This window comes from Dendropsophus ebraccatus, chromosome 3 (genome assembly GCF_027789765.1).
Source record: "Dendropsophus ebraccatus isolate aDenEbr1 chromosome 3, aDenEbr1.pat, whole genome shotgun sequence".
NCBI classification, from domain to species: domain Eukaryota; kingdom Metazoa; phylum Chordata; class Amphibia; order Anura; family Hylidae; genus Dendropsophus; species Dendropsophus ebraccatus.
The window spans coordinates 104,093,374-104,237,552 of NC_091456.1; the positions used below are offsets into that span (position 1 = coordinate 104,093,374).

Genomic DNA, 144,179 nt, shown 5'->3' on the forward strand with positions numbered 1-144,179 from the left:
CCAAGCACCATCTCCACTCAAAGATCCTGTTGGCCGCTCCCCACGGCCACCAACACAGCTGACACCTTCTTCTACCACCAGTGTGACCTGCACGCCATATAGCTGCCAGTCCGCCAACCAGCCTTCTGTGTACCAGGTGTGGGAGCATAAGAAATGCTTTCACCCCAACCATCCCAAAGCCAAAAAACATAATGTCGCCATTGCCAGGCTGTTGGCTTTGGAAATGTTGCCTTTCCGCCTGGTGGACACAGCTGTCTTCTGCCACGTTCTGGCCCTGGCATGCCCCTTGTATCAGATGCCTAGCAAGCATTTCTTTGCAAGAAAAGCTGTCCCTGCCCTGGCCCAGCACGATGCAGAAAATATCTCAAGTGCGTTGGCTGCATCTGTGTCCACCATGATCTATCTGACTACAGACACTTGGACCAGTAAGCACGGTCAAGGTCGTTACATATCCCTGACTGCTCACTGGCTGACTTTGGTGTCTTACACTGCCTCTGGTGCCTTACACTGCCTCTGGTGCCTCTGGGTCTCCGTCAAGAGTTTCCAAAACTGCTGGGATGGTGCACAGGATCCCCAACCTTGACAGGTAGCATCACGTGCTAAAAGAAACTAGGCCGTTCTCAAATTAATTTGTCTTTGAGACCATCAACACACAGGTCATGAGCTGTGGAGGGCTCTGCGCACTCAGACTGACCACCGGCTGGGTGCTAAGAACCTGGCACCAAGAAAGGTGGTGTGCGACAACGGGAGCAATCTCCTTGCTGCCCTTAAGATCGGCAGACTTACGCACGTGCATTGTCTGGTACACGTCATGAACCTGGTTGTGCAGAAATTTCTTAAGTGCTACTTTGGTGTTGGCGGTCTCCTGAAGAAGGCTCAAGGTCTTAGCTCCCACGTCCAATGTTCACACCCTGCTTCGGCAAGACTGGCATTGTTGCAACGGGATCTGGGCCTCCCCGCCAACCGTTTCATCTTTGATGTGGCAGCACGCTGGAATTCCAGGCTGCACATGCTCCATCGGTTGTGGCAGCAGCGTAATACCATTATGCAGTACAAAATGTCATACATTATGCAGTACGACAACTAACTTTCCTAGCCGTACACCACAGAATTGGCGTCACAGTTAGCTCAACTACTGGCCGAGTACCACATGGGATGTGTCCACGGCAATACGATCTTACAGCATCAGCTGTGACTGCACACCAATTTGCACAGGGATTTATCATTTAAGGTAACCTTTAACCTCTTAGGGACTTATGACATACGGGTACGTCATATATGTGTACGTCATATAGGTACGTCATATAGGTGTTCAGAGCGGGGCCGCGCGGCGACCCCGCTCTGAACCGGTGCAATCCCGGGTGCTGTGTGTAGCCCGGGAAAGCGGCTATTAGCGGGCATGGTCCGATCGCCGTGCCCGCTAATCAGGTAATCGGAGGCAGCTGTCAAAGTTGACAGCTACATCCGATTACCATATGCAGCCTTTCCCTGGTGTCTAGTGGCGGAGATTGCTCCTCCGGGACGTTGTCCCGGAGGAGCGATCCCCGTGTCGGTTACCTGCCGTGGTCTCCGCCAAAATGGAGCTAACCCCGGCTCGGCACTTGGTTGTTTTCGGCTGCAGCAGCCGAAAGCAATCAAGTGCCGATCTCATCGATCTATGCTGTATAACTATATACAGCATAAATCAATGGGAGATCAGACTGCATAAACTAGAAGTCCCCCAGGGGGGCTTCTAGTATACATGTAAAAGAAAAAAATAAATAAACATATTTGGTATCGCCGCGTGCATAATGGCCCGAACTATTAATTAATCACATTCCTAATCTTGCACGGTAAACGGCGTAAAATTGCAAAGTGCAAAATTGCGCATTTTTGGTCACATCAAATCCAGAAAAAAATTTAATAAAAAGTGATCAAAAAGTCATATATGCGCAATCAAGGTACCGATAGAAAGAACACATCATGTCGCAAAAAATGACACCTCACACAGACCCATAGACCAAAGGATAAAAGCGTTATAAGTATGGGAATGGAGCGATTTTAAGGAACATATATTTGTTAACAATGGTTTGAATTTTTTTACAGGCCATCAGATAAAAGAAAAGTTATACATGTTATATATCGTTTTAATTGTAATGACTTGAGGAACATGCATAGTTTTACCCCAGGGCGAATGGTGTAATAACAAATACCCCCCAAATAAAAGAAATGTGTTTTTTTGTTCAATTTCACCACACATTGAATCAGGGCTCATGTGGGTTTCTAGGTGGAATAATACAAGTACTATGGCCTTTTAAACACAAGAAGGAAAAAACGAAAACGCAAAAACGAAATTTGGCCCCGTCCTTAAGGGGTTACTAGTTTCTATATAATATACTCCTACAACACCACACGCCTGCCCAGGCTACTACTAGATATCCCACCAAAACAGAGGGCTATAACACTCATATAATTCAAAAATCCAATGTTTTATTATGTAATCAAAAAATATATAGAGATTAAAATTATGCACAGAACAAAGTAAAAATTCTTCACATAGGATATATCACAGCCATTACAGGAAGGTATATATTAATGAGGCAGGCATGAAATCACAAACCCCAGTGGGTATAACGTATAAAAGACCATGGTATCTATTGCACTGCCCCTGGTTAAAGTGCAACACTACCTCCTCTATATCCTACAATCCAAAGCACAAGTGCCCAAAAATGAAAAACATAAGCAGGGATTGCAGAGTAATGGCTAGCGATATTACCTGTCACACTATGTGTAGAAATCACCTCCAACGCACGTTTCGCGTCCTGGCTTGATCACGGAGGCCAGGATTGTGCAATTTTGGTCGCATCAAATCCAGAAAAAATGTAATAAAAAGCGATCAAAAAGTCAAAAAATCAAGGTACCGATAGAAAGATCACATCATGTCGCAAAAACTGACTCCTGACACAGCCCCATAGACCAAAGAATAAAAGCGATATAAGCCTGGGAATGGAGCGATTTTAAGGAACATATATTTGTTAACAATGGTTTGAATTTTTTACAGGCCATCAGATAATATAAAAGTTATACATGTTATATATCGTTGTAATCGTAACAACTTGAGGAACATGCATAACAAGTCAGTTTTACCATAGGGCAAACGGCGTGAATGCAAAACTCCCCGAAATCAAAACAAATTCGTTTTTTTTTTTTCAATTTGACAGCGCAAATGATTTTTTTCCGGTTTCGCAGCATATTTTATGGAAAAATAATGCCTGTCATTGCAAAGTACAATTGGTTTTGCAAAAAAAAAGCACTCAAATAAGTCTCTAGGTGAAAAAATGCAAGCGCTATGGACTTTTAAACATAAAATGGAAAAAGCAAAAGTGCAAAAACGAAAATTGGCTTTGACCTTAAGGGGTTAAAGGGGTTGTCCAGTGAAAATCTTTTTCTTTCAAATCAACTGGTGAAAGAAAGTTATACAGATTTGTAATTTACTTCTATTAAAAAATCTCAAGTCTTCCCCATACTTATTAGCTGCTGTATGTCATGCAAGAAATGTTGTTTTATTTTCAGTCTGACACAGTGCTCTCTGCTGACATCTCTGGCCGAGACAGGAACTGTCCAGAGCAGGAGTGGTTTTCGATGGGGATTTCACAGAAATCCTGTCTCATCCAGAGATGTCAGCAGAGAGCACTGTGTCAGACTGAAAATAAAACATTTCCTGCATGATATACAGCAGCTAATAAGTATGGGAAGACTCTAGATTTTTTAATAGAAGTAAATTACAAATCTATATAACTTTTTGATATCAGTTGGTTTAGAAGAAAAAGTTTTTCGCTAGACAACCTTCATTAATATGAAGATTCCTTTTCAGCTGATTGACAGTCTATGGCAACTGGATTCCCAACTCTGGACAGGTAGCAGAACTGATGCAGTTTAGCATTTGATTGTATGGCCATCACAACTATTGTTGGAGTTCCTCATTTGCTGTTGATCTTCTTGAAGATCAGTAGCAACAAAGTGAATTGCTTCATTATTATCTTCATTCTGCCCGTCGGGCTGCAGGCTGTAGTTTGCTCTGCGCCACTCCTTATAGGTGCTGGGAAAAGATGGATCCAGTTCTAGGAAACTTCTCCCAGTTTCCCAGGACTGGATCCTTCTTTTCCCAGCATCTGGGGAGGAGCAGTGCAGAGCAGACTTCAAAGTGCCTATCTCTACACAGAGAGATTTCTCTGTCCTGTGCTGGTGAGCCTGAGTTTGACACCCGTGATCTAGGATGTGTTCCTGTTTACACCCCTCTCCCCATTAACCTGCACTGAGCCCATGGTTTTTTTTCCCATTGGGGAATAGTTATGACAGGAAGTGTGTGTGTGTGTGTGTGTGTGTGTTATATATATAAATATATATATATATATATATATATATATATATATATATATATATATATATATACACACACTAGAAAATGTACCCGGGTATAAAGTTTCAGTGTGTCAATTAGATTTATTCTAAGGTGCCCAGAAGGCCAATCTATGTCCTTGGTTTTTTTTGTTTAAGGGAAAATTGCCAGTAGCCCTATACGCCCCTATATACCCGACAGTTCTGCACTGTTTATGTTAATTGTAGCTTATGCACATTAGAAATAAACTAAAAACTTCAAACATCCGTCCTGTATACAGTACCTGTAGTGTATAGTTGGGGTAGGGGGGTGGGGGACTGTAAACCTGTAGCGTATAGTTGAGGGGGTCCTGTATACCTGTAGTGTGTAGTTGGGGGGGCTGTATACTTGTAGTGTATAGTTAAGGGTGCCCTGTATACATGTAGTGTATAGTTGAGGGAGGTCCTGTATACCAGTAGTGTATAATTGGGGGGGGGCTGTATACCTGTACTGTATAGTTTGGAAAGTACTGTATATCTGCAGTGTATAGCTGGTAGAGGTCCTGTATACCTGTACTGTATAGTTGGGGGTCCTGTATACCTGTAATATATAGTTGGTGAAGGTGCTGTATACCTGTAATGTATAGTTGGTGGAGGACTTCTATACCTGTAGTTTATAGTTTGAGGGTCCTGGATACCTGTAGTGTATAGTTGGTGGAGGTCTTGTATACCTGTAGTATATAGTTCTGGGGTCCTGTATACCTGTAGTGTATAGTTTTGGGGTCCTGTGTACCTGTAGTTTATAGTTGGTAGAGGTCTTGCATACTTGTAGTCTAACGTTTGAGGGGTCCTGTATACCTGTAGTATAGAGTTTGTGGGGGTGCTGTATACCTGTAGTATATAGTTGGTGGAGGTCCTGTATACTTGTAGTGTATAGTTTGGAGTCCTGTATACCTGTAGTATAGAACCTGTAGTATAGAGTTGGAGGAGGTGCTGTATAACCGTAGTATAGAGTTGGCGGAGATCTTGTATACCTAAAGTATATAGTTCGGGGGTCCTGTATACCTATAGTGTATAGTTTTGGGGTCCTGTATACCTGTAGTGTATAGTTTGGGGTCCTGTATACCTGTAGTATCTAGTTGATGGATGTTCTGTATACCTGTAGTGTATACTTTTGGGGTCCTGTATACCTGTAGTGTATAGTTGGTGGAGGTTCTGCATACCTGTAGTGTATAGTTTTGGGGTACTCTATACCTGTAGTGATCTGTAGTATATAGTTGGGGGGTCCTGTATACCTGTAGTATAGAGTTGGTGGAGGTGCTGTATACCTGTAGTATAGAGTTGGTGGAGGTCCTTTATACCTGTAGTGTATAGTTTTGGGGTCCTGTATACCTGTAAAATATAGTTGGTGGAGGTCCTGTATACCTGTAGTGTATAGTTTTGGGTCCTGTATACCTGTAGTATAGAGTTGGTGGGGGTGCTGTATACCTGTAGTATATAGTTGGTGGAGGTACTGTATACCTGTAGTGTATAGTTTGGGGTCCTATATACCTGTAGTATATAGTTGGTGGAGGTCCTGTATACCTGTAGTGTATAGTTTGGGGTCCTGTATACCTGTAGTGTATAGTTTGGGGTCCTGTATACATGTAGTATACAGTTGGTGGAGGTCCCGTGCACCTGTAGTGTATAGTTTTGGGGTCCTGTATACCTGCAGGGTTGTATTTACCATTAGGCACTCGTGGTCTGCCTAGGGCAGCACCTTGCATGGGGACGGCACCAGGGAGCAGGGGAATGGAAACAACTTTTTAATTTTTTTTATTTTTCTAGTCTTCCACTTCCTGTTCAGACTTGGCAAAAATCTAGTGTCTTTTCGAAGGGGGGTATGGTAGTATTGGTCAGGTCTGGTGTGGCAGTGTTATCCAGTCACAGTATGGTGGTATTGGTCAGGTGTGGCAGTGTTATCCAGTCACAGTATGGTGGTATTGGTCAGGTGTGGTATGGCGGTGTTATCCAGTCACAGTATGGCGGTATTGGTCAGGTCTGGTATGGCGGTGTTGTCCAGTCACAGTATGGCGGTATTAGTCAGGTCTGGTATGGCAGTATTATCCAGTCACAGTGTCGCCGTATTGGTCAGGTCTGTTATGGTGGTGTTATCCAGTCACAGTATGGTAGTATTGGCCAGGTCTGGTATGGCGGTGTTATCCAGTCACAGTATGGCGGTATTGGTCAGGTCTGGTATGGCAGTGTTATCCAGTCACAGTGTGGTGGTATTGGTCAGGTCTGGTATGGTGGTATTAGTCAGGTCTGGTATGGCAGTGTTATCCAGTCAGTGTGGCGGTATTGGTCAGGTCTGGTATGGCGGTGTTATCCAGTCACAGTCTTGCGGTATTGGTCAGGTCTGGTATGGCAGTGTTATCCAGTCACAGTATGGTGGTATTGGTCAGGTCTGGTGTGGCAGTGTTATCCAGTCACAGTATGGTGGTATTGGTCAGGTCTGGTGTGGCAGTGTTATCCAGTCACAGTGTGGCGGTATTGGTCAGGTCTTGTATAGCGGTGTTATCCAGTCACAGTGTGGTGGTATTGGTCAGGTCTTGGATGGCGGTATTGGTCAGGTCTGATATAGTGGTGTTAAAAGGGGGTCTAATAGTGATTACTGTGGATGTTGTGAGGCAGCTGCCCTAGCAACCATTGCTCCCTGTGAAAATGAAAGCAGTAATCCTATTGGTTGCTAAGGCTCCCAACTGCCGTCTCTGCTGGCAAGCTGCTGCAGCTAATTATATCACCTGTGTGTGCATTGTAGAGATTTTCCCATTCATCTCTATGGGGCGCCGCTCTTCCCCCTCCCCCTCCTCTCCTGTACATCTGGCGGGGACGGGACCTTTGCTATAACCTGCCCGGGCACCTAATGTATCTTTGTGCCAAATTTGGGGTCAAACGGTTCAGGCCTTTGGAAGTCTATATGGGACAGACAGACAGACAGACAGACTTTCATTTTTATGATATACTAGAAAATGTACCTGGCGCTGCCCGGGTATAAAGTGTCAGTGTGTTAATTAGATTTGTTCTAAGGTGCCCAGGAGGCCAAGCTAAAGGTATTGTTTCATCTGAGTTAATCAGTGGAATTAGTGTATACCTGTAGTGCATAGCTGGAGGGGTTCTGTATACCCACAGTGTATAGTTTTTAGGGGTCTCGCATATCTGTAGTGCATAGTTGGGGGGCTGTATACCTACAGTGTATAGTTGGGGGGTCCTGTATACTTGTAGTGTGTAGTTGGGGGGGCTGTATACCTGTAGTGTGTAGTTGGGGGAGGCTGTATACCTGTAGTGTATAGTTGAGGGAGGTCCTGTATACCTGCAGTGTATAGTTGGTGAAGGTCCTGCATACCTGTACTGTATAGTTTGGGGGTTCTGTATACCTGTAATGTATAGTTGGTGGAGGTCTTGTATACCTGTAGTATATAGTTCGGGGGTCCTGTATACCTTTAGTGCATAGTTTGAGGGTTCTGTATAACTGCAGTATACAGTTGGTGCAGGTGCCTGTAGTGTATAGTTTTGGGGTCCTGTATACCTGTAGTGTATAGTTTGGGGTCCTATATACCTGTAGTATATAGTTGGTGGAGTTCCTGTATACCTGTAGTGTATAGCTTTGGGGTCCTGTATACCTGTAGTATAGAGTTGGTAGGGGTGCTGTATACCTGTATTATATAGTTGGTGGAGGTCCTGTATACCTGTAGTGTATAGTTTTGGGTTCCTGTAAACCTGTAATATATAGTTTGGGGTCCTTTATACCTGAAGTATATAGTTGGTGGAGATCCTGTATACCTGTAGTGTAAAGTTTGGGGTCCTGTATACCTGTAGTATAGAGTTGGTGAAGGTGCTGTATACCTGTAGTATAGAGTTGGTGGAGGTCCTGTATACCTGTAGTATATAGTTGGTGGAGGTCCTGTATACCTGAAGTATATAGTTGGTGGAGGTCCTGTATACCTGTAGTGGTAGCACCTTGCAGAGGGGCAGTACCCTCCCGTTCAGACTTGCTAGAAAATCTGGTGTCTTTTTGAGGGGGGTATGGCGGTATTGGTCAGGTCTGGTATGGCAGTGTTATCCAGTCACAGTATTGTGGTATTGGTCAGGTCTGGTATGACAGTGTTATCCAGTCACAGTATGGCGGTATTGGTCAGATCTGGTATGACAGTGTTATCCAGTTACAGTATAGCGGTATTGGTCAGGTCTGGTATGGCAGTGTTATCCAGTCACAGTATGGCGGTATTGGTCAGGTCTGGTATAGCTGTGTTATCCAGTCACAGTATGGCGGTATTGGTCAGGTCTGGTATGGCAGTGTTACCCAGTCACAGTATGGCGGTATTGGTCAGGTCTGGTATGGCAGTGTTATCCAGTCACAGTATGGGGGTATTAAACAGGTATGGTATGGCAGTGTTATCCAGTCACAGTATGGCGGTATTGGTCAGGTCTGGTATGGCAGTGTTATCCAGTCACAGTATGGCCGTATTGGTCAGGTCTGGTGTGGCAGTGTTATCCAGTCACAGTATGGCGGTATTGGTCAGGTCTGGTGTGGCAGAGTTATCCAGTCACAGTATGGCGGTATTGGTCAGGTCTGGTGTGACAGTGTTATCCAGTCACAGTATGGCGGCATTGGTCAGGTCGGGTGTGGCAGTGTTTTCCAGTCACTGTATGGCGGTATTGGTCAGGTCTGGTATGGCAGTGTTATCCAGTCACATTATGGCGGTATTGGTCAGGTCTGGTATGACAGTGTTATCCAGTCACAGTATGGCGGTATTGGTCAGGTCTGGTATGGCAGTGTTATCCAGTCACAGTATGGCGGTATTGGTCAAGTCTGGTATGGCAGTGTTATCCAGTCACAGTATGGCGGTATTGGTCAGGTCTGGTATGGCAGTGTTATCCAGTCACAATATGGCGGCATTGGTCAGGTCGGGTGTGGCAGTGTTTTACAGTCACTGTATGGCGGTATTGGTCAGGTCTGGTATGGCAGTGTTTTCCAGTCACTGTATGGCGGTATTGGTCAGGTCTGGTATGGCAGTGTTATCCAGTCACAGTATGGACGTATTGGTCAGGTCTGGTATGACAGTGTTATCCAGTCACAGTATGGCGGTATTGGTCAGGTCTGGTATGGCAGTGTTATCCAGTCACAGTATGGTGGTATTGGTCAGGCCTGGTGTGGCGGTGTTAAATGTGACGTGTGGAGCTATTACCTACCTCTCCTGATGCTAATTGGTGAGTGAGAACAGGGCATCTTTAGGTTTAGTGCTTAGGGCAGCACTAAACCTAAAGATGTCCTGTATACATGTACTGTATAGATGGAGTAGGGGGCCCTGTATACATGTACTGTATAGATGGAGTAGGGGGTCCTGTATACATGTACTGTATAGATTGTATAGATGGAGTAGGGGGCCCTGTATACATGTACTGTATAGATGGAGTAGGGGGCCCTGTATACATGTACTGTATAGATGGAGTAGGGGGCCCTGTATATACATGTACTGTATAGATGGAGTAGGGGGCCCTGTATATACATGTACTGTATAGATGGAGTAGGGGGTCCTGTATATACATGTACTGTATAGATGGAGTAGGGGGCCCTGTATATACATGTACTGTATAGATGGAGTAGGGGGCTCTGTATATACATGTACTGTATAGATGGAGTAGGGGGTCCTGTATACCTGTAGTGCCCTGTATATACATGTACTTTATAGATGGAGTAGGGAGTTATTTCTGTGGATGTTGTGAGGCAGCTTCCTGTGAAAATGAAAGCAGTAATCCTATTGGTTGCTAAGCTCCCAACTGCCGTTTACTGCTAGAGACATGCAGCTAATTATATCACCTGTGTTTGCAGTGTGGAGATTTTCCCATTCATCTCTATGGGGTGCCGCTCTTCCCCCTCCCCCATCCCTCCTGTACATCTAGCGGGGACGGGACCTTCGCAATAACCTTCCCGGGCATCCAATGTATCTGTGTGGCAAATTTGGGGTCAAACAGGCGTTTGGAAGTCTACGGGACAGACAGACTTTCATTTTTATGATATAGATGGTAAGTTTTTGTTTGATCCTACTGTGTTTGAGTAGTGGTATCAGTTGTGAGTTGTTAATACCTATTACCCACTTTTAATACCCACTTTTCCAGGCTAAAATGTCCTCCCGATGTATTTTATTTGGCAGAGTTTTCCTGACACTAGGTAGCCAGAGGGCATTCTCTGTCTGAGCAGGACATTGCTTAAAGAAAATGTACCATCATATACACTCTCTTTAAAATTACACATGAATTGTACGATGCCGGCACAGGGAAGCCAATGCCCTGCTTGCGTAGATGCGCAGGAGCGCGGCGCCTCTGTGGCGCACACATCCAGTCAACAGAGCGCCGGGTGACATGGAGCACGCATATTCTGGGTGTTACGTGCGGTGGGCTACATGGGGCAGGACAGGCCTGGGAGCACTGCCAGAGGCTGGCTACTGTAACTGCAGTGCCCGGGGCATGCCAGAGTCCTTCTCGGCACGTGGTCGCATACTTCTCTGTATGCAGCTGCGTGTCAGCAAACACGGCTATGTGTGTCAGTGCTGACACACGTGTCATAGGTTCACCATCATGGCCCTAGTTCCTTGTAACAGATGGCTATAATTGGGGCTAGAGTGCCCTTGTAGAGAATCGATAGGTGAAAAAAAGATGCCTAATCTTAATCCAATCTCATGGAACCGATGGCTATCACAATAGGCTTTTTACCCCGACGCCCAATGACAGCACCCCTGAAGAGGACCTTCTACTGCAGGACAGGAAAACTCTGAAGATAAAAAGTTGACAAGTTATCCACACCTCAGTTCAGGTTTCCTGTCCTGCAGATAGGAGGTCTGTGAAGTGTCCCATCCGGTATAAAGAAAATTTTATACCTCTCTGCGCTGGCTGCAGGTCCACCGAATGGCTTGGCATAGTGGTGCTCCCTGGTGGAGCAAGTCTGGTGATATCTGGGCCGGCTCCAGATTCCCCTGCTGCATCTCCCCCTGTACGCTCCAGCCTGTGGTGTCTGAGGTTTCCGGGCATCTCCTTCCTCTTGCAGGGCCTTCAGGTGGTTGCAGAGTGTGGGGGGAGGCGTGGTGGAGCAGGAGAGCCATGTTTGCCTCTCTTTGGCTTCGGATCATGTTTGTGCATGTGCGGGCATGCGCACGCAAGCAGTGACATCATGGAGCATCCGCACACTCTGCGTGACTCTGTCATCTCTGGGTTTTGGTCCAGGAAATTCAAATGGCCAGAGGGGACCTGGAGAAAGCGTCCACAGACTCCAGCATCCAGAGACCCCTCACCAGCCAGTCTGTCAGCCTTATCTAAACTGCTGACCCTCCCCTTCTGCCAGCATGTCAGACTCTGAAGAAAAGGGAGAACATGGACACCATGACCGCAGAACCTCCAGAGCTTCTGGTCGGGTACCTGGGGTTCTGCTAGTTGGTAAGACCGTGTCTAACTCAGCTAGGTGGACATATGGATCAAGTCATGGAAGAGTGATGTTGCATCTAAGGGGAAGGTATGTTCTATCCCTTGCGATGGAAAATTCCTATTTGGTCTGGTGCATGATTCCTTATTAGAGAAAGCATCCGATAAGAAAAAGAGGTTTCCCAGGAAAGGGTAAAAGTTTCTTTAAACCCTCCCAATGAAGAGATCCCGGCAGGAGCGGTGTGGCTCTTTTTGACTGGAGGGACATTTCCTCCAGCCCTTAGGTTCTCAGTATCATCTCCTGGGGGTTACTCCTGCAATTTAGGAGCTCTCCCAGAGCCAGATGTCTTCCCACCCAGATTCTTTCAGGCCTTTTAAAACAAAATACCATAGTCAGAGGTTCATCTGTTGGTAAAGAAAAAGGTGTTAGTCTCGCTTCCCCTGTCAGAGATCAGCCTTGGATTTTATTACCCTATTTTTCTAGTAAAGAAGACAAACGTGTCAGAGTCATTATAATTCTAAAAGATCTGAACAAACATCTTGCCTACAAAAAGTTTTGCATGAAAACCAACAAAAGTCCAACAAAACACAACAATCACTGAACTCAGGGAGAACAGTGAAAAATTCCAATGGAGTACTCATTTACGAGTCTCCATTGATTGTCCCATACAAAATTTGAATATGCAAAAAAGGAGTCAGTGGAGCCTCAGTTACGAGTCTCAAAACACGGGAATAGCCAGATATCCCTCTCTCCAGAGAAGGAAGCCCCTTGCCAAGGGGTGCCTCCTAGTGGGGAGAGCACCAAACCACCCTGATACGTAGTCCCTCAGGTCCTCACTCTGTTGCGAGCTTTGGGACCTAAATAGGGAAACACCAGGGTGGCCCCTGTAAGTCAAAGTCTAACTCTGAGGCGAGTATAACGACATAAGACAAGGGTTACCAAGGCTAGGCATCCATCCACAGACTCCAGTTTCATGGTATTTGCCCCTATTCAGTGTGGAGCAGGATTCTGGCTACTGGGGCAATGATAAACAGACCAACAAAACACAACAATCACTGACGAGGGGCAAATACCCCGAAACTGCAGTCTGTGGATGGATGCCTAGCCTTGGTAACCCTTGTCTTATGTTGTTATACTCACCACAGAGTTAGACTTTGAATTACAGGGGCCACCCTGGTGTTTCCCTATTTAGGTCCCAAAGCTCGCAACAGAGTGAGGACCTGAGGGACTACGTATCAGGGTGGTTTGGTGCTCTCCCCACTAGGAGAAACTCTAAAGTCCACAGTGAACCTTCTCTTCCCAGACTGTTTTATGGCTTCGATTGACCTAGAGGATGCATACTATCATGTACCTATACATCCATGTCATTAGAAGTACTTGAGAGTAGCAGTAGGCCAATGGGTACACCTTCAATACAGGGCCCTTCTATTTGGGATCTCCCAGGCCCTGAGGGTGTTCACCAAAATAGTCTTAGGGTGGTATTACACGGGCCGAGCAGGGCCCGATAATACCTGTAAATGAGCAGCGATCTGCTAGATCGTTGCTCGTTTACTGGGCCTATTACACAGCCCGATAATCGCTTAACAAGAGCTGCAAGGACATCGTTACCGATGTCCTTGCAGCCCTTGCTAAACTGGCATACATTACCTATCCACATTCCAGGGCTGCTCCTGCCGTCCGCTTCTCCCGGGGTCCCGTGCACGCTCTAGCTTCACAGCGGCCTGTCAGCTGGTAGGCCGCTCAGCCAATCATAGGCCGGGACCGCCGCGGCCTGTGATTGGCTGAGCGGCCTATCAGCTGACAGGCCTCTGTGAAGCTAGAGCGCGCGCGGGACCCCGGGAGAAGCGGACGGCAGGAGCAGCCCTGGAACGTGGATGGGTAATGTATATCGTTAGGCCACGCACCGCTATTACACGCAGCGGTGCGCGGTCGGCGCCCGACGAAAATAGGGTCCAACCTATATCAACGATCAGCCGCTGATCGTTGCATTTATTACACAGAGCGATAATCGGCCGAATCGGGCCAATTCGGCCGATTATCGTTCCGTGTAATAGTACCCTTAGAGATAGTAGCTTATATCAGGACAAAAAACATCCTTTTGGTACCTTAGACTTTTTTTTTAATAGTAGCCAATTCAGCCACTTTTCTTCTGCACCTGCATCTTAAAGAGCCCTTAAAAGTTATCAGATCACTGGGATGAAACAAAAGTCCAAACTAGTCCCATCACAGCAGTGTGTTCCTAGGAGTCCTCCTAGATTCAGCCCTGCAAACATCATTCTTTCCCACTCAGAAACAGGAGTCCCTCATGTGCTGCATTCAGGATCTATTCGTAGACCACAGTCCTTCAATCAGAAAGATGATGTCAGCACTAGGACTCATGACTTATTTCATCCCCTTGTTCTAGTGGGCACAATTTCACTCCAGACCTTTACAGAGCAATTTAGCTTTAGCTTTGGCTGTCCAGACATGATGGGAATTGTAGTTTTAAAAAAGCTGGAGGGCCTGAGTTTGACATGTCTGGTCTACTCGGACAATACCACGACAGTAGCATACCTGAGCAAACAAGAGGGTACCAGATCTCAAACCCTCCTAGATCTCTCCTTTCAAATCTTCAGTTTTGCGGAACAAAATCTATCATCTCTGTCGGCAGTTCACCTAAAAGGGACTCAGAATCTGATAGCGGATTACCTAAGCAGGGTTCATCTCAGTCAATCAGAATGGGAACTGAACAAAGAAGTTTTCAAGCTGATAATAAAAGGTTTGCTTCCCCAATAGTGGACCTCTTTTTTCCCTAAATCCCACACTCACCGACTGCAGTGGATGCATTTGCTTAGCACTGGGGGAGCGACAAGTGTTACGCCTTTCCACCATTCGACCTCATCCCCAGGGTGATAAAGAAAGTGGTGGAGGACAGAGCATCCATAATTCTAATAGCTCCATTCTGGAGACCTTGGTTTACCCTACTCAGACAACTGTCCCAGTACCCTCCTTGCATTCTTCCGGACACAGAAGATCTCCTGTTCCAGGGACCAGTCAGTCATCCGGGCTCTCCCTATCTGCACTTGACAACCTGGATGCTGAAAGGGTAATTGTCCAAGTTAGGGACCCATCTGATATAGGCCCTATAATGTCACTTCCACTATTTATCTTAGGGTTTGGAAAGCCTTGAGATTTGCAGATAGTAGACTAAACCCACTGGGAAAGCCTAATATTCCTTTTATTCTGAGCTTTTTGTAGGCAGATCTTGATAAAAACCTGAGAGTACCTTAAAAGTACAAAGATCAGCACTTAAAGTTTTTCGCTGGACAACACCTTTTTCTTTCAAATAAACTAGTGTCAGAAAGTTTTAAGATTTTGTAATAGAAGTAAACTACAAATCTATATGTCTTCCCATACTTATTAGCTGCTGTATGTCATGCTCTCTGCTGACATCTCTGGCTGAGACAGGAACTCTGTCTCGGTTTTCTATAAATCCCCATAGAAAACCTCCCCTGCTCTGGACAGTTCCTGTCTCGGCCAGAGATGTCAGCAGAGAGCACTGTGTCAGACTGAAAATAAAACAGCATTTTCTGCATGACATACAAGTATGGGAAGACTTGAGAATTTTGAAGTAAACTACAAATCTATATAACTTTCTGAAACCTGTTGATTTAAAAGAAAAAGATTTTCGCTGGACAACCCCTTCAAGCTCCTTTCTGAAATGTTTATCACAGGGGCCGTCAGATTAAATATAACCAGGAGAACAACTGTTTCCCCTTGGGATCTTAATCTGGTACTAGATGCACTCACTAGTGCGCCCTTTGAGCTATTAGAAGACTTGTCCATTAAAATGTTATCTATCAGGCTGAGTTTACACTGCGTTTTTCCTATCCGTTCAACGTATCAGTTTTTATTTGGTTACTTTTAACGGACAGAAAAACATAGTCAACACTACTTTTGTGTAAGTGGAAAAAAATGCATCCGTTTCAACCAGTTTTGTTTTTTATAATGAAAAAACTGATCTAAACTAGAGATGAGCGAACCTTGAGCATGCTCGAGTCGATCCGAACTTTCGGCATTTGATTAGCGGTGGCTGCTGAAGTTGGATAAAGCCCTAAGGCTATGTGGAAAACATGGATATAGTCATTGGCTGTATCCATATTTTCCAGACAACCTTAGAGCTTTATCCAAGTTCAGCAGCCCCAGCTAATCAAATACCGAACGTTCGGGTTCGGATCAACTCGAACCCGAACCCGGTTCGCTCATCTCTAATCTAAACGGATGGCACACAATTGCATCAGTTTTTCCATTAATCGTGTATGTTAAACGGATAGGAAAAACGTAGTGTGGATCACGATCACGACAGCCTGCGGGTAGGTGAGCTGCAGGCTTTATCAGCCTTTCCGCCTTTCACACAAATGATAACATGTTGGTAAATTCTACTACCACAAGATACAAGCACTCCTTGAATTTATCTTTTAGCAGAGTGAGTGCTTTGTATACGTCCCATTCATTTGCTGCTGTAGGAGAGGAAGTCGGGAAGTAGAAAGTTTGTTAACTGAATTCTTTATTTCCTGGAGTCTGTGGGTAGTACAATATACCCCCCAATACTATTTTTCTATTACTGCATGCTTGAGGCTGGTTTCCCTATTTCCTATTCTTATTCCCATACTACCTGTCTTAAAGTGAATGTACCAGCAGGTATGTCGCTTGAAGATCTTATCATCAATAGACCTTCTTTAAAGGGGTATTCCCCCCAAAATCTTTTTGACACTATGTAAAAGCCCATCACAGCTTCACATATTGGCTAATACAGGTTATTATGTGTTCTGTGTCCTTTTGCTGCTTTTCCTGTCTCCTCACCCCACCTGCATGCAGAGAATGAGCTCAGTCCAATCCACCCCAACACGCTCCCTCTCCTGGCCCCCACCCTCTGAGTCGGCTGTCACGTGTCCTCCCTCCAATAGGCTGAAGTGAGGACACCTGACAGCCCCTGCTGCCGAACTCTAGCTCCACCTCCCTCAGCCTCCTCACTGTGTGTCTCTTTCTGTCAGCATACACAGTCCGTGCTGATCAGTTTCCTTCTCCCTCGTCCCCAGCAGCTCTCTCCCCTCCTCCCCCCCATGTGTGTAGCCTGGTCTGGGCAGCTCTCCCCCCCATGCTGATAACATTCTCGCTCACCGTGTAGCCCGCTCTGGGCAGCTCTCCCCCCTCCCTCCGCCCCCATGCTTTTATCTCTCTCACTCTCTGTGTGTGAAGCCCCGGACTCTGTCATTTGCAGATAGCTGTGAGTGTTAGCTGTCAGGGACAGGACTGCAGGGGACCAGAATGACACAGTGAGAAGCATGGGTCAGTGGAGGAGGGGGCTACACAGGCCAGACAGTGATCCTGCAGCAGGACTGGGAAGGGTGTCAGCTGTCAGAGAGACCTGACCAGGCAGTGCTGCACATCAGTCTCCCTCTCTGACTGCTCTATGGCAATGACACCTAGCCCCCCTTCCCTCATGCAATGTAGTAATGAGGAGCAGTTGGCAGGAAAGAAAGCTAAGGGAGAAGAACTGCATGATGGGAAATGTAGTTTCCTGGCCGGCACCATCTTGGACATAAACAGGTCTTCTAGAAAAACTTTTGAACCAGGAACGTCAGCAGCTAGAAAGATGGGTGACGGCTCAAAATACTCAGGGAGACTTGGTAAGTGAGACCAGCTAGGTTTGGGAGCATTTCATTTTTTAGCGCTTGGGGGGAATACCCCTTTAAGTAGGAGCATCTGTTATCCATCTGCTCTACAGGAAATACATTAGCAGTTGTTATTACATCCCCTGAAGTCTGCACCAAGTACTAGTTCCAAGGTTTCAATTTAATTGCTGTCAGAATCTCTTAATATAGTGTTTCTGTAAAGCAGAGTCCAGAAAGAATCCCTAAGGCTGCATCCCCACAGACTCTCCCCCGCCTGGGCTGCCTCTGTAATTAGATGCCGAGAGCGGGGGAACTGTACAGATCTTCACTCCAGCGCGGCTTACATCTGTACAGTTCCCCTGCTCCCAACATAATTACAGATGCTGCCCGGGCGGGGTGATAAGGCCAGGTATTGGGATTTTACCTACTTGCACCATACCTATATGACTACACCTATATAGACTGCCCTCTGAATGAGGAGATGATCAGAGAGTGATCAGAGGGTGACAGAGAGATGTTCTGGATGAAGAAGAGGAATGCTGGAAGCACGTCACTTAGAACAGCTCCTGGAAAGTTATCATTTGTAGGCATAATACCCATGGACCCAGAGATTCTTATCTATAAACAATTTATGGAAAACAAATACATTGTGCTCTTGGATTCATGAAAAAGTATCTTTGCACAGAATGTATTGTTCTACCCTTTTTGACATTTTTGAATAATAATAATGAATACTAATATAGATGCTATTGCGCATGACTGAATATCTAAATCACTAGCACCGCCTCATCTATGCCTTATTAGCATTTGTTAACACCCTATATTTTATCTGTCTATAAAATGTGATTACCATAATAAAACTTGGGCCATTTTATCCAAGCTTATAATCATGATACATTGTCTTATCTGTGTCCGGGATTTATAAGTGACGAGTTGGTAATACTGCAGGTTACAACTCTAGATATATTTAAAAACCATCCTGTACCTGGGTTTTTGACGTTTCTCCATAGAGAGGGGTCAACATCTAAATTTAGACTTATCAGGGGAAGAGTCCGTTACAGACATTCCACGGCCGTGTTCAGTTAGGAACACAGAACATGAGAATGCAGCCTAAGGCTGGGTTCACACTATGTATATTTGAGGCTGTATTTGTGAGGCTGTATAGCAACCAAAACCAGGAGTGGATTGAAAACACAGAAAGGCTCTGTTCACATAATGTTGTAATTGAGTGGATGGCCATCATTTAATGGCAAATATTTGCTGTTATTTTAAAACAACGGCTGTGGTATTGAAATAATGGCCGTTATTTACTGTTATATGGCGGCCATCCACTCAATTTCAACATTGTGTGAACAGATCCTTTCTGTGTTTTCAATCCACTCCTGGTTTTGGTTGCTATGAGGACCTGACATGAGGACCAAATACAGCCTCAAATATACATAGTGTGAACCCAGCCTAAGGGTACAAACCCACTTGACGTATTTGCTGCGTGAATCAGTCTTAAAAATAAGCAGGCAAAACGCAGGTTGGCTTTATACAATTGTTCTGCGTTAAAATACGCAATTGCGTATTTTTGAAGCGTGAAGCTACATGCGTTTTTCGCACAGGTTGTTAACAACTGATGCTTTGCTAACAAGCTTCACGCTTCAAAAATACGCAATTGCGTATTTTAACGCAGAACAATTGTATAAAGCCAACCTGCGTTTTGCCTGCTTATTTTTAAGACTGATTCACGCAGCAAATACGTCAAGTGGGTTTGTACCCTTAGAGTGACAAACTGACCATCTACTGAGCTGCTGTCACTGCTGGATAGAGATCAATAAAAGCATTTTTTTCCCATTAAAAAATGGCCTTTATTCGGGCCATGAACAGTGTCAAGGAGGCAGGGCCTTTGTCACTGCAAGAGTGCTGCTAGCTTGGTTGGCTGTCGGGAGGGACAATATTTTTCAAACTTTGTGTTCCTATAAAACAAAACTAGAAGAGAACCAAATTTAAAAGCACATCTGCCATTCTGTAGAGCTTTTGACATGTTCTATGGACATATCAAAAAATGTTATTGGTTGATGTCTTAATTAGGTGACACGGAAATAATGCGCTAAGTTTTTGGAAATGACAGTGCATGTTTAAGCAGTAGTACACCATTCTTATAACACAAAAACACTTTAAATTAAAGATAGACTCAAAGATTTGCATTGACATTGGAACTTTTACTGAGTCGCTGCATCCAGCCTTCAGTTACAAATAGAAAATGTAGGAATTAGTTGAAGGCACATATTCTAATTAAAACTGTATACATATATATATATTACAGACTTATAAATATGCGTAGAAGACTTGTGTGTGTGTCAGGACACAATCAGTAGAACACACGAGTCATAATAACTTAAATGTAAAATGTGATAGATCACAGGCACTAAAGTGATCTCACTGGGTACACAAAGATAATGTGACAGGATGCACGGGGCAGCAGCTGCTCCTAGCCCCTTTTACTGCCACAGAGGCATGCTTTAAAACTTCCAGAGAAATGTTTTGCAGAACCCCTCCCGGACAGGTAACAGGGGAATAAATACCTGAGATACAATTCGGCATTTAATGAACATAAAGATACTTAAAATAAGGAGGTGAAGCAGTAGAGCTGTGGTGCACACTATTTGGTGTACATAGCAAGGCACTGGTTAAGAGACACTGCATATACATTGATCAGCCATACCATTAAAACTGCTTTCTCACAATAATAGCACCTGCCCAGGGGACAAATGGGCAAATGAACAGTCAGTTTCTGGAGTTAGGGTGGGTTCACACTACAGAATTTTCGCGGATAAACTCCGCAGAATTCCGTCGGCTGTCCGCCGGCTCCATAGACCAATCTATGGGCCGGCGTATTCCGCTAACCGCCGAAAGAAGTGACATGTCACTTCTTTCGGCGGATAGTGGAATGCGCCGGCCCATAGAATGGTGTCTATGGAGTCGGCGGAAAGGCGCGCGGACAGCCGACGGAATTCCACGGAGTTTATCCGCGAGAATTCCGTAGTGTGAACCCACCCTTACTGTGTTAGAAGCAGAAAAAAAAGCATAAGGAACCAAAATATTTAGACTGATAGACAATTGGTTCAGATATGCAGTGGATAACAAAGGTAGGTCCATCAAGACTGATTTGCTAGATGAGCTCCTGTACCACACATTGCTGAAAAAAGTTTTGGCTGTATTTTGAGCTATTGTACAAACAAAAAAAAAGGCTGAGAAATCTTTGTGCCTTTTTTCTATTTTGCGGCAAAAATTTTTTTTTGTCAAGTTCAAACCTAATACAGGACTATACATAATACAGGCACAATGCTACCTTTAATATGGCACTACGGTGTGGCATTATGTTTTCTTAATACGCAAACAAGGTTGCTCTTAACACTAGCCATGACCCTTTACCCCTCGGGGCACCGATACAGCCACCCACCTGCTCTTTTAATGCCCTCTAATGAATACATAAGCCACCCTTATGCAGTTACAGCTGCTGCAGACCAGAGTGGCATTTTAAAAAGAAGCATGTGCCTCTGTGTACGGTCCTCTATTAGGATGCCCTAACCTGCTGCTTCCCTTTAAGATAAAAGTAAAAGATGGGAACTAAGGGATGTTTTCCCTTCGAGACTTTTTTTAAAGCCCAAAACTGAGTGGGAACATAACCTTAGAGGTCTTGTTAAAGGGGAACTCCGGATAAGAAAAACTTGTTTTCCATTAAAAGTTATATAGATGTGCCTATATATTGTATGACCATATCTGTACGCTTCTGCCATCACTTCCTGATAGAAATCTAGGAAGTGAAGAAAATGGCCTCTGTGCCAATTCACATTGTCTCTGTCACTGTTCCTTCTGCTCTCCCACCTTAGGAGACAAATATTCCATGCTTCTGTCTCACATTATGTGTGTTTGCTGATGATGCAGACAGGAGGCAGAGTGTGATGTCACAGGAGGCTTGGCTGGATCCCCCAATCCCCTGAGTGATTCACCATCTCTCACTAGCCAGAAGCAGCTGCAGCACTAATTTTACTGACTGTAATGGGTGGAACACTGTGATGATCAGCTGAGGGAAAGCATTGCATTCTGGGAACTGCTCAACCAGGAAGGACAGAAACACAATACAGAACAACCCCCCCCCCCCCCCAAAAAAAAAAACAAATGGATTTTTGGTAGTTTCAAAACTGGGACAGATAGGTATGTAATGCTATATGCTTCTGCAGAAGTTTTTTTAAACCTCTACCTGGAGTTCCCCTTTAAGTCCAGGCCCCAATGAGTCAGTGCTTTTCTTGTGGCACAAGGGCCTACATAATAATAGGCAGCTGGTTTAATGTTATGGCAGACCAGTATAATGTTTGCTTTAGTGGTAGTTACAATATGGTAATGCTTTCTTCCACTGCTTTAACCTTTGGCTGACATGTAGGTGTCAGGATCAAGAGGTGCAACAAGTTAATAGAAGCCCTCTGCCCGATGCAAGGGTAACAAAAATGCATGCCAGGAGCATAGTAAGTTAACTGGATAGTGGGTTATTCAGAAAGGGGAAGAGCAGAATTTATTATTTAAAGGAAACATATTCAAGGTCATGGGAGAAGGCAGCGTGTCAAAAATGTCAGCATACACAGCACCTGCTGATGCATCCCCACTGGGGTTGTGAAATGCGAGCCATTAATGGCAAATAAAAGGCAAGGATAGAATTCATTTTAACTATTTTGTTTGTATAAAGAAACTATTTTGTTCATCCCTCTATGAAAGAAATGTAATGATTTAACTATAGTGCAGGCTAAGTATTTGTCCCCAGCCTCAACATATTTACCAATACATTCAATAACTTAATGTTCAATTGCAACGTAAAAGAAAACTAAATAGTGACATGACTAGCAAAACTACAAGGAGTAGCTGACTACAATTTTATAATTTCACCAAAACAAGTTGGCTTTATCTATTATTCCTAGCGGGATCCCCCAACAAACACAAGGGAGGACATGCTGTGAAAAAAAACAAAAAAACAGGGATGACAGGGAGGTTATTATTTCTTGTAAGCAACAGAGGTAAGATGTGTGTATTATATGCATCTGGCCGTTATTAGGTGTCATTCTGTTAGCATTGTCTATATTGTGTATTGTACTGCTATTGACTTGAAGTGCTGCAGCTGTCCCTTTTTACATTTCTGGTGGAATGGCCAAAAGCAGAAGTTCACACACTAAAAAGGGAACTGGGAAAACACCAAAGTTCCAAAGTGATAAACTTAAATATGTGGTAAAAAAAAATAAATGTCTTTGGCATAAAACTTAACAGTGTCTGCCTCTGTTGGGCAAACGGTACCCAGCCTGAGACATACAGATATGGATATAAATATTTATATACAAACATACCCTGAGCAGACACCCAGGCCCCATCTAACCAGAGAGAGGTGGTTGTGGGGCAGCAAATAGTGCAAAGATTAGCAAGGGTTAAAATAACAATTAAAAGATCAGTCTTCTCCCACCCTTTCTCCACATATGCATTATACTGATCACACATGCTATTGCTCTGCAAAAGGCCTGTTTAGCCAGCAGTGTATGAAGCTCGGCAGAGGAGACGATAAAGTGCTGTGCGCCGTGAGAAGACAGCTCATGAACACAGAAGAACCTATGTACACTGGGAACATGAATTCCAAAGCCTACCCTAAGCCAGCGAAACATGTGAGCACAGAAACACACAGTGTTGTTGCGCTCCCGGTGTGAATTCTACACATTACTTGTCCCACAAAATAGGGACAGACTGCAGTTTACAGCACCTGATGCATCAGCCAGTTAGAAAAAGAATGGAAACATGTTAGTTACTAAATTGAGATGTCAAAAGAAGCATCTGCATGACACTTGGTCCTCTGAAAATGAAGAATTGTGTACTACTTTGCTTTGGCCTATGAGACTTCCGGTAGGTTGTCATATTTCTGAAAAAGTTTTGTAATGAAGCCAGTTGGTAAAGTCCAAACTCTGCTATCATGGCTTCTCCAACAAACCATGCTGGGAAGCAGAGCTGCTGGTCTGACACCACTGGGCAACCTTTAGTTGTCAGCCTGTACCCCAGAAGTTGGGTTGTTCTCCCCCATACTGGATGACACTCTGGCGATCTGCAGACGATGGCTCTTTTGCTTTTTGTAGCATCTCCTCGATGATCTCTTTGACATTAACAGATTCACTGAGAACAATGTCATTTGAAAGAATACTCCCAAGAGTTTCAGAGAAAGGATACCCATGCTGTTCCTGTGTGGTTGGTGGTGGACTGTAGGTCAAGTCCAAAATGTCTGGGTCTAAAAAGGAGGATGACTGAAAAAGAGGTAAAGAAAAGTCCAAAGAAAGGGGTACAGAAGGTACAGGAGGCAAAGACTGACGTTGGGCATTCTGACGAGACTCCTCATGTTTGCGTTTTACACTTAGATCCATCTGCTTGAGTTCCTCTTGTACTTTATACACACACACCTCCGGAATTTTTATGCCTGTAAAGTAGGGGACACACACACATTCATACAATTGTAAAGTTACAGCAGTTACTATAACGGATGGGATGTATGGTAGGCTTTCGATGTCAGCTACTTACCCACTTGCTTGTGTTTATCCTTGGTTTTTAAACGCACAATTTGTAGGTAGCTACTGCTTGTAATGTCAGAAATCACAGATGCCATGCGACTCCAGACTCTGAGCAGCGATCCACACAACATGTAGTAATGTCGAAGACGTAGACCTTGTATGCACTCCTTTCCTTGATGTACAGTTTTACAATTCCCATTCCTTAAAAAAAATTAAAATGTGAGTCACTAACATTGATATCAAACTGAAAGTTATTTTCCAGAGGGCCAGCAACTGCAATAGGTAAAATGTATAATGCGTAGTTTAAAACCTGAATCTGCAGCTGACTTTTTTATATTTGTAAAAACTATTTGTTAACACTTCATTCGTTTCTCTTTCAAAACCAGAATTTTATACATACAAAACATCCTTGTGCCTCTAATGCTGCTTCACTGTGAAGGCAGCCAGATGTTTTTTTTTCAGGTTAGAATCTGGATACGTCACATACCCAGCTCTTTCAGCTGCAATGTCACGGCGCGGCTGAGCAATTGCCCACTCAGTTACTGATTGGCTGAACAGGCAATCAATCACCCGGGTACGTGACGTTACTACTGGAAGAGCTACAGGGGGCTAGCGGCCGTCCACAGAACCTGGACAGGGACAAGTAAAAATACTATGTTTATTATTGCCCCCCCCCCCCCCCCTCTACTGTTTTTTATTTTCACGGGACTTCTCCTATAAAGTAAAAGTCAGGTGAAAATTTTTATTAAAGTATTCTATTTCCCCCAAAAAGTTATACAAGTCACCAATATACACTTATTAAGGGAAATGCTTACAAAGAGTTTTTTTCCCTGCACTTACTACTGCAATCACTTCCTGGATACCATGGTGATGTCACGACCAGACTTCCATAGCTGTGCTGCTGTGGCTGCTGGAGAGGATGATGGCAGGGGGACACTGAGGGACACAGGGCACTGAAAGGGACACTGAGCATCCCCCTGCCATCATCCTCTCCAGCAGCCACAGCCCGCACAGCTCTGGGAGTCGGGTCGTGACATCACCATGTTATCCAGGAAGTGAAGCCTTGATGCAGTAGTAAGTGCAGGGAAAAAAATCACTTTATAAGCATTTCCTGGAATAAGTGTATTTTGGTGATTTGTTTAACTTTTGGGGGGGCAACAATTTTTTTGCCAGACTTCTCTTTCTCCTCTCTTCAGACTTAAAGGGGTACTCCGGGCTAGGGCTATTTTTAGTGTATTGCCGGGGAGGGGGTGGATATGGACGCCATCATTCACTTACGTCCCTGGTTCCAGTGCCGGGTCCCGGATCGCGCCACTCCGCTTTTCCGTCCCACTGCCGCTTCCTGGTCTGAGCTGCAGCTTGAGACGTGACGTCTCAAGGCCGCTCAGCCATTCAGCGGTCATAGCAGGGTCCTGCCTCGGCAGCTGAATGGCTGAGTTGCCTTGAGACGTCACGTCTCAAGCTGCAGCTCAGACGACGAAACGGCAGCGGGACAGGAGAACACAGGGCGGTGCGATCCGGGACCCAACGCTGGCACTGAGGAGGTAAGTGACTGATGGCGTCCACCCACTCCCCGGCCATACACTAAAAAATAGCCCGGAGTACCCCTTTAAGAGTCTAGGAGGAGCTAAATAAACATGGAATTTATCTTACCACATGGTATGGGAGCAGTTTGTTAAAGAGAATTCATATTGACGTTCCCAGTGCTGCTGAGCCTCCTCTGCAGATACCTGTAAGATATAAATCAGTCAATCATCAGTTGCATTGCTGGAGAAAAACTTTATGACAGGTTAATAGCAGACCCTGAAAACACCCTGGCATTAAGCCCACCATCAAGTTTTATCTAAGTTTTTTCTTATTTTTTTTTATTAACTAAACCCAGATAATTTGCCGCTTTGGGAGTTCGATTTAATTCTATGGGTGGTTTGGAAAACGTGTAGAATAAGTCAGTTGTTTTCATAATCCCATCACTACTATTTTTTGCAACCCCTCTAGAAAAGGAAAAAAGTCAGGAAAGCTAATAGTTGATCTTTATTAAACAATTTTAACAATATATAGGTAAAAGAAATACTGTTTAAGAGATGGCCAGTATGTACTAAACAGTTTCTAATGTTGTGTAGGACATGGTAGTTGAAATGTACTGTTTACAATGTACAAGATAGAACGTTGACAGAAATAAAATTAGAACGTGTTGCCACAATTTTATCAGGTTAATTACATACTGTGATACTACTGGGGTACAGAAACACCTGAAATTGTGTTGACGTGTTTTGAGAAATGTTTTTTCATACAGTTCTTCTAGTTGTAGGGTTGCAAAAATACAGTAATATCTGTAATGAATTACATACCTTATAATACTTGCTCAGCAAGCTATCCAGCGTTTCTGGTTGGCTTTGTTTGCCAATGTTGGGTTTGTACAGGTTATAATACTTCCCTTGTTTATGTTCAGCCAAGACTGCTGAGTACATGTCGCCTCGTACCTGGAGATAAAAAGGTATAAATAAATCCTAGCTTAAAGTAGTCACAGTCTGAAAATTCTACACACATCCACACACCTTATATGAACGGTAGAAGCCTTCATTTAGACCTTGAAGATGCTCAGATTTTTCCAGAGCCATTTCCCAACTCATACCACGATCCACACTGATCTGTTAAATTAAAAAGTTGAAATCACAGGGTCAGTATGGCATTCAATGGTCTTTTAATGCAGTAAAGAAAACATGTTAAGAAAGGCAAATAAGGGAGATATCATGGACAAAAGATCAAAGGGAACAAAAACTTCACAGTGCCAAATTCATTACCTTATAAAATACCACTTGTCCATCCTGAGGATGCCCTGGAGTCAAGTAAGTTTGCTTACTTTCCTGATATATCTCGTCCACTCCAGGAGCTAGATCTGGGGCATTGAAATGTGAAGGAAAAACAATTAGTAAAATTAATATTCACATGTATTAACCCCTTAAGGATCAGGCTTATTTTAATTTTGCATTTTCATTTTTTACATACCCTGTGCAGCAAGAACATAAATAAACATTCCTGATTGTGAAGGGGGTTTAATGTGCGCAGGGCTGTTTCAATGCGACTTGCCCTGTACATATTACTGTCCCCAGACCCAGGAATGACAGGCAGCCACCATGATAAAACAGAAAAAAATACTTTGGGAGCGGCAAGTCTCTGTCAGGAAAAAATTCTGGATACACTTAAAAACCAAAACTAAGACATTTACACTTGGTGAGTGGCGAACCTCTACCACTCACTACAGTACAACGCCCAGTATTAGCTTGTAGTCAGTTCAGTCGGGATCGCTACACCCTCCGGATCCTTGGAACAGTCTCCGGTATGAATATGTAGAGAAAAAAGCAATAGAAAGCTAGAAAAATGGGGAGCGATCTCTTTTCCTTAATACCGACTCTAAAGCATGGAATATTGCATGTAATTCTACTCACTTCTCGGAGGGGAGATGGACCTAAAACCCCCCCGTCGCCCAGAACAATGATATCACTCATTGGTTTGGCTTCTCTGGAGAACAGTTTCCATACTCAGACCAGGGCTCTCTGCTGTGAATGCTGATATCACTCCTAGGTTTGACTTCTCTGGAGAACAGTTTCTATGCTCTAATACTGTCCAACGCGTGTCGGAACCTCAAATTCCTTCGTCAGGGACAATAATACATCTACAACCACCATATACTTATACCAATATCTTATTGGGATATTGGTATAAGTATATAGTGGTTGTAGATTTATTATTGTCCCTGACGAAGGAATTTGAGGTTTCGACACGCATTAGACAGTATAAAGCTTTTTTTTATTATATATAACTCACAGTAATCATTCCAAGTGTGGTACAGACGGCTTCAGTAAGATTGACACGGTAAGAATTTTGGAGCTTTGATTTATATATATAAGATTATGTTAAATAAAGAGGATATCTTAAAAAGGAAAAAAAAAAAAAAAAAAGATTGACACGGGAGTCGGCTTCCACCGAGCACTGGGTGTGTACCAACTTCACAGCAGAGAGCCCTGGTCTGAGTATTAAAGCATAGAAACTGTTCTCCAGAGAAGTCAAACCTAGGAGTGATATCAGCATTTACAGCAGAGAGCCCTGGTCTGAGTATGGAAACTGTTCTCCAGAGAAGCCAAATCAAGGAGTGATATCAGTGTTCCGGGCGACGGGGGGGGAATAGGTCCATCTCCCCTCCGAGAAGTGAGTAGAATTATATGCAATATTCCATGCTTTAGAGTCGGTATCGCTCCCCATTTTTCTGGCTTTCTATTGCTTTTTTCTCTACAGGCAGCCACCATCACACACTGCGATCGTAGCATTCAAGTTAGTCAGTGACAAGACAAAGACTGGTCACTGACTGATCGTGACCCCCGCAGTCCCAATCACTTGTACCGACAAGCAGGGGGAAACTTACCTACGTCCTGTTGGATCAGCGATCTGTGGATAGAGTCTGCTCTCAGGCAGACTATGTACAGATCACAGATAATACTGATAAATGCTATGCTATTGCATAGCATTGATCAGTATATGCAATCAGAGCATTGCATTTAGAAGTCCCCTATGGGACTTATATATGCAATACAAAATGTGTATAAAAAAAAAAAAAAAAAAAAAAAAAAGGAGTTTTAAAAAACAATACCGAATAAAAAATGCCCCAATAAAGATTTATATTACCCACTTTCCCATTATTATATAAAAAAAACAACATATTACATATCGTATTGTGTGGAATTATCCAATCTATTAAAATATAACAATATTGTTCCTGCACAGTGAACAGTGTAAATGAAAAGCCAAAAAAACCCCACCAAATTTGCTGATTTTTTTTTTTAACCCTGTTTTTATTGAAATTTTTCAACAGCATCAAAAGGGAAGGGGAACAGAAAGGAAAGGGGAACGTCAAAGGTAATATAGGAGTACGATCCAATGAACATAGTGTCAACAAATAAAACAAAAATATGATAGCATATTTTTTTCCCATAAAAAGCATATTATAATGGATCATTTAACATGACAACTCAGGGGGCGGGGGTGGGGGGTGGCTCTGGGCACCCGGAGGAAAGGAGGAGGAGCAGCATCTCGGGGAAGGAGATGAGGTCAGCAGTGAGACTTTATGTCAATGAAAATCAAATGGGTCTCTACCACTAATGTTCTGTTCTAAATACCATGTTGTATTGCGGAAGCATTGCTTCAGTCTGTCTCTTACATGCAGTGGGATGAGAGGGAGGAATTTAGACCATGTAAGGTAGAAATGTTGGACCTTCTTTTCTTTGAGTAAAGAGGCCTGTACCCAGTCCATACGGAAGAGATGAACTAGTTTCTCAAGAAGGAGCCTTCTTGTCAGTGGAGAGGGTTCTATTCAGCAATGGAGAATGGACTTCCTTGCTGCAGCAGAGACATAAAATAGCAATTGTTTGTCGTTGGCCGATCGTATTGGGGGTTCTTCTGTAGTAATGCCGAATATACACCAAAGGGGAGTGAGGGAGTAGGGAAGTCCAAGACAGGTGGTGACAAATGTAACAACCACCTTCCAAAAAGCCTGTATAGATGGGCATGCCCATAAACCATGAAAGAGGTCAGCGTGTGGGGCCTTGCACTTCAGGCAGGAGTGGTCTGTTGTGTTTCCAATAAGGAATCCCCTATGGGGAGAACATAGGCTCTATGGGTAATTTTATAATCCATTTCCCAATAGAAGGCAGAAGGTAAGTATTTTGCTGCAGTGCATAAGGCTTTTAAGATATCGTCCACCGTGAGGTCATCTATCACTATGGTCCAGAATGATATTCCTATGGTGGTGGTGGTGGAGTAATCATATTTGCGGGTCAGCCACACATAATAGGTTTCTATTTGCTTAGGGTTTAATTGCTTGGAAGGTGTCAAAGCCAGGAAAGGGTCATCCCAGTCAACACCAGACATGTTTCAAACCACCTTAACAATGTAACTATAACTTTGGAGATAATAGAAGGGATGGGGACCCACAATCTCGTTGCGCAGGCGGAGCTCATTGAAGGAGTGTGGTCGTTTCTGGGCCTTGTCTACTAGATGTGCCAGACGTGATATCCCGTTTGCATGCCATCTATAGAATATATGCAAGGAGGTGCCATTTTGGAAGGTAGGGTTATGCGTTAGTGTCAATAATAGGGAGTAATGAGGGCTTAAGAAGAGTATACGCCTACTTTTAGTCCAGGCTTTCCAAGTGGTGTGCAGAAGGGGGTTACGTTTGACATCTAGGGGTAGTATAGAGTGGGGGAGGTATAAGAGGTTGACTAGAGATATGTTTGGCGTGAACTGTTGGTCATCTGTATATCTGTACATCAGTATCTGTATATACTGAAGAGCCAGTTATCCAGTCACCCACCACCCATAGCTGTGTCACCAGACTATAGAGAGATCGGGAAAGTTAATTCCTCCATTTGATTTATGTTGTTGTAAGATGTGAAGTCCTATTCTTGGTCTACGGTTATTCCAGATAAATCTGCGGAAAAGATTCTTTAGGAATTTTATGTCCTTGGGGCGGGGTATCAGTGGCAGGGACTGGAATATATAGAGCAGTTTGGGAATATCACTAATTTTAAGAGATTTGCTCTCCCCAGAAAGGAGAGGGTAAAGTGTGTCCAGGCGCTCAGTTGGGATTCTAAATATTTCTAAAAAAGGAATTATATTGTATTTGTACAGTTGGGACGGGTGTCTGGTAATTGACACTCCTAGATAAGGGAGCACCGTGGTGTTAGATGCCCAGGAGGGCCTTGCTGGTCCCTTTAGCATAAGGGCTTCAGATTTATTAGTGTCGATTATAAAACCAGAGAGTGAACCATAGGAGTGAATATCAGAGAGTATATTGTCTAGAGATGTGTGAGGATCAGAAATAAAGAGCAGTATATCATCTGCGAAGGCTGACAATTTAAGACAGGAGGTGCCGATGTTTAAACCCTGATATGGCGTATTGCGAGTAAGATGCTGTAGCAAGGGGTCTATAGACAAATTAAATAAGCTGATTTTTTTTTTTAAATATATATATATAACAAATAAATCAAAATTTATTTCTTACACCAAATATACCACCTATAAAAATCATGGCTCAACAAATGACACCCAACAAGTCCTGTAGGTGGTAAAATAAAAGTGCTAAGTCTCTTAGAAGGCAGGGGGGAACATTGCATTAATTTGACCCGGACATCCAGGCACCAATGACCTCGGTCATGAAAGGGCGAAGGGCCATAGCACCTTTACTTTTCCACCTACAGGGCCGTTTAGGGTGTCATTTTTTGCACCATGATAGTTTTTAATAGTAACATATCTGTTAATATATATAATGTTAATATATGTTAATGTAATGTTAATATATATTTATATATAATTATATTGTATATAATGTAACAATCACTTTTTGCTTTTTTCATTAACGTAGTTAACTGCATGGGAACATTGTTATATTTTACTAGATCTGACAATGCCACACATGACAATATAGGTTTATTTATTTGTGTTTTAAATGGCAGCACAAATTTTGAAATCCATTTTTCATCTTTTTTTTTTCCTTTTTGCATGAAAAATTGCAAGAACACGAGGTGAACCTAGCCTAAACCATTATTATTTATATATATATATATATATATATATATATATATATATATATATATATATATATATATATATATATATATCAGGGTGGATAAAAATCAATGATTTTTTTAAAAAAATCAAAAAAATCGGATTTTTTTGATTTAAATCGGATTTTTTTTATTTAAATCGGATTTTTTTCAATAAACTGCTTTTTGAGGAAAATATTTTACCATCCAAAGGTTCTTCCATCATGAGATAAAGCTGAGTTGTTTAACTCAGTAGAATAAAGGCTGTATATGTTCTCAAATGTTACAACATGAACAGAGTTGAGAAAAAGACCTTAATCCTATTGTTCTACAAACCTATGAATACAGAATCATCCCCTTCAGTACCAAGTCCAAGAAGTTAGACAATATGTTTCTGATTGTTTGGACTATTTTTTTTTTTTTTTTTTTGTTTAGCCAAATTAGTTAACATGGATGTTTGTTTAAGCAAATAACGTATGCTGTAATGTTGTTATTGTTTCAGTTGAATAAATCCATTTAAATTGTTATTAAGTTCAGGATTATTTTTCTCCTTCCTAAGTACAACAGAACAGTGGTGTCCAAATATGAATGATTAACCCATTAAACTGGGGAGAAAAAAGTAATATAAAAAGTGATTCTAAAAATCTTCATCTACTTGCATGTTAAAGTAGCAAGAACTAGTTTAGGTAGAAACTTTGATTTAAATCACTGATTTAAATCAAGCCTTCCGGACTAGTGATTTAAATCGTGATTTAAATCGTGATTTAAATCAGTTTGATTTAAAACAAATCCACCCTGAGATATATATATATATATATATATATATATATATATATATATATATATATATATATATATATATATATATTAATTATACACACACACACACACACACACACACACACTACCGTTCAAAAGTTTGGGGTCATGTGAAATGAATAGAAAATAGTCAAGACATTGACAAGGTTAGAGATAATGATTTGTATTTGAAAGAACATTGTTTTTACATAAAACTTTGCTTTCGTTAAAGAATCCTCCTTTTGCAGCAATTACAGCATTGCACACCTTTGGCATTCTAGCTATTAATCTGTTGAGGTGAGGTGGAGAAATTGCACCCCACGCTTCTAGAAGCAGCTCCCACAAGTTGGATTGGTTGAATGGGCACTTCTGGCGTACCATACGGTCAAGCTGCTCCCACAACAGCTCAATGGGGTTCAGATCTGGTGACTGCGCTGGCCACTCCATTACCGATAGAATACCAGCTGCCTGCTTCTGCTGTAAATAGTTCTTGCACAATTTGGAGGTGTGTTTAGGGTCATTGTCCTGTTGTAGGATGAAATTGGCTCCAATCAAGCGCTGTCCACTGGGTATGGCATGGTGTTGCAAAATTGAGTGATAGCCTTCCTTATTCAGAATCCCTTTTACCCTGTACAAATCTCCCACCTTATCAGCACCAGAGCAACCCCAGACCATCACATTACCTCCACCATGCTGAACAGATGGAGTCGGGCATTCTTCCAGCATCTTTTCATTTGTTCTGCGTCTCACAAACGTTCTTCTTTGTGATCCAAACACCTCAAACTTGGATTCATCCGTCCACAACACTTCTTTCCAGTCTCTGTCCAATGTCTGTGTTCTTTTGCCCATCTTAATCTTTTTCTTTTATTGGCCAGTCTCAGATATGGCTTTTTCTTTGCCACTCTGCCCTGAAGCCCGAAATCCCGCAGCCGCCTCTTCACTGTAGATGTTGACACTGGTGTTTTGCGGGTACTATTTAATGAAGATGCCAGTTGGGGACCTGTGAGGCGTCTTGTTTCTCAAACTAGAGACTCTAATGTGCTTATCTTCTTGCTTAGTTGTGCAACACGGCCTCCCACTTATTTTTCTACTCTGGTTAGAGCCTGTTTGTGCTGTCCTTTGAAGGGAGTAGTACACACCGTTGTAGGAAATCTTCAATTTCTTAGCAATTTCTCGCATGGAATAGCCTTCATTTCTAAGAACAAAAATAGACTGTCGACTTTCAGATGAAAGTTCTCTTTTTCTGGCCATTTTGAGCGTTTAATTGACCCCACAAACGTGATGCTCCAGAAACACAATCTGCTCAAAGGAAGGTCAGTTTTGTAGCTTCTGTAACGAGCTAGACTGTTTTCAGATGTGTGAACATGATTGCACAAGGGTTTTCTAATCATCAATTAGCATTTTGAGCCAATGAGCAAACACATTGTACCATTAGAACACTGGAGTGATAGTTGCTGGAAATGGGCCTCTATACATCTATGTAGATATTGCACCAAAAAACAGACATTTGAAGCTAGAATAGTCATTTACCACATTAGCAATGTATAGAGTGTATTTGTTTAAAGTTAGGACTAGTTTAAAGTGATCTTCATTGAAAAGTACAGTGCTTTTCCTTAAAAAATAAGGACATTTCAATGTGACCCCAAACTTTTGAACAGTAGTGTATATAAATAATGGTTTAGGCTGGGTTCACCTTGTGTTATTGCAATTTTTCATGCAAAAAGAAAAAAAAAAGATGAAAAATGGATTTTAAAAAAGTGTGCCGTCTTTTACCCACAATCTGACCCCCCCAAACCACTTGTACCTTCGGATAGCTGCTTTTAATCAAAGATCTGTCCTGCGGTCCGTTCGGCAGATGATGCATTTATTGTCATAAAAAATTACTTTTAAAATTGCAGCCCCGTGCCCTACCTTTGCACCACTCCCTCCATCCCTCCTCCCCACCCTATTCATCATTAGGAATGCCACTGGAACATTTACTTCTGTTTGAACATTGCACAGGTGTCTTAATGATCCAACCCATGTGCTGTGGTAACACAGGTGGGGAATAGGAGGCAATCTGCCTGGAGCATTCCTAATGATGAGGAGGGCGGGGAGGAGGGACAGAGGGGTGGTGCAAAGTTAGGGCACAGATACGACCGTAGGGCACGGATCTGCAGTTTGAAAAGTAATTTTTTATGACAATAACTGCATCACCTGCCAAATGGACCGCAGGACAGATCTTGGATTAAAAGCAGCTATTCGAAGGTACAAGCGGTTTTGGGGGGGGGGGGGGGGGGGGCAGATTGTGGGTAGAGAGTCGCTTTAAATCAGTTTTTCTATGAACTTCTATTATGAAAAAAAAAGTATTTAAAAAAAACAACAAACAAACATCAAAACGCATTTTTTTTTTGCGTACAAACTGATTAAAGAATTAGAATTTTTTTTATTTACACATTTTAAGTACCCCTAGGGAACTATATTACATGCAATCGTTAGATTGCAAACACTGTTCAATGCTATGCTATTGCATTGTATTGATCGGTGTGATCTGTGATCTTCCCATAGTGTCTCCCCGAGGCAGACTCTAATAGAAGATTGCAGATCTGACTGCACAGGAGATAAGTAACTTACCACTGACAGTCAGGGAAAACGATCTTCCAGTGACAGGAGCCGCACCTATCAGTGACACAGTACCAGGCCCAGGCTGAAGCACTGGAGGCGGGCCGACCCACCCTTAGTGGGAGGAAACCCTAGCCCCTCTATGATGGGTTCCATTGATTCTAATGGTGTCACGTCATGGAGGGGCTGGGGTTTCTTCCCACTAGGGGTGGGTCGGCCCTCCTCCAGTCCTTCAGCCTGGGCCTGGTGGTACAGTCACTTTAAGAGCCTTGGTTAACCACACAGGTGAGATGTATTAACTCTGTTACCATTCATGCAGTGGGCTGGTTTTTTTGGAAGGGGTGTTTCTTGTCCTTGTGTATATAAAGAATCATTTTGTATATTCTTATTGCCATGACTAGGGGAGATAATCTAGAAACGCGTCAAGTGTGTTTTTAATCATGTATTTTTGTCATTTTTATTTAGAAGCTGTGGATCCCCTTTGATCCCCTTTTCCTTCACTGACTGATCAGCTGGCGTGCGGCTCAGCTATCCACATGCTTCTATTATACCTGGGAAACAACAGAACTGTTGGGCTTTAAACACACATGGTGAGCTGACTTTTTTTTGTTCCTATGTATATACCACAGGAGATAAGTAGCTTACCACTGGCAGTCAGGAAAGACAATCTTCCAGTGACAGGAGCCGCACCTATCAGTGACACTTAAATGGCGCACCTGGCAGTGTTTAAGGGGTTAATGATGGACGGCAGCGTGATCTCTGTGGCTGTTATTAATGGTGAGGACCCGGCTGCTATCAACCTCTATAACCTCGCTTTATAGAGCCAACAAATCCTGTGGGGTTGTCTGGGGACGATTTTGTTTTTTCTTTGAAGAAAGGGCTCTGGGTGCTGCAGAATGTAAAAATAACCCTTAATCACCTACAGATTACCAGCTCTTGCTATTCAGTAGGCTTCTAGACCTAAATGCTCTCAGCTGCCTGCTTCTAATGATGTGACAACCCTGCAGGAACTGCTAACTAAGGCAGGTCACTGATGTAGACAGCGACTGGCAAAGTGGGCAGTTTCAGTGGGCAGGGTCCTTATGTCATCAGAAGCAGCAACACTACGTCCTTGAAAGAAGAAAAAAATAATAATTCTAAGCACAAACAGAATACACAATAATGACCAACAGGTTTTAAAGTATTGCAAAATATACTGTATACTCTATACTGTAATATCGAAGTATTCATCTTACCTAGAATGCCCATGTCATATTTTCCATCCTTCTTATCCTTTTCAATAAGGAAGTCAAATGTATCAGTGAAAAACTGAAAGAGACTGTTTTGCTTGTGGACTTCCAGGCCTAACATCCGATTCAAAAACTTTGTCACAGAGCACTCTGGCAAACATGAAAATAATAAAAAGTAAAAATGAAAGCAAATTAAAGATTGGTTCAAAAAAGTAATGGAACACAAAATGCATCATATGCTGTAGACTTTTCTAAAGCAACCAAAATGTTGGAGCCTTGAAACCACTAGTTCAGACAACAGAATGATCAGTATGTCTACTTGCACAAATATACCTTAATTTGAGGTACTAGGCCCAGACTGAGGGAAATTAGTCACATACCTTTGTCAACAACCACATTGTATTTTGTTTCTCTACAGCAAATTCCCACAGACAGCAAGCCTTGCTTCATATCTGAAGAAATAATAAATCATCTGGTCAGACACATACAGAATAAAAATAAAAAAGGAAACCAAAAGGAACTCTTAATAATCTCAATACATCAATTTGTCAATGGGGCAAAAGTAGTCCGGCACTGGTCCTGCACAGAACTTGGATACTGTATGACAGAAGGGCCCTTGCTCTATCAAAGGCATATAACCTTTGGCCCTTGTAGTTTAACCTCTTAGATGCTGTGGTCAAACTGCAACTCTGGCATTTAAGAGGTCTTTTAGAATTTTGTCAACCTATCAGCACCGGGCTGATGCAAACGCTGGGATGCAGATAAATTTCTATAGCAGCATGGGGTCTAATGAAGGGCCTCAGGTATGCCATATATTTGTACATACTCTGTTTTGCCTCCAGCAAGGCAGGATAGGCTGCCTGTTTTATGTTAACAGGATAATACACCACACTATGGGGAGACTTAGTAAGACTGGTGTACTCATTTGCCTTTATGGCCCACCCCCATTCCCTCCTAGCAGATTTACTAATCTACACACACCTTTTAAAAAAAAAAAAAATCCGGTGGGCACACCTATCTACAAGTGCCCCATAAAAAAACTACACAATATCCCCTTATAAAAAAATTTAAACACTTATTTGATGTTACCACATCCATAACTACCTGAATTATAATATCTCTTTATTTATCCCACATAAAAAAAAAACGAAATAAAAAAAGCTATAAAAAAATCATGTGTACCTAAAGATGGTGCCAACAGAAAGTACAGAATCTTGTCCCACAAAAAACAAGCCCTCATAGGTGTATTGACTTTAAAATGACCACAATATCATGTACCAGGATTCATAGTTTCACGCAAAAACATGTCCACATGCCAGCATTCACTTTCCTGGATAAGTGAAAGCGAAACCCAAAATCACACTAACTTACCCTGAAAAAAAGTGGCAGGTCCTCCAGGATATCCTTGCGGGGGATGCACATCCCTTTGTGTTTGGTTCAGAATAGCAGATAAGATCTGTTCCAGTGATCTTGACCCATACTGGACAGACATAAAAGTAATTTAATACAGGCAAAAAAAAGCATAAACATGCATTATAATACAGCTATCAGTACATAAAATTATTCTATAGAGATAATGTCAATCTAACCTTGTTTTCAAAATTGTACTTGCTGAGATCTCTTGATTCTGTAGCTCTTCGGTCCCCATGAGTAAGTGCACCCTGTATATGTATACAACACAGTTTGGTGATTTCACAGATCAGAAGGCAAAGACTAGAACATGTTATACTGGGCTAGTTAATACAAACTCACCAGGCTTTCTAGTCTCTTTGCCACAATAGAAGCAAATCTCCTTTCTCCTGCAAGTTCTGATATGAGAAAAACATACTCCGGGGCAGAGACTTGGTTAGACCTGTGTGTGCGACCTGAAGATGTATTGTAAAGGTGACAATTTCAGAAGCATAAAAAATTAAATACAGGAAACTAGCTTGAAATAAGTTAAAATAATTTTGAATACAATCTAAAGAGAATGCAAATACACTCACCAAACTGTTGGATGGCTCTGTCAGCACTCCACGGTAGTTCCAGTGTCATATGTACTCGTCGACGTTGGTTTTTCACCCGGCGGTCTGCTTGTAGGGAAATCCCTGAACTCGATGCCTCAGATATAATTGCTACGAGCTACATGTTAAAATGTGCAGCGAACAGTGACAAGTAGTGACCAAATATAGAAAGATAAAAAATGTGATGATGAGAAGCAAAGTTAATAATTGAAGCAATAAATTCATTTTACTGGCCATGTCCTAGACTGCATTCATTTTTATTCAAAAAAGGAAACAGCTGTTGATGAATAATACACATTTATGAAACCTATTAACAGTGGAGATATGAAGAAAGAAATGTCCACACACTGAAATTACCAGATGATCTTGGCCACCTCACTAGATGTACACAGATGTGTACAGAGGCAATCAGGAGATGAAGCTGTCCTAACTATACTCAGTAAAATTATAAATAATTTCAAAGAGCAAGATTTGACAGTACAGGTATAATAAAAGGTCACAAGCTCACCTTGGTGCCATTCATAAAACGTTCCTTTTCCCGTAAATTTACATTATCTATTGAGAGGTTCTGCTCAGCTCGAGATTCAAACCCCACGCTATCATGCCGACGAACTACTCGTCCTTTCCTACCAGTCATCTAAGAAAGAGGGGGGGGGGGGGGGAAACGTCTAAGGTAGAGAAAAACCACAAACGATAAAATCTATCAAGATAGTAAAACGTAGGCCACATACTTCTGCTACATTGTCTGGACCGCCAAGCTGGTCTATAAGTACATCCAATGTATTTAGAGGTAAAACCTTTCCTAATTCTTCAACTTTGGCCAACAAATCCATCTTCATTTGTTCCACTTGTTCTGGACCTAACATTGTGAGAAAATTAAAGTGTTATTGGGTGATGTACACAGCTTTTACAAATCAGGGCTCTTAACACTCTCTGCCTTTCATTTACGGCTTACCACGATCAGGCACTATGTGTCCATTAAATGTGTGTTCCACAAATATGACATCATCATTGTCCTGTGAGGACTCAGGAGAGGAATTGAAGTCACTGTCCAAAACGCCTTCAGAATCTGAGCTGCTTTCCTCACTATTTCGGATTAATCCCATAAAATCTCCACGTGACATCTTTCCACTACGTGGCTTTCCGCGTTCTGTAAAGTATTAGAAAAAGTGCAGTACAGTACAGATGCTTTACAGGTTATCAGTATATAAAAAAAAAAAAAAAAAAAGAACCTATGTAGAGCCATGGTTATAGAAAAAAAGTGCAAGCAGCACTAAACACTACTTTAAACCAATAGAAAAAGGTTCAAGGGGTAGTCATCCATACAAAATTCATGGCTTATACTCATGATATATTAAAATTCCAGGGGTCAGACTCATGGCACTCCTACCACTCAACAGTTTGAAGGGGCCCTAAATCTCCTCAGTATTTACAAAAGCTCATCTTTGCAATCACCACGCAGTTAGTAGTGGTAGTGCAAGGTACTGAAACTTGGCGAGGACAAGCAGTGGTACATGTGGTGACACTGCAGCGCTCATACAAGCACTGCAGCCCCTTTACACTTGATTGGTAGCGGTGTCGGAAGTCAGACATCGGCTTATCTAATAATATCATGTGATGAGTATGGGCCACGGATTTTGTAAGGCTAGCTAACCCTTTAAAAAAAGGCAAAATAACTATCCATTACTTACTTTTCCTTTTCGTTTTCTCACGTTTTCTTTTGCTTGATGGGAAATGTTTCAGGATTAGGGACTTAAAGACTCCTCTGAGGAATTAATTAAAACAGGGCATATCAGAAAACTTGCAACCTAACTCTGCAATATATGTATTTTCTTCTTTTACAGAAAACATTTAGGATTTGCATACTCACTCAGCAGCTGACACAAAGCGGTCAAGATGACCATCATTTTCATCCATTACTTCTCGTGTCCGAGCTTCCCCAGTAGATTGTAAACCAATAACGACACACTGCAGGCAAACAAAGGCTCATTACAATACAACATTCCTGATAAATAAAGTCCATGAATAGCCTAAATAATGCACACTATTCAGCTTTTTCATTAACTGCATTATTATCCTGCAGGGACAGCAAATGTCACATTTCCAGCACAAAGAAATAAAATCATAAATGTTTTACTAAAATTCACTTCAAAACAGTTTATGTTTAAAGCACTATACAAAGCATTATACAAGTGATAGGGGGTGACAAACAGAGCATTACAAAACCAAAGCACATTACATGAGTAAGGTAAAATGGCAGACTGGTACATAGAGAGGGAGGACCCTGCTTGCGAGGGCTTACAATCTACAAGGTAAGGGGGGGGGGCAGAGTGCAAAGGGCAGCCAGTCAAAGTGTGATGCCGAATTATTATAATTTGTACCCTAGTGTAAAGAAGATTGGTTTTCAGGTTGCTCTTGAAGCTTTTGATTGTGGATGAAAGCTGGATGTGTCAGGGTAGAGAATGTCAGCGTCAGAGTATGGGTGAGGCTCAGGCAAAATATTGAAGGCGGTTGTGTGAGGTACGAACAAGGGGGAGCACAAAAGGAGGTCGTTGAAAGATCAGAGGTTGTGTGAGGGGCGTGGTATAAGTTCAGAGATGTACGAAGGTTTTGGATGGCCTTGTATGTCACAGTCAACAATTTAATATGAATTTGTTGGGTAATGGGAAATGAAGGGATCGGCAGAGGCAGAGCAAAAGAAGAGGTGGATTAGTCATGCAGCAGAATTAAGGATAGACGGGTTACAAGGTTGTTCAATAAAAGGGCAACAGAGGAGGATACTGCAGTAGTCCAGGCAGGAGATAATGAGGGCATGTACCAGCAGTTCTAAGAGTCCGGGTTGAGAAAATTACTGATTCGGGAAACGTTTTTGAGGTGAAGGCAGCAGGAGGTTGTCAGGGTCTGAATGTGTGGTTTAAAAGACAGGGCAGAATCAAAGGTGACTACGCAGCAACAGACTTGGGGGAAGTGGGACATAGTGCTGCCATTAATTGCGACTGAAGATTAGATGGAGGGTTGGAGTGAGATGGGGAAAGATGATTATTTCTGTTCTGCCCATGTTGAGTTTTAGAAACCAAGAGGAGAAGGAGGAAGATATAGCTGAGACACTCTGGGATCTTGGATAGCAGAGTTGACATCAGGGCCGCTAAGGAAGATTCGAGTGTCATCGGCATAGAGGTCCCAGGCCAAAAGTATTAGGGGCCAAACACCCAAACTTCCTGCAGATCATTACCAGTTTTAGAGCATCATCATTCCAGTTCTGATGAACTATAAGTCATCTCATAGGTGTTATGTTCATAACACTGGTGCAAAAAATTGCTCATATTACACTCCTATGTGACCAAACTGATCTTTTAGGAAAATAGGGTAAAATGTCCTTTCTGACTGACAGAAACCATTTCCATCAGTCAGAAATGTTTTATAGGTCTTCTAGAAATAATAACTATCGCTAACACTGCGTGGGTGGGGGGGATTATATATTGTGAATTGTGATACTTTGTTTTTACTATGGAAACAATAAAAAAATCATTTGAGTATAAACTATCGCTAACACTAAACCATATAACTGGTATCACTAGACAAGCAATTACGTCATGGAGTCATGAATAGAATGTGGATGGTGCAGAGAACCGCATAGAGAGTAAGGATGGTGACAGTATCACTTTAAGACAAAGATCGCAGCAGTAGCACCCTAAAATCAAAATGGGAAGTGACAGCTACATGGATATGCAACTGTTACTGAAGCCAGCACTTCAGAGAGCTATATTCAGACAGGATCCTGGCTAAACGTTTGAGCTTTTTTATTTCAGGAATCTCCGCTTTAGTACAAGGCCAAGATCATAGTGGCAATAGGATCAGATATGGCTCCTGAATTGTCAACCTGCATAACATATCAGATAAATCCTTAGCACAGGAGGGGAATAAATCTGGAAATGGGATACCAAGAAGACAGCAACTGCAAGAACTGTCACTTTTACAAAAGGAATGAGGTTAAACTTTTTTGTGTAACACATGAGTAACACACTCCTCCGTAAAGCATACTTGTAGCGATTTAAGCCATGACCATTGGTACACACTTTTACTCACTTTGCCCTTGTTAAGTTCTTGTTTGGCTAATGCTACCAAACGCTGTACTTTGGCAGCAATACATAAGTATTTGAAGAATCGTTGATGTGCTGACCAGAACTGGCCCCACAGAGATTTTCGAGACTCCAATCCAATCCAGTCAGCTGCTGTCTGGAACACTGTCAGTGCTTCGGCCCACTAGAAGGTGATAACAGCAACAAAGAGGAGTAAATTATTTTAATTTCCAGAATAGCAATGAAGTGGAGCAAACAGGGCTAAAGCGGTCATGAACCTTTCCTAGATTCACAGGTTTGGACATTAATGGCATATTACTAGGACACTCATAACATATGAGTAGAATATGCCATCAACATCTTTAGTAAGAAAACCCCTTTAAAAAGAGAAAGCCAGTTGCATTTATCATCTATCCAGTAGAAAGATGGTTACTGCTATATATTGATGCAAGTATGATCACTGGGACCTCAACAAAATGTTGATCCCCAGCTGAAAGAGAGAAGCTTGGAAAAGTTTAAATAAAATGTGGCACTTGGCTTTTTTTTTTGTTTTTTTATTGTGGCCAAGGCGGCAGGAACCATAAAGCAGTATATGTATCCTCCCAATGCCAGTTTTCCTCGTCTTCACCTTGGTCGTCTTTTACTAAGCCAGGGAAGTATACCATTTTGTTATATTTGCTGCCATATATTAAAAGCAAAAACATTTTTGGTCAGACAACCCCTTTAATATCAGTGGCCTAGACTCTAAATGCAGTAGCAAGAAGCATGATGCTTCATTCAATCTCCTCCTATTCACAGTGTTGCAGAATGAAGTATCCCACCCTTGCAATTGTTGGGGTCTCACTAGCGTAGCATTTATCACTCATTCAGTAGTTGGATGATAAATGATCCTAGCTGAAATAATCCTTTAGATCCCAGGTAGCACTTTCATAACAATTTGAGCTCTTCTGTTTCTTACCAGCAATGCAGCTCTGTTGTACATCTGCTTGAAAGACTCATCCAGGGGAATCTCTTCAATCCGGAAATTGACACCAGTGAAGCTGAGCTGCCGTGCAATGTACATACCACTCAACTTCATATCCATAGCAACAATCTCCATGGCCCCTACACCCCTAAACAAGAGAATAAAAAGAAAAATATTTTAAAGATATACAAGTTCTAAGAAAAGAAAACGTAACATTAACAGGGAATGTCTCACATACTTTGATTTTACTTAAGTGAAATACTGTGTAGCAGACTATCAGTCTCAGATGTTGCAATATAAATAGCTATATATTTATTCATTTATTTGTATTATACTGGGGTAATCACATTGTGGAAAAGCACTTCCATCCTTCACTGTCTGTCCAGATACAGCAGCAGGGTGCGTGTGCTTTAAAGCAGCTGCATTGTCTGGCTATTAGGGCTCGTTCACACAGAGCAAAAGCAGCTGAATTTCTGCGCTGAATCAGCGCTGAAATTTCAGCCGTTAAAATAGGTGCAGAGCTAATTTCCATTGTGTTGAATGGAAATTCTGCTCTGCAGTTTACACGGTGGAATTTCCGCACTGAACTAATCCGCTTTCCGCCAGAAGAATGAACATGTTCATTCTACCGCTAGCGGAAGCCTATACAGACCAACAGATTTTCTGTTTCAGCGCGGAATACAAGCGAAAATTACGCGCTGAATCAGCGCGGAAATGGGGAAAAAAGGGGGGGGGGATTCTAGTATATATTCTGGTATAGTCTAGTTCACTCGCCAAACACTAGAAAAGACCAGCCTTTTGTGGCCTGTGTAAATAGATTAGAAAAAAAAATAAAAATTACATATACACACATATTATATATATATATATATATATATATATATATATATATATATATATATATATATATATATATATATATTTATTTATTTATTATTTGTGAAGATGGATTCACATTAATGTTTAATATCCAAGCATTGTGAGACAAACACTTTTTAATGCCACCCTGTGATCACTGTGTATTGCACTCTGGATAGAGTACCTCTTTTCAATTGCGTGCAAGAACTCATCAAAAGTGCTGAAAGACGTGCCCTCTCCCCAGATACCCAGCCGACTCATATAAATCATGTTCTTGGGCTCGGAGGCACCTAAGACAGAGTGACAAGAAAATTGAAGCTAAATGGTGAAAACATTATTTATTTATTTATTTTTACTAAACCATCACATTCTACACCACAACGTGAGAAGAAACACAAAACTGGAAAAGGCATTAGATGATTTAAACTCACCAGTGGCACTGGCATACACAACACGGGCCAAAGGCAAATTGTTCTGCAGTTCTAAGACTGCACGGCCCATTTTAGTACATGAGGCATTCTTGGCTTTGTGACATTCATCAAACACAATCTGTGAATTAAAGGGTCAAGGAAATAACCAAAGAAACATTTATTTAACATTTAATTAACACCTATGCATCTTACCTTAAAGGGAATCTTTCAGTTCCCTTATGCTATATAAGCCCTCCCCCAGTACCTTCTAGCTGTCGGGCACAGCAACATGGCATTTTCAAAATGGAGCGAAGATGCACCAGATGTAGTCACGCTGCCTCTGTCCTTCTCCCAGGCACAAAGGCTTAACTGATACCTTGAGAGGTGAGCTTTGCATGAAGTTCCTAGCACTCAGGGGTGTCAATTAAGGCTCAGTGGCTAGTAGGAGGGCATAGGCAACATGACTACTGTGCATCCCTAATGTGCTGTGACTCTGCCCCTGTGCCTACTTACTGTAATGTTACTTATTATAATTTTCTTGTATAAAGAAAAAGAAAACAAAAAGGACAAACAAGACAAAATTGCCGAGGCATTGCAAGCAGGTCACAGTCACGCAAACAGTTTTGATTCATGAAACTTGGAAAATGCATGTCAACCTTAGCAAATGTACTGTGCCTGACACAGAAAAGACAGTTAATAAAAATAAATTGCAGATTGTGCTATACCAACATCATTCCTAGAATATCCAATTATAAGCATTTATAAATAGAAAAAATATTCATGTTATAAACAGTATTCCTAAGGGAACAAGGCCTACAGCAATATATTCTTAGTTTCAGGTACGCGTCCTATTTGACTGCGCACATTACAAGTAAAACATAGGTCATTTTAGCTGTTTCATTTCATTAAATTTATAATGTGAAAAATGGTACATTTTAAGAAAATGTCAGTTTATGACTGTAATAATGTACATAATTCATGTATAGATCATAAGAATTAACTATATTATACGTTTCTAAGTTCTAATGTACAATGTCTATTAATAATCTAATGTACTAATTATAATTGATAGATCACAAGTGTATTGTATTATGTATGTATAAATAAATATATTAGAGCAAAATTAATATATAACAGAAATAAAGATACACTACTTCCACTTTATTTCGAAGGCAGGTAACAGACAAACAATAGTGCAATCCACAGAAGAACTACGAATCGTTTCACGCTACATGCGCATCAACAGGCTGATGAGCCAGTTGATGCGCGTGTAGCGTGAAACGATTCGTAGCTCTTCCCCTGGATTGCACTATTGTTAGCCTGTTACCTGCCTTCGAAATAAAGTGTCTTGAACCTATGGGTGAGTTCCGCTACTGACTTTCTTTGGAAGGACTTTATGACAGGCGTCTACAAGCAGAGCACCATCGATGGGGTGACGGTTTGCGGGTCCTGTGTGCTTATCCCGTGCCTGCAGATTCAGTGACCAGAGTGCCCGCATACATACTAGTGCTTCTGAGAAATAAGGATACAACTCCGTTAAAGTTCTCTCCACACCAGTCTCTAATCTGTTTAATACGAGTTCGATGTTGACCTCCGGCTTGACTCTCTCCAATAAGTGCTGAATAAGTTGCAAAAAGTACACCTTCAGTTGCAGAAGTATCTCCATATTTTATCTGCAAACAAACAAACAAATATCATTATATTGCAATGCCCAATAGAGAATAAGGCACTGAATGTGCAACTATAAGCTATGCTTAAACAGGTTTTTAAAGGGGTTGTAAGAATGGGAATGAGTTTTTCAAAAGGTTGTAAAAATGGGAATGAGTTGCTTGTTTTCATATGACTTTAGTAAAAAGTGACCCCTATGCACTACCAATTAACTGGAAACCGGAATCTCAGTTTGCTGGGGTCCCAGTGGTAAGACACATGCTGAACTGTACGGCTTTTCCACAGAGGAATCAATCATCTGAAAATGCCTTTACTATGTGTATGGCTAAACATGGAAAACTATCTGTAGCTGGTAAAAGTACTGACATGTTTAATATAATTAAAGGGCGCAATTCTCAATATGTCACTGAAAACAATTTTTTTACCTCTACTTTCTGTAGGGTTCTGTTACAAATAGCAAGTTATAATTGCTCAACATGTTAAGTATATTTTCTGCATCTATTTGATCTCTGAGCTAAGATTTGTATATAAACAGCATTTTCTTCCTTATGGATGTTGTGCTGTTTGCATACAATACATAACTATATGCTATATGAAGCAGTGGCCAGCAGACTGCTGCTATGGTTCTATTATTTTTTTCAAAACGCATGTCAACTGATCGCTGCCTTTTAACAGGTGCTATTACACCAAACAATTATTGACAATTAATTAACAGCTGATAATATCGGCCCAAATCGACCGATAATCGCTTGGTGCAATACAGCCTTGAGCTAGGTTCACACTATGTAACTGTGCGGCTGTATTTTTTATGCGGCTGTAAATGTGCGGATGAAACTCCGGCCGTGGGAAAAAATAGACACGCGGCTCAAAACATACGGTCATTTACTTGGAAATCTGGTTCAACTAAAAATAACAAATAAAATCTTAAGAAAGTGATGCAAACACCTCTGGATGCATCTGGGAAAGCAGGGAAACAGTTTACATGAATTGCTATTACCGGGGTTTGCGATCCTCTGCACTAATGCCGATGTCTCTCATGGTTAATCTATTAAAATAATAAAACACATTTTCGTTGTAATAAAGTGCCTTTCGTTGTTCAATAATTAAATTTAAACTAATCCATCATTTTGCAATTAAATATACTGTTAAAATAAATAGATATATAAATAAATGTATATTTATATATATATTTATTTTTTTACAGTATATTTAATTGCACAATGATGGATTCGTTAGAATTAAATTATTGACCAACGAAACTGAATTTATTTCATCGAAAATGTGTTTTCTTAATTAAATATTAATTAGTACAGGAAGCTCCATAAGCCGTTAATTCATATTGCCGGCAAAAGAGCATTCTGTACTAATCATCACTTTACTTTAATGAAAACAAATGTTTCTTCTAATTATGTTATCACAATAGCATTATTAGAAGAAACATTTAGAATTATACGTGCGCTCAGCTGATTGGCTGAGCGCACATATAATGAGCCGGTCCGCAGCACTGTGACTTCATTGTGCTGCGGACCAGCGAAGAGGACACATCGGGGTGAGTATAGAGCTCTCCCCACCCCCTCCCCACCACTGCACCCCTCCCAGCAAGGAAGGGGGGGGTCAGTTAACCCCTTCCTTGCTGGGATGGGTGCAGTCTGACATCAGTCTGGCCTCCAAGGGGTTAAGGGGGATGCAATACATCCTCCCTTAACCCCTTGGGGGCCAGACTGTAAGCAGCGATCTGTAAAGATGCTGCATACTGTAAGGTGCACAACACCGCTCACAATGATGGGTGTTGTGCTCCTGTTTGTGTGTTTTTTGTGTGTTTCTCCCTTTTTGTTTTTCAGATATTGGTATCCTGTGGATTACGTCGGATTCCGTGGACTACATCGATGACCAGCGTTTTTTTTAATGTTTTTTTTTAATAAAATGGTCAATGAGGGGTGTGGGGGTGTTTTTATTTGAATAAAAATTTTTTTTAACTTGTGTCTTGTCTTTATTTCTTTACTTTATAGACTTCGTAGTGGAAGCCGTCTAATAGACGGAATCCATTACTAAGTTGGGGCCTAGTGTTAGCCGGTATAACAATAAAACAGAGAGAAATGCGGGCGGCACTACAGGTAGGAATCACACGTGCAGGATCACTCAGTGGAGACCGGCTCAATTAGCCAAGACATGGGGATGCTCACCAGAAAATAGTCCATCATCAATCCATTACATATAGAGAAAAGAAGTTGCACTCACCCAAGAAGTCTTCATAAATTCTTATCTTTATTTTTTGCAAGCGGACATAGTGCGGACAAAATAAAGAGCAGACGCCCTGTGAATGGAGAGTACCACTCCATTCACAGGGCGTCTGCTCTTTATTTTGTCCGCACTATGTCCGCTTGCAAAAAATAAAGATAAGAATTTATGAAGACTTCTTGGGTGAGTGCAACTTCTTTTCTCTATACGTAATGGTTAGCCGGTATAAAATGGCTAACACTAACCCCCTATTATTACCCCAGTACCCAATGCCACCAGGGGTACTGGGAAGAGCCGGGTGCCAGTGGTCCCGGAGCGTCAAAATTGGCGCTCCTGGAGCGGGCGGCAGCAGGCTGCTAAGATTTAGGCTGGGGAGGGCCTAAACCAATGGCTCTTCCCACCCTGGTGTTACCAGGCTGCTGTCGTTTGGTTTTTAACCCGGCTGGTTATAAAAATAGGGGGGACCCTATGCGTTTTTTTTTAATTATTTAAAAAAAAAAAACGCATAGGGTCCCCCCTATTTTTATAACCAGCCGGGTTAAAAACCAAACGACAGCAGCCTGGTAACACCATGGTGGGAAGAGCCATTGGTTTAGGCCCTCCCCAGCCTAAATCTTACCAGCCTGCTGCCGCCAATTTTGACGCTCCGGGACCACTGGCACCCGGCTCTTCCCAGTACCCCTGGTGGCATTGGGTACTGGGGTAATAATAGGGGGTTAGTGTTAGCCATTTTATACCGGCTAACACTAGGCCCCAACTTAGTAATGGATTCCGTCTATTAGACGGCTTCCACTACTAAGTCTATAAAGTAAAGAAATAAAGACAAGACACAAGTTAAAAAATTTTTTTATTCAAATAAAAACACCCCCACACCCCTCATTGACCATTTTATTAAAAAAAAACATTAAAAAAACGCTGGTCATCGACGTAGTCCACGGAATCCGACGTAATCCACAGGATACCGATATCTGAAAAACAAAAAGGGAGAAACACACAAAAAACACACAAACAGGAGCACAACACCCATCATTGTGAGCGGTGTTGTGCACCTTACAGTATGCAGCATCTTTACAGATCGCTGCTTACAGTCTGGCCCCCAAGGGGTTAAGGGAGGATGTATTGCATCCCCCTTAACCCCTTGGGGGCCAGACTGATGTCAGACTGCACCCATCCCAGCAAGGAAGGGGTTAACTGACCCCCCCTTCCTTGCTGGGAGGGGTGCAGTGCTGGGGAGGGGGTGGGGAGAGCTCTATACTCAACCCGATGTGTCCTCTTCGCTGGTCCGCAGCACAATGAAGTCACTGTACTGCGGACCGGCTCATTATATGTGCGCTCAGCCGATCAGCTGAGCGCACATATAATTCTAAATGTTTCTTCTAATAATGCTATTGTGATAACATACTTAGAAGAAACATTTGATGTTTTCATTAAAGTAAAGTGATGATTAGTACAGAAAGCTCTATTGCCGGCATATGAATTAACGGCTTATGGAGCTTCCTGTACTAATTAATATTTAATTAATAAAACACATTTTCGATTAAATAAATTCAGTTTCGTTGGTCAATAATTTAATTCTAACGAATCCATCATTGTGCAATTAAATATACTGTCAAAAAATAAATATAAATATATATATACATTTATTTATATATCTATTTATTTTAACAGTATATTTAATTGCCAAATGATGGATTCGTTAGAATTAAATTATTGACCAACGAAAGGGACTTTATTACAAAGAAAATGTGTTTTATTAATTTAATATATTAACTATTAGAGGCATCGGCATTCGGCATCATTGCCGGCTATTTTTGAAGTACTCCGTACGGACCGCCTGTCAATCCTCGGCCGCATGTCCAGCCGCAAACAATGGTCTTGTTCATTTTTTACGGGTCCGTTTACGATCGGGCCGTAGATTCATACATAGTGTGCACTGTGCAGCCGTATATCCTATACTTTCCAGCGTATGCATGAACCACCAAAAATACCGCCGCACAATTACAGCCGCAAATACAGCCGCACAGTTACATAGTCTGAACCTGGCCTTAAAGTGAATGTACCATTAGGCCCGGCTGAAGCACTGGAGGCAGAACAACCAACCCCCAGCGGGAGGAAACCCCCGTCCCTCTATGACACAGCTACATTAGAATCAATGGAGCCGAATTATAGAGGGGCAGGGGGATCCTCCCACTGAGGGTGGGTCGGCCCACCTCCAGTGCTTCAGTCCGGGCCTGATGGTACATTAACTTTAAAGTGACTCCGTAACCACAATCTGTCCCCCCCAAACCACTTGTACCATCAGATAGCTGCTTTTAATCCAAGATCTGTCCTTGGGGTCTGTTCGGCAGGTGATGCAGTTATTGTCCTAAAAAACAACTTTTAAACTTGCAGCCCTGTGCCAAACAGCCGTGGTCTAGAATATCTGTGCCCTATCTTTGCACCACCCCTCCCGTCAATCCTCCCCACCCTCGTCATCATTTAAAATTACACTGGCGGGTTATTTCCTATTCCTCTACAGTGAGCACTGCACAGGTGCTGTAATGATCCAGCCCATGTGCCGTGCTTACACAGGTGATGAATAGTAGAAAATCTGCCTGCCAGCCTAATGCAGTTTGGCACAGGGCTGCAAGTTTAAAAGTTATTTTTTAGGACAATAACTGCATCTCCTGCCGAACGGACCCCAGGACAGATCTTGGATTAAAAGCAGCTGACGGTACAAGTGGTTTGGGGGGACAGATTGTGGTTACAGAGTCACTTTAAAGTTAATGTACCATCAGGCCCGGACTGAAGCACTGGAGGTGGGCCAACCCACCCTCAGTGGGAGGAACCCCCCCGCCCCTCTATGATTCGGCTCAGATTGTGGGTACAGAGTCGCTTTAAGGCATGTACGTAGTCTATTCCAAAACCCAATGCTGTAGCACTTAAAGCAGTTCTGGAGACAGCTCGCATTACGAGCAGACTACATACATGCAGGAGTTTAGAAAGAGTATCCAGCTGTGCTAACGGAATGATAGTTACCCCTCAAACAAAACAAGTACAGTGGTACCTTGGTTTAGGAGTAACTTGGATTAAGAGCGTTTTGGTTTAAGAGGTCACAGTTTTTTAAAAATTGTGACTTTGTTTAAAAGCATTGCTTTGGTTTAAGAGCTCCCTGTACTAGGTGGAAGGCGGAGTGGGGGAGGGGCATGGCCTGCACAGGGTGGTCTACAGCACTGTACTATGACCCAGGAAGTCTCCCTCACCTTCCAAATCATAGCAGATCCACTTTAGGCTGGGGCTTGCATCGGAAGACAGGACTGTGGGGTAACCTCTTCATAGTTGTAACCCCTTTCTCCCCAGACAGAGTGCTGCTATACTGTGCCCACATATGTCATGCTTATTCCTTCATGCTCCCTGCAGTCTCTGTCAGCCCTTGTGTTTTTTCCATCCACCTTATTCCTGGTATATTGTGCCTGCACTCACACTCAGCTATACTCACTGCTGCTATACTGTACAGTATACATAATACTCCACATGCCGATTCCTATACTGTACAGTAACTCATAACATATCCAGCGTTTTCTAAATCTTTGTTTCATTTGTTTTACATGTTATTCAACATAAAAAAAAAAATCATTTGGGGGGTGGGGAACCAATTGTCTTTATTTCAGTGATTTCTTATGGGAAGTTTTGCTTTGGTTTAAGAGTAAATTTGGATTACAAGCACAGTCCTGGAACAAATTATGCTCGTAATCCAAGACACCACTGTATTCAAAATAAACAAGTATCTGTAACTAGGGATGTGTGTACAGGGCCAAAGAAATCAATGGTTCCATAAATGCAGACAGAACATGCGGATGTGTGAAAAGGGGTCTAACAAGCTTACCTTACTAAGAGCATGCACTGGGATACAGCTGGCCTCAATGTCTCGCAGGTCTCGCTCTGAATCACAACGCAGGTCATTGGAAACACTAAACCTATGGGGAAGAAAGTACACCAGTGAAATAAAGGGAGTATTTTCTTTAAAAAGTGAACAGGAAAGTCTGTACTCTCCTGCCATGTTCCTTCACAATCTCAGTTCTAGTTAGGACTGGATCCCACTGAATCACTGGCTGAGGAGTCATCACTGAGACGGTGATCGGCTGAGTGGGTTCTTGCTTGCATGCCATCATTCGAAAGGGAAGATTTTTCACAGACATCACATGGCACAATGTGGCAGAAATGGCCAGAAATCAGCTAATACTGCCAGGGAAAAGGTACAGGCCTCCACAAATTTCTCCCGCATACATCTCTGAATGGCAGTAACACATCCACTTGAGTTGAAGCTGCTGTATGTTAACCTTCTCAGGGTATTCCCCACTATGATATTCATATGTCCTGATACAGACATTGGGTTAGCTCACTGTGTCAATCCTTATAATGTGCTTTTATTTCATTCTTATGCAGCTTATTAGACCATGATACTTTAGTTTGAAAAGTTTCAGGCTGCTTTACACATGTCACAGACATCACACAGAGCTAAACTCTTCAAGTGTATTTAATTAAAAACAACATTAATCCATCTAAATATTGTTGTATTAAAGGACAACTCCGGAGGGACCGCCCCCCCCCAAAAAAAACCCCACAGACACAGACAGACACCATACTCACCATCCCTCCGGTGACGATCGCCACTCCATTCGCCCGCCGTCCGCCTCACCGTCACCTGCCTCCGCCGTCCAGCGATGTCTCTTGCTTCCGGGTCCATGAGAGAGAAAAGGCTGCCAGTGCACTTGCGCACCGGCAGCCTTTTCATTGGCTGGAGCGCATCACATGGCTTCCAGCAAGCTCAGCCAATCAGGGCTGAGCAAGCTGGAAGCCATGTGATGCGCTCCAGCCAATGAAAAGGCTGCTGGTGCGCATGTGCACCAGCAGCCTTTTCTCTCCCATTCACTCTCAATGAAGACGCCGAAGAGGAAGAAGACCCGGACCGCCCCCCAGCTCTGACGTCACCCGACACCAGAGAAGAGGACCGTGACGACCGTAATAGGTAATGTATACATTCTTTAACTTCCGGGGTGGGGGGTCGGGGGTCGGAAAGTGGGGGAAGGGGGCCAGACCGGGTATTTAACCACATTACAAAGTTATATAACTTTGTAATGTGTGTTAAATAAGCCAAAAAATTTTTTCGCCGGAGTTGTCCTTTAACTCTAATATCTCCAATGCTATGGAAAAGAAGACTGCTTTTTGCATGCTTATCCTTATTGACTTGTCTGTAAATAGGAGGAACTAGGCAGTGGAACTGACCTACTGAGCAATGTGTGACCACTAATATTGGACTTATTAGGTGGATGTTATAACATGCAATCAACAACACCAAGAGCAACTTTTATCATCATGAAAAACCTTTACGTAAAGAAAAACATTTTTAGGAGCTTATTACACGTATTTAGCTTAGTATTTGAGGGTAGTGTTGATCATGGAGACGCAGCTGATGCCAGAAGATCAGTTTGCCAATGCAACTGTCCACTGCGGGGGAGTTCAGTACATGAGCGTTAAAACTTGCCAGGCATGGTATGTTGTAACAGCAAGCCGATCTTCCGGAATATGCTGTGTCTTTCTCCAAAACAAATAAGGAAAACCGCAGTAAAACCATTTTTCTATGGTGCTGTGATTGTCTAGCTCTATAGAGCACATTTAGCGGACCATATAAATATACACTGAGCAGTATGGTGTTTAAACAAGGATAGGGGACAAGATAATTTTGCCCGGACAAGCTCTTTAAAGAAAGATTCAAAGCAATCTTTTACAGAAACATTACTTTGTAGTGTGTTATTTAAGTGAATGGCCCCCTTCCCTGTATTCCCTCCACCCCGGAAGTGTGGTGCATTATACTTACTCAATTGCTGTCGACCCTGGCTACCATCTTGTGTCGACGATTTCATCTTCGAGAGGCCGACCGGACTGCTCCAGCCGCTCCCCCTCTGCCACGTCATCAGCTGCTTAGCCGCGATTGGCTGAGCACAGTTATGCTCAGCCAATCGCGGCTGAGCAACTGATAACGCGGCAGAGGGGCTCCTCTCCTTCAGGCTGTATTTCCCTGCTCTGTGGTTAGTCACTTTATAGTAAAATTGTTCAGTGTACAGTATTAGTAAGTGTACTTACTTCACAGACAGCAGCTCCTTGTGTAACTCATAGAGCTAAAATCAGACTCCCCTCCTCCAGGATGTGCTGTCCTGCACTGTGGTGATTCTGTCCTTAAGATGGCTGACATGGAAGAGCATGTGACCCACCCTCCAGTGTCCTCCCTAGGCATATACAGGATCAGTAGTGGACACTGGGGGGGCATGGTCACATCTTATAGGCAGACTCACCATAGAGCAGGACAGCACAGCCTGGAGAGGGGGGGGGGGGGGTGAGTCTGATATTAATTCTATTTGGTACACAGGGAGCTGCTGTCAGTAAGTGCTGTGAGTACACTTAGTAATACTGTACACTGAACTATTTTACCATAAAGTGGCCAACCCCTTAAAGTGTTGTGTATTCTCATGCTTTAGTTGGGTGATAGAATACCCAAAATGCTGGGGCTCTCAATCTCTACTGCAGTATTCAGTGCTGTCTCCAGCAGAGCAAAAAGGAAGGAAGCTTCTAGTGATCACCACACAGCACCACTGACAGAGTCTGTCCACTGGCTATATTGTTTATTATAATACGAAGCTAAATGTATTAGAATACACAATATTATGGGGGAAGCTCTCTGTCACTAGTACAATGTGGGCAGCAGAACAAGTGGTGAGCGAGTAAGTGTGGGATCAGGGCATGAGGAGCCATGCAGTTCCAGACACAGACGGTGGTGGCAGCAGCTCCATGTAAGCGCTTACTGCTGCCAGACAACATCTAAAGATATATTACGTATTTATTTTTTTACAATATCATATTAAAAAATAATTGAATAGTCCTTTAAGGATAAGGATGCAACTTATAAATGACATATGAATAGAAATTTTACTTTAGGTAGTATTTAAAAGATTTAAGGCTGCTAGTTATAGGTTTAAAAACTTTTACCATAGTGCTTTTTTCCTGCCCCTTAGGAAGTTTTCTAATATAATCCCAGACACTGTTCGTCCCTTTCCCACACCAGCTCCATCTCCAATCAGAAAACCGGCTCGTTGGCCACACGGAAGGATCACTTCATGTTGCTTTAAAAGAACAGAAGATACAATGAAAAACAAATGTCTTAATGCTTAAGACTTACTTTTTAAGGATACTGTCATAACACAAACCTGACAAGCATACACTATAGCTTCAAGCTGTAAAGCAGACAAAAGCCCTTTATCAATAATAGAGCTAGGAAGGGAAAGAGTGTAGGTGATGTCTGGAGGAGGGACGCTGGAAAGGGTGCTGGTCTCCACAACTCGGTCGGGGTGCTGAATACCTAGTTTGGCTAGCATAAGACAAGAAAAAGGCATCTCTGTAAGTAAAAGCATACTTAGTAGTAGAATGTAGGAAATACACGAATTTGGCTAACAAAGAACTCACATTTAGAAGGCATATAATCTGCATAGGTCTCAGTGTGCCCGAGCTCCTCAGCATCTTCCTCATCATCATCTTCTTCTTCCACTATAGGATTTGACGGCTGCTTGAAAAAACAAAGGTCAGTTTACATCTTTACCATTCCACTTCTAATTTTCTAACTGTGCTCTAGCAGTTCCCCATCTTACCCTTTGCTGCACTGCTGGAGTATTAATTATCGCCTGCAGGTCCTCAAATCTGTCCAGATTTAGGAATGGTCGACTGGAGGAAAGAAGCTGATGACAAAAAAACAAACAAACAAAAAAAAATACAATAAGACAATAGGAAAAATTCTGACATACTTACGTTGAAATTTGAGATAAACTATATAAAACTGAGAGCGATACAATAGTGCAATAAAATATCCCTAGTACAGCACCTTCAATTCTGAGGCCAAGCAAAAATATGATCTGACAAATTGTCCACAAGATGTATAATATGACATAAGGTCATACATTTATCCCTTCTACATCACAGGAGTTAAGGACATGGTGAACCTGTGAGCTGGAAAATCTGCATAAATCTTTTTGCATGTACAAAAGTCCAAAAAAAGTATTCTGCATGTACGCACAATATAACAAATGGTATTTATAGAGCAAAAATTTATACATAAATATGAATGAACCTTTGCTCTAAGTGTACCATTTAAAAACCTTCTTCCTGTAAGTACCTGTAGGCTGAAAATCAGCTATTGAAAATGATGCAACCACAATGTCACTAAGGACTGCACTGTACTGTATAAGTACTATACACAACTTATAAAACATATTAGATTTCTAGAACTAGAAATCTTGTCACATTTAGCTAATGCTTACGAAAGAGAAGAATGAAAACTTGCAGACTTAAAAGGGAACCAATCCGCACATTTGAGCCGATTGGGCTTTCAGAACAGCTGCACGCACTTTGCAGCCGAGTCGCCTGTGGTGTAGGGGGTTGCGGGCTCCGTGGTCCACAAAAATGGATTCTAACCCTGCATACGAGGCAGGGGAGAGCCGTGAACTTTTCACCTAGCCACAACTTTCTGCCTATCAGCGTTCTCTGCGGGGCAATTGACAGGCAAGGAGGCCCATTAGCGACCCGCACAAATGGGCAGATTGGTTCCCTTTAAGGGGCAGCAGAACAACTCCAGAAGGTCACTTAATTACTCAACCCCTTCATGGTCTGCTTAACTTTTACTTTTGAGTTTTAATTTTTTTCCTCCTTGCTTTTAAAAAGCCATAATTTTTCTTTGTACAAAGCCATATAGCTTTTTTTTTGCAGGATTGATTGTACTCAACACCTTTCATTTTACTATAAAATGGAGAGTGAGACTGAACAACCAACTAATGAAGTATAAATATACTTTGTGGGGTGGAAGTGGAAAAACAAAACAAGAAATGTATCCCATGCATGATACAGCAAAAAAGTGACAGGTTATCTGTATCCTGTGGTTCTGTGCAATTACAGTGATACCCAATTTATATAGCATTTGTTTCATTTTACTACTTTAAAAAAAAATTGCTCTGTTCTAACCCCTATAACTTTTAAAATGTTCCACCTATGGGGACTATTTTTTGTGCCATGATCTAGAGGTTTTATTGGTATAATTTTGGTTTAAATGTGACTCTTTGATATCTTATTAATTTGTTACATATAATGTAACCAAAAATTGTGGGGTTTATCCTGCCCCCCCCCCATTAACCATGTGGGATTAATAACACTATCTTTAGAAAAAAAAAAAAAAATTATTCTACTTTTAGATTGCCAATGCTGATCCATGCAATGCTATAGCACTGCATACATAGTGATATACCCAGTTTCCATGAAAATAAGACATCATGCAAAAATAAGGCATAGTGCAGGATTTACAGGAGTAACAGTAAGACCCCCGTCTCCAAGCCGCAAAGGGGGGGGGTGCATTGGAGAGGGCAGGTGGTTGGTTTTGTCTGGTTATCAGAAAAAAAAAAAGAAAAATTTGGTCAGCTCTCCTAGAACACTATTCACACTAGGCAGGAGCATGTTGCTATGGCTGAAATTGCAAACACACAAAAAACACAGAGAAATGCAACAGCTTACCGCAATGGCAAGATACAGACCCAAAAAGATCCTAACAGAATGTTCCAATGTTCTTGGGTCTGTATCTTGCTATTGCGGTGAGCTGTTGCATTTCTCTGTGTTTTTGTGTAGTTGTCCGGTTATGTTGGTTTGTGATTACATCTACTATACAGTATATAATAAAATGTTCTCAATTCTTGTTCAACAATAAGTGTTGATCTTTCTTCATGGAAAAAGACATACCCTGAAAAGTCATAGCGCATCTTTGGGAGCAAAAATTAATATAAGACACTGTCTTATTTTCGGGACAACACAGTTGTTGCTCTTCTAATGAAGTCTGCCTGAGCAAGACTCTATAAGCAGAGACACTTCAGCAGCAAAGGAAGGTAAAGTATAGAGCCCTGGCTGCAGAAGTGAACCATTGGCACTCTGCAATCACACTGCAGGTGTGCTGATCAGGCATCTGCAATTCAGCCAATTCAATGCCACAAATGCTTTACATTGCAATGACTGACACCAGCGATCCTGCACATAGGAGATGCTGCTGTATATGGAGTGGGCTCAGCCAATGTAACTAGCTGACTTCAACAGGTAAGGAAGGGTATGTGCACACTACGGATTCCGAGCGGAAAACTTCAAGCGGGTTCTGCGTGCGTCTGTGCTTTAAATTCCTTCCCATCCCATAGGCTCCATTCTATGCTCAGACAGATTCTGCTGTCCGCCTATAACATTGAAATGTCAATTCTTTGTCGGACTGCAAAATCTGCCAGAGCGCAGAATGGAGCCTATGGGACGGGCGGAACTTCAAGCGGGGGCGCAAGTAGATTCCCCTTGAAGTTCTCTGCTCGGAATTAATAGTGTGCACATACCCGCAAAGAACAACTTTCATATACATTTTCAAAAATAGTTGGGATGCTGTAGCTGTTTTAAGAGGCACAATCGTTCCTGGGGAAAGAGTACTTAAAAAAAAAAAAAAAAAAAAAAGTGTAAAACTACATACATACACACATATACGCACACAAACGTACGTATATAACCAGTACACAAATCTAACATACGTCGTCGTAGTTCTGCATAGACACACTAGAATCAGAATAATGGCCATCCACTAAATTTCGACAGCGTGAATATACAGTAGCCTGTTCTAAATCCACTTCTGGTTTTTGTTGCAAAGTAGTGTGTGGGAACATAGCCTGAAATATTGGAAAGAAAAAAAAACCAAAAAAAAAAAAAAACCACACACACAAAATGATGAAACTCACCGATGCAGTGGCAGTGTCTTGTGGCGTGATATCCCATAATGTTGGTACATTGTTAAGGCTGTCAATAGGCAAAAAATCCTGTGTGTCTTTGATGTCAGATAAGGAATCCGGGGAAGAGAGGATGGAGTGATTGGATAAGTCATTAAAATATGGTGGGGGGTCCTTTAAAAGAGAAAGATAGGAGGCTTACAAAGCTGCAAAATAAAAAGGACATCAACACCTCACCTCACATGCTATTTTCATTGCATAAAAATGCTTGCTGCAGACGTTGCGTAACCAGAAATTTCTCTGTATCAATTCCTGTACGATTTACTGTTTAGGACTTGTAATACCAATGAGCAATAAAACAATGTATTACTTTCTAGAAATATTACTATCCCTGTACAAACCATGGTAAGTTTACAGGTTGTCCTATACTGGCAAGCAAAATGCAAAACCAAAACCCTTCAAGACTGTTTATGAAAACACTTCCTGTTAGCAGTGGTAATCTGGAGACTTCACCACACAATTCCTTGGACCTGATCAGCGATACCTTGAACGATTAGCTCGCATCCACACTGTCATACGCAGCTCACGTTTGTCACCTTGAGAACCAGCCTAAAGAATTCTCATCAGCCCCCATTGCCCATCATCTTTTCCAGTCAATAAAACATTAAATCATTGGTTCTCTGCATTTCATAAGACACATTAACTGTGCTTTAATATAATTGCCGGAATGACAAGACACTTGTAGTGCATGTTCTCAGATGATGCATTTAATAAGATCAGGTCAGTTCAACACAGCACTATATTTTACCTCTACTAAGCCACATACTAGTGATCCTTGAAAGATGACAGAACCAACCTTCCCACACAGTTTTTTGGTCTGCAATTTTAGCATTAGTTAAAACCAGTTATTACATTAGACTATGTTCCAAGATAGCTGGGAAAAAAAATGTTTTCCTGCTTTTGTTCACATTTGTTTATAAATTTTCAGGGGCATACAATGGCCTCAAAATACCCCTGATTTATATTTGTATAACCATATATGTGCACAACCACCTTTTGCCCTAGCTTCCCCCAATTTCTGGAACTTACTACCCCAACACATCTGTCTCTCAACCACCTACAAGACCTTCAAAGCAATCTAAAAAAAGCCTCCTCTTTAAATTATGATGCAAACAACCTCCAACTCCAGACTACACGGATTATGGGGCGCAGGTCCAACTTGAGATCGAGGCACAGTGAGTAATAAAAATATATATTTTATTGTGGAGACTCAACGCGTTTCGGAACCGCACCGGTTCCTTTCTCAAGAGTCATGACTCTTGAGAAAGGAACCGGTGCGGTTCCGAAACGCGTTGAGTCTCCACAATAAAATATATATTTTTATTACTCACTGTGCTTCGATCTCAAGTTGGACCTGCGCCCCATAATCCGTGTAGTCTGGAGTTGGAGGTTGTTTGCATCATTGTTTCCTGTTGGATATCGGGAGTGGCTGCGGTCCTTGATATATACGCTGCAGAGTGTTGTGCCTCCCTTTGCACAACCACATCAGGTGAGGGTTGCCGTGCACCCCTATCCCTTTTTCACCTTGCCCTTCTGATCCTCGCCATGGAGCGCTGTCGCCCTTTGTTTTTTCCTCTTTAAATTAGGCTACAACTTCCTCTGCACCACACTTTACTAGCTGCCCCTTAACTAGTAAATTGTAAGCCCTCAGTCTGCCATTCACCCTTTTCATGTAATGTGTGTTTTGACTTTGTAATGTTCTGTTTGTCACCACGCATCACTTGTATAGCGCTCTGGAATCAAGGGCGCTTTAAAAATAAATAATAGTGATAATGTGCATATGTATTGGTGTGTATATGACAATCCCGATATATCAAAAACACAGACACACACGTTCAAAAAGTTGACTCCACCAAGAAGCTAATGAATGTAAGTGTTCCGCTAAGGTGACAGATGTAGCCATTTAAGTGTGGTCCAGACTGAAGTGGATTTGCTACATTAATTACTTAAACACAAATAACTATTAATAAGTGTGCTGTGAGGTAGAAAGAGGACTGTCACTGGACGAATCAGTCACACTTAACCAACAGCAGATGTGAGGAGAGGTAACCCGCATGGAATTTTTGAGGTTTGAGCAATGAAGCAACTGCGCAAAAATCTGCAACAAATTTACAAACTGTGATAATAACAGTTATTACATTGAATTCATATAGGAAAAGTCTGCTTAAGTTGTTCCAAAAACTCACACACTAATAAATATATATCACACACACACACACACACACCTTACTGTGAGTGTCACAGAAAATTACTCTCTCATATCCAACCTTTCTACCATAGAGAAACATCCCACTAATGTGCCGAGAAGTCGTTCAATCAATTGAAAAAGTTCTCATGACTGAATTTACTGGAAGCTGCTAGAAAACCCACACCAGTGAGATCACTTCAAAATAATGGGAAAACCTGATTTCAACACAAAAGGTTGTCACTGCCATTGGACATCAGAAAATGGGAACATATGCTAAACATCAACAGTGTGAGTGGAGGAAAAATAATAACGATTAGTGAGAAAAATAAAAAAAAAATAAAACAAAATATACACACACATTATATATATATATATATATATATATATATATATATATATATATATATATATATATATATATATATATATATAATGTAAAAATGAGTACCTTGCTGAATTTCTTTGTCAATCTGTTTTAAAGTCATTTTGAACATTCGCTTTTTGTTCCATGTCAGCAAGGAATGAAGTAGGAATTATCTGTCTGCGCATACATGGAAACTAGTATACATGCAGTCCAGGGAAGTCAGACATAGCACGAAGAATAAGTTGAGTGTATTAATCTAGATGCTGGCCACTTACATACTAGGTTGTTTATGCACAAGGCATTAGCTAAAACGACAAAGGAAATATTCCAGGAAAAATGGCCTACTATGCAAGATAATCTACTAAAAAGTCTGGTTAGGTGCTACAAATTTTGTTTTTTTTAAAAAAAAGATGTATTTCACTAATGAATATGTTGGACTACAGTACCAGATGAAACACAGCTGTAGATGTGCACAGAACTATGCATCTATCTTTTTGCAAGGAAAAGAAGGAAGCTGGGAAGGTTAGGTACCCAGCGAAAGCTGTGGTGACAAATAACTTAACATATTGGACGTTCCCTTCTAATCTTCCTCCAATATCAATAACCACTTGGTTATTACAGCTTCAGGGTTTGAAATGTAACAATCCCCCCTATTTATCTCTATACAAGGAATCCTTATTACTTCAGGAAATACTGATCAGTATGAAACAGCCCCCCACCCCCATTAAGGTAAAAAGAGATTCCCCAAAAATACTGCACAGCAGTTACTACTCAACCAGTCACATATTGCCCCTATTTGTTGACAAAACATTACATACAGTGCTGTACATATGGTATAGCATTTCCTATATGGACCTTTATGACACTGTCATATTTCTATTGGCAGAAACTCTAACAAAAAGAGAACCCAGGCTACAGAACAATCTGCCAGTTAGTAAGGTATGTCAGGATCAGACAATGTTTTAGGCACAGCTGGCTATGAACGAATGCAAAGATGCCAACAGAGCCTAATATGAGAAAATGTGGCTCTATATGAATGGGATATTTTTCATTGTTCTTTTCTTCCTTCTAAACGTCGGGAAAAGGTGCAGTGCCTGATCCGTTGTGCCTTTTTTGTGACCCTGCAATAATGACTGATTCTATAAAGAATAATTCTATAGTCTCAAAAGGACTCATTCTCACCCACACTCAAAAATGCAAAACCATGAGAACCCTATGAACACCGGCATGGATGAAACAGGAGACTACAGAGTTATGGAATCTATGTAAAAGAAAATTTCTATAATATAAAGATATCTCTCTTTTATGCAAGGTTTCCTATAAATGTGCTCTGACATCTCCTTAACTCATGTGTTACTGGTTATGTACTTCCATTGTTAGGGAAGCATGAAGCATTAAAATAAAATGTTGAAAACATTTAGAACAAAAAAAAAAAAAGAAAAAAAAAAAGAAAAGAAAAAACACACCACATAAAAGCTACTAAGTATTGACATGTCAAATACAGATAAAAGACTGGCTACTATTATTTTATTATGGGGAGAGATAGAAGGGTCGTATTTTGAGGTGCATACTAGGTGCCTTGCCTTATCTGCCTGGACTATTGAAACAAGCGCAATACCAGTTGACCCACAGCTTTAAGAAAGTTACATTTATCCATTTACTATAATAACCCTGATAAAATGCAGATATGATCAGGCAATTACTACTATCTGCAAGTCCAAAAGAAAAACAAGGTCCAACTATCCATTCACCTGACTGACCAGCTGGGACAACATCCATGAACAATCCTTATTTACATACGTCTTACAGCAAACACTCATATTCTTCAGAAGATTCCAGTTGTACTGGGAAACACCTCCCCAGTCTAGATATTACAGATATTACAGTAAGAGTAAGGACCCCCCCCCACCACCACCACCACCCAGCCATTATGGTTTTAAGAGCCCTCCCATATTGTATTGGAAGATAGATCCCCTGGTCCTCATATTACTGGAAAAATTAGATTTCCCCCCTCTCCTTAATATAATGCCGAGAAATGGCCTAAAAGCGACAAAAAAACACCCCAGGGCGCCATGGCTATATTATCAGCCATTAGCATACTAAACAGGAGATTTCTGGTACACTGGCCCAAAAAGACATGAAATATAGCTTAACCCAACAATACCATAAAAGACTCCAACATTTATCAGAACAGGATTTCTTAAGAGGAAGGCATGGTAATATTTCATTATTTCCTTTCCAAATTCTTTCCAGATTTCCCAGACACCAATACTCCTTTTTACTGAACACTGCCAACATATCATAATGAGGTTCATCCACAAATCCTTGACCCTACTAGATTTCCATCACAAAACACTATTTCAGACCAACATGGCACTTTTAAAAACCAGCTTACTATACTTTCAATAAAGTATTATAACCAGTAAATATGCATATACTGAACGCCTATGGCGTCATCCCAAATGACTCTTGTGTCCACTATAATACAGGAAGAGTCTTCTTAAATCATACTTAAAGGTCTGCATGAGAAGTAGGAACCACAGAACTATGGGGAAATTCATCAATAAAACAATAAATTTACAGTTACTTTTCAAGAGCATGAAAGATCAAACAGTTAAAACCCTTTCCTATATTCATGTGTAAATCGATACTCCATATACATATCACGTATCTCTAACAGAAATGTATGAAAACTAGGACAGAGCTATGTCATATTGTACATAACATAGAAGAACATATGTAGGACAGATAGTCAAGTTGCTGCACACAAGAAAGTAGGACAGAGATCTTGCCCGATAGTGGACTTGCATGTCAAAAAAAAACAATCACCCAGACACAAATACCTGCCTATAGAGACACAGAGATAGATTTGCATGAGATAGCAAGCTTTTATACTGCCTTCCTTATGACTTCTTACAGCCTGAACATGACTCAATGTAGTTCTCAGAAAATGTGCACTTTTACCCCAGAAGAAGTAGCTTTGGTCATATCCTTGTGGAGTTAGGGACCTTCCCAAGTGCGACATGAAGGAGGAAGAAGCCAGCAGTAAACCTATTTGCTCAGCCCAAAGTCTGGAGCCTTGCACAATACTGATAATGATTTAGAATGAAACTGAATGTCAGTGTGTCATGTTACTCCTGCTGAGAAACAGAAAGTACAGCTAGAACTTTTCAGCTCAAGTACACGGTCCCTGCTACATACGAGGAGACATCAGAAGAAGTGTCAGTACCTTGTTCACTGAGGAAAGCTTCAGCCAGAAGTGCAGATGTGACATACCAACAGAACAGAGGAGATGGGCAGTGGGTGATGGCTGGAGAGAGGCAGCTTTACACATGACAGCACAATATGACAACAGCTGGCACCCCCTCCTCCTCTCCTCCTTCTTTAGAAGCTGCCCCTTGATGCTTCACTTCTGCTGCTCTCTCTCCTCCCCATACTATCCTACCTCCCTCCCCCCAGGGTATGCACGGCCAGCCCTGATCCCACTTCCTCTCAGTGCTCTTCTGACTTTCAGGAAATGATTCTATGCGAGGATTCCTGGCAGTCACAACACTTACTGTGCCTGGCAGCAAACTCCACCTCTTTAGGTACCTGTACCTGCCATACAAGCCAATCACAGCATGGGAACTGCGGGCAACTTAACTCCTCACCTGCTGTAACTCCGACACTACAGAAGAGTGGGCAATGAGCTTATTAACCCCTTGTCTGCTGCAGGAGCCTAGCATGCCAGTAATTTAACCCCTTCAAGTGACTACTTATGCTTAGACATCGATTCCTCCCTCCCCCCAGAGAGCAATTGAATTGAGGGGAATGGAGAGGATTCCAGGAACTTTAATATTTACAGCAGACCAGGAGCGTGTATTAACTTTAGCACCAGCTACAGGAACTAAGAATAAAACCCTCTCCTAAACATGGTTCACATGCCCCCACCAGCGGCAGACCCACCCTACCAATAAAATGTCCCCTTCGTGATAGGGCATGATATGTATTCCTTTGTAACAAATCTGCAGATGCATCAAGCAAACAATGTGCCCATGTTTACACATCGGACTTGCTGCAGGGCTGTACTCGGACCTATTATAATGTAAATCTGGCTGTCAATTTGGTGGCTTTTGTTTGAGATTTAACCCTTGCACTCCGCATTTTTATAGTACAATAAAGCAAGTAGCAGAAAGCTTTACCAATATGAGAAAAATGACAATTTTTGCAAAATTTAGAAACAGGATTAAAAAAAAATATATATTTTTTTGTAGTTGGCTGTTCTCTAAACATTTCCAATGAATCAAAATCATTGACATATCTAGTTACTAACTAGCGCTACATCTGACTATCAACATTATATATAGCTGATAGCAGCTGGCATATATCTGCAAGAAAGCTCCATTCTAGACAATATGAAAGCTTTCATCTCCTCAAACATATTAGATGTGAAAACTCAACGATTTTGATAGGGCAGGCAGACTAAATTTGCATGAGGTCTCCTGACTGTCCCTTGAAGGCAAAGGGATAGGGCCTCGTGGATTTCGTTCCTATGAGAGACAAATCAACAGAAAAGGGGTCTGACAGATTGTTCTCTTCTCAAGCCCACCGTACATGTTAATGGGGGGGGGAGCAAACACTGCTGGTTAAATCAGCATTCGGCTGACAACTTTAAAGGCCCTATTACATGTAGCAATTATCATTTTAAGATTCGCTATAACGTTTGATCGTTAGCGAAAACTAGCAATATTGTAGCGAACGATTCTAAGGTTATTACAGTTTCCGATTACTGATCTGAACGATCATTTTTACATCGTTATATGGTCGCTAATCTATGCAACCGATCGGCGCACTACCAACGATAATTACTTAACATGTTTACGTTCGTTGTTTGATTGCTGGGTGGTTTTACACGTATAATCGCTCATTTATCGATCTTTATTGTGATTTTTTTATGATAATCGCTCTGTAATAGGGGCTTAACTTATCAATTTAGTGCGAAAAAAAGTTACAAAATTTTCTTCAACAAACCTGTCCAGTGTTAATGGCCAGTTCAGATTACTCCCAAATACTAAAACTGTTCAGAAATCTGAGGACCACCTTTAAAACCTTGGCCTTAAAAGGGCGCCAAACAATGAGTGCACCTAGAGCACTTTAGTAACTCTATAGACTTCAAATACAATTTGTGAAACTCACTTATCTCTAGTTAGGATGTACACCCCTGCCCCACATCTCAGCTCAGGTGGCAGATTCTCCAGTGCAGTGCGGCTCTGTCATAACAGTGCCGCAGAGATTCAAACAGTTTCCCCACTCCCAGCATGATGCATCAATATCAACACAGAGAAACACTCCACTACAGAGCTTTTCTGTCTGTAGCATCAGTAAAATACGGGACCTTAGGATAAGCCCTTTTTTGTAAAAAAAATAATGACAGGGGCGTCAGATAAGGTGACCATAAAAATGTGTGCGCCACAAAACACAGCTGGTTCTCTCCCGCTGCTGCTCTGTACACAGTACTGTATATAACCCGACAGCTCCCATAAGCCATAAGGTTAAAGTAAACCTAATCCTCTGCAAACTACAATCAGTATTACCCTAAAAATCTAATTGTAGACAGCACCTGTAAAGCTGAATAAGGCTATAATTTCTTGTGTTCACTGTGAATTATATCATTATGTTTTGGGGAGCACATGAGTCATTATTTTAGGAACATTGATGTTTTGAGGCACAATATGTTTTACAATTACAATTAGAGGGTACATAATATACACTATACACATCATCTTCAGTGCTTGAAAAGCGGTTTTGGACAGGTAAAAGTTAAGGGCAGCTTGTATGCTCAGCACAGTTCCTTTTGCACTTAAGTGTATCAAACTTTTTCCTGGGAATTTCCAAAGAAATCAATCTGGAAATTTAGGAAGATTTTGCCTCTCTTAAGTGCACATAATGCAGCAGAAGAATAGGAGCATATTTTCAGGTTAAAGAAAAATGCCTCTCCCATCTTACTTACTGCTCAGTCTGATCACATATACATTACTGGAAATATCACTGCACAACATTGCGCAACATTCAGTACAGGTCACCACAAAACTGCAGCCAGACAGAGGGGAGGGTCAGGAGAGGGGAGGGAGCAGCGAGGCACTGGGGACACAATGCAAGACTAGCTCAGAAGCAAGAGCAGAGGGAAAAAGGAAAACAGTACTGAGAAAAAACTGCATGAATAAAGGGTTAACAAACCAGAAGTTTGGGAAAGCGGAGGGAGATCGCCATAGGGCCCAGCAAAGAAAATGTATCAGGGTGTATGAGTAATAAGAAAGAAGGTGCTGGTGATGACAAGGAAGCAACAGATTCATGCAAATAGTCTAAAGACAAACACCTTACCTGAACATAGGTCTGGCTGTCAGTGAAGCAACTAGAGAATGGGTCGGAATAGTTCCTACTGTAATATTCTGGTTGACCATTATAATGTAATCTGAAGAAAACAAACAAAATGGAACAAGGAAATGACAGAGAAAGGAAACCTGAACACACAGCTTAAAGAAAGTAACAGATATGATAATGCAAAAGTGATAAAACATTAATTATGGGCAGGTAAGGAAGTCAGCAGTCTTCGGGAATGTTCCCACTGAGGAATGAGCAAGGAATAGGCGAGGAGTTGAAGATGAAATTCCTCACCTATTCAGCTCTGGCAGAATAGGCACAGAATTCAAGCGCCATTGACTTGCATAGGATTTCTCTAGCAGAATCTGGCCAAAGAAATGAAAAATTCTGCACAAAAATTCTGCTGTGTGAAAAGAGCGGAAATCCCATTAAACACATTGTTGTGTTCCCCATGGGAAATTAAGCACGGATTCCGCTTCAAATTCCTTGCAGATTCCTCAGTGTGAACATACCCTTACAGGTAGTAAGCTGAAACTCCAAGAGAATTTATTGATTAATAAAGACATAGCTACCTTAGCACACATTTCGTCTCATCAGATACGAGTTCAGCATTTGACTATAAAGTGCTGGATTCTCGCTATGTGCTCTAAATAGCATAATATAGGTATACTGGGGAGCTGAAACCAAAGTGCTGTAAACCACAAGTATCAATAGAGCAGGGGTACAGTAGCCCTACAGAAAAAAGGTATTTGTAGGTAATCCTCAAGTACACACCAAAGAACTAGGAGAATATCACAGAAGCTGCTTTATTTCCAGAATGTTTTAACAGTAAAGTACATTTTCATAATTTCTATATCCTGTCTTATTCTAATTCTGTTTTTACTTATAGTTAACCTGCTGCATATTCACTAAGAAATGTACTACATACACTGTCATTATAAAATGTATTTCAGGGGTATTCCTGCTTACAACACTTATCCCCTATCAACAGGATAGAGAATAATTGTCTGAGCTATACTCCGCTATCCTGCAGCTCACATAGACCTTAAATGTATTGTCAGTGCACATGCGGGACCTAATGCTCCATTCTCACAGGAGACTCAGTTCCCCATTCTAATAGTATTCCCTATAGTAAGATGTCAAAGCAGTAAAACTCTGCCCAATCTGACACTTACTTCCTATCCACAGGATGATAAATAAGTGAAATAGGCTGGAATACCCTTTAATATACTAATTTAAATGGAATCTGTCAGCTCTACGACATGCTGAGAGCTCCACTGTCAAGAGGGTTTGTTCACTGTGTATCGGTGAAAACTAACTGCAGCTCTGGTCCCTTTAAAGTGAATGTAAGAAAAGCCGCAGTAACCATGCCCGGGCACTATGCAGTGAACAAAGCCAGCTGTTTCTTTTCAGCCCCACTTATGGTGTTGTGCGGGCGTTAAAAAACTGATTGTCGAGAGTGTGGGTATCAGCGCCCCGGTGATCAGCTACTGATGGCTCATCCTGTAGTAGAAGGGCAAACCAGAGCTCAGTTTCCTGGATAAATGACTTAGGTATTTTTTAAATCTTAATTTGTGCTTATTATTCTATATTACAAATTGGGGATCAAAGGAAATCTTCAGTCAGTCCAAGCTGTGACTAAATAAACAAGCAGCAAAAGTAACATCAACAGACAAGGAAAAAAGGAAATAAAAGAAAAGGTGACAATAATCGTACAACAAAGGTAAAATGTAAAAGTAAAGCCACACAACAGAACATGGATTGGCAGGTTGATGAAACAAAATGGTCATAACACAAAAGTTTTTCAACGTTTATTTAAAAAAAAAAAAGTTTAAATTACCCAAATAGGAAAGTGCAAAGTTTATTTATCAAATCATTTGCAATATTAGCAACAAATTTTGGCAAGCAAAAAAAAGTGAAGAGGGATTGGTGGAACTTACGGATCTGAGCTGGTGATAGGAGCATGGGGCAAGCAATGAGCAGGTGAATATGAGTAATGTGTCCACTGGGTATCAGCCAACAACGGGGTCTGAAATCACAGCAAAGGTGCATAAGAAATCATTCATAGCCATCTCATCAACCCAACCTCTTCCTATAAGCAGACACTATGATGTCACTTTTATTAGCATTACGTAAACACAGTAAGGAATAAGTCACGTTAACCTGTAGTGGTCCAAAATCAGAAGCCTCTTTGCTGCTTTTACAATACCCAGCTTAGTGCATGCACGTGCAACAGTATAGGATATTCAATATGACAGGGCTGGGGAAGTGCCGACACGTAGTATATTTGGTGCAGAAATTTCTATTCTATTGTTTCATATATCTGAAACAGGCTCATAAACATCTAAGTACATGCTGCAGAAACAAGCTCATTCACAGGTATGGAACAGATTTTCTGCAACAAATATTGTCTGAACATATACTGTGATTACCTGTTCAACCCCTACTACTGCGCTAATACGTATAAAATAGGATTTGTTCAACTTGTTTTGGGTCCAATTCCAATAACTGCTACTGTTATGTAATGTCAAGGTATTATTAGCAAGATATGCCACACTTTTTTATTTTTGGCTGGATTTAACAGTCATCACAATTTCTATATACAGTAACTACAAATAGGTGAACAACCCATTTCCTTCCTTGTGGAGAGTTTCTACTATCCAAAGTAAGTAATACAAGTGGAGGTCCACAAGGATTCGGGTGCATAGGTGCTGGTACAGCAAGCTGTAGTAGTACTGGGGCAGAGCAAATGATAGGAGTAGTAGTAGGTAGTTTAAAATCACGTTTAATATGGACCATATTAAACGTGGTTTTAAACTACCTACTACTACTCCTATGATTTGCTCTGCACCAGTACTACTACAGCTTGCTGTACCAGCACCTATGCACCCAAATCCTTGCTACTTGTGGACCTCCACTTAAATTACCTGCATTATTCATAGTTTGCTCCGTGGGACCGGAGAGTCGGGAAGGCAGCGGACAGCTTAAAGGGGTATTCCAGGGAAAATCAATAATTTAGCAAAGGAAAGGGTTAACCAAGGTTAACACTTTCCTAATATACTTACCTGTTGTTTTTTGGCCCCCCAAGGAGATCTCCGGTCCGGTCACGTGATCTTGCAGCTTGTGGCTCGGATCCTCTTCTCCTTCCGGTTCAGTGACGTCACCCAGCCGGCGTCGCTCTCCGTCTCATTAGCAGCAGAGCACTGAACCCTGACTGGCTCGGTAGCGTGCAGCCAATCAGGGTTCAGTGCTCTGCATCCCCACACGCTTCAGAGTGGGGGTCCCCCGAGGCTGCAGTAAATTATCAGGGGTCGTCGGGCTCAGTGCCGGTCACCAGTTACATGGGCCGGCACTGCACTACAGCAGGTGATCACTCCGCAACCCCTCCCCCCCAGACACCCGTCTGCCCGCCGCATCCCCTCCCCCCAGGGACTCAGGGTCGGCATCGGTGGGGAAGTAATGTGTATCGGCTGCTGATCCCCCCCGGCCCCCCCCTCCCTGTGTCCCTGTCAGAGATCGCCCACCCCCGGAGCGTGCTGCTGGCCCCGATCTCTGCACTGGTCTGAAGCACCTGTACTCAGCTGACAGGCGCTGTGTACAGAGCAAGAAATCTCTCCTGCCTCACTCACACAGAGCCTGTCAGCTGAGTACAGGTGCCTGAGACCAGTGCAGAGATCGGGGCCAGCAGCACGCTCTGGGGGTGAGCGATCTCTGACAGGGACACAGGGAGGGGGGGCCAGGGGGGGATCAGCAGCAAATACATATTACTTTGCAGGACTTCCCCCCTCCTCCCTGTGTCCATGTCAGAGATCGCTCACCCCCGGAGCGTGCTGCTGGCCCGGATCTCTGCACTGGTCTCAGGCACCTGTACTCAGCTGACAGGCGCTGTGTGAGTGAGGCAGGAGAGATTTCTTGCCCCGTACACAGAGCCTGTCAGCTGAGTACAGGGGCTTCAGACCAGTGCAGAGATCGGGGCCAGCAGCACGCTCCGGGGGGTGGGGGTGAGCGATCTCTGACAGGGACACAGGGAGGGGGGCCGGGGGGGGGATCAGCAGCCGATACACATTACTTCCCCACCGATGCCGACCCTGAGTCCCTGGGGGGAAGGGATGCGGCGGGCAGACGGGTGTCTGGTAGCTATGAATGAAGTAATGCCGCCCGCCGCATCCCCTCCCGGGACTCGGTCGGCATCGCTGACAAGGTGGTGGTGGTGGGGGGGGTGCGGAGTGATCACCTGCTGTAGTGCAGTGCCGGCCCATGTAACTGGTGACCGGCACTGAGCCCGACGACCCCTGATAATTTACTGCAGCCTCAGGGGACCCCCACTCTGAAGCGTGTGGGGATGCAGAGCACTGAACCCTGATTGGCTGCACGCTACCAAGCCAGTCAGGGTTCAGTGCTCTGCTGCTAATGAGACGGAGAGCGACGCCGGCTGGGTGACGTCACCGAACCGGAAGGAGAAGAGGATCCGAGCCACAAGATCACGTGACCGGACCGGAGATCTCCTTGGGGGGCCAAAAAACAACAGGTAAGTATATTAGGAAAGTGTTAACCTTGGTTAACCCTTTCCTTTGCTAAATTATTGATTTTTCCTGGAATACCCCTTTAATGTACTTGCACCGTGCTCTGAGCACAACCGCATCAGGTGAGTGTGCGATTCTCTCACCACCTGTACCCCCTCTTTGCCAGTTTGCGGATTACACTATGTGCACCCCGTGGTGACTCTCCTTCTCTTTGTAGTATACTATCCAAAGTACTTATACAAGCATAAATCACTGAATAAAACAAACCAAGTCCACTTTCATGATCCCTCAGCAAGGAAAACTAAGCAAAGTATTAAAGCCTAGCCAGAGCAACGCCTGGTTATTACACAGTGCCAGTACCATGAAGGCAGACCTTGTGACTGCTATTGGTCTTCTAAAGAGGAGATTGGAATCCTTCCTATGGGCAGGGTAAACTTGCATATACAATTATCAGTATATGTATTAGCAAATTTAAGGTATTTTCCAGCTTTAGGCCATGTTCACACATGTAGTTTATTATCTCATTTTGAGGTGTGAAACGTCTTACCCTCACATAACACTTTTTTCCTATTGAAATGCACAGCCATAATAGTAACAGTCATAAAATAAAGAAAATTAAGAACATATCTATAGAAAGAAACATTTTCTGTTGTTCAGAATACAAAATACAACCACCAACAACCAACTACCTGTCACTTAAAAAAAATACTTGTGACAAGTTTGATTAGCCGGGGTCTGTGTGTTCAGTACCCTACCAATCATCAGATGTCAGTCTTATGGTGCATTTACACAGACAGATTTATCTGACTGATTTTTTAAGCCAAAGCCAGGAATGGATTTTAATACAGGATAGATCCCAGTCTTTTCTTTATGACCTGTTCCCTGTTTATAGTCTGTTCCCGACTTTGGCTTCAAAAATCTGTCAGATAAATCTCTCTGTGTAAACGAACAATTACTTAAGCCTGATTGACATATCCATAGTGCCATAGTCCATAGCCACAGAACCAGAGTTACGGACAGCACTACAACTTTGCGTTTGTGACTGTGCGCATCTCCACTGACCACTTCACATATAATAAAATGATCCTTGCCACAACTATTGGCCACACAATGGCTTGCCTATTCATTTTTAGTGGCACAGATCAAGGTCCCAACGCAGATCCATAACACCTTTATATGTGTATAGGGTCATAGAAATGAATGGGTCCTTATTTTGTCCACATTTGTGGACAAGGGGCCTTAGTCTCTAGACTTACTAGATGTATCTTACCTGCAGTGAACTGGTAAGTGAAGTACTTGGCCAAGCACCCCTTCTGACTCAATCTTATGACTGGTGGGGTCTGAACACCCAGACACAAAGATTTCTTAGCCATAAAATCAGTGATCATTTGCTGTCCCTTTTACATGTCACAATAACTTGAGTGCCCGGGCTGCAAGGAATGATCACTGTATCGTTCGTGCAGCCATAGAAACTGAAAGCAGATATGTATACATCTATGCTGTCACTTTCAAGATCAGAAGCAGTCTGTATGGAAATCATTCTGGAGGAGACGGTGGCCTGAAGATACAGCCTGAGGACTGGAGAAGCCAGATGTGCAATCACAAGCAGGTGGTAAGTATAGACTGCTCCTGATCTCGAAAGTGACAGCACAGATATATACATTGGCCACACAAACTGACAAACCCACACAGAGGTTAGAGGAGAAGTATATTCTGTATATTTATTCGCACCCATGAGCAGCTGCCCTTAGAAGGTTTTTTTTTTTGTTTTGTTTTTTTAATCTGGAAAACACCTAAAACTTCAGGACCATATAGATAGCCTTAATCATGAACAGGAACACAGACTCATGTCGCCATTCCATTTATGTTCAGGATTCAGTAAACTTTACACAGTACGCTGCATGGCCGCTGTCTGCAAGGTTCACCCAGCCAGTACTTCAGTGCCAGCTGGATGAACATCACCTCATGTTAATTAGAATATATTAGAGTGTATACACTGCAGCCGTTGTTCCATAGGAAATAATGTTAGTTCAGACTTTCAATAAATAGCGACCAGAGTTGCAATCTGCAACAACGGCTGTTATTTATCGAAAAAAATTCAGTGTGTGTAAAGGGGCCTAAGCGTTGGAAGATTTTACCAGCCAACCTGTGGAGGTAAGATCTGCACTAGATTACAATACAAGGCAAGTGGGTGAGATTTTTGGAAATATTTCCATTATGTCAAGGATTTACAGTCTATTCAAGTAGCAAGGGTAAAGTCCACAATAAATCTGGATCCACAGATTTTGCTGCAGATATATTTGCAGTGAATATCCTGCAGTGGTTTTATCCTAAGGGTGGGTTCACACTATGGAATTCTCGCGGATAAACTCTGCGGAATTCCGTCGGCTGTCCGCGCGCCTTTCCGCCGGCTCCATAGACACCATTCTATGGGCCCGCGTTCTCCGCTTTCCGCCGAAAGTAGTGACATGTCACTTCTTTCGGCGGAAAGTGGAATACGCCGGCCCATAGAATGGTGTCTATGGAGCCGGCGGAAAGGCGCGCGGACAGACAGCGGAATTCCGCAGACATTATCCGCGAGAATTCCCCTGAATGAACCCACCCTAAATGAGTAAAATGCATTAAAAGTGAGGCACAGTAGGACTCCTCACCTCAACGTCAGACAAGGTGGGCTGGTATTGCATCGTAGCCGTTGAGCACATTCCGCTGGCTCCAAGTTGTGACTCAAGTTGTGGGTATCTCCCCCCCCCGTCCATCACAGACACCGTGCAGGGCATTAGGATCCTTGGTGTAGCATGGCGTTAGTGGGTCTAGATGAATGAGTACCTTTAAGAAAGTAAGAGTGGAAGGAATGATATTGGGTGAGGTTATCACTTTAAAATACATAATTGACATAACAAATGTATCAGTCAAGACAAAGGGCAAAATGGTATTAAATTACTGTATGGGATGCAGACAGTTATGCTGTTCAATCTTTAGTGTAGTTTTTCTCCATGATCTCCATGAAGAATAGTTAAAATATTGTGATACTGTAGATCTGCTCTTATCAACTCAAAAACATACTGTCCTCTTTATAAAGGGTTTAAAACGATCAGCTTCCATAGAGCTATAAAGAAATACATGCACACAGTAAGTCCCTCCATAACGTATTCGGCCAATAATTGCCTTGTGTAATAGAAGACAACCATCAGCCAACATGCATAATGTCGGCTGATCGTTGTCTTTCAACAGGCTGAAACACAAATGATCAGCCTAACGACGATCTGGTGCCATCGCCGGTCTCCCTGCCTCGGTCCAATGCTTTTATCCACTCTCCACCTGTGATAAACCAGGAAGAGGGGGTTCAACGGACGCTAAGCACGTCCTTAGTGACACTGCTGTTATTGGCAACATCAATTACAGACAGTGTCACTAAGGCAGGGTTTAGTGTCCGCTGAACCCCCTTTCTCTGCCTTATCACAGGTGAAGAGTGGATAACAGCATTGGACTGAGGCAGGGAGAGAATGTTAAACAGGCGCTAAGCCCTGCCTTAGTGATACTGTCACTGATGGTGCCAATAACAGCATACAAGAAAACTGGGGTGACAGCATCACTTTAAACATATTACTACCTTACACTGTTTACCCATGAGACATAATTCAATGCACAAACACCATGTATTATGTCACCAGCCCTTGCCACAGGAAAATGGAAGCTTTTGCTCACCGATGTGTTACTTGCATTACACTAACATTTAATAGTGTGACAACATATGCAATCCTTGAGCTGCAGTATGGTGTTTTCCTAGCGCACCATATTACAGAGTTATTCGGTATGAATATGGCAAAAGGATATTTCACCAAACAGCTAAAAAAAAACACGAAATGTTTCAAAACCTAGCTGGTCTTATAGTGTGTTTACAATTTTTGAAGCCAAAGAAGCCAGGAATGAATATGAAAAGAGCAGAAATTTTTCCGTTATGACTTGTTCTCTGTTTATAGTCTGTTCCTGGCTTTGGCTTCAATACTCTATCAGATAAATCTCTCTGTGTAAATGCACCCTTAATCACCAAGTCTATTGAGTATTTTGAGCCATCTCTAGTCTTTCTAGCTCATCCTGTTCCCCAGTTACAAGGTTTTCTAAAACCGGTCTATATCCAAGATGACGCAGGCCAAGAAACTACAGAAACTTCAGCGCTAAATGGCAAGTTTCTGACAATCACTGGCTCCATCTTCTCTTGTTTTAGGCTGTGTTCCCACACCGTTTTTTTTTTTTGTTTTTTTTTACTGCAATGAAATCAGCATCCGTTCTTTCCTGCAGCAACAGCATTGCATTGCATTTAATGCAATGCCGCCCACTATGTTCCGATTTCGCTATTTTAGCTGTTCACACAACATAAGTAAGGCCGTACTTTACATTGTAGTCAATGGTTAATTGAATTGCAGGTACACCCAACAGTGCCCGCAATTTAATTGTAAAAAGATAATGTTCCTGCAGCCGATACAGCAGTATCAGCTTCAGGAACGTGCCAAAAGCCATCCGGCAGTACAACATCTTCCGTAGCTAATAAATAAGAACATAGCCTAACACTGTAAACAAAATATCTATCCATACACCCATATACATAGATGGATAGTGTTCAGAAGGCTGTGACTGTTTTGTTTTTTCTTGCCCCTTGGCCAGGTGCTCATTGATTGGTGTGTTGTCAGTGGTGGGCAGGGTTACAGATGAGGTGTTACATCTTGCAAGTAGGATAGGAGGAGCAGAGACCAGTGGACCAGGAAATAAGGATTTTCTGCAGCTTCAGGCTGGGTTCACACTATGTATATTTGAGGCTGTATTTGTGAGGCTGTATAGCAACCAAAACCAGGAGTGGATTGAAAACACAGAAAGGCTATGTTCACACAATGTTGTAATCAAGTGGATGGCCGCCATTTAATGGCAAATATTTTCTGTTATCTTAATACAATGGCTTCTGTATTGAAATAATGGCCGTTATTTACCGTTATATGACGGCCATCCACTCAATTTCACCATTGTGTGGACAGAGCCTTTCTGTGTTTTCAATCCACTCCTGGTTTTGGTTGCTATGAGGACCAAATACAGCCTGAAATATACTGTGTGTGAACCCAGCCTCAGGGTGTAAGTCAGGATGTGCTATACACAAACAGCCAAATTCATGTAATAGAAGCCTATTACAAACAAGCTTAGATTATGGGTGGGGATTGAACAGGGTTAAATCTTTTTTAGGTGAAGTACCCCTTTAAAACCTTTGGAGACATATGCAGTAAGATTGGTGTCATGGCTTATGGCTCCTTACCACTCAGTAAGGCGATTTTTATTATACAGTGGTAACTCAGTTCTCTAACACAGTGATTTTCAACCAGTGTGCCGCGACACATGGTTGGGCGTGTCACGGGGAAAGTTCCCCAAACTATGGTGCCCCTGCAGATCGCCCCGCTGCTGCTGTCTGCCTCACCTACTGGCTGCCTATAGCGCCCGGAGGTGCTCCTCCTATCCAATCAGCGGAGACCGGGAGCGTGGTGCGCTGTGGCGGGCGGTGATGCACGCATCCAATCAACGTGTGCGCTACGGCCCGCCGCAGCACACCACACTCCCCGTCTCCGCTGATTGGAGGAGCACGTTCGGGCCCTAGGGGCAGCCAGTAGGTGAGGTGGACAGCCGCAGCGACCATATCGGAGGAGGTGAGGAGGAGGAGGGGGGGGGGGGGGGAGAGAAACAGGAGAAAACAATGGGGGAGAGAAACATGGGGGCGAAACAGGGGGGGGGGGGGGGAGAGACAGGGAGAGAAGCATGGGGGAAAGAAACCTGGGGATGGGGGAGAGAAACAGCGGAGAGAAGCAGGGGGGAGAGAAGCATAGGAGAAAAGCAGGGGGGAGAGAAGCACAGGAGAAAAGCAGGGGGGAGAGAAGCACAGGAGAAAAGCAAGGGGGAGAGAAGCACAGGAGAGAAGCAAGGGGGAGAGAAGCACAGGAGAGAAGCAGGGGGGAGAGAAGCACAGGAGAGAAGCAGGGGGGAGAGAAGCACAGGAGAGAAGCAGGGGGGAGAGAAGCACAGGAGAGAAGCAGGGGGGAGAGAAGCACAGGAGAGAAGCAGGGGGGAGAGAAGCACAGGAGAGAAGCACAGGAGAGAAGCAGGGGGGAGAGAAGCACAGGAGAGAAGCAGGGGGGAGAGAAGCACAGGAGAGAAGCAGGGGGGAGAGAAGCACAGGAGAGAAGTAGGGGGGAGAAGTATGGTGGAGAGAAGCACGGGGGGAGAAGAAAACAGTGAGTATAAATACATTTAGAATCTATATTATTAACTATATGTATAATATGTACTATTTTAGTGACATTTTGGTTGGTGGTGTGCCCTGGGATTTTTTAAGTCTAAAAAGTGTGCCGCAGCTCAAAAAAGGTTGAAAATCACTGTTCTAATACATCTGTTTTCAAACAATTCAGTGTTCAAACAATTTCCTCCAAAGTTTTGTTCGATAATTGAACTTTGCTCGGTATTCAAACAAAATAGTCGGAGATAACAATAGTTCAGCCGACAGTTATTGGTGTTTTAGCACCACTATTTAGAGCAGCCCTTCATTACAAGGAGATACCCTGCTCCTCTAAACAGGGTTTCCAGTCATGGAGTAGAAAACTTATGCTCCAGAGGGGGCCTGTCTGTAGTGCTGCTGCTTGGCCGGCTCAGTTTGCCAGTCAGGCAGGGGTTAAGGTGAGATGCTGTGCACAGAATCACCTCTTTTTTGTTTTTTCCCCCTTTTCTTTTTCATTAGGGGTAGTAGTTTTCATTTCCATCCCTAGAGCACATTCCAGTAGCCAACCTGGACAACACACCCTGGATAATACACCATGTTTACATGCTTTATTTTTAGTAAAACAACGGCCATCGTTATCCAACAATACTAGATTGCATTTAAGTGGATACAGCAACTGCCATGGTGCACACACAATGTATACACTACGGCCGTTGTTCTCTGCAGGTGCACAAAATGACAGGTCTACTTTGCACGGCCGCTGCTTGATGAACAGCAGCCCCACGAAACAAGCTGTGCTTAGGGCCCTGTCACACCACGGAAACTGCACGGACAATCCCCGGCGGACCCCATGTGCGCCTCTTTGGAAAGATTTTACATAATCGCCACTAGAGGTTGCAGTGCACATGAATATGGATTAAACCTTTCCAAAGAGGAGCATAACACCCATCATTTTGGTTTTCTCCTGCTTCTAGGGGGTTAAGAAGTACTGCTTTTCACAGCATGACAACTTAACCCCTGCCTGGCAAACAGCCTCAGGGTCTTGATGTCCTTGGAATTTGGGGAAATATGCCATTCAGCAGGGATTCCGTAGCCTGCCACGCGGCGCATCGCAGGAACAGGGAGAGGTAAGTAATAATTGTTTATTATGTTCTCCCCTGCTGGCTGTGAAATTTTTCAAGATGGCAAACTTAAAGGAGAAGTCCAAGAACAGAAGTATGACTGTACACTATAATGTTACTAAAAATATGCTATACATACAGGAAAAGGCTTTTATAGTAGAATCATAGCAGCCAAGGAAAGATGACTCTTCTGGAATACTCATGAAGCTTTTATCACTTTTGCTCCAGCGACCGTTAGGAGCGTATTATTCTCCCTCACTTTCCTCCATCAAACGCGATAAGGTGAACAACAGGTGCAGTATACATTAGATAAACTGCTATAAAAATGCAAGGTTAGAGCTTGTTCACTTCTGTTTTTCAGATTCATTCATGTTGTTGAATGGATCTGTATTAAACAGATGATAAACTGAAGAAAAGCATGCATAAACTATTCACATCCATAGGCATTGACTACAATATGATTTATTTATTGGGAATCACTGCATGCACAAATTTTGATGACCACTAAGACTTTTACACTGATTATCGGTCGAGGGAATGTTTTTAAGAATGCCGGTTGCCGGCAATGGGCCAGTATAGAAGGGCCATTACGCCCCTTTTACACATTCGTATGCAGCCAGTGATAAACAGCCCATGTGCTGGCCACATTACACGGACTGAACACTTATCTGTAACCCGAATTGCTCCATTACAACTCAATATAATGCAGTAAGTTTCTGAACAGCCAGAACACTACGCTACCGACTGATATAGCTTTGTGAGTTTGGTGGTAGTGTAGTGCTCTGGCCATTCGGAAGCTCACAGAATTATAATGTAGCAAGTCACGTTACAGATAAGTGTTCAGTCTGTGCTATGTGGTCAGCACATGGGCCATATAGATTACTGGCTGCAGACGGATGTGTAAGAAGGGGGTCTTACAGTGTCTGCTGAGCTGTGTATACGGCACTCATTGGGATAGAGAATCAAAAAGTAGTGTATTTTATGCCACTGTAAAGTGTCCATGTGACATGCACATTTTTGAACATGGCATGTGTTTCTTTAAAAATCTGGTTCGTCTTTCAGAACTTGGCTTTGTTTACACCATATATAGAGTAGAGATAACTACGACATTTATGTCCTGAAACAGGTGAAAATTAGCTGCAAAATTCACAAAATAGTTTAAAAAATGTTGAGCCACTTAACTTTAAATTTACAGCTTTCTATGCCATCAAAGATGCACAAGTAGATTAGATCATATCCCCCAATAAACACTATGCATACAGTGATCATGAAGGCAGGGACAATTTCCACACTGCCCCCACCACCTCCAGAATGATTGACTGCCAGTCCATCTTCGGCTGTGCAGGATTTAAACGTGAGCCGAGTCAATCATTCACAAAGGGGAGGGGCATGAAGACACAGTAGTAACCTCAGAGAAGCGTGGATACAGACCGTGTCACAGACCCACCCCAGTGACACTGTCAGTTCGAGAAAAAAAAGCACACCGGATCACAGAGCATGTATGCAAGATATGTATGCAATGCTCATGTGATAGGCATCTGGAAATTGGCAACACAGATAAATGTATATCCATACTGGCAGTTTCCCTTTAAATCAAAACTATTTGAAAAGTGGCTTGCTATGGGCCCTATTCCATGAGACGATTATCGTTTAGATTATTGTTAAATCGTTCAGATCTAAGTAATAATCTAATAATAACGACGAACGAGAAATCGTTGATTTTTTAAAGAGGCCTGGACTTATTTTTATCGTTGTTTGTTCGTACATAGTTTGCTACTTTTTGGGCTCGTTCCCACTGAGCAAAAGCAGCTGAATTTCTTCGCTGAATCAACGCTGAAATTTCAGCCGTTAAAATAGGTGCAGAGCTAATTTCCATTGTGTTGAATGGAAATTCTGCTCTGCAGTTCACACAGTGGAATTTCCGCACTGAACTAATCCGCTTTCCGACAGAAGAATGAACATGCTCATTCTTCCGCTAGCGGAAGCCTATACAAATCAATGGGGCTCTGATTTTCTGTTTCAGCGCGGAATACGCGCGTATTCAGCGCGGAATACAAGCGGAAATTACTCGCTGAATCAGCGCGGAAATGGGGAAAGGGGAGGATTCTAGTATATGTTCTGGTATAGTCTAGTTTACTCACCAAATACTCGCTGAATTTCAGCGCTGAATGCATGCGGATTCAGCGCGGATTCCTCGAGTATTCCGCGCTGAATTTGTCAAGAGCTGATTACGAGCTGAACACTTTCCTAGCAGAATACGCAGGGATTCTGCTTACATTCTGCTTATATTCTGCTCGGAATTCAGCGTCAGTTGATTTCAGGCGGAAATATTTCCTTGCGTAATCCGCTCCTTTTGCTCTGTGTGAACGTAGCCTTTCAGTGGAATAAAAAAATCGTTCGGTCATTCCTTGGTCAGTGGCTGCGTTCAACAGCTTTGTAGTGTAAATTCTATTGGCTAAATGCATTGATTGACAGGGACCATATTTCCATTTAAAACTTTGTTTACATTTTCTATTCATTATTCTATTATTTTTATTAATTGATAATATAGTTGTGGATGGACGGACATCACTAAATAGCTCAAATATATAAAATATAAATTGTCTTGCAAAGGCTGCAGACAATCGCTGGCTTTAGGGGTCACATGATACTGCACCTACTGGTATAATGCTAAGGTCAGCAGTATAGTACATGACTGAGAGCATGATTGTAAAAGACCACACTTCTGAAGCATCTGTGCTGAATCTGTGGGCTATGAGAGAGATTTTTAGTTGCTACTTTATAACTTTTTTCCCAGAAAGTGGAAAATCAATATGGTTTTGGAGGTGAAAACGTGTTTTTTTTTTATTCAAAAGGTTTTCCAAAACCACATCCCATCGATATAATATTTTTAACCCTATTAACACATTAATAATCCTGTCCGCAATTTCGGACCTGCAACTACGGACAGGATTCGGATGTTTATCTGATTCACAGATCATGGCCCTTTTATGGCTCTGTAGCAACTATGGATGTGTAAAAGGTCCATTAAAACCAATGAGTACTAGGCTATGTTCACACAACCTTGTTGGGGATGAAAATATGTAAATCATGATCATGCTCTTCATTTACGGCCATAATTACCAAAATACGTCCGTATTTTAACCTCAAAAAATGGTGTGTAGACATAGCCCTATACTCTCCTCTATTACCAATCGATAATTGCAGACAATATAATACTAATGTGTCAAAGAGGCCTTCTTGTGGCTTTATTTGGCTAAAAATCCCTAGTTACTCATAGTCCTTTTACAACTGGAATACACAAACAGCTTTGCAAAGAAAAAGAAAAAAAAAAAAAAAAAAAAAAAAAAAAAAAGAGGAACCAAAGTAGTCTCTATGTACAAAGCGGAGAGAGAACTAACAGATTAATTCCTGGTAAATGTGCCTCTGCTAAAACTGATCTAAAGCAGATAAATAGTGCAGCATATTCTGTATTGTGAGGAATGTAGAAGTGTTTGTTTTCATATCAAACAAGCCTAAGGCCTTCCTCTACACACGCCTCCAAAAATCTACTTATTTTTTGTATCATAACATTTTTCAATGCAGTTTTTCTAATAGTGTGTTTTAGTGTGTGCTTTTGCTGGGGTTTTAGGTGGCATTTTTTTCTAAACCAAATATGAGATTCATTTATTAAGGGATTTCAGGTTTTTTAAATTACAATACATAAACACTATTGCCCAGATTTAACAATGTCTGAAACAAAAATCAGACACATTTATGTTTCAGACAGATTGATTTATATATAGATAGGCCCAGATTTATCAATCTGACCACTGCTTTTAGAGCACAGTGGGGGTCGGTAACTAAGTCAACAAGATGTCAATGATGGGAGGCAAAGAGCAGCCATATCAGCATCAGGAGAAGGAGGCAAGTTTGCTAAATGAATGTATTTGCACAAATATTTATATTATACAACATATATTTATATTATATAGTAGAACTATGAGTTGAGATGGGAATACCCCTTTAACCCTTTAAGGACATGGCCCATTTTCGTTTTTACGTTTTCGGTTTTTCCTCCTTGTGTTTAAAAGGTCATAGCACTTGCATTTTTCCACCTAGAAACCCACATGACCCCTTATTTTTTGTGCCACTAATTGTACTTTGCAATTACAGGCTGAATTTTTGCATAAAGTACACTGCGAAACCAGAAAAAAATTCGAAGTGTGGTGAAATTGAAAAAAAAAACGCATTTCTTTTATTTGGGGGAAATGTGTTTTTACGCCATTCACCCTGGGGTAAAACTGACTTGTTATGCATGTTCCTCAAGTCGTTACGATTAAAACGATATATAACATGTATAACTTATATTGTATCTGATGGCCTGTAAAAAATTCAAACCGTTGTTAACCAATATACGTTCCTTAAAATCGCTCCATTCCCAGGCTTATAGCGCTTTTATCCTTTGGTCTATGGGGCTGTGCGAGGTGTAATTTTTTGCGCCATGATGTGATCTTTCTATCGGTACCTTGATTGCCCATATACGTCTTTTTGATCGCTTTTTATTACATTTTTTCTGGATTTGATGCGACCAAAAATGCGCAATTTTGCACTTTGGGATTTTTTGGCGCTGACGCCGTTTACCGTACGAGATCAGGAATGTGATTAATTAATAGTTCGGGCGATTACGCACGCGGCGATAGCAAACATGTTTATTTATTTATTTATTTGTTTACTTTTATTTAAAACCTGGGAAAAGGGGGGTGATTCAGACTTTTATTCGGGGAGGGGGCTTTTTACTATTAACAACACTTTTTTTTTTTTTTTTTACACATATACTAGAAGCCCCCATGGGGGACTTCTAGTATATACACTTGGATCTCTCATTGAGATCTCTGCAGCATAGATATGCTGCAGAGATCCATGAGATCAGCACTCGTTTGCTTTCGGCTGCTGCAGCCGGAAGTAAACGAGTGCCGAGCCGAGGACGGCGCCATCTTGGACGCGTCCCCGGCCGGCATCAGTAACGGAGATCGCTCCTCCGGGACAAGGTCCCGGAGGAGCGATCTCCCCCACTAGACACCAGGGAAACGTTGCCTCCGGTAATCGGAGGCAGCTGTCAACTTTGACAGCTGCCTCCGATTAGCTAATTAGCGGGCACGGCGATCAGACCGTGCCCGCTAATAGCGGCGGTCCCGGGCTACACGCGGCACCCGGGATCGCGGCACTTCAAAGCGGAAGTGCAAGTGAGGACATAGGACGTACCGGTACGTCCTATGTCCTTAAGAGGTTAAATGGGGGGGGGACCCTATGTCTCAAACTGCCTTAAAAGGGTACTCCAGCAGAAATCTTTTTCTTTTTAAATCAACTGGTTTCATAAATAGATTTGTAATTTACTTCTATAAAAAGAAACTCAAGTCTTCCATTACTAATCACCTGCTGTATTCTTTCCAGTCTGACATAGTGCTCTCTGCTGCCACTTGTCTGTGACAGGAACTGTTCAGAGCAAGAAAGGTGGGATTTGTTACTGCTCTGGATAGTTTCTATCACACAGGTGGCATCACTTCCAGGCTAAGGGTCCATTTACAAAGAAAGATTATCTGACAGATTATCTGCCAAAGATTTGAAGCCAAAGCCAGGAATGGATTTGAAAAGAGGAGAAATCTCAGGCTTTCCTTTATGACCTAATCTCTGTTCATAGTCTGTTTCTGGCTTTGCCTTCAAATCTTTGGTAGAAAATCTGTCAGATAATCTGTGTAAATGAACCCTTAGGGTGCGTTCACACCTACAGGATCTGCAGCAGATTTGATGCGGTGTTCAGTTATTTAAATGAAATCTGCTGCAGAAAATCAGCTTCAGATCCTGTAGGTGTGAACGCACCATTAGGGTATAAACCCACACACCATATACACAGCGTATTTACTGCTGCGATACGCAGCAGATTAGATCTAAATAACTGAACACAGCATCAAATCTTCACCATCAAACTGCTGCGTATTTGCTGCGTATACGGTGTGTGGGTTTGTACCCTTAGGGTACAAACATGCACACCGTATTAGGGATGCACGATGCACCGAAAAATCTATACTACTATCGATTTTCGGGGCAAAAAAACGGTTCGATACCAGGATTTCCTGGTATCGATACTTTATGTTAAACTACAAAATAGCGTAGTTTAACATATAGTGCCGAGAACATGACAGGCGGCTACCTGAGCGCCTGTCATGTTCTCTCTGTGCCACCCCTGCGAACACAGACCCGGGACCCTGCGTGCTCACTCGGGCCCAGATCATCCACCTACCATGCAGCTGCCGCCGGCAAATGTTTAGGTCGCCGCTCCTGCCTCTGACATCGCCAGCCCCGGGACATGTGTGTGTCACTGCGGGTCCTATGGGCTAAAATGAGGACCTTCCCCCCCTCCACAGGCACAGAGCATGAGACACAGCTGGGCCGGTGAGTGTCTGACAAGGGCAGAGGGGCAGCACAGGGTCGGCGGTAGGAGAGGGAGGAGAGCGGCTGAGAGCTGCACGGTCCGGGAGAGGAGAACGCAGGAGGTGGGGGAGGCAAGGAGGAGATCTGACAGGAGGTAGCTGTGAGGCCGGGCCGTCAGGACATCCCCGGGGCCGGCATCAGCAATGTGGGGGGTGAACAAAAGGTCGGCCTGGCTGCGACTGTGAAGGGAAGTGGGAGGGGGGCAGTAGCCTGCACATTACTCTGCCGCCCGAATCCAGCATCCCCCCTGATAGCTGAAGTGTGTTACATGACTACAGTTCCCATCATCCCCCTGATAGCTGAAGTGTGTGTTACATGACAACAACCCCCATCATCCCTGATAGCTGAAGTGTGTGTTACATGACTACAACCCCCACCATCGCCCTGATAGCTGAAGTGTGTGTTACATGACTACAGTTCCCATCATCCCCCTGATAGCTAAAGGGTGTATCACATGACTACAGTTCCCATCATCCCCCCTGATAGCTGAAGTGTTATTGTGCATATTATAAGATTATCACCTTCCTGATGACGCACGGAAAATGGTGCAAGCGGAGAAACCACCAAATTCAGTACCACATAAAAACGTGGTACTAAATAAAACTACAGATTGCCCCATAGCCATGATAAGAATCAGAATAGGGCTATTTTTTTAAGAACATTTATTTTAAATAATGGAAACTTTATTTATAAAGTAATATGGTTCGAACAGACCTGACAGTCGGGGGGGATCTCTACTTTGTGTTTTTTAAAAAAAAAATATTTATTAAGTATCGAATTGGTATCGAGCATTGAAAAAAAAAAAAGTTGGTATTGGTATCGAACTCAAAATTCTGGTATCGTGACATCACTACACCGTATACGCAGCAGATACGCAGCAGAGCTGCAGCAGATTTGATGGTGCAGATTTGATGCTGTGTTCAGTTATTTAGATCTAATCTGCTGCGTATCCGCTGCGTATTTGCTGCGTATCGCAGCAGTAAATAAGCTGCGTATACGGTGTGTGTGTTTGTACCCTTAGGGTCTGTTCACACATACAGACTCGCTGCGTAAAACTCGCACAGAACTCGCATCAAACTCGCATGAAAGTAGCTGCGTTTTTTGTGGTGTTGAACTTGCCTAAGAAAATCATGTGAAAATCAAAACTCGCATGTAAAAATCGCACCAAACACGCAGCAAGAATACACATACATTGACTTAATAGCAATCAGTATCGCTGTGGATTTATGTGCGAGAAACTCACAGCGATAAATACGCAGCGAGTCTGTGCGTGTTGTAGACATGTCACTGGTAAAGTCTTCGAGGGGATGTACATCTCACCTAGGTTGCTTCATAGTGTGAGATGGTAAGTCCAGGAGGGATCTGTGCTCAGCAGTGTTATGCTGCTGAGCTATTATTTACTGTTTCCGGGCCTGGATTTACTGGAATGGCGGGTAGGTTGGTAGTGGGACCTGCCATTCCCTCCCCCCCCGATCCAGTTTGGGTTTTGCCATCAGGTGAGCAATCAGCCTGAGAAGGTAAGAGCTCCACAGAGCTGCAGGTGATGGCTCTCAGCCAGGAGTGAACAGCCTGGATGCTGTGTTTGGTGGGAGCTTGGAATACAGCCGCTGCTGAAGCTTATTCACACCGTGCGATACCGCTGATTGAAGTGTCAGACAGGTGACCTGCTTGTTAGTAAGTGCCTAGACAGGCAAGACCTTTTTGTTTTGTTTTTAAAAAGCACGGTGTTGTTGTATTTATGTTTGGACTGTTTATGCTGCCAATAAACGCCAAGCTGTTATTTTAAAAAAGCCAAGTCTGCTGTGAACTGTGTCAAAACACACTATCCCCCGGGAAGATCCCTACAATTGGTGCTGCGGAGCGGCCAAATCGGTTGCTAGGGGCAACGGTGTGCATCAACTTGGCTACAGCTGCTTATGTCCTGGGTGAAGGCTGCTGCTTCACTCCAAAAACAGTCAAGCAACATGGAGGAGATGATGAAGCAGTTCATGCAAGTGAGTTTGCAACAACAACAGGCATTGGCCGCACAACAACAGGCTCAGGCAGCCGCTAAACAGGATCAGGCGGCCGCTAACCTTTGCCATGAGCAGGCTCTGACCGCCGCTAACCTGCGCCATGAACAGGCGATGGCTCAACAACAGAGACTTATTGAGCACCTGATAGCAAAGCAAGAAGCGTCTGCAGGTACTAATTCCCAGCCGGTCGGCAGTAGCCGCTCCAGAGACTTTGTCTGTGAGAAGAGCTGTGCCGCGAGCGCTGCAAAAGATGACTGCTGATGACGATGTTGAGGCCTACTTAACTGTCTTTGAGCGTGTGAATGAGCGAGAGAAGTTACCATCCACTGAGTGGGCAGAGGTCATTGCTCCCTATTTAACAGGCGAACCTCAAAAGGCCTACTATGACCTCAGTGAGCAGGAGGTCAAGAACTATCCTCGGCTAAGAGCAGAGATACTTGCCCGACTAGGAGTTACTGCTGCTGTCCGTGCCCGGAGGGTCCGTAACTGGAGCTACAGTCTGGACAAATCAGCGAGGTCCCAGATGTACGAACTGATCCATTTGGCAAGAAAGTGGTTGGAGCCAGACACCTCTACTCCTGCACAGATCCTAGAGAGGGTTGTGATGGATCGATACCTCAGAGCACTTCCTGCTGATCTGCAACGCTTGGTGGGACAAGGCGACCCTAAGAGTGCCGAAGAACTTGTCAACCTTGTGGAGAGGTTCCAGGCGACTGAGGACTACCTCCGTGATGTTCCTGCAGCACCTTCACCTCCCCGGAGTGCCAGATCTGTGCCGTCAGCTGGTAAGAGACTTCCATCTATTGGGGGAGTGTGGAGGGGTGCCGATAGAGGGAAGAGCGCTCAGGAGGTGTCTCAGGGGCAAAAGACTGGTGATGGTCCCAGGTGGCTAAGTGGCCCTAAAAAGGACTCCCTGCCAAGGAGACCAGGCCCTATCCAGTGCTGGAGATGCCATGAGACGGGACATGTGTCTGCCCATTGCCCTCTTACCCATGAGCCCATGGAGTGTGACGCTAGCCGGCGTCAGTCGCTATTTGCGGAACCGTCTTTTGTTGCGGTCACTGGACTAGAGACTGAACCGCAAGTCTGCAACATTACTGTCAATAACTTCCCTGTTAAGGCGTTGCTGGACTCAGGAAGCCTTGTCACCTTGGTGCATGCCAGTCTGGTGGCTGGGGACTTTGTGCCAAAAAGACATATGAGTGTGGTGTGCATACATGGTGATACAAAGGTTTACCCTATAGTACTGGCTAATGTCGGGACTGAACTAGGCGCTGTACAATATGAAGTGGGTGTGGTTAAAAACCTTATGCATAATGTAATATTGGGGCGTGACTTTCCATTGTTCTGGGCTCTATGGGGAAAACAACAATCCCCTGAAAGAAGTGAGAAGACCCCTAAGTCGATTGCATTACCCACGGTAAATGATAAAAATGTACAGGATGAAAATGATGCTTTTCCTTTGCAGGTCCTGGCTGGTGAGGAAGAGGCTCCTTCCACTGAGCAGAATGTTCCAGACTTAGAGGTGTCTAGGGATAATTTTGGCACTGCACAATTACAGGACCCCACTCTCAAAAATGCGAGAGAGCAGGTTGCGGTTGTGAATGGGGTACCTCAGGAACCAGAAGCTGAGAAAAAGTTTCCACATTTTTCTATGACTAATGATCTCTTTTAGGGTCACTAAAATTAATGATGAGGTTGTGGAACAGCTTCTGGTGCCTAAGTCGTACTGGCGTCAGGTACTCGACATGGCCCATAATCATGTCCTTGGGGGCCACTTGGGGACGGATAAAACGCAGGAGAGAGTCCTCCAGAGGTTTTATTGGCCTGCGATTTATGCTGACATAAAAAAATACTGTGAGTCGTGCCCCACATGTCAGCTTAGCGCCCCAGTGTCGCATTTCCGCAGTCCTTTGGTCTCACTCCCCATCATAGAGGTACCTCTTGACCGGATCGTAATGGACTTGGTGGGTCCCATTGTAAAGTCGGCAAGGGGTCACCAGTACATTCTAGTTGTATTAGACTACGCGACCCGCTATCCTGAGGCTGTACCCCTAAGAAACACTGCATCTAAGACAATTGCACGGGAATTGTTTTATATGTTTTCCAGGGTGGGGATCCCCAAGGAGATCTTGACTGACCAAGGTACACCATTTATGTCAAAGGTGATGAAAGAGCTATGCAAACTGTTTAAAATCTCACACATACGTACCTCTGTATATCACCCACAGACAGACGGGTTAGTGGAGAGGTTTAATAAAACCCTGAAACATATGTTAAAAAAAAAGTGGTGGAAAAGGATGGTCGGGATTGGGATCACTTACTACCTTACCTGATGTTTTCTATTAGGGAAGTGCCCCAATCATCCACAGGGTTCTCTCCCTTCGAATTGGTCTATGGTCGTCACCCTAGGGGTTTATTGGATATAGCGAAAGAGACATGGGAAAGTGAGTCCACCCAATACAAGAGTGTTCTAGAGCATGTAGCACAAATGCAGGACCGTATAGCCACTGTAATGCCCCTAGTAAGGGAACACCTCCAGAGGGCGCAAGAGGGCCAAAGCAGAATTTACAATCGTTCTGCCAGAATCAGGACATTTAGCCCAGGTGACCGGGTACTCATACTTGTTCCCACGGTAGAAAGCAAATTCTTAGCAAAGTGGCAGGGTCCCTATGAAATTGTAGAGAAGGTCAGTGAGGTCAACTACAAGGTACACCAACCAGGTAGAAGGAAACCTTTTCAAGTTTATCACATAAACTTGATCAAGCCCTGGAAAGACAGGGAATCCTTGGTGGCGACAAATCCTTTTGGTCATCTGTCACCACCAATCCCTCCGGTCAAGACTGGTGACACCCTATCAGTGTCACAGAAGCAGGAAGCTAAGGAGTTCCTGCAGAAAAATAAAGACAAGTTTTCTGACCTCCCAGGGCGTACGCATCTCATTAGTCATCATATTGAAACTGAGCCTAGAAGCAGAGCAAACCTTAAGCCCTATAGGATACCAGAAGCACGGAGGGAAGCGGTATCGTCCGAGGTAAAACGTATGCTTGACCTAGGAGTCATTGAGGTGTCACAGAGCGAGTGGTCCAGCCCGATTGTGCTAATCCCAAAGCCCAATGGAACTTGGAGGTTCTGTAATGATTTTAGAAAGTTAAATGAGATCTCCAAGTTCGATGCCTACCCCATGCCCAGGGTAGATGAGTTGAAAGAAAGGATGGGTAATGCCAGGTACATAACTACCCTCGATCTCACTAAGGGCTACTGGCAGATCCCACTCAGTCCTAAGGCTAGAGAGAAGACTGCATTCTCCACCCCTGATGGGCTCTTCCAATACGTAGTGATGCCATTCGGGTTACATGGAGCCCCTGCCACTTTTCAGAGGTTGATGGACTTGATTCTGCGACCACATCGTGATTACTCCGCTGCCTACCTCGATGATGTGGTCATTTTTAGCCCGGATTGGGAAAGTCACCTCTGTAAGGTCCAGGCGGTGTTAGATGCCATAAGTGATGCGGGGTTAACCATCAATGCAGAGAAGTGTGCACTAGCCTTAGAGGAGGCCAAATACTTGGGCTACATTATTGGAAGGGGGTTAGTGAAACCACAACTAAATAAAATTGAGGCAATACAGAATTGGCCTCAACCCCTCACAAACAAACAGGTCAGAGCTTTCCTGGGTATTACGGGCTATTACCGAAGGTTTGTGCCGAATTTTGCTTCAGTTGCAGCCCCACTAACTGACCTGACAAAGGGTGCGAAGTCCGCAATGGTGACATGGACTCCAGAGGCCGAGAAGGCTTTTCAAAGCCTTAAGTCTGCCTTGTGTCAACAACCTGTGCTAGTTACCCCTGACTTTAGGCGAGAGTTTCTAGTACAGACAGATGCCTCTAACACAGGGTTAGGTGCCGTCCTCTCACAGGTCGTGAATGGCGAGGAGCACCCGGTGATGTACTTGAGTAGAAAGCTATCCCCAGCCGAGAAAAACTACGCCATTGTTGAGCGAGAATGTCTGGCAGTGAAATGGGCCCTAGAGTCCCTGAAGTATTACTTGCTAGGCAGAAAATTAAAGTTAGTGACCGACCATGCCCCCCTAACATGGATGAAGCTTAACAAGGAGAAAAATGCAAGGGTGACTAGATGGTTTCTGTCCCTACAAAACTTTAATTTTACTGTGGAACACAGGCCAGGAAAGTTACAGGCAAATGCTGACGCCCTATCAAGGGTACACTGTCTGTGGGGACGAAACGCTCAGCCCTCCGGTCTGAAAAAGAGGGGGGGGGGGATATGTAGACATGTCACTGGTAAAGTCTTCGAGGGGATGTACATCTCACCTAGGTTGCTTCCTAGTGTGAGATGGTAAGTCCAGGAGGGATCTGTGCTCAGCAGTGTTATGCTGCTGAGCTATTATTTACTGTTTCCGGGCCTGGATTTACTGGAATGGCGGGTAGGTTGGTAGTGGGACTTGCCATTCCCTCCCCCCAGATCCAGTTTGGGTTTTGCCATCAGGTGAGCAATCAGCCTGAGAAGGTAAGAGCTCCACAGAGCTGCAGGTGATGGCTCTCAGCCAGGAGTGAACAGCCTGGATGCTGTGTTTGGTGGGAGCTTGGAATACAGCCGCTGCTGAAGCTTATTCACACCGTGCGATACCACTGATTGAAGTGTCAGACAGGTGACCTGCTTGTTAGTAAGTGCCTAGACGGGCAAGACCTTTTTGTTTTGTTCTTAAAAAGCACGGTGTTGCTGTATTTATGTTTGGACTGTTTATGCTGCCAATAAACGCCAAGCTATTATTTTAAAAAAAGCCAAGTCTGCTGTGAACTGTGTCCAAACACACTATCCCCCCGGGAAGATCCCTACAGTGTAAACAGACCCTTAGGCTACAGAAACACAGGGCTAATCCACAGCGGATTTCTCGATGCGAATTTGCAGCAAAATCTGTTGTAGATCCCTGGCCTGTAATGTCTATAGGAAGACATACCCCGACCCAACACAGCACACTCATTAGCTGAGCAGGAAATCCAGACGGGAACCCCCGAAGCAAGCTGGATGCTGGAGCGGGTAATGTATATGCTCCGGCCGCTGCGAGTAGGTCTTCAATATAAACTACAGGTCAGGGATCCGAGAAATCCGCTGTGGATCCGCCCTGTGTGTTTGTAGATGGATTGTCATTTAGTGGCCATGACGTAGCCAAAACTGCACTGACTTGCAAGCCAACGCAGTGTTCAAACTGATGCCAGCTGAAAGCAGTTTTCTAATGGCTGTGTGGTACTCTGCAATTTCCCTACAAAATCAGACTACTGGTAACATGCACGCTGCTTGACACTGAAGTCAATTTGAACACAACACGGACCTTACATTTAGACTGTACTCAGCCCCTCTGTACAGCTAGATTCTTACAAAGTGGTCAAAGGTAACCTATTTATATGCTGCCTCTATGCTATCTTGTGTAAAGACAGACCTGAACTCACACCTTTAACCCTTTGAGGACCAGGCCCAAAATGACCCAGTGGACCGCGCAAATTTTGATCATTGCGCTTTCGTTTTTCCCTCCTCCCCTTCTAAGAGCTCCAGCACTTAGAGTTTTCTATCTACAAGCCATGTAATGGCTTGGTTTTTACAGGAATAGTTGTACTTTGTAATGACATCTTTCATTCTACCATAACATGTATGATGGAATTCCAAATATATTATTTATGAAGATATAAATAGGTGAAATCGTAAAAAAGAATGCAATATGGTAACGTTTGGGGGGTTCCTGTGTCTACGTAATGCACTATACGGTAAAAGCGACATGATACCATTATTCTGTAGGTCAGTCAGAACACAACCATACGCAGGTTACACAGATTCTCTAATGTTATATATATTTTTTTTTTATGAAATCCTTTTTTTTGGCAATTAGTTAATATAATGGGCCTATTGTGACGCTTATAACGGTTTTATTTTTTCACCTATGGGGCTGTATGGGGTGTCATTTTTTCCGCCATGATCTCTAGTTTTTATTAATACCTTATTTGTGAAGATCGGACATTTTGATCACTTTTTATGAATTATATATATATATATAATGTAACATAAAATGGGTAATCCGCGCACTTTTTTCCCTCTTTTCGTCTACGCCATTCTCCGTTCGCAATGACACTTGTTATACTTTAATAGATCGGACAATTACTCACGCTACGGTATATTATATGTTTATTTATTTATTTTTATATGTTTTATTTATATAATGGGAAAGGGGGGTGATTTCAACTTTTATTGGGGGAGGGGTTTTGGGGTATCGATAAGTGATTTTAACTTTTTTTTTTTTTTTTTACACATTTGAAGTCCCTTTGGGGGATTTTTACATTCACTACTTGGATTTCTACACTGATTATTGCTATGCCATAGGCATAGCATTGATCAGTGTTATCGGCGATCTGCTCATTGAGCCTGCCTGGGCAGGCTTAGTGCAGCAGATCGCCGATCGGACCGCACGGAGGAAGGTGAGAGATCTCTGGCGGTCCGTCACTCCCCCTGTCACTTACACTTAAACGCCGCGGCGCGATCGCGGTGTTTAAGGGGTTAATGACATGCAGCAGCGCTATCGCTGCAGCGTGTCATTACCGGTGAGGTCCCGGCTGCTGATTGCAGCCGGCTCCCACCTGCTGTGAAGCGCGCTCTGCTCCGGAGCGCACTTCATAGCCAAAGAAACACCCAGGACGTAGAGTTACGTCCAGGGTCGTCTGGTGACAGACTTCCATGACGTAACTCTACGTCCTGGGTCGTCTAAGGGTTAAGGGTACAAACACACACACCGTATACGCAGCAAATACGCAGCAGATTTGATGCGGTGTTCAGTTATTTAGATGTAATCTGCTGCGTATCTGCTGCGTATCGCAGCAGTAAATATGCTGCGTATATGTTGTGTGTGTTTGTACCCTTAGGCTGGGTTCACACTACGTATGTTTCAGTCAGTATATTTCAGTCAAAACCAGGAGTGGATTAAAAACACAGAAAGGATCTGTTCACACAATGGTGAAATTGAGTGGATGGCCGCCATATAACAGTAAATAACTGCCATTATTTCAATATAACAGCCGTTGTTTTAAAATAACAGCAAATATTTGCCATTAAATCCACTCAATTTCAACATTGTGTGAACAGATGCTTTCTGTGTTTTTAATCCACTCCTGGTTTTGGTTGCAATACTGACTGAAATATACATATACTGACTGAAATATAAGTAGTGTGAACTCAGCCTTAGGCTGGATTCACACTACGTATATTTCAGTCAGTATTGTGGTCCTCATATTGCAACCAAAACCAGCCGTGGATTAAAAAGACAGAAAGGCCCTGTTCACACAATGTTGAAATTGAGTGGATGGCCGCCATTTAATGGCAAATATTTGCTGTTATTTTAAAACAACGGCTGTTATATTGAAATAATGGCGGTAATTTACTGTTATATGGCGGCCATCCACTCAATTTCAACATTGTGTGGACAGAGCCTTTCTGTGTTTTCAATCCACTCCTGGTTTTGGTTGCAATATGAGGACCACAATACTGACTGAAATATATGTAGTGTGAACCCAGCCTCATCCTGACAGAATCTGCTAAAAGTACATCAGCTATGCAAGTTAAAGGGGTTTTATAGTGTCAGGCAAATTTTATTATATTGCTGCTGTTATGTATAAAATAACAAAGGGCCTATGCTTACCTGCCCGCACTCCCCCAGTGTCCTTCTGCGGTGTCTTGGGTGTACCCCGCTTACTGCAGCACCTCCACTTCCAAGTCTTAGGTTCCTATCAGACAAAGCAATTTTTCATTTTCTCCAATTAATGATAAACAATTGCTAATGAGCGCTTTTGGGAACTACCTGAAATCATTCACCATTACACAAAGAACGATAGTTAATAGTTACAATCGTAATTATAATTGTTCGTACACGCTAGTACACAACCAATTGTGACTACAAAGAAACAATTTGTATATACACCGAAAGATTTGCGAATGATTAACAATGATTTTATGGTCAACTCAAAAGATGTTATCAGCGACATACGGACAAATTTTTAATAGTCGTTTGACCGTTGCCTGCATACACACAGAAAGATTATTGCTTAAATTCGAACAATATAATGATTATTCACACAATAACAGTCTTATGTAATAGGGTCCTAAATTATGATGGGAATCACAGCCAGCTCAGCCAATCACTGAAACAGACGGGACAGCGCAGCGACCAGTAATTGGCTGAGCGGGCAGTCTAAAGAGTTGTCCAATGCAGGATAACCCCTTTAAGAGTACCTTCACACGTACCGGATTCGCCGCAGATTTCACGCTGCGAGTTTGCAGCGAAATCCACTGCAAATCCATGTAGTGTGAAGTTCTATGGCGTTACATATCCGCAGCTGAATTTTTATTCTGCTGCAGGTATGTAACCCAGCCCCTTTAACCCCCCCGCAGCCCCCCAGCCGAAGCATACATTACCTGCTCTGCGCCGCGGCTGTGTGTGAGGCTCCCGGCTCCCCTCTGTCCCCATCAGCCAATTAGTGCTGCCGTGTCATGTAACCCCATAGAACTTTACTATATGGATTTGCAGGGGATTTCGCTGCAAATTTGCAGCGTGAAATCAGCTGTGAATCCAGTACGTGTGAAGCTACCCTTATGGTGTATTTAATGGTCAGATAAAAATGTTCTGAGAATCTATGTGTTATCCCAACTGAATTATAAATAGGCAATCGTTTACATGTACTCACTGGCCAAGCTATAGCAGAAATATGAGTTTTAATTTATCTGCTGTGGATAATCTTAAAGAATCTATGGTCAATCTGCCAGAGGCAAATCTGTAGCATTTGCATGCTCTCTGTGAACCTTAATGGGGTATTCCACTCAAACATAACATTGCTGCCCCTGGTGAGACTAACAATTCATTCCACACTTGTTATGTATTCAGTCTCCTTCCTCCAGTTCTGAGCTGCTGCTTTCTGCACAAAAACCTGAGTGTCAGCCTTTATCTCCCCCTCCCGTTCTGAGAGAGCTGATGTAAACAATGCCCTGACTGACTTTATCTGTAACATTGTAGCTTCTTTGTAATGCTGTGAGAGTTATTCTGAGGTCAAGTTGCCGAGGAACTCACGATGATTAACCCTCCCAGCATTACAAAGAAGCTATAATGTTGCAGATAAAGCCAGTCAGAGACTTGTTTACATCAGCTGTCTCAGAAGGGAGGGGGGTAAGTGGGGGAGACAGAGAGAAAAGCTCACACACAGATTTTTGTGTTTTGTTTTTTTTTTAGCAGAAAGCAGCAGCTCATAACTGGGGGAATACACAAGAAGTATGGAATGAATTGTTAGTCTCACCATGGGCAGCAACATACCAATGTTATGTTTGAGTAGAATACCCCTTTAATGGGTTGTTTGGTACTTTATATTGCAGGCCTGTCTCTAGGATAGGCCATCAATATCCAATCAGTAGGGGTCCTGAAGCCTCTGATGACCAACTCAAAGGATCACATGAATGTTGCAGTTTCTTCACATAAAGTTCCATATATTCAATAGCACTTGTACCTGCTACTGCAGACTGTTGTATTCATTTTGGTTGGATGGGCTGCATTCTGCAGCACCAGGTACAGTGGCTACTACATGTACATTCTGGCTTGAGAGCCACAAATTAAAGTGACTGTACCACCAGGCCCAGGGAGAAGCACTGGAGGCGGGTCAACCCACCCCCAGTGGGAAGAAACTCCAGCCCCTACATGACGTGACCAGTGCTTTAGCCTGGGCCTAGTGGTGCAATCACTTTAAATTTCCACCAATCAGATAGCAGTGGCCCATCCTGAGTCTCGACCAATATAAAAGTCAAGAAAAACCAACAAATGCATTACTCTCAAGGTACGCTGACCTGATGGGCGTGAAATTCCTTCTGGTGAAAGAAGTTTGGTCATCCATGGATACGACCACATCAACCCCATTATGATCCAACTGTGCTTGTGTACAGTACCGATGCAGTGTGTTTGTATCCATGGAAACCCTAACTTCTCTTTTCATATAGTCTGTTCCTGGGGTTGGCTTCAAAAATCTGTCAGATAAATCTTTCTGTGTAAACGCACCATAAATGTCTATCGTTTAAAAGAAAAAAAAAAATCTGTCCTAAACCTCCCACTGATTTTAAAGGGCGCCTCAGAGTGAAAGGAAACCAATCAGCACAATTGTGCTTATAGGGGTTCCCAGCTGCACTCCAAAAATCTACTGAGCAGCTCTCTGCGCTTATCAGCCACATCTGCAGCAGCTTTACATCTGGAAAAAGGCGATTCATTCTGGTGCATGGGCAGCAACTAGTCATCTTGGCAGGAAGCCGTCTGTGACTAGTCACCGCTCTCTGCCAGTCACCGCTCTCTGTAGGGATAATTGACACTCAGAGTGCAGTTACTGGCCTCTTTGCCTGTCAGTCATCCCCGCAGAGTGCACTGACGGGCAGAGAGCTGTGACTAGTCACGGGTGGCTCCCCGTGGGAGAGCTGGATAGTAGATCTTTGGTTTGCAGCTGGGAATCGCACAATCCTACTGATTGGTTCCTTTAAAATCACACAGATAGGAGTGATATCACTTCTGTTTAGCGGTACACCTTCTCCCATTTGTATTTTTTTATATAGATTTTTTACACAAAAATTGTATATTTCCTGTCAAGAACCATATGGGTAACGGCCTGTGAGTGTTATCATTGGGATTACTGTGTAATAAATAACCCTGGCAGCCATTAGTGGTCACCCAGGGAAGTGCCTGCTGCCACCCACAGACTCCCACTGGTGTACAGCACATTAGGCTGAGCTAACCTGACCCCCCTAACATGGGCAGCACTTGCTGGGACTTGTAGTTTGCCATCAGCTAACCAACCAAATACAGACGGCGCTCACAAGCAGCTCTCACCACAGAGGCTCCCTCTACTTCCGGGACGAATCCCCGGGCTCTTCACTTCGCGACCGGTCCCCGGCGCGGCTGCAGTCTGACAGACGGGTCCGGTGCCAGCCAACTCCCCCCGGTGGGCTTGTTTACAACTTTCTGTTTTCTTAGCGTTAACGCTTCCGGTTTCGAGCCCGTAGAGCCGAGGTTTTTGCTCTTTGCTGTCACTTCCTGCTTCCTGCAGCCATCTTTTGGTTTTACACGAACTTCCGGCTTTTGACATCATGGGGCGTGACGTTTAGCGCCATGGCAACCAGAAGGGTCTATGCTGTTAACGTCATCGTACGTCAAAAAGGCCTGCAGACGTCATTGTCCATTTGCGCAATTCTATTTAAAAGAACCCCCGATTTATCAAGTGCCAGCCTCTTACTTCTGTGACACGGGAGAGGTTCTGCCACAGTTACGTAGTGGCACAGCTCTAGAGGTTACATCAGCAGTAACCCCGCTGGCTCTCTCTAACCATGCACTACATTGTCTGGGCTGTTGTATCTACACTGCTTTAGTCCACCACCTCATTGCCTTGGCTTAGTAGGGGATGAGATTACTATTATAGCCTATAGCTGTTTTTACATCGAATACCCATGTGAGAATCAAGCAAATTTAAAGGGGTTTTTGCATTTCAACTATACAGTTATAGTATACATAGTTATAATTGTAGGGCTCACCGAGTTACATATCTTTCCAAAAACATTCATTTAGCAAACCTGTCTTCTCCTCCTCATATGCCAGGTGGTTGGCTAGGTTACTGACCACACTATTGTCTAAAAGCAGTGGTCAGACTGATAAACATACAGATAAAGGCCCTGATTAAAGGGGTAGTGCGGCGCTAAAGAATTATTCACAAAATAACACACATTACAAAGTTATACAACTTTGTAATGTATGTTATGTATGTGAATGGCCCCCTTCCCCATGTTTTCCCCCACCCACGCTAGACCTGGAAGTGTTGGTGCATTATACTTACCGCATTTGTGTCGTTCCCCTTCCACCATCTTGTGACAATGACGTAGTCTTCGGGAGGCCGGCCGAACCGCTCCATCCGTCCCTCATGCCGGCCCCCCTCTGCCGCGTCATAACTGTGCTCAGCCGCGATTGGCTGAGCACAGTTTTGCTCAGCCAATCGCGGCCGAGCAGCTGATGACGCCGCATAGGAGGGCTGGCATGAGGGACGGATGGAGCGGTTCGGCGGGCCTCCCGAAGACGACGTCGCAAAGACTCTGCCGCATCATCAGCTGCTTAGCCGTGATTGGCTGAGCACAGTTATGCTCAGCCAATCGCGGTGATGACGCCATCTTGCGACAATGATGTAATCTTCGGGCGGGCGGCGAACCGCTCCGACCGTCCCTCGTGCCGGCCGCCCTCTGCCGCGTCATCAGCTACTTAGCCACGATTGGCTGAGCATAACTGTGCTCAGCCAATCGCGGCTCAGCAGCTGATGACGCGGCAGAGGGCGGCCAGCACGAGGGACGGTTGGAGCGGTCTCGCCAGCCGCCCGAAGATTACATCATTGTAGCAAGATGGCGGACGGGGTTGACACGGATCAGGTGAGTATAGAGCACTACACTTCCGGGTCTAGCGTGGGTGGGAGGAAACATGGGGAAGGGGGCCATTCACTAACATAACATACATTACAAAGTTGTATAACTTTGTAATGTGTGTTATTTAGTGAATAATTGTTTAGCAGTTGTCCGCAGTTGCCTAGGACTGTTTTGTGGCAAGAAGGCAGGGACAGTGGGTGGGGTCAGCTTAGTGCTCACTGTCTGTGTCTTGTCAGACTGCCTTTGCATATACGACTTTTTGATCGCTTTTTATTACATTTTTTCTGGATTTGATGCGACCAAAAATGCACAATTTTGCACTTTGGGATTTTTTTGCGCTTACCGTGCAAGATCAGGAATGTGATTAATTAATAGTTCGGGCGATTACGCACACGGCGATACTTATTTATTTACTTTTATTTAAAACATGGGAAAAGGGGGGTGATTCAAACTTTTATTAGGGGAGGGGACTTTTTTCTAATGAGAACCCTTTTTTTTTTTTTTTTACACTTATACTAGAAGCCCCCCTGGGGGACTTCTAGTATATACTCACTGATCTCTCATTGAGATCTTTGCTGTATACTTATACAGCAAAGATCAATGAGATCGGCACTCGGATACTTTCGGCTGCTGCAGCCAAAAGCATCTGAGTGCCGAGCCGGGATTAGCGACATCTAGGCGGAGACTCCGGCCGGCACCAGACACGGAGATCGCTCCTCCGGGACAACGTCCCGGGGGGGGCGATCTCCGCCACTAGACACCAGGGAAGAGCTGCAGAAGGTAATCGGATGCAGCTGTCAACTTTGACAGCTGCATCTGATTACCTTATTAACGGGCACGGCGATCGGACCATGCCCGCTAATAGCCGCGGTCCCGGGTTACACGCGGCATCCGGGATCGCGGCGGTTCATGCGGACGCATGACATACAGGTACGTCATGCGTCCTTAAGAGGTTAATGAAGATGTGCACAGTTCCTGCTGGGTGCATAATCTCATCAAAACACACACATATATATATATATATATATATATATATATATTTATTTATTTATACACTTTACATATAACTACACTCACCGGCCACTTTATTAGGTACACCTGTCCAACTGCACGTTACCACTTAATTTCTAATCAGCCATTTACATGGCGGCAACTCAGTGCATTTAGGCATGTAGACATGGTCAAGACAATCTCCTGCAATTCAAACCGAGCATCAGTATGGGGAAGAAAGGTGATTTGAGTGCCTTTGAACGTGGCATGGTTGTTGGTGCCAGAAGGGCTGGTCTGAGTATTTCAGAAACTGCTGATCTACTGGGATTTTCACGCACAACCATCTCTAGGGTTTACAGAGAATGGTCCGAAAAAGAAAAAACATCCAGTGAGCGGCAGTTCTGTGGGCGGAAATGCCTTGTTGATGCCAGAGGTCAGAGGAGAATGGGCAGACTGGTTCGAGCTGATAGAAAGGCAACAGTGACTCAAATAGCCAACTGTTACAACCAAGGTAGGCAGAAGAGCATCTCTGAACGCACAGTACGTCGAACTATGAGGCAGATGGGCTACAGCAGCAGAAGACCACCCGTTACTAGCATGGTGTACCTAATAAAGTGGCCGGCGAGTGTATACTCACCCTTTATGAAAGAGCAAGGTGCAAGGGGGGGTCACAACAAAGCAGGCAAGGGGGGCAGGCAGGGGTCTAGGAGCACCATAGTGTCTGTGCAGTGTCCCAGAACAATAATTTTGTGTCTGCATTTTTAGTATGGTTATTCCTGTTCTGGAAAGATAGTCCCACTGCAAACTGTGTATGTTATGTCACCCCTCTCAGTATTCAGGTCTGATATTTCATTTATTTCTTTATGCACATTCATTTATCAGTGTTCAATGGTGTAATGTTGCAATGGGCTTGGTGTCACGTGACTTTCCCCGGCTGCCATAGTAACCCCAATAGCCGTCGAGCTTTGGCTGGGGATACTGTGTCACTTCCTGTTTACCTCAGACCTTCTCTCCAGCTTCAGGGGAGAAGGACATGTGTTCTGCTGCTCCTGTGGTACAAGGCTGCAATCCTGCGGTATCAGCTCCAGTGCTACCCAGAAGTACTCTGGTCCAGTTGGGACCTTCCTCATTCTCAAGATTCTCCAGGATTCTCATCTTCAGCAAAGATCTGGGTGTCGTTCTTCAGTCATCACTCCTTTCATCATCTATTCTCATCAACAGCAAGTATTCGGTTCAATCCATTCCACCCAGTATCATATCTCCGGCACTACTACTCCCATCATTAAAGGAGAAGTCCGGCGAAAATTATTTTTTTATATGTTATTACTTATGGAAAGTTATACAATTTTCTAATGTACATTAATTATGGGAAATGCTCATATACTGCTATTTCCCTTAATTTAGTGTATCAGGAAGTGTTAGAATTATCTCTGAAGCAGTGACGTCACGACCAACGGTGTAATTCCTATGGAGTGTACAGCAGGGGGCGCTCTATATATAGAAGTCAATGAGTACCATTGACTTCTATATATAGTGCGCCCCTGCTGGACACTCCATAGGAATTACAGTGTATGTAATGTAATGTAATGTAATGCACTGTACTGTTGTGACTTTATGAATACATTTATGGAATACTTTGGGGAGCAAGTGTCCTTGCTCCCCAAAGTATCCCATAAATGTATTCAATGAATACATTTGCAGGGCACCGAGCAGGGAGGGAGAGAGGTGCCATCTACCTCCCCCCTCCCTGCTCGGTGCTGGGAACATATACAAAGTACTACTCCCCCATTATCTGCAGATAATGGGGGAGTAGTACCTGTGCTATCCCTATCACCGCCCGCGCCGCCGCCGCTCACACAGGGGCTGCTATTCATGCCCCCCGCCGCTCCCCCTCCTCCTCCTCCCGGCATCAAACTTACGATCACGCCGCTGATTCCCCGCCACCCGCGCCGCTCCTAACTACCCGCCCGCTCGCTCGCCCGCCCCGTTCCTGGCCGCCGCTCTCTGCTCATGCCGGCCGCGTCAGCCCGCCGCCCACCCCGGCCGGGGAGACCAGGAAGCGCCATGCTCCCGGCCGGGGTGGGGGTGGGCTGACGCGGCCGGCATGAGCAGAGAGCGGCGGCCAGGAACGGGGCGGGCGAGCGAGCGGGCGGGTAGTTAGGAGCGGCGCGGGCGGCGGGGAATCAGCGGCGCGATGAATAGCAGCCCCTGTGTGAGCGGCGGCGGCGCGGGCGGTGATAGGGATAGCACAGGTACTACTCCCCCATTATCTGCAGATAATGGGGGAGTAGCACTTTGTATATGTTCCCAGCACCGAGCAGGGAGGGGGGAGGTAGATGGCACCTCTCTCCCTCCCTGCTCGGTGCCCTGCAAATGTATTCATTGAATACATTTATGGGATACTTTGGGGAGCAAGGACACTTGCTCCCCAAAGTATTCCATAAATGTATTCATAAAGTCACAACAGTACAGTGCATTACATTACATTACATACACTGTAATTCCTATGGAGTGTCCAGCAGGGGCGCACTATATATAGAAGTCAATGGTACTCATTGACTTTTATATATAGAGCGCCCCCTGCTGGACACTCCATAGGAATTACACCGTTGGTCGTGACGTCACTGCTTCAGAGATAATTCTAACACTTCCTGATACACTAAATTAAGAGAAATAGCAGTATATGAGCATTTCCCATAATTAATGTACATTAGAAAATTGTATAACTTTCCATAAGTAATAACATATAAAAAAATAATTTTCGACGGACTTCTCCTTTAAGTCTCCTTACTTCTAGTAACGCTACCATCACAGCCTATTGCAGCATCACCCATTCCTCAGTTATATTCAAGTCTGCCTCAATCCTGGTTGCATCCAGAGAGACTGTTGCTATTGGTTACCTCCGTTATAATAAACGCACAACTACCGTTGTTTCTGAACCCTGGCATTGGTCTAGTTATTGGTGCCTTGACTAGGGACAACGAAGAATTGCTCCGGCCCCGCATGGTCAGGATCCAGTGGGTTAGTCAGCTCCCCTCGTGCCAATACCGTGACCTAACATCTGGCAACTGACTACCTGGGTCCTACCCAGTACTACCACCTACTACTACCCTCAGTGGGAGGCCCCAGCACATCTGCCCAAATCCCCTGCCCTCCTTCTTTGTCCTGGCAATGTGGCCATCGGCTGTAAACACCCAAGTCTTGCTGGGGGAGCAGTGTGAACCTCAGTCAGCAGCAAAGTTTCCGATGACAGGCTGCTCCTAAAGCTGCAGCCCCCCTCCTCCCCTTGGGTATAGGGGCATTTGCACTGTTTGCCCTCTCCTAATGCAAGCCCTGCACAAACTGTCTGCTCCCTGCTGTGCATTCTGCTGATAGGCCCAGGACTGTCAGTGCTGCAGCTTTCTGGGCTGGGGGCCCACTGAAGGATCCTCCAGGAGGCCAGTCCGATACTGCCTATACATCCACAGAGGTTGAAGAAGCCTTCACTTATGAAAGATTTATATGCCCTCTAGCATGAAGGGGTTAAAACTATTGAAACTAGGTTTGTAAAACTCATATGCAACAGAATCCCGTAAATCAGAAAGGATCTGATTCACACACACCTTTCACATATAGTATCTCACTTCCTTATATTCTGGGTTTCCCCAAATTTTCCAACAGTTAAATTCCTCATTTTGCCAGTGACAGAGATGATTGCAAAAATCAATAATAGAATCTTTCTAAACCCATATGTCTCTAAAAGGCTCTTTACACTAGCCATTTATCGTGCAATAAATCATTAAAATTAGAGCAACACTCCTCTGGTGTAAATGCGGCAAACGATCAAACAGTGAACAAAAAGTAATTTGTATGTCATTGTTCGCATCTTTTGTGCTGACCTCAAAATCATTGTTAACCGTTTGCAAGTCTTCCACTCATTGTTTAATTGTTCGCAGGAATTAGTATTATATTATGATCAAATCAACAATTTTTCATAGCAATTTAGTTTTTTTGTCTAAAAAGCTTGGCAAGTACCTAAGCAATTTATCTGTATGTGTAAAAAGAACCTTACTACACATTAGGGGTGCACCTAACCTTTCTTTTGCCTGAGGCAAAATGAGAAATAGCGCTCATCCTCCAATGTTGCTAATGGATGAGATTCATTAACCCCTTCTTGACAAGCCCAAAATGGCCTTAATGACCAGGCCAATTTTCATTTTTGCATTTTCGTTTTTCCCTCTAAGAGCCTTCTAAGAGCAATTATTTAGTTTTTTTAACCCCTTCAAGACCAAGCCTATTTGCACCTAAAAGACCAGGCTCATCTTTCAAAAATCTGACCTGTCTCACTTTATGCGCTTATAGCTCAGTGATGCTTTAACATATGCTAGCAAATCTGAGATTCGTCACATATGGCACTTTATATTAGTGGAAAAATTTGGTCACTACTTTGTGTGTTTTTTTTGTGAAAAACATCAAAATATCATGAAAAATGTAAAAAATTTGCATTTGAAGAACTTTGAAATTGTCTGCTTCTAAAAAAAGAAAGTCGTATTACAAAAATTAGTTACTAAGACACATTACCAATATGTCCTCTTTATTCTGGCTTCATTTCTTAAACATATTTTACTTTTTTAGGGTGTTACAGGGCTTAGAAATTTATCAGCAAATTACCACATTTTCGTGAAAGTTTCCAAAACTGATTTTTTTTAGGGACCTGTTAGGAACTCACCTGCCAGGGCTCCTGCGGCGTCCTCCTCGGTCCCGGCTCCTTCTGTCGGCGCTAGGACCCAGCGCCGAGGCGGCCGCTAGAGTCGGGCGACGTCACGGAGACCCGACGGCGTCCCTGGTAACCAGAGACACAGCGGCTCGGTGTCATTCGTGGCGGCCGCCCAGCCTGTGCAGCTGAACGGCATCATGCTCAGGCTGAGAGGCGGATCGCTCCGCCACTCAGTCTGTAGCAGACCAGCTGCTATGTGTCTGGGATCAGAGGGTCGGACCAATGGTGTGCTGGTCCAGCCTCCTGACCCAGTATAAAGTGTACACACTGCCAGCTCTCTTTGCTGGCTATTAGTTGTCCTGATCCCAGCTCCCCAGTGCTTCCCTGTATTCTGCCCTAGTCCCTCTCTATTGCCTTGCCTGGATTCTGACCTTTTGCCTACCTCCTGACTACCCGCTTCTTCCTGATTTTGTACTGCGTTGCTCGTTCGGTTTCTGACTTGGCTAGTTGACCTTCCTGCATTGTGTTTGTCTGTCTGTCTGCGTTTTATGTTTTGCACTTATTCAGCATAGGGATTGTCTTCGTGGTTGTCCGCGACCGCTTAGGGTCGACTGAGGCAAGTAGGCAGGTGACAGTGGGTGGGTTCAGTTTTAGGGCCCACTGTCTCTTGTCTTGTCTACACCTGCCATTCGTGACAGAATAGCCAGCCATTAAAAAATGGGAGCGTCCCAACAGTCTTAAAGCTTTACAAAGCTTTACCTCTTACTGATATGACTAGAAAGGTAGCGGATTTGGTAGTCTGGACTCCTGAAGCTGTTCTGGCATTCAACAAACTTAAAGGGTGTTTTTCTGTGGCTCCAGTATTGATTCAACCAGATTTTGAGCAACCCTTCATTGTTGAGGTGGATGCCTCGGAGGTGGGGGTGGGAGCTGTTCTCTCACAAGGCTCAGAGACGCTCACCAATCTCAAACCCATAGCCTATTTCTCTCGGAAATTCTCTAGAGCTGAATGTAACTATGATATAGGCAATAGAGAACTTCTAGCCATAAAATGGGCCTTTGACGAATGGAGGCATTTTTAGAAGGGGCTAGACACAAAATTAAGGTCTTGACTGATCACAAAACTCTTGCTTATCTAGATAAAGCTAAACGTCTTACTCCTCGGCAGGCCAGATGGGCTCTTTTTTTCACACGATTTGATTTTGAGGTAACTTTCAGGCAGGGCTCCAAGAATGTAAAAGCAGACGCTTTATCACGTAGTTTTGACATCAGTAGTACTCCCATAGAGGACCCTAAAACTATTTTATCTCCTGGGGTGGTGGTAGCCATTTTGCAGCCCGATCTGGCTGCCCAAGTGATTGACTCACAAGCCATGGCCCCTAGAAACACCCCAGAAAACAAACTCTTTGTTCCCCCGAATCTCCGTCTTAGAGTTCTTGAAGAGACTCACTGCTCTGTATTAGCAGGTCATCCAGGCATCGCCGGAACCAGGTATCTTTTAGCTCGTCATTATTGGTGGCCATCTTGGGCCAGAGATACGAAATCATTTGTGGAGGCATGTGAGATCTCTGCTAGGTCAAAGGTGTCTCGTAGATTGCCGAAGGGACTTCTTCAACCTTTGCCAGTACCTACCAAACTCTGGACCCAAGATGGCCACCAATAATGACAAGCTAAAAGATACCTGGTTCCGGCGATGCCTGGATGACCTGCTAATACAGAGCAGTGAGTCTCTTCAAGAACTCTAAGACGGAGATTCGGGGGAACAAAGAGTTTGTTTTCTGGGGTGTTTCTAGGGGCCATGGCTTGTGAGTCAATCACTTGGGCAGCCAGATCGGGCTGCAAAATGGCTACCACCACCCCAGGAGATAAAATAGTTTCAGGGTCCTCTATGGGAGTACTACTGATGTCAAAACCAGGTGATAAAGCGTCTGCTTTTACATTCTTGGAGCCCGGCCTGAAAGTTACCTCAAAATCAAATCGTGTGAAAAAAAGAGCCCATCTGACCTGCCGAGGAGTAAGACGTTTAGCTTTATCTAGATAAACAAGATTTTTGTGATCAGTCAAGACCTTAATTTTGTGTCTAGCCCCTTCTAAAAAATGCCTCCATTCGTCAAAGGCCCATTTTATGGCTAGAAGTTCTCTATTGCCTATATCATAGTTACATTCAGCTCTAGAGAATTTCTGAGAGAAATAGGCTATGGGTTTGAGATTGGTGAGCGTCTCTGAGCCTTGTGAGAGAACAGCTCCCACCCCCACCTCCGAGGCATCCACCTCAACAATGAAGGGTTGCTCAAAGTCTGGTTGAATCAATACTGGAACCACAGAAAAACACCCTTTAAGTTTGTCGAATGCCAGAACAGCTTCAGGAGTCCAGTTTACCAAATCCGCTCCCATTCTAGTCATATCAGTAAGAGGTTTGGCAATTACGGAGAAACCCTCAATAAACTTCCTATAATAATTAGCGAATCCCAAAAATCTCTGTAAAGCTTTAAGACTGTTGGGACGCTCCCATTTTTTAATGGCTGGCTATTCTGTCACGAATGGCAGGTGTAGACAAGACAAGAGACAGTGGGCCCTAAAACTGAACCCACCCACTGTTACCTGCCTACTTCCTTCAGTCGACCCTAAGCGGTCAGGGACAACCACAAAGACAATCCCTATGCTGAATAAGTGCAAAACATAAAACGCAGACAGACAGGCAGACAAACACAATGCAGGAAGGTCAACTAGCCAAGTCAGAAACCGAACGAGCAACGCAGTACAAAATCAGGAAGAAGCGGGTAGTCAGGAGGTAGGCAAAAGGTCAGAATCCAGGCAAGGCAATAGAGAGGGACTAGGGCAGAATACAGGGAAGCACTGGGGAGCTGGGATCAGGACAACTAATAGCCAGCAAAGAGAGCTGGCAGTGTGTACACTTTATACTGGGTCAGGAGGCCGGACCAACACACCATTGGTCCGACCCTCTGATCCCAGACACATAGCAGCTGGTCTGCTACAGACTGAGTGGCGGAGCGATCCGCCTCTCAGCCTGAGCATGATGCCGTCCAGCTGAACAGGCTGGGCGGCCGCCACGAGTGACACAGAGCCGCGGCATCTCTGGTTACCAGGGACGTCGTCGGGTCTCCGTGACGTCACCCGACTCTGGCGGCCGCCTCGGCGCTGGGTCCTAGCGCCGACAGAAGGAGCCGGGACCGAGGAGGACGCCGCAGGAGCCCTGGCAGGTGAGTTCCTAACAGGACCAGTTCTTTTAAGTTGATTTAGGAGGTTTGTATACTGGAAACCCCCATAAGTGACCCCATTTTGGAAACTACACACCTTAAAGAATTAATTTAGGGTTGTAATGAGCATTTTAACCCTACAGGGGCTGGAGGAAAGTATTCACCATTAGGCCGTAATAAAATGAAAAATTTAAATTTTCCAATAATATATATACGTTTAGATTAAAGTTTCTCATTTTCAAAAGGAACATGAGAGAAAAAGCACCCCAAAATTTGTAACGCAGGTTCTCTTGAGTACTACGGTACCCCATATGTGGGCGTAAACCACTGTATGGGCACACAGCAGGGCTCAGAAGGAAGGGAGCGCCAATTAGCTTTTCCATTGCAGATTTTGCTGAAGAAGTTTCCGAGCGCCAGGTGCATTTGCAGAGCCCCTGTAGTGTCAGCAGAGAGAAAAACCCCCATAAGTCACCCCATTTTGGAAAGTGCACCCCTCAAAAAATTCATCTTGGGGTAGGATGAGCATTTTGACCCCACAGGTGTTAGAGGAAAGTATTCAAAATTAGACAGTAAAAATGAAAAACTCTGTTTAGTTTGAAATCAAGGAACAAGAGAAAAAAGTACCCCAAAATTTGTAACGTGGGTTCTCCTGAGTAAAAAGGTACCTCATATGTGGGCATAAACCACTGCATGGGCACACAGCGGGGCTCAGAAGGAAAAGAGCGGCAATTAGCTTTTTCAATGCAGATTTTGCTGAAGAAGTTTCTGAGCGCCAGGTGTGTTTGCAGTGCCCCTGTAGTGCCAGCGGAGTAAAATCTCGCCATAAGTCACCCCATTTTGGAAAGTGCACCCCTCAAAGAATTCATTTTGGGGTGTGGTGAGCATTTTGACCCCACAGGTATTAGAGGAAAGTATTCAAAATTAGACAGTAAAAATGAAAAACTCGAATTTTTCCAATAATATGTTCCTTTAGTTTGAAATTTCTCAATTTCACGAGAAACAGGAGAAAAAAAGTACCCCAAAATCTGTAACACAGGTTTTCCTGAGTAGAACGGTACCCCATATGTAGGCATAAACCCCTGTATGGGCACACAGCCGGGCTCAGAAGGGAAGGAGCGCCAATTAGCATTTTCCGTACAGATTTTTCTGAAGAAGTTTCGGAGCGCCAGGTGCGTTTGCAGCGCCCCTGTAATGTCTACAGAATAGAACCCCCCCAAAAGTCACCCCATTTTGGAAATTCACCCCTCAAAGAATTCATCTTGGGGTAGGATGAGCATTTTGTCCCCACAGGTATTAGAGGAAAGTATTCAAAATTGGCCAGTAAAAATTAAAAACTTGAATTTTTCCAATAATATGTTGGTTTAGTTTGAAATTTCTAAATTTCACAAGAAACAGGAGAAAAAATGTACCCCAAAATCTGTACCGCAGGTTCTCCTGAGTACAACGGTACCCCATATGTGGGCATAAACCACTGTATGGGCACACAGCAGGGCTCAGAAGGGAAGGAGCGCCAATTTGCTGGAGCAAAACCGCAGCTAGTAATAGTTATTAGAATAGAGCAGTTACTAAAATAAAATAAAAAAATGAGATTACAGGTAATTTGGGGTGGTTACAGACAATCTGGGGTGGTTAAGGACAATCTGGGGTGGTTACGGACAATCTGGGATGGTTACAGACAATCTGGGGTGGTTACGGATAAACTGAATGGCTTATAGGTAATCTGAGGTGGGTACCTGAAATCTGTCGTGGTTACGGGTAATCTGGAGGGGGTCATTGGCAATTTGGGGTGGTTAGAGGCAAGGTGCGGTGGTCAGTGGCAACGTGCGGTGGTCAGTGGCAACGTGCGGTGGTCAGTGGCAACGTGCGGTGGTCAGAGGCAAGATGCGGTGGTCAGAGGCAAGGTGCGGTGGTCAGAGGCAAGGTGCGCTGGTCAGAGGCAAGGTGCGCTGGTCAGAGGCCACGTGCGGTGGTTGTGTGCAACCTGGGGGGTTACATGTAATCTTGCATGATTACGGGCAACCTGGGGTGGTTATGCGCAACCTGCGGTGGTTGCGGGCAACCTGGAGGGATTACAGACAATCTAGAATTGTTACGGATAGACTGAAGTGCTTATAGGTAATCTGGGGTGGGTACATGTAATTTGGGGTGGTTACAGGCAATCTCGGGTGATTACGGACAATCTGGAGGGGGTCACTGGCAACGTGCGGTAATTACGGGCAACGTGCGGTGATTACGGACAACCTGGGGTGGTTATGGGTAATCTGGGGGTGTTAGGGGTAATTTGGGAGTACACTGCAATTATTACTACAATAAAAAGTGTGTGTTTTATTTTTTTTGTATGTTTTTCACTTTTTTCACTTTTACACATTTATTTTCACAATATTACTATGATTACTGTGATATTTTCTATCACAGTAATCATAGTTCAGTGACAGAGACCAAATTGGTCTCTGTCACTTTAAATTTTCTAAGATGGCTGGTTCTGACGCGCATGCGCACATCAGAACCAGCCAGGATGCCGAAGAGGAAGGACCTCCCAGGATCAGGTGAGTATATGGGGAAGGGGGGGTGACTGGGGGACGGGGGTGACTGGGGGGGGTGGGGGGCGACTTGGGGGGGCACAGTATCACTTTTTATAAAAAGTGCTGGGGAGCACATGGCACAAGCGATCAGCGGTATATAGTATATACCGCTGATCGCTTGTACTGGGATCCCACAGGGGGTCCCCGATCACTGCCCCATGCTCTCCGCTACCTCCGGTGGCAGAGAGCATGGGGCTTTCATTCATTTTTACTGTTAGATCACTGTGAACAGACATTAGTCTGTTCACAGTGATGGCGGCGGCCATCTTGGATTTGATGGCCGCCATGGGGAGGGGGGGTTAGTGACTAGGGCACTAGGGGGGCTGATCTGGGGTCTGATTTTACTTATTTCATCTCCCTGTGGGGGGAGATGAAATACAGCGGCGGCACCGGTCCATTAGTGACCGCCGTATCGGCGGTCACTAAGGGGTTAATGGGGGTCAGCTGCGGGATCGCAGCTGATTCTCATTATCTCCGGTGCTGTACTCAGATGAGAGCGGGATCGCTATCTCTGCGGCGATCCCGCTCTCATCAGTAACCCTGTCAGTAACAGGAATGTACATATACATTCCTACTGCACGGGGTATGTGGAATAGGAACGTATATATACATGTTACTGACGTGAAGGGGTTAATCCACCATAAAATTCATGATGACACCTCTAAAATATTATTTATGGGGTGAAATTGTTTCTGTGTCTACGCAATGCATTTTATGGTAAAACTGACGAGATATCTTTATTCTATAGATCAGTCTGAAGACAACAATATGCATGTTTTAATAGCTTTTTGATCTTTTTTAACAGCAAAACTTCTTTATTTGCAAATAATTATAATTAAAATTGCCCTATTATGACTTTTAGAACAGTTTTATTTTTCAACCTCTGGGGCTGTTTGGGGGTTCAATTTTTGCTTCATGATCTCTATTTTTTATTGGTACCATATTTGAATACCTGGCAATCTTTGATTACTTTTTTTTACAATTTTGTTTTGTGATAAATAATGTAACAAAAAAATCATCAATCCTGGCAATTTTTTTTCCATTTTTTGCTAACACTATTCACCATACAGGAACAACAATGTTATATTTTAATAGATCGGGAAATTACAAGTGCTATGATATATAATATAACTATTTATTTATTTTTAAGTGGGAAAGAGGGGTGATTTAAACTTTTATTAGGAAGGTGAGGTCATATTTTTAAAAACATTCTTTAAATATTTTTTTTACACTTTGTAAGTCCCCCTAGGAGACCATTACATGCAGTCTGTTAGGATCAGGACAGAGAGACACAAGGACAGGTGAACCCTGAAGCTAGCACCCGCCCCACTGCCCCTACCTGCTTGCCTCAGATGCTCTAATATAGCAAACGGACAACTGGACGGCAGTCCCTGATCTAACTACAGTGAATACACAAAACAAAACAAGACAATACACAACACAATAAAGGGAAGTCAGAAGTCCGAGTCAAAACCAGCCGAGCAACCAAGTACCAAATCGTGTCCAAAAGAATAGTCAAGTAGTCAAAGCTGAAGTCAGGTAACCAAGATATAATGCAGGGAATGCTAGATGAAGTAACACCAGGCAAGCCAGGGACTTTCACAGGCGAAGCATAGTAGACTGGGGAGGATACTTATAGGTTCCAGACTCAAGATTACTGACAGCTGATTGGTAGTGTCAGCTGTCAATCAACAATCAGCTAACACACACAACACCTATGCTGCTCAGCCAGGGCAGTGGAACCCTGGCCTCTGCTACAACACAGAATAGCAGAGCCGAGTAGGTAAAAAACACAAGAAGCAGTCCAGCTGCTATGAGTGCCGTCGTCGCGCCCCTAGCAACCGGCCTGAGCGGTCATGTATGCTTTGACTGCATGCATCGGCGGTGCCAGGAGCCGAACGAGTCCTAACACAGTCATTAGATTGCATACACTGGTCAGTGGTATGCCATTGCATAGCATTGATCAGTGTTATCTGCTATCCTTTAATAGAGCCTGCCTGAAGCAGACTCTATGAGAAGACCAAAGACCAGACTGCACTGAGGTAAGCAGTTTACCTCCAGCAGTCAGGCAATACGAGTCACACTGTGAGGGTCCTGTTCGGTAAGTGACAGGAGTGGCTCCTTACACTTAAAGGGAACCATTCAGCACAATTGTGCTTATATGGTTCCCAGCAGCACAGTATAGATCTACTGTGCAGCTAGCAGAGCATACCAGCTGCGGTTGCAGCAGCTTTAAAGGGGTACTCCAGCGAAAAGCTTTTTCCCAGTAATTGAAACACATTACAAAGTTATATAATTTTGTAATATGCTTCAATCACCTATCTGTCCCTCTTTCCTATCTTCCCCCCTCAATCCCCCACCAGGAAGTGAAGTAAACTCATTCTTACCTAATGACTGTTGACCCCAGGCTGCTCTGTGGAAGCCATTTTGTGACAATGACATCATCAAGAGGGAGGCGGGTCAAAGCCCTGTTAAGCCAGTTTGCCTTTGTCAGATGATTCAGGTTACTTAGCTCTGATTGGCTGAACAAGATGTAAGCCATCGAACAGTTTTACAGAGTCAGTTAGACATCACAGAAGACAATCATGGGAAAGCCCAAACCAGGTAGTAAAATAAAAATGAAGCCAGGAGCTTCAGGGACCTGCAAACAGCGAGAAATTCAAAGGGAGACAGATTTCAGAGGGATGGTAAATGTAAAAACGATGGGGGACATGTATCATCTGGCGTATCTTTGATTTTCGGCGGAAAGTGCTGTTTTGCGAATATTCGCAAAATGGCCATTTTGCGAATAAAATATTCGCAAAACGGCACTTTCCGCCGGGTACGCAGGGGGGGGCGGAACGGGGGTGTGGAGGGGGCGGAACGGGGGCGCGGACTCATAGTCCGCGCGATTCATTATTTTTTTCTCTTAAAGTTACGCCAAAAAACTACTCCAGCCCTCAGCTGGCATAGGTTTTCGTCCGTGCGCACTGGAGCGCACAGGATTTATGTAGAGGCAGTCCGCCTCTAAATAAATCTTGGTAGCGCCGGAGATGCGGGGACATTTTTAAGTCCGGCGTAAAAAATGTTGGACTTAATAAATGTCCCCCTATGTTTATGAATGATTGTTTTTGGGGTTTTTTTTTATCAGTGCTGGAGTACCCCTTTAAAGAGGGGGAAAAGATATTTTATTACAATACACGATTTGGGAAAGGGGCAGCAACTAGTCATCTGGGTGGGGAGCTCAGATGACTAGTTGCCACCCCTCTCCTGGCCTTGCATGGTGTAATAAAACATCTTTTTTAACTTTAAAAAGCTATTACTGCAGCTTCAGCTGGTATGCTCTGTGAGCTGCACAGTAGATCTATATTGTGTTGCTGGGAACCATATCAGCACAATCATTATTACGCATTTAAAGGGTTAATGATGGGCAGCAGCATAATTAACGCTGAGGATCCACTTTCTAATAGCAGCTGGTCCTCACCCTCTATAAAGCAAGCTCAGCTCCTGAGCTCACTTCTTAGAAACCCCTGGACCCTATGGCGTACCGGTACAGCATGGGTCGTTTAGACACAGGCGGCCATACTATACCTGTATAGCAAGCCAGATTAACCCCCATCCAGATTATACCCGGGTATTGCTTGGCCTAGGCCAGAGTATACTTCTGGGTATAATATAGCCTAGGCCAGAGTATACCCCGGGGTATAAAATTTTCTAGGCCAAACTATACCCCCTGTGTAAAATAGCCTAGGCCAAACTATACCCCGCTGTGTAAAATAGCTTAGGCCAAACTATACACAACCAAACCCGAATATATCCATCTAATGTCAAACCAGGCCACAGTATACTCCAAGGGATATATTTTCATACCCAGGGGTGTATCCCCCACGCACTGTGAGGTGGAGACTCTTGGAGCAAGGCCTGGTCTCAAGGAGGGCAGCATAGAAGCCACTTCTCTCCAGAAAAAACATCAGGGACAGACTGGTATTCTGCAAAAGGTACAGGGAGTGGACTGCTGAGGACTGGGGTAAAGTCATTTTCTCTGATGAATCCCCTTTCCGATTGTTTGGGACATCTGGAGAACAGCTTATTCGGAGAAGACGAGGTGAGCACTACCACCAGTCTTGTCTCATGCCAACTGTAAAGCATTCTGAAACCATTCATGTGTGGGGTTGCTTCTCAGCCAAGGGAATCAGCTCTCCCACAGTCTTGCCTAAAAACACAGCCATGAATAAAGAATGGTACCAGAATGTCCTCCAAGAGCAACTTCTCCCAACCCTCCAAGAGCAGGTTGGCGAACAACAATGCCTTTTCCAGCATGATGGAGCACCTTGCCATAAAGCAAAGGTGATAACTAAATGGCTCAGGGAACAAAACATAGAGATTTTGGGTCCATGGCCTGGAAACTCCCCAGATCTTAATCCCATTGAGAACTTGTGGTCAATCATCAAGAGACAGGTGGACAAACAAAAAACAACAAATTCTGACAAAATGCAAGCATTGATGGACTGCTATCAGTTAGGATTTGGTCCAGAAGTTGATTGAGAGCATGCCAGGGAGAATTGCAGAGGTCCTGAAGAACAAGGGTCAACACTGCAAATATTGACTTGCTGCATTAACTCATTCTGTCAATATAAGCTTTTGTTACTCATAATATGATTGCAATTATATTTCTGTATGTGATAAAAACATCTGACAAACACACATAAAAACCAGAGGGCAGCAGATCATGTGAAAATATAATATTTGTGTCATTCTCAAAACTTTTGGCCATGACTGTACATATTACACAATTATTACTCACCTCTCCCTGTTCCTTTGCAGCCCTGGATTTCTGCTCTGGTACCCCCGCCAGTCTCCGAGACTTCCTTCACAGGTAAAGTCACAACCTGGTTGATGGACTGCCACTTGGCCAGTCATTGACTGGGGTGGGATACCTCTGCAGTGACTAATTGGCTTAGCGGGCAATCCATCACCTGGGTCGGGCATTTTCAGAACCTGTTATGCGATGCATCACGGGCACAGGAAGGGGTAAGTGATAATTTTTTTTTATGTTCCCCCCTGCCCCTGCCGGCTTACAATTTTTTTAAATCGGTGGACTTCTCCCTTAATCTCTTAAGGACATATGCCGTACCCGTATGGCATATGTCCGCAAGAGGAGTTCAGTGGGGGGCCGCACGGCGACCCTGCTCTGAACTGCAGTACTGTGCAGTATCTGCAGTACGGGACCGTGGCAAACATGACAGCTGCATCTTACAGTCTTATTTGCAGCCTTCCCTGGTGTCTAGTGCCTGGTGATGCGATCCCTTCGTCATACCGGGCAGGGCCTCAGTGTCAGAATGACGCTGATCCCGTCCTGGCTCGGTAATCTATTGCAATGTTCTGCAGCAGATCGGTGCTATGCTATACAGCTACGCTGATCTCTATGTGAGGTCAGTGTAGTTGTATTAGAGGTCCCCCAGGGGGACTTCTAAATAATGTAAAAGTGAGAAAAAAAATGTTTTCATTGTTAAAAAACCTCCTCCCCTAATAAAAGTCTGAATCACCCCCTTTTCCTATTTTATTAATATTAATAAATAAATAAACATGCTTGGTATCGCCGCGTGTGTAATCCCACGAACTATTAATTTATCACATTACTGATCTCAAAGACCCGCCAAAGTGCAAAAATTGCGTTTTTGGTCGCATCAAATCCAGTAACATTGTAATAAAAAAGGATCAAAAAGTCGCATATACCCAATCAAGGTAGCGATAGAAAGAACACATCATGGCGCAAAAAATAACACCTCAATCAGCCCTAAAGGATAAAAGCGCTATAAGCATAGAAATAGAGGAATTTTAAGGAACGTTTTTTCTTCTGTAGAAGGTTTTATTTTTTTAAAAGCCATTAAATAATATAAAAGTTATGCAAGTTGCATTTCGTTTTAATCCTACCAACTTGAGGAACATGTATAACATGTGAGTCTTTCCATCGGACACACGGCGTAAAAACGAAACAACCCCAAATAAAAAGAATTGCAGGGTTTTTTTCAATTTCACCACGCATATAATTTTTTCTGGTTTTGCAGCATATTTTATGCAAAAACAATTTGCATAAGTACAATTAGTGATGCAAAAAATAAGGGCTCATCTGGGTTTTTAGGTGAAAAAGTGCAAGTGCTATGGCCTTTTAAACACAAGGAGGAAAAAAACGCAAAAACGAAAATTGGCTTCGTCCTTAAGAGGTTAAATGCAAGTCACACAAACCCTTTACAGAAATGCCTAATCTGTCACATCATTTTGCTGCAGAATTTTTACAGAATATGCAGATTTTACAAAAACTGAAGACCCCTAACCTGACTCCTCAAACTAATACTCAAGACCCCAAAATAAAAACAACTACAATCCAGTGGCATCAGCGTGTAGCACCAGTGTGTATAGCAGGGTATCAGCATGCAGCACTTATTCACCACTGATACATGCCAAAGTCTTGTTACATACCACTGCTATATGCCAATGCCCTGTTATATACAGTGATCCTTTTTATACTGCAGGGGATTACTATGTATCACTGAAATAGTAACAAACTACACATATACTGTACGTGAAAACAAAGTCTACTGTGGCTCTGAGTACTCTGGCCAATATGGCCAGATGGGGCAGCAAAGACCTCAAATCGGAGCGTAGTACAGAGCTTCCTGTAGAGAGCAGAAATATGGGAAATAAAAAAAAAAGCTTCATAAAAGTTATATGTAAGTTGCAAAGATATTACTTTTTTAACTGTTAGATTACATTTTTCCTTCCGTAATACCCCTTTTAACAATGTGCAAAATGAATAAAGAAAAGAGAATCAAAATCAAATCAACATTTTGCATGACCACCCTTTGCCTTCAAAACAGCATCAATTATCTAGGTACACTTGCACACAACTTCTGAAGGAACTCAACAGGGAGGTTGTTTAAAATATTATGGACTACAGAATAGCAGACAATGTCAATCAGCTGCTTCTAAGGCCAGCAAGATATTGTATTAAAAGGCTTTACAAAGCTTTGGTATGACCTCATCTGGATGATGTTCAGTTTTGGGCCCCGATAAAAAGGATGCCCTTGAAGTGGATAAAGTACAAAGGCAAGCAACTACACTAATAAGGAGCATCTTGGTAAGGAGATATTGGAAGAATTAACCCTTAGGCTCACAGGTGTTCAGAGCGGGGCCGCGCTTTGAACCGCCGCAGTCCCGGGTGCCGCATTTAGCCCGGGACAGCGGCTATTAGCGGGCATGGTCCGACTGCCGACTGCTAATTAGATAATCGGATGCAGCTGTCAAAGATGACAGCTGCATCCGATTACCTGATGCAGCCCTTCCCTGGTGTCTAGTGGCGGAGATCGCCCCTCCCGGGACGTTGTCCCGGAGGAGCGATCCCGTGTCTTCGCCCGACCGGGGTCTGCGCCATAATGGTCTGCAGCAGATGGAAGCAATCGAGTGCCTGTCTAATCAATCTATGCTGTATATCTATGCAGCATAGATCGTAATGAGAGATCAGTGTACTTATACTAGAAATCCCCCATGGGGGCTTCTGGTATAAGTGTAAAAGTAAAAAAAAAAAAAAAAGGGTCCTTAATAATAAAAAGCCCCCTCCCCTAATAAAAGTGTGAATCACCCCCCTTTTCTCATGCTATAAATACAAATAAATAAACATGTTTGGTATTGCCGTGTGTGTAATCGCCCGAACTATTAATCACATTCCTGATCTCGCACATTAAACAGTACAAGTGCAAAAAGTGCAAAATTGTGCATTTTTTCGGCTGGGTTCACACTACGTATATTTCAGTCAGTATTGTGGTCCTCATATTGCAACCAAAACCAGGAGTGGATTAAAAACACAGAAAGGATCTGTTCACACAATGTTGAAATTGAGTGGATGGCCGCCATATAACAGTAAATAACTGCCATTATTTCAATATAACAGCCGTTGTTTTAAAATAACAGCAAATATTTGCCATTTCCACTCAATTTCAACATTATGTGAACAGAGCCTTTCTGTGTTTTCAATCCACTCCTGGTTTTGGTTGCAATATGAGGACCACAATACTGACTGAAATATACGTAGTGTGAACCCAGCCTAGAGTCACATCAAATCCAGAAAAATTGTAATAAAAAGCGATCAAAAAGTTGCATATGTGCAATCAAGGTACCGATAGAAAGAACACATCATGGCGCACATCAATGACACCTCACACAGCCCCATAGACTAAAGAATAAAAGCGCTATAAGCCTGGGAATAGAGCAATTTTAAGGAACATATATTTGTTAACAATGGTTTGAATTTTTTACAAGCCATCTCATAATATAAAAGTTGTACATGTTACAAATTGTTTTAATCGTAACGACTTGAGGAATATGTATAACAAGTCAGTTTTACCCCAGGGTGAATGGCATAAAAAAAATACCCTCCAAATAAAAGAAATGCATCTTTTTTTTTCAATTTCACCACACATTGAATTTTATTCTAAGGGTTAAAGGGAAACTATCAGCAGGTTAAAAGCATCTAACCTGCTGATATCTCCTTATAGTGCACAGGGCTCTGAGGATGAAGATAACTTTCTTACATTCATCCTCTGCACCGATTTCAGCATAGTAGTTTATTTTATATGCAAATTATGTGATTTGGTGCACTGGAGGTGCACCAATCCACCTGTCTGGCTGCCCTTTACTAATATTTGTTAGGAGGAGAAGGCCGGACGAGTTAATTAGTGTACTGACAGTGGTAACCCGGCCCCTAGTGCACCAAAACACCTCATTGGCATATGAAATTAACTACTAATATCCTGAAAAAGGTCCTAAGGATAAAGATGAAAAAATTACATTGATCCTATCGCCCTCTGAAGAGACTCCTCTGAAGCCAATTGGGCTATGTGCATATCACCTCAGGGTACAGATGTATCTGATGACATGCCTGGTGCTTGCAAGCTGGCTGGAGTACTAAGAATGGGATGCTCATGGGCATATGGAAACGAAGTATAAAATAAGAAGCTAAAAAATGGCCAAACAACTCACTGGGTGCCAGCACAACTCCAATAAAGTGAAGTGTTCTTAGAGTATGCATGTGTGCATTTCAAATCTCTTGGCCATTGGCCACAGCTCTTTGCCCATTTTTAGCTTTTTATTTTTTACTTTAAATTTGTTTGGTCTTGGGAAAAAATAAGGGGGGGGGGGGCATAGAGGCGTCAAGACTTTATTTTATAATGCGAACTGTGAATGTGTGAAAGCCGGCGAGCAGTGACAGACGGCCGGTCACTGGTTAGGTGGAACAGCGTCACTCCACTGGTGTAGTTGTTGGCCAAGGTATAGCTCTGCCCGGTGGTAATTTGTCATGACACCAGTGCTGGTTGGGCACACAGGTATGGTGGCACATCTGCTTTAATTGTGGGTGGGCTGGCTATATCTTTTTCCCCTGTTGACAGTAGCCTGCCGGGCTGTTTGGGGGTCCCTTGGGCAATTGTCACGGTGGTCCGGAGTGGAGTAGTGACCCACCCACCTGGCACTGCCACCCACAGAAAGGGGAGATAACCCAAGGAAGCTGTGATTGCTGTGTAGGTGCTTAGAAAAGAACCACAGAGTCTTGTTAATTAATAAATACATAATAAATGCACTCTTGTTTACAGTGAAGATACTTGATACAGGAAAATATAGTATACTTTCGTCTTGATTAGTTACTGTCAGGATTGTGCAGTAACCTGCCGTGAACTGGGCCGGTTTTGCTTTTGTGTGACACGCCCTCTTGCTTCTCAGCTTCCTGGCAATGCAGAAGTTAAGTTGAGAAACTGATAGACTTGATTTTCACAGCTGAGTGGTCTGTTTGATTGACTGGTCTGGAGCCTGGAGGATCAGAGCGCCGGTCCAGCGAGGATCTGGACCGGGTGTAACAACTGGAGTCATGGATCCGCTGTACTACCACTAGCGATGACGTAAGCCGCACCAGGGAGCGGAGTCTAAGGGGCCACTGGTCTTCACCAGAGCTCGCCGCAAGGCGAGATGGACTTGCTGTGGCAGGCGACCCCCAGATCGCTACCCCTGGCTTGGCTTGCTAGTGTCGGTGGCAAGGTGCAGCTGGAGACAAGTAGGTAGATAGACTGGAACTCAGCAGGAGTCTCGGCTAGAACTGAGACAGCAGTTGTCTCCAGCTGCACCTTGGCAGATGGCGGGAACCAGGAATGGCTGGAAGCGCTTGGCAGGATACACGAGCAGGAATATAAGGGTAGGATACACAGGCAGGAATATACGGACAGGACACATGGGCAGTACACAGTGAGCTGGGACCACACGCTAAGGAAAGCATGCAGAGGCTCCAACAGGGAATGCGAGAACAGGTGCAGCTTTATAGGCAGGTGATTATGTGCACAGCCAATTAGGGAAGCACTGTTCCTTTAAGTTTAAGCAGAGTCGGCGCGCACGCTCCCTGGGAGATGGGGACGCACACACATGCAGGAGGAGAGGACTGAGGACGTCCGGGACCATGTGCAGCCAGGGGAACGAGCCCGGCTGCCACCAGGGGAGATAGCACGGCTGCAGGAAGAGGTATGTGCCGTGGATGCGGTTGTAATGCCGGGCTCTTGGTCAGCATTAAACAATGCTGAGGCAGTCTCCCATTAGGTTTCATACCCTGGTCCCAGCTCCCCCTGTCTATTTCTGCAATCCTCGTCCTAACTCCCTTTGTTTGCTCGACTTCGTTACCTGACCTCTGGCTTGACTCGACTATCCGATTGTTACTTGATTCTGTACTATGCTGCCCGTTTGGTCCTGACCCTGCCTGTTTGTCTATCCTATATTGTGTTTGTTTGTCTGTCTTGTTCTGTGTGCATGTATCTAGCACTGGAAACGTCTTTGTGGTTGTCCACGGCCGCCTAGGGCCGGTTGAGGCAAGTAGGTAGGGACAGTTGGATGGGTTCAGCATTAGGGCTCATTGTCGTGTCTTTTCCCTGCCTCCCCTGTCCTGACAGTTACTTTACACTTGAAACAGGAACAGATCTGTACTGAGAGTTGAAAGAATAGTACTGCCATGGTGGCTGAGCTACGTGCTGAGAGGTAGAAAAGGATCAGAATAGAGAGGAGGATGTCGAGAGAGTAGTACTGTGCTCTGCCAGAACTTCAGAGGTAGAATAAGTAGAATACTTGAAAGTAGAGAGAATACCTGTGCCCATGTTTTGACTCTTTGGTCTTTGCACCACCTATTGCCCACCAGTGTTGGGTGACCCGTCCTAGAGGGTGACACAAGCCCCAGACCTTGTTACCTGGGATGAGCAGAGTGGTCAGAGTTCTCTAATTACACCCGCGCTGCGAGATAGAGTGCTTAGGCTTCTAGCAACTTTGCTCTATCTGGATCAGTTCTTCATTTTTTATGGACACTGTCCTGCACTGTGTTCCTCTTGTCCATGGAGTGGGTTGAGATGATCCCTGACTTGTCCTCTCTAGTAGAAGCTTAACACTGCATAGTGTGTTGTGAGGTTTCTTGAGGAAAAACTATGTCTAGCCTACGTCCTCCTTCTTCCAAAGCAAGAAGACCCTACACTTCCTCTACCCATGTGACTTCTTTCCTACAGCATGTGTAAACTGTACTGTGAGTGGGTGAGGAGTGCGTGTGAGAAAAGTAAAGAGAAACATGATAGGTTAGGAAAGAAGAAAGAACTCTCATTGGTGTACAGATCCATGTGGTACATAGTAGGGATGGTCCGAACCCGTCGAGGTTCGGGTTCGGCTGAACCCGAACGCTCGGCATCGGATTACCGCTGTGTGCCCGCTCCGTGCAGCGGGTGGATACAGCGGGAGGACCGCCTGGAAAACTGGGATACAGCCTATGGCTATGGCTGTATCCCAGTTTTTCAGGCGTTCCGCCCGCTGCACAGAGTGGGCAGACAGCGGTAATCATTGCGGATGGTTCGGGTTCGTACGAACTCCATATGAACTCGGTTCGGACCATCCCTAGTACATAGGTTAACAATAACTCTTTAGTTCCTACAGCTGTGCAATATCTGGGTACAGTTATACATAACAACGACATCTTGTGGTAAACCTTTGGTACTGCTACATTACCACTTACACTCTTAAGTACAGGCTTTTGGGAAGGCTGTAACCAGTAGCAACACCCGTAGTGGGACACCACATGCATGTTTAGAACTTCAGAATTATTGTCTACTGTTATCATCATGAAGTGTTGGCGTCTTACCTGCTAAAGAAAATATGTTTGCCAGTTGTGGACGAATAAACAAGCACTGAAATTTTTGCACGTATACAGTGGTGAGTGCCGCTTCATTTCTATCCTACTATGAATGAATTGTGACTGTTTCCTAAAGCTAATGTGAAATAGTCTGCAGCACTCCCAATGGTACGTGCAAAAAGTGGTTTATTCCATCAAAACAATAAATTCACAACATGTGAGTAAATGCGTCGTGTGCAAACGCGACGTTTCGATGAACTCACGTCATCATTTTCAAGCGTGTTTCCTAAAGCTACCATATAGCTGAGCACCCCACACGTGAAGAGGCATTTGGTCTGAATACAAAGTCCAGCTAAGCACATAGTGCTCCCCATAAGCGTTTTAAAAAAAAGCATGCTGTGCCGGTCTTTTTCTATTTGACATTTTGCTTATTGTCTAAGGTTAATTCCCCGCCCCCGGTTGAAATTGATGGCCATGTGTCTTTGTCAAGCATTCAAACCACAGGTGAACTACCCACATGCCTTCTATGGATGTAGGCTTAGGATTTTTGAAGCCAAAGCCAGGAACAGACTATAAACAGAGAACAGGTCATAAAGAAAAGATGAGATTTCTTCTCCTCCCAAATCCAGTTTTGGCTTTGGCTTCAGATATCTATCAGATAAATCTCTGTGGTCAGCGCGGGCACGGGGGAGAGATAAGTTAGTAAATGTAATCAATTTCCCCCCTGCCATTGTTGGATTTTATAACCTGCCAGACTTCTCCTTTAAAATAGTTACTTTAAAAATTCTACATCTTGGTTTCCCTTACGTCCCATTGGCATCACAACATATGGGGTAAATTCGCCCCTGCGAGCCCCTGGGACGAAGAAATATTTAATGAAAAAATAACAATTAAATTTTAATCCCCTCCTCCATGAGGTATAAATAGGCTCCACCTCCCCCTAGACCTCAGTCTTTTTTTACTTCGTTGCTGTTAGCCCTAGGGGATTTTGTCCCTCCTCCGTTTTTATGCTTTGTTAACCTGTTGTATTCAGGTTTTCTCTCCAGGTAATGATTGCTGGGATGCCGCTGGAGCCGGTGTCCAGGTAGTATCCTGATATTTGCTTCTGCAGGTCTTAGCTTTTAAGTTTTTCTTACCTAGTGCGTCTTGGAACGCACTCTGCATGTCACCCGAGCCGCTGGCTTTTCTTCCAGTCATGTTCGACTGTGGAACGCATCAGCGCTCTCAGCACTGCAGCGTCGGCGTCATGTCACTTCCGGGGGCCGGCAGCGGCGTGCGCTCTCTGCATGCCGGATTAGCTGTGTGTTCAAGGCAGAAGGTAAGCTGTTGCTACCTCTAGGTCTGGCTGTCTTCCTCTGGAAGGATTTTCTGTGGCTCATTTGGATCTAATAGAAAACATCTGAGTGCAAAGTGCTGTGATCTCTCTTCTATATACTTTAAAATGTCTGAAATGGAGACCAGTCCTGCTGCTGGCAAAAGACCTTCTAAGGAAGCACTTCATGTGCCGAGTGTGAGACTCCACTACCTGACGGCTATGGATACCGTAGGAGGATCATTTTTTCCAGATAAGATTCATCCTTTCTTTCATAAAAATATTTATGAATGCCTAAAAATATTTATAATGCCTAAGTACGCTGTCCTTCATGCAGACCAAAACCTATGAGGAGCCTAATGTTCAGGATGTAGTTGTATGGGTCAAGGACTATGTGCAAAAGACTTTAGCGGCTAATGAGAATCGCCGCCTGTGTCCTAAGTTAAAGACCAAATGGAGTATTTCTCTCTCTACTCCCAGCCTGTGAGTATATTACTTTATGGCTGTAGGATTATGGTCATTTTCAGTTTTACTGTGATTGATGAAGTTAAGTCATCATCTTCTTCTGAAACCTCTTCTACTTCTGAAGATGAGAAAGAATTATTCAGGGGGTATTTCACAGCTGATAGAATTCACAAGCTCTGCTAAGCTGTGCAAGCTGAAATACACCCTGAGGAAATAGAAGAGGATAGGATTGGTCCACCTCAAAAAAGCCTAGGGCTTTTTCCGTGGGTAAGACTTCATTGTCTATGTTACAGGCGGAATGGAAGGAACCGGAAAAGGCTCCGGGTTTGAGCAAGAGGTTTAAGACCTTATATGTTCTCAAGGAAGAACAATGTAAGGACTGGATTGAGCCTCCAAAGGTGGACCCGGCCATAGCCAAACTGTCGAAATGTACTGTGCTGCCTGCGGAGGACGGATCCAATCTTAAGGATCCGATGGATAGAAGGGTGGAGGTAGCCCTCAAGAGATCATATACGGCAGCGGCAGCCCAAGGGGCAGTCTCCATTTCTTCTTTGAGGTTTCTAGAAGCCTAAGAAGATGGCTGGCCAAGGTCCAGGAAAATTTGGAAGGTAGAGCTAGCAGGGACAAGGTCCTTCGCTCCTTAAAAAGGTCATTATGGCCATTGACATCCTCTGCGATGATGCATCCCAGGGAACCAGGTTAGCGTAAAAAAACTAGTACGCTCTCGACCGCTGCCGAAGGGCGCTATGGTTAAAACCCTGGGTTGGAGATGCTAACTCCAAAATTCAGCTCTGTAATATGGAGTTCCAGCCAGGTAGGCTGTTTGGCTCTGAGCGGGATAAATTAATTGAGGAATTGTTTGACAAGGAGGGGAAGTCCCTACCATTGTCCTATAAGAGCGGTGATTCCTTTCTCAGAGCAAAATCTCCTCAGCGAGGCAAAGGGAGATACCAGTACAGAGGTCGAGGAAGAAACTATTCCAGAAGAGGTTCCGGGAAGCAGCAAAATAAGGACACCAACAAGAAACCAGACTTCTGACGCAGAAGCTGTCCAGTGGGAACACTTCTGAGTTTGTTTCTCCCTGCCTGGGAAGAATTAAGAAAAGATCACTGGGTGTTAAATATTATTCAAAATGGTTATGTCCTTCATTTATCATCTCTTCCTCCTCCAAGATTTCTTCTGTCAAGAAATCTTAAGCCAGAAAGACACTTAGTCCTAGAGACAGAAATTCTTTACCTCCTTTCCATTGAGGCTATAGAGGATGTTCCTCTATCTGAGATCGATCAGGGAGTTCACTCCCCAGTGTTACTAGTGCTGAAGCAATCCGGAAATTGGAGGCTTATTATAGATTTGCGATATCTCAACAGGTGCATCGTAAAGAAGACGTTCCACATGGAGAACATAAGATCGGTAAAATCTATCCTCCAGGAGGGAGATTTTATGGTCACCATAGATCTACCGGATGCATATCTTCATGTACCGATTCTGAAGGCTCACAGGAGAGCCTTCGCCATCCAAATCCAGGGGAAGGTAAGACACTTACAATTCAAAGTCCTTCCATCTGGAAAACCTCCGCACCCTTTGTTTTCACATAGGTAGTGTCACCATGATGGTTTGCTTCCGTTTACAGGGGATAAAGTTATCCCTTACCTGGACGATTGGTTGATTATGACTCAGACTCAGGATCTTCTGAGAGTTCAGTTGAACTATGTCCAGGACATACTTCAACAATTAGGTTGGCTTATCAACATAGAGAAATCAGACTTAATTCCTAATTCCTCCTCGTCAGGTATCCATAAAAACATAAATGCGCTTTCTAGGGCTCCTTGCCTCAGCTGCGGACGCGGTGCCATGGGCATTATGGCACATGAGATTTCTTCAGAGAGAAGCACCGAGGACTGAAGGACTTGGATGCGATGCATGTTCTATCGACTCAAACAAGACATTCTCTAATGTGGTGGAGACAAGTCAAACATGGAGTTTTATTTTCAGAACCACACTGAATAACCATCACGACAGATGCTTCAGGAACAGGTTGGGGAGCTCATCTGACAGTCATCACGACTGCAGGATCTTGGAGTCAACAGGAATCCGCTCTGCCCTCCAGCGTGAGGGAGCTCAGAGCGATTTACCTAGCTCTTCTTCATTTTTCTCCTCCTATTTTACAGAGAGCAGTCAGAATCCAGATGAACGACATGACCTGTGTGGCGTACCTAAACAGGGAGGTACCAGATCCCCTTCTCTCCTCAGGGAAGTAGAGAAGATTTTTCTGTTGGGCAGAAACCAGAATGTCGACAATATATTGGCGGATTGACTGAGTTGAGGCCTGACATTACCGGGGGAATGGTCTCTCTCAAGGAGAGTGTTCATTCAGTTAACCCAGAGGTGGGGGCTTCCTCAGAGAGACCTCATGGCATCAGCAAGCAATGCCAAACTGAGGAATTTCTGTTCCCTTTATAGGGCAGACAATCCCACGGTAGTGGACTCAATGACAATACCATGGACATACCAGCTGGCGTATATCTTTCCTCCCATAGCCATGATTTCCAGAGTTTGACGAAGATCAGTCTAGATCAGTCGTCAGTAATAATAATAACTCCCTTCTGGCCGAAGGGGTCATGGTTCACCCTGCCCATGAATATGAGCAGAGGGGAATTTTGGAGATTACCTCTGCATCCGGATCTAATATTCCAGGGTCAACATCTGTGCAGGAATCTTTCCAGCCTCAGCTTGACAGCTTGGAGACTGAGAGGACCGTATTGGACTCTAGTTTTTCTGAGAAGGTATAGTATACCCTTTCTCACGCTCGTAGTAGCACTACAAATAAATCTTATGCACGTATTTGGAAGATTTTCAAGATTGGTGTGCAAGCAGGAGTATTGATGGACTTAAACCTTCTACACCTTCTACTCCACAGTCATTGGAGTTTTTACAGGAAGGCTTCTATAAAGGATTAAAACCTAGTTCCATCAAGGTGCAGATAGCAGCCCTCTCTGCACACCTAAACTCACGTTTCTTTCAGATCTTGGAGGTAAAGAATTTTGTTAAGGCTAGACTAGGCCTAACCTGGTAAAGCAGGTAGACCCATGGGACTTATCATTTCTGTTGAGACGCCTGTGTCTTCCTCCCTTTAAGCCTTGGGAGGAAGTAGACTTCAAGTTAACATTGAAAGTTTCTCTTTTACTAGCCATTACCTCTGCTAAGAGAGTTGGAGAACTTCAAGCCCTTGACTCCGCACCTCCATACGTGATTTTTTTCCCAAGACAAGGTTATCCTTGGGTTTCTTCCAGGATTCCTGCCTATGGTGGCTTCATTTGCCAACATCAACCAGCCAATAGTATTGCCTGTATTTTCTCCTACTGGATCATCTAAAGAAGACTTGGATCTTTCTTTATTGGACGTATCCAGAGCTATCAAGATCTATCTACATAGAGTAGGTGATTTTCGTAAAGACGAGAATTTCTTTATCCCTTTCGCAGGAAAGAACAAGGGGAGAAAGGCTTCAAAACCTTCAATATTCAGATGGATCTGTGACTCCATTGCCTTACTCCTCTGCTGATCTGGATCCACCAGAATTTACCAGGGCTCACTCTACTAGAGCTGTGGCCTCCACTTGGGCAGAGCATGCTGCTGTGCCACTTGAGGACATATGCCAGGCAGCTACCTGGTCGTCTTTGACTACCTTTGTGAGATATTTCAGGCTGGATACTTCTTTCTTGTCAAGAACAACCTTTGCAAGATCTGTTCTTAATGCGGACGTAATAAATAACCCACCCATTGGGGATAATGCTTGCTAATTCCCCATATGTTGTGATGCCAATGGGACGTAAGGGAAGCTAAAATTATTATGTTAATTTGTTTTCCCTAAGACCCATTGGCATCACAAGACTCCCTCCCTGTGTTTTATGTTTCTTTATAATTAGACTGAGGTCTAGGGGGAGGTGGAGCCTATTTATACCTCATGGAGGAGGGGATTAAAATTTAATTGTTATTTTTTCATTAAATATTCCTTCGTCCCAGGGGCTCGCAGGGGCGAATTTACCCCATATGTTGTGATGCCAATGGGTCTTAGGGAAAACAAATTAACATAATAATTTTAGCTTACACAGCATCATAACAAGGTCTCTATTTTGCCAATTGTCCAAAAATGTACCTGGAATTTTTTTCGGACATTTGCAGTGATACCTTCATCAATCTTACATGCCTCAGCAAGTACTCGAACTGTGCCTTGTGGCCCGACACCTCTGGCAAGTGTAGCTGCTGTAGTAGAGCTTCATTCTGCATGGTCACTCCATAACCTGTCTTGTATGATCCATCATTGTAAAAAATCTGCATTAGTAGTGGGGGTTTCAACTACAGTTTCACCTTTTATTTTTGTGTGGTATTTTATAAAACTGTTTCTAGGTTGCTTTTTGTGTCCCAGACGCACTTGTTTACTTCTTCTGTCTCCCCTCTTTTAGGATTCAACAACAATAACAGTTTCTGTTTCAGGGCCAGTTCACACTGAGTAAATTCAGTGGAATTCCGCAGTAGAGCTCTCCGCCACGGAATCTTGCCTGCCTCGGTGTCAAAAAATTGACATGTAAATTCTTTGAGCGGAGAGTGGAGGTGCACGATACCTCCCATAGAGTCACTGTTTGACACTGAGGCGGGATTCCACCGCAGGGAGCTTAGTTGCTGAATTATGCCGAATTTACTCAGCGTGAACTGTCCCTAACATAGCTTGATAAATCTAGGCATATCTGTATAAACAAACAGATTTCTAAGTAAAATGACACCTGTATTTGTAAGACATACAAGTATGAGCTAAGGGGCTGTCATTCTTCCTTCTACTTGTCTACATAATTTGTCACCACCCCTCAGGCATTTTGCACTTGCCCAGCCTTTGTAGCTCACTTTATGTTCACATAACATTTTTTGATCATTACCCATAAATAATCATTATACTCTTTATTTACAGAGAAAATAATCAAAATCCAGCCCCATTTTTTATTAAAAAAACGTTATGTGAACATACCTTTTCTCCTCAACTTGTAGGCTGTGACCAAAATAACATCTTGATGTTATACAACTCACAAAAACATGGCATAGCTCATTCTTTCACATCTCACCAATAGATAAGAGAACGTCTTTCAACTAGACAAAATGCTTGTTAGCGACAATTTCAAACTTACTCAGCTTTCTTTTTGCAGAATATATTATTCACAGAAAAAAGATAGCTCCATATAGAAGCACACCACAATGATTTTAGTAGATTGCCACACACAGAAAAAAGACTTACAATTACCATGTTCAGGGAAGCTTCACAAAATAGTAGCTTAGCGTCTTACACCTCCCCTCCACCCCCACCCCCACAGTAAAACCCAACTTTGTCAACTTTGAAAAAAAGAAAAAGAAATGAGCGTTACCTTTTAGACAACCTTCTATAGTTCTTCTAAAACTAGAGTGTCACTGTCACTTGTACTAACTTTTGACATGTCATCAGACATACCAAAGCATAGCATGCCGTCCGGAACCCCCACAATTCGAGTGAAGGCTGTTCAACATGTAAGTTAAAGTCCAACAGCATCCCATCTTTGCTTGCTAAAGACCTAGAAGGGTTGAAATGTTGCTAACAGATTTTAGGTGCTCTTGGACTTCCTTGAATATATATGTGGAGATGAGCGAATCTCAAGCCCACTCTGGTTCGTCTGAACCAGAATGTTCTGCATGTGATTACTGGTGACTGAAGACGTTGGATGCAGCCCTAAGGCTGCCTTGAAAACATAGATACAGCCATAGGTCAGGTCAGGAGCTCTTACTTATGCTCAGGAAATGCTAGAGGTGGGAAGGAGGGAAAGAGTATCTATGGCCATCTCTTTGTTTCCTCCAAAGCAGCTTCCCTGTGCTGTTGTACTGCCCTTAGTTCAAAGACCTTTAACCCTTTGAGGACCAGGCCCAAAATGACCCAGTGGACCGCGCAAATTTTAATCTTAGTGTTTTCGTTTTTCCCTCCTCCCCTTCTAAGAGCTCTAGCACTTTCAGTTTTCTATCTACAAGCCATGTAAGGGCTTGTTTTTTACAGGAATAGTTGTACTGTGTAATGCCATCTTTCATTTTACCATAACATGTATGATGGAACCCCAAATATATTATTTATGAAGATATAAATTGGTGAAATCGTAAAAAGAATGCAATATGGTAACGTTTGGGGGGTTCCTGTGTCTACGTAATGCACCATATGGTAAAAGCGACATGATACTATTACTCTATAGGTCAGTCCGAACACAACCATATGCAGGTTACACAGATTCTCTAATGTTATATATTTTTTTAAAATGAAATCCTTTTTTTTTGGCAATTAATTATAAATAAAATAGCCCTATTGTGACGCTTATAACTGTTTTATTTTTTCACCTATGAGGCTGTATGGGGTGTCATTTTTTCCGCCATGATCTCTAGTTTTTATTAATACCATATTTGTGAAGATCGGACGTTTTGATCACTTTTTATTAATTTTTTTATATATATAATGTAACATTAAATCGGTAATCTGCGCACTTTTTCCCCTCTTTTCGTGTACGCCATTCACCGTTCGCAATGACGCTTGTTATATTTTAATAGTTTGGACAATTACGCATGCTACGGTATATTATATGTTTATTTGTTTATTTATTTTTATATGTTTTATTTATATAATGGGAAAGAGGGGTGATTTCAACTTTTATTGGGGGAGGGGCTTTGGGGTAGTGTATTGGTGTTTTTAACTATTTTTTTTTACACATTTGAAGTCCCTTTGGGGGACTTGTACATACAATACTTTGATTTTTACACTGATCATTGCTATGCCATAGGCATAGCATTGATCAGTGTTATCGGCGATCTGCTCATTGAGCCTGCCTGTGCAGGCTCAGTGCAGCAGATCGCCGATCGGACCGCACAGAGGAAGGTGAGAGACCTCCGGCGGTCTGTTTTAACGATCGGGACCCCCGCAGTCACACTTTTTAAGGACAATTCACAATGAAAAAAGAGTGAGACGGTCGGCACTATTAGTTCACAGGTGAAACTTTTTGAAGCATAAGGAAGGTGACTCTAGAGAGATTAGCATATGGGGTGCTACTATGCACTATGTGAAGTAAAGTTCAATCCAATAGTGATACGTAACAAAGAAAGCGGCAAAGTGCACTCACCATTGTGCAGTAGTGTAGCTTTATTTAGGATGAAAGTTCAATCCATGCGGGTAATGTGGACGCCAACACCCTCCACTGGGATGACAGCCGTTTCACGCCCTAATTCGGCGCTTCGTCAGAACGAAGCGCCGAATTAGGGCGTGAAACGGCTGTCATCCCAGTGGAGGGTGTTGGCGTCCACATTACCCGCATGGATTGAACTTTCATCCTAAATAAAGCTACACTACTGCACAATGGTGAGTGCACTTTGCCGCTTTCTTTGTTACGTAACACTTTTTAAGGAGTTAATGACACGCGGCAGCGCGATTGCTGCAGCGTGTCATTACCGGTGAGGTCCCAGCTGATTGCATCCGGCCCCCACCTGCTATGAAGCGCGCTCCGGAGCTTCATAGCCGGAGAAACACCCAGGACGTATAGTTATGCCCTAGGTCGTCTGGGGACAGACTTCCATGGCGTAACTATACGCCCTGGGTCGTCTAAGGGTTAAAGAGTCACTGTCGTGAAATTTTTTTTTTTTTGCAGAAATCAATAGTCCAGGCGATTTTAAGAAACTTTGCAATTGGGTTTATTAGGCAAATATGCCATTATTTGCATGTAAAAAGCCTTTTTCCAGGTCCCCCCTCCTCTCCTTTCTGTCATCCACTGCTCAGAATCAGGAGACCTAAATCAGACACATTCTGTTTGTTCTATGAAGAGGGGAGGGGGGAAAAGAGAAGGAGCAGAAATGTCAACAGCAGAAAACAGAGAACAAAGGATTCCTCAGCGGGGGAGCTATTCAGAGTGCAATTCAGAGGTCAGATAGCTCAGTGGTGACTTTCAGAGGAGAGAGCCCATGTTGTAGCTTTTAATTAACTCTTTGTTGTCCTGTTTTGGTTTCTTATTTTTCTCTCTCCATAGGAGAACAATGAAGACAGAGGGAGAGCTTCAAACTGCTTTTTCATGATAAAAATTCATTTTTTGGTTACTAAACCCAACTAGATTTGCATTTCCAGGGAAATACATAGTGCTTGAAAAGAGCGCCCCTTTACCATTGACTTCCTTTAAACTTTAATCCTGGGTGCCGTCCCTTTAAGAGCGACTTGGGTCCCATCCCTTTAAGAGCAACTTAACTCCCATTCCTTTAAGAGCGACATGGGTCCCTTTAGGAGCGACCTGGGTCGCTTTAAGAGCGACGTGGGTCCCTTCGCTATTATAGGGACCCGGGTCGCTTTTAACAGAACACAGGTCACTCTTAAAGAGACCCATTTCGCTCTTAAAGGGACCCATTTCGCTCTTAAAGGGACCCAGGTCGCTCTTAAAGGGACCCATTTTGCCCTTAAAGGGAACCAGGTCGCTCTTAAAGGGACCCAGGTCGCTCATAAAGGGACCCATTTCGCTCTTAAAGGGACATATTCAGCTCTTAAAGGGACCCAGGCCGCTCTTAAAGGGACCCATTTCGCTCTTAAAGGGACCCAGGTCGCTCTTAAGGGGACCAATTTCACGCTTAAAGGGACCAATTTCACGCTTAAAAGGACCCATTTCGTTCTTAAAGGGACCCAGGTCGCTCTTAAAAGGACCCATTTTGCTCTTAAAGGGACCCAGGTCGCTCTTAGGGCCCTATTCCACCGGACGATTATCGTTTGAATAATCGTTAACGATTAACGATCTTACACGATCGCTATTGCGAAAAACCTGAAAACGTTTACTCATTTCCATGGAACGATAATCGTTACTTATGATCGTGATTGCGATTTATTCGCTATTGCGTTTGTATATATTGCGAACGACTGAACGATGTCTTATTCAATGCAAACGATTTGCGAACGTTTTGTGAACGAGCAACGATAAAAATAGGTCCAGGTCTTATAAAGCGATCAACGATTTCTCGTTCGGTCGTTAATCGTTAACTGCATTTCAACCGAACGATTATCGTTTAGATTCAAACGATTTAACGATAATCTGAACGATAATCGTCCGGTGGAATAGGGCCCTTAAAGGGACCAATTTCATGCTTTAAAGGGACCCATTTCGCTCTTAAAGGGACCCAGGTTGCTCATAAAGGGACCCAGGTCGCTCTTAAAAGGAACCCAGGTCGCTCTTAAAGGGACCCATTTTGCTCTTAAAGGGACATATTTTGCTCTTAAAGGGACCCAGGTCGCTTTTAAAGGGACCCAGGTCGCTCTTAAAAAGGGACTCAGGTCGCTCTTAAGGGGACCCAGGTAGCTCTTAAAGGGACCCAGGGCGCTCTTAAAGGGACCCATTTAGCTCTTAAAAGGACCCAGGTCGATCTTAAAGGGACCCAGTTCGCTCTTAAAGGGACCCAGGTCGCTCTTAAAGGGACCAATTTTGCTCTTAAAGGGACCCATTTTGCTCTTAAAGGGACATATTTCGCTCTTAAAGGGACCCAGATCGCTCTTAAAGGGACCCAGATCGCTCTTAAAGGGACCCAGATCGCTCTTAAAGGGACCCAGGTCGCTCTTAAAAATAACCATTTTGCTCTTAAAGGGACATATTTCGCTCTTAAAGGGACCCAGGTCGCTCTTAAAGGGACCCATTTTGCTCTTAAAGGGACATATTTCGCTCTTAAAGGGACCCAGGTCACTCTTAAAAATACCCATTTTGCTCTTAAAGGGACATATTTCGCTCTGAAAGGGACCCAGGTCGCTCTTTAAGGGACCAATTTCACACTTAAAGGGACCCAGGTCGCTCTTAAAGGGACCGAGGTAGTTCTTAAAGGGACCCAGGTCGCTCTTAAAAGGACCCATTTTGCTCTTAAAGGGACATATTTCGCTCTTAAAGGGACATATTTTGCTCTTAAAGGGACACAGGTCGCTCTTAAAGGGACCCATTTCACTCTTACAGGGACCCATTTCGCTGTTAAAGGGACCCAGGTCTCTCTTAAAGGGACCCATTTCACTCCTAAAGGGACCCAGATCGCTCTTAAAGGGACCCAGGTTGCTATTAAAGGGACCCAGATCGCTCTTAAAGGGACCCAGGTCGCTCTTAAAGGGACCCAGGTCGCTCTTAAAAGGACCCATTTTGCTCTTAAAGGGACTCAGGTAGCTCTTAAAGGGACCTAGGTCGCTCTTAAAGGGACCCATTTCGCTCCTAAAGGGACATATTTTGCTCTTAAAGGGACCCAGGTCGCTTTTAAAGGGACCCAGGTCGCTCTTAAAGGGACCCAGGTCGCTCTTAAAAAGGGACTCAGGTCGCTCTTAAGGGGACCCAGGTAGCTCTTAAAGGGACCCAGGGCGCTCTTAACCTCTTAAGGACCCATGACGTACCGGCACGTCATGGATCACTGTCACTTAAGGACCCATGACGTGCCGGTACGTCAGCCCTTTAAACGGGCGCCGCGGCCGGCCGGGTCCCGATCGGGGGAGATAGCCTGCTATAATACATAGCAGGCCATCTCTCCCTGTCGGCATGGAGGGTTGTTAACCCCCCCCATGCCGACGATCGCCGCTATTGGCTGATAAGCCCATAGCGGTGATCGGAACCTTTCCGGGCCATCGGTGGCCCGATGACCCGGAAAAAAATGGCGGTCGGTGCTGTCCGAGGACGGCACCGACCGCCATTACTGTAAAAAGTAATGGTGGTCACGGCACCACCGTCCCGATCGCCGTGAACGGCCGGCCAGCCGGCCGGCCGTTCACGGCGATCAGAGTCCCCACAAGTAATAAATACCTGCTCCGGACCCCTCAGCTAGGTAGCTGAGGGGTCCGGAGCAGGTATTTGTACATTACTCACCTGTCCCGGGGTCCTGATCGGCGTCTTCCGGGTTCCCGGCGTCCTCTTCATCTTGTCGGGACTTCGGCTTCTTCCGTGAGTCCCGATCGTCTGTTTCCGGCTCCAGCGTCGTCTTTTTTCGTATTTTTCCGGCTCCAGCGTCGTCTATTTTCGGATCTTGCTCTCTGCTGCCCCCTAGCGCTGATAAGTGTAATACACGTATCAGCCACTACAGGGATGTTCAGAATGTAGTAAAAAAAAAATTTTTTTTCCCAATTTTTTTTTTTTCTATTTTCCGCACCCTATCGCCGCTGAGTGTTGATCAGCATCGCACGAAAGTGCGCTGCTAATCAGCAACTCCTCCTTTTTGGCGTAGGGTGTTTTTTTTTATATCCTACTGCCACGGTCTGCTGATAAGTGCCGAACATAAGTGCGGCATTCATCAGCAACACCATTTTTGGCGTAGGTTTTTTTTGTATACTTACTGTAAAAAACACGTAAAAAAACACTACATTACACCACACTACATTGAATAAAGTTTTACACTACACCACTACATACCCCATATACTAGTCCCCGTATAAAGATGGCCCCTAGGGTATTTTCGGTGTCGGACGCATACGTTATTGCCTCCGACACCAAAACAGCCAGTGAGGATGAATGGGGGGATCCTTCTTTCCTCCATTCATCCTCATCATCCAGTGACGTGTCTGGGAGTAGCGTAGCGTACGCTGCCCCCCAGACACGTCTTTTCCGCCAGTACGTCCCAATAAGAGATGACGGTATGGTGTGAAATTCTACAAACTCTGTGAGAGTACCTCAGGGTACACTTACAGATTTAGGGTACGTGCACACTGCGGAATGGCGAAGGATAACCCTTCGTGCATTCCGCAGCTGGCACCCACCGGCGGACTGATGCAGGGGCGCGTCTCCGCCCGTGTCATAGACTCTATCCTATGCACGGGCGGATTCCATCATCCGTCATTCCATCAACACGTTGGACGCAGAGCGGAATCCGCCCGTGCATAGAATGGAGTCTACGACACGGACGGAGACGTGTGCCTGCATCAGTCCGCCGGCGGGTGCCAGCTGCGGAATGCACAAAGGGTTATCCTTCGCGATTCCGCAGTGTGCACGTACCCTTAGAGTGTATGAAGGAAGGGACACTCGAATCCAGCCCCCAGATGCCCCCTCCCCCCCCATCCTCGGAGTTAGTGGGGACATCGTCCGGGAACTGATCTTCCCACTGCTGGATAAAGGTTATCACCTGTACGGGGATAACTTTTATACCAGCACCCCCTCTTCCGGTCCCTCGCTGCCCGAACTACTGTAGCTTGCGGCACGATCTGAACATATCAGAAGTAGTAATAGCGCCCTAATATTTAGCAGCCATGGAGCGGACCCAGCGCTTCTGGATATGAAGGACCCCGTATCGCACCAGGACAACATTTTCCAGGTGACGTCCCCCACACTGGAGAAAGGGAGACCCCAGAAGAAGTGAAGAGTGTGGCGTAACGGGGATCAGGAAGGACACCATTTTCCAGTGTGACACCTGTCCTGATCCCCCCGGCCTCTGCATACTGGATCGCTCCAAGGCGCACCACACGTCACTGGGGTTCTACATTATCTAAATTCTGTCCCTTATTCCTATTTCAGGGGTCACGTTGATCCAGGGATTATTCTGATCGCCATTATGGAGTCAGGAAGGAATTTTTCCCCTGTGATGAGGCTACTGTCGTCTGCCTCACGAGGGGTTTTTGCCTTCCTCTGGATCAACACAGGTTGAGTTTGATGGACACCTGTCATTTTCAACCTTATAAACTAATAATTGGCCTAATACCCCCAAATAAATTAGAATTGTCCCTTTTCCCCAGCTAAGTAGGTATGGCCGCCATTCCCATTAGAGGATGCCATGATGCAATTACAAAGCCTCTGTGCGGCCAGGACAGTAGAAACCCCCCACAAGTGACCCAATTCTGGAAACTACACCCCATAAGGAATCTAACAAGTGGGGCAGCGGGTATATGGCCCCCTGGTGACGGCCACATTTGGGACGTGAAAATGAAAAAATGGTATTTTTTATTTTCACGGCACATGTTCTACACATGTGCCCATCACTAGTGGGGTCCATATGCTCACTGCACCCCTTGTTAGATTCCTTATGGGGTGTAGTTTCCAGAATTGGGTCACTTGTCGGGGGTTTCTACTGTTCTGGCAGCACAGGAGCTTTGCAATTGTGACATGGCCTCCATCCCCCATTCCAGCCTCTAAATGGCGCTCTGTCCCTTTGGTGGCTTGCCCTGTGCCCATATGGCAAATTATGTCCACATGTGGGGTATTTTCGTACTCAGGGGAAACTACCCTACACGTTTTGTGTTCATTTTCTTTTTTAACCCCTTGTGGAAATGGAAAAAAATCAAGGCTAGACCAACATTTAGTGTAATTTTTTTTTAATTTTTACTCTAAATCATTGATCTTGTCTTGATTTTTTCATTTTCACAAGGGGTTAAAAGATAAAAAAAAACACAATGTGTAGAGCAATTTCCCCTGAGTACGGAAATACCGCACATGTGGACATAAAGCGCCATGCGGGTGCAGGGTAAGCCTCCAAAGGGAAGGTGCGCCATTTGAAGGCTGGATTTGGATGGAATGGATTTCGAGGGGCCATGTTGCATTCAAAAGGCCTCTGTGTTGCCAAGACAGTTAAACCCCCCACAAGTGACCCTATTATGGAAACTACACCCCTCAAGGAATGTAACAAGGGGTGTAGTCAGCATATGGACCCCACTGGTGACGGGCACAAATGTGGAACAATGTGGCGTGAAAATGAAATATTAAATTTTTTACACTATAATGTTGGTCTAGCCTTGAATTTATCATTTTCACAAGGGGTTAAAAGAGAAAAAAACACACAAAATGTGTAGAGCAATTTCCCCCGAGTCCGTAAATACCCCACATCTGGACATAAAGCGCCATGTGGGCGCAGGGCAAGCCTCCGAAGGGAAGGAGAGCCATTTGGATTTTAGAGGTTGGATTTGGCTAGAATGGATGATGAACGCCATGTCGCATTTACAGAGCCCTTGTGCTGCCAAAACACTGGAAACCCCCCACAAGTGACCCCATTCTGGAAACTACACCCCTCAAGGAATCTAACAAGGGGTGCAGTGAGGATATGGACCCCTGGATGACGGGCACATTTGTGCCATGAAAGTGAAAAAATGAAAATTTTCACTTTCACGTCACATTTTTCCACATTTGTGCCCGTCACCAGTGGGGTCCATATGCTCACTGCACCCCTTGTTAGATTCCTTGAGGGGTGTAGTTTCCAGAATGGGGTCACTTGTGGGGGGTTTCCAGTGTCTTGGCAGCACGAGGGCTCTGTAAATGCGACATGGCGCTTGAAATCCCTTCCAGTGAAATTCAGCTTCCAAAAGCCAATTGGCGCTCCTTCCCTTTGGAGGCTCGTCCTGCGCCCGCTTGGCACTTTATGTCCACATGTGGGGTATTTCCGTACTCGGGAGAAACTGTGCTACATGTTTTGTGTTTTTTTTTTCCTTTTATCCCTTTGTGAAAATGAAAAATTGAAGGCTAGAACAACATTTTAGTGTAAAAAATACTTTAGTCTTTTTTCAAGCCATATTGTTTGGAAAATCTGTGAAGCACCTGTGGGGTCCAGATCCTCACCGCACCCCTTGTTACATTCCTTGAGGGGTGTAGTTTTCTAAATGGTGTCCCTTTAGGGGTGTTTTTTAGGTTTTGGCACCCCAGAGCCTCTGCCAACCTGAAGTGGTACAGTCAAAAATGACCAAATATAACGGAGGCGTTGAAATTCACTAGGCGCTCCCTTATATCTGAGGCTTGTGGTTGCGTCAAATAGCGCAATAGGGCCACATATGGGGTATTTCTATAAACTGCAGAAACGGGGCAATCAATATTGGGGTGCATTTCTCTGGTAATAGGTTTATAATTATGAAAAATATTGGATTACAATAAAATCTCTGCACAGAAAATTAAAATTTTCAAATTTCTTACACACTTAGCTTTTATTTCTGTGACTCCCCTAAAGGGTTAAAAAACTTTCTGGATGTGCTTTTGCAGAGTTTGGGGGGTGCAGTTTCTGAAATGGGGTGCTTCGTGAGGCTTTCTAACACACAGTCCCCTCAAATACACTTTAAACCTGAACAGTTCCCTAAAAATATCTGATTTTGAAATTTGACTGAAAATTTGGAAATTTGCTGCTAATGTTTTAAGCTTCCTATTGTCTAAAAATAATGAAATATAGTTTAATAAATGCCGCCAACATAAAGTAGACATGTTGCTAATGCTATTTAATATATAATTTATGTGGTATAACCATTTTCTGTATAAGCAGAAAAGTTTTAAAGTTGGAAAAATGCATTTTTTCACAATTTTTCACGCTATTTTGGGTTTTTTCATAAAGATTCGTTATAAGTATCGACTCCAATTTACAAGAAATGTGAAGTACAATATGTCACGAGAAAACAATCTCAGAATCAGCCGGATAGGTAAAAGCATCCCGAAGTAATTAATGAATAAAGTGACACTGGTCAAATTCATAAAATTTGCTCCGGTCCTTAAGGCCATTTCAGGCCCGGTCCTTAAGGGGTTAAAGGGACCCATTTAGCTCTTAAAAGGACCCAGGTCGATCTTAAAGGGACCCAGTTCGCTCTTAAAGGGACCCAGGTCGCTCTTAAAGGGACCAATTTTCCTCTTAAAGGGACCCATTTTGCTCTTAAAGGGACATATTTCGCTCTTAAAGGGACCCAGATCGCTCTTAAAGGGACCCAGATCGCTCTTAAAGGGACCCAGGTCGCTCTTAAAAATAACCATTTTGCTCTTAAAGGGACATATTTCGCTCTTAAAGGGACCCAGGTCGCTCTTAAAGGGACCCATTTTGCTCTTAAAGGGACATATTTCGCTCTTAAAGGGACCCAGGTCACTCTTAAAAATACCCATTTTGCTCTTAAAGGGACATATTTCGCTCTTAAAGGGACCCAGGTCGCTCTTTAAGGGACCAATTTCACACTTAAAGGGACCCAGGTCGCTCTTAAAGGGACCGAGGTCGTTCTTAAAGGGACCCAGGTCGCTCTTAAAAGGACCCATTTTGCTCTTAAAGGGACATATTTCGCTCTTAAAGGGACATATTTTGCTCTTAAAGGGACACAGGTCGCTCTTAAAGGGACCCATTTCACTCTTACAGGGACCCATTTCGCTGTTAAAGGGACCCAGGTCTCTCTTAAAGGGACCCATTTCACTCCTAAAGGGACCCAGATCGCTCTTAAAGGGACCCAGGTTGCTATTAAAGGGACCCAGATCGCTCTTAAAGGGACCCAGGTCGCTCTTAAAGGGACCCAGGTCGCTCTTAAAGGGACCCAGGTTGCTCTTAAAAGGACCCATTTTGCTCTTAAAAGGAACATATTTCGCTCTTAAAGGGACTCAGGTAGCTCTTAAAGGGACCTAGGTCGCTCTTAAAGGGACCCATTTCGCTCCTAAAGGGACTCTTTAAGAGTAGGTCTCTTTAAGAGTGACATGGGTCCCATACCTTTTGGAGTGACTTGGGTCCCTTTAAGAGCAACATGCGTCCCGTCCGTTTAAAAACAACTTGGGTCCCGTCCCTTTAAGAGCGACTTGGATCCCTTTAAGAGCTACATGGGACCATTTAAGAGCGACTTGGGTCCTGTCCCTTTAAGAGCGACTTGGGTCCCTTCCCTTTAAGAGCGACTTGGGTCCCTTTAAGAACGACTTGGGTCCCTTTAAGAGTGTCATGGCTCTCGTCCCTTTAAGAGCGACTTGGGTCCCTTTAAGAGCGACTTGGGTCCCTTTAAGAGCGATCTGGGTACTTATAATGCTAAAGATCATTGCTCGGTTACCATGACAATCTTACTCATGTCAGTGAGACAAAATCGTTAAGGACCTTCCATATATTACATCTTCTATTGGCCAATAGTGGACATGTGACTGTGGATGGTGTGATACATGCCTGACGAGACCTTAGAGTTCCTGTTGGCTGCTGGATCTCAGCTATTTGCATATGTGCTGTGATTGGCTGTTAGCGGTTAGAGTGTGGCCATTATTTGCAATGGGCCATTATTTTCTATGGGAAATTCGGGGTCTTTAACCCCTTAACGACATCGGGCGTAAACTTACGCCCTCGCGCCCTGGTACTTAGCGCATCAGGGCGTAAATTTACGCCCGATGTTTCCCCGATCGCTGCATGTTCGCACACAACGATCGGGGAAGATGGCCTGCTATAAATCAAAGCAGGCCATTGTCATGAATGCTACTTTGGCGCAGTCCTCGGTGCGTAAGGTACGACCGAGACTGCGATTTTGGCCATAATCTTCTGTGTTTTGTTTGCCTTGTTTTTGCCCTGTCTGAACTGTGTCTTATTCCTTCTGGTCTGCTAATTGTTTTCCCTGCCCCACCCGTGTCTGTGCTGCTAGTTTCTTCTGGTCTTGTAACAGTTAACCTGCCTTTGCCTCTGTGATTGACAGCTGGTCCCTCCTATCACTTTCTGGACATGGTTCCTGGTCTCCTATTTAAGATTTCAGCTTCTGCCTGTGCCTTGCCGGTTATTGAGCTTGTCTCTGCCTGGTTGTGTGTTTCTATTCTTGCTCTGTTGATTCTGACCCTGCTTTGCCTTTCTGACCATTCTTGTTTTCTGCCTGCCCCTGACCATACTGCCTGTATATTGACTTTGCCTTCGGATTGTGATTTTG

The 144,179-nt window shown here is 43.6% G+C and overlaps 1 protein-coding gene across 5 annotated transcripts; it reads right to left on the reverse strand.

Moving 5' to 3' along the window:
- Nucleotides 1-20,409: 20,409 nt before the first annotated feature.
- Nucleotides 20,410-99,832, reverse strand: SBNO2 (strawberry notch homolog 2). 5 transcript variants are annotated; one of them, XM_069962403.1, is made up of 33 exons: nucleotides 99,557-99,832; nucleotides 96,347-96,431; nucleotides 75,445-75,619; nucleotides 70,211-70,299; nucleotides 68,271-68,361; nucleotides 59,311-59,472; nucleotides 56,164-56,250; nucleotides 55,982-56,081; nucleotides 55,726-55,886; nucleotides 55,508-55,641; nucleotides 52,350-52,440; nucleotides 46,108-46,251; nucleotides 44,600-44,717; nucleotides 44,353-44,458; nucleotides 43,305-43,458; nucleotides 42,354-42,530; nucleotides 40,138-40,235; nucleotides 39,959-40,032; nucleotides 39,223-39,417; nucleotides 38,999-39,126; nucleotides 38,776-38,904; nucleotides 38,250-38,385; nucleotides 38,017-38,129; nucleotides 37,854-37,925; nucleotides 37,636-37,744; nucleotides 36,645-36,716; nucleotides 36,271-36,414; nucleotides 26,843-26,937; nucleotides 26,597-26,689; nucleotides 26,390-26,521; nucleotides 25,695-25,771; nucleotides 24,052-24,242; nucleotides 20,410-23,950 (listed from the first exon to the last, which is right to left on the reverse strand). In XM_069962403.1, the coding sequence occupies exons 3-33, from the start codon at nucleotides 75,568-75,570 to the stop codon at nucleotides 23,526-23,528; spliced, it is 4,023 nt and encodes a 1,340-aa protein (XP_069818504.1). In that variant the 5' UTR covers nucleotides 75,571-75,619; nucleotides 96,347-96,431; nucleotides 99,557-99,832; the 3' UTR covers nucleotides 20,410-23,525. The 5 variants fall into 5 exon arrangements, with proteins under 5 accessions (XP_069818504.1, XP_069818505.1, XP_069818503.1 ...); XM_069962404.1 differs by lacking the exon at nucleotides 96,347-96,431 and having other exon boundaries at nucleotides 55,982-56,078; XM_069962402.1 differs by lacking the exon at nucleotides 96,347-96,431.
- Between the last annotated feature and the right edge of the window lie 44,347 nt (nucleotides 99,833-144,179).

Excerpts from the sequence above, each read along its gene's own strand:
- SBNO2 (XM_069962402.1), bottom strand. The coding sequence starts at position 75,570 with ATGCCCTGCACGGTGTCTGTGATGGACGGGGGGGGGAGATACCCACAA. Across the intron at positions 43,459-44,352 it reads TTGCACGCAATTGAAAAGAG|GGGTGTAGGGGCCATGGAGA; the intron begins GTACTCTATCCA and ends TCTCTTGTTTAG. Across the intron at positions 40,236-42,353 it reads AAGAACTTAACAAGGGCAAA|TGTGTCGTTATTGGTTTACA; the intron begins GTGAGTAAAAGT and ends GTTTGCCTGCAG.